The sequence below is a fragment of the Numenius arquata genome, chromosome 2 (assembly GCF_964106895.1).
Source record: "Numenius arquata chromosome 2, bNumArq3.hap1.1, whole genome shotgun sequence".
Classification (NCBI taxonomy): domain Eukaryota; kingdom Metazoa; phylum Chordata; class Aves; order Charadriiformes; family Scolopacidae; genus Numenius; species Numenius arquata.
This window is the reverse complement of record NC_133577.1, coordinates 99712681-99856859: the sequence shown is the minus strand read 5'-3', so window position 1 is coordinate 99856859 and position 144179 is coordinate 99712681. Positions and strand designations below refer to the sequence as shown.

At 39.3% G+C, this 144179-nt stretch overlaps 1 protein-coding gene across 1 annotated transcript; it reads right to left on the bottom strand.

Annotated features, from left to right (window-relative positions):
• Positions 1 to 29314: 29314 nt before the first annotated feature.
• ADAMTS20 (ADAM metallopeptidase with thrombospondin type 1 motif 20) lies at positions 29315 to 125937 on the bottom strand. Its single transcript, XM_074144533.1, has 39 exons — positions 125847 to 125937; positions 125156 to 125502; positions 111330 to 111492; positions 107206 to 107465; positions 97095 to 97178; positions 96270 to 96394; positions 95287 to 95327; positions 94859 to 94964; positions 93617 to 93763; positions 92839 to 92980; positions 91439 to 91543; positions 79159 to 79304; positions 77608 to 77789; positions 77375 to 77511; positions 76091 to 76208; positions 72624 to 72719; positions 71202 to 71368; positions 70963 to 71092; positions 69791 to 69917; positions 68925 to 69135; positions 68226 to 68390; positions 67367 to 67531; positions 65572 to 65694; positions 64971 to 65078; positions 64108 to 64272; positions 63595 to 63885; positions 63112 to 63273; positions 61699 to 61875; positions 38780 to 38947; positions 38315 to 38488; positions 35297 to 35467; positions 34417 to 34617; positions 34163 to 34292; positions 33913 to 34007; positions 33719 to 33813; positions 33181 to 33314; positions 32296 to 32387; positions 30066 to 30170; positions 29315 to 29404 (listed from the first exon to the last, which is right to left on the bottom strand). Exons 1-39 carry the CDS (start codon positions 125935 to 125937, stop codon positions 29315 to 29317), a joined length of 5736 nt encoding a protein of 1911 aa, XP_074000634.1.
• Positions 125938 to 144179: the final 18242 nt, after the last annotated feature.

The window sequence follows — 144179 nt, the reverse complement described above, 5'->3', positions numbered from 1 at the left end:
ATCAAAAACCAGCAGACCATCCTCCCTGTCTACAACAAGAGCTAACGGTCATTCTTGCTTCACAGCACTGTTAAGTAATTGAATTTTGTAGCAGATGTTCACAATGAACATCAAGAATGTTCACGTACATGTAGAAACATATAGAGATAACAGAACTGTGTTCATTACATTGCTCGGATATTACACCCCTTTGATGGGTAAATTATTTGGCTTGAGTTTTGTTTTCATGTTTCCTGCCCTTATTGCTCACTGTTCAGGGCGTGCCAAAGCTACCACACTATTTAAAATAGTAAAACTTTGAGAGTTGCATGCCTTATATCTGATGATCTAGCTAACGATCTAACAAATAAATCATTAAAAAACCCTACTGTATGCATTTGTGTTAAGGAGATGGAAAGTGCAAGCACAATCATTTGCATTTTTTGTTTTGTCTGAACTGAAAGTATCCCCCCTCCTCCTCTTTAAACACCGAAGGAAAAAAACCACATATCATTGTCCAGATATCAGAGTAAGGGAAGTTAGCTTCTGGTCAAAACCTGCTTAAAAGATTTATGTCATCAAATACATAAAGACGGAGCTTGGGGCAAGAAAATGATGAGTTGTAGGAAAGGGCTGGTTGTAAGAAAGTGTTAACACATTTATTATAGCTCTAGGGAAAGGTGTATTTTACATTCTTATCAGACCAGCTGTTAAACTATAAAGGCACTAAATTTTGCATCTGGTTTTGAAAACCCAGACAGAGTCACATGATTGACGCAATACTGAGTTGATCAGATCTATTTTTTAACTATAAAATGCCTTGTTACATTAGACATAAAACTGAAGAGTCTGGTCATTATGGCCTACACACAACAGTGGTATTTCGGCTTGTATTAATTTTGTTGTCAGAGATACAGCTGTTGTAGGAAATATTTTGAATTTTTAGTACCATCTGGCGTGCTGAAAGAAGAAGAAATGCTTTAAACTTTGGCATAAATCCATTTTCTAAGTGGGTAATATTGGTGCTTTGAGAAAGGGGCTGTCAGAGCAGGAGATGAGAGGAGTTGTTAATCGTTTTCATCGTTCTATCACACTACAAGCCCTACCCTACCTCGATTAAAACAAACATGTTTATGACTGTTACAGGGTCCTCAGAATGGCTTGTCGTTACTAAATACATTTGCATTATCAAACAGATTTTTTTTCAGGACTTAGCTTTGCTGGGAAATGACAGGCTTGGGGAGTGGAGGAAGCCGAGACCTCAGGCTCAGGCAGTTATAGGAGCTCCTGTTGGGGGTGAGTACCTGCTTGAAGGCACCTCTGGAGTGCTCGTACCTCCATTTGCCTCTCCACACTGTCGATGCAAGCAAAAATGTTACTGCTTTAGCCTGCTTTTGTTGTGCAGATAACTGATCGTGAGATCAACCTTCGTCACACAGTTGGCTCAGAGAGAAATAACCGAGCTTCTGTAGGAATGTTAGATGAGTGTCTATAGTTTACATGTAATGTCTCCTGCCCAGGAGTCATTTCCTATCGTGATTACTTGGCTTAGAGGAGAAGCAGCAACTCTGATGCAATACTGCGTTTCCACATGGGAGTCCTGAAATCTGCATTCCCAAAGTCTCTAGAGCAACTATGAGCATTAAGAGAATCTAAAAACCACAGAAACTGAAGACGATGAAAATTGAGCAATTTGTTCCAGAGAGAAAAATGAGATGAAAAGTCCCACACTCAGTCAACAAAAGTCCTTCTGGAGGCAAAACACAGGCCTCAGTACCTGGGTGCTTAAATCTGTAGAGTCAATGTTATGTGTCTTTTCAGTAAGGGAGATTTTGCAGTTGTAGGCCGTCAATGTTGCCCAAATCCTACAGAGTTTTGGGGAAAAGTTGCTGTAAACCCATGGAGGCCAGGAACCATGTGTGTGGAGACTCTATGTCCACTGTGGGCTGCACGTCCATCAGTCCTGCGAGACACTCAGAAGTGTCGTCACACAGAGCAAGGGGAGTTACGGAGAGCCAACTGCTTTTCTGTCAAAAAAATCAATCTACATTTTTTTGAAAATTAAGCAAAAAGTCATTTTTCCTTCTTTCCATAAACTACTGGGTTTGTACAATATCACCTTCTTGCACTATTACTCTAGCCAAATGATTATATTATTTTCTCCTGAAATGCTACTAAAACCTGTTAGTATCATCTCTCGCTGTTCCCCAAACAATTCTTTGTGCAGACAACTGGTTTCCTGAGAGACATCGACTTATATCCTGCCTCTCTGTGGGAAACTTTCTCCTTCACCGATGCTGGGCAGTAAGTTAACTTTATTGAGTCTATGGTACCGAAGACATTCAAAACTTAATGGTGAGCATATATGTTATTTTTCCTTTCTATTTCCCTCCTTTACAGAGCCATACTTTAGATACACATCCTTCTTCTCACGCAAATCTCTATGGTGGGGGCAGAGGAGATGTTTTGAATACCACTTTTAATAAACATTAGAACTTGATGCTCTTACTCTCAGCTCGCAGTACAATTTAAAGTCTGCCCAAACGAGAGCTGTATCTCTATGCCATAGAGTGGAAATCAAATCCAGGAACTGAAAACAGGGCTGAGAATCATCATAATTATCTCCCCTTAGAAAAGTACTTGGTTTTGCGCTGGCATTTTGTAGCAGCAGGAGACCATCCTGTGATGATATGCCCTTCCACCAACATTATCACTTAATTCCCTTCTTTTTGAAGGTTTTTATAGGGATTGGGTGCAGCTGTTTTTCATCAGTCCCTTCTTATTAGAGTTTCTAAGAATGCTGATTAATTTAGAGCCTGTTTCAGCTGCTGCTTACGGGGATTGAACATTTTGGCCTCACCCTTCTCCGTCTGCTCTCCCAATAGCTTTCAAAACATTATGTGCAGTATTATGAATTTCCTTCTGTTGTTTATGGGCAAATATATGCTTACATTTCTCTCTATTGGAGGCATTTGTCTTATTCTCAGGGGCTCAATTCTTTCTTTCTTCCTCCCCATCTTTTAATTTCTTAAAATATGTCTAATTTGTAGGATAGTACAAAAATGTGTGGGAGTAAATTTAAGCTCTGAGGAGGCTGTTACGCAGCCTGATGCTGGAAGGGGTTGAGTAATGCTAAATTCTGCCTGAAAGCAGGTCGCTCACAGTACCTCGCAGGACTTTCCATGGTTATTCCCCAATTGGCTGCCTGTGAATTTTCAGGGATTTAGCATGAAACCATTCTTAGGGAAAAGGGTGTCTCCTTTCCCAAATAGTCATTTAGCTACCCTTTAAAGGATTTCAGATGCCTTTTTGTGTAACTTCCCTGCTGAACAGTTTTGATCTCCCTCTTCTTGGAAGTTGCTGTGATTCTAATTGTTGCTGTGGTTGAAATCAAGTCTGAGGACTCCTGGTGATAGGGCTACTGCCTCCCGGGGCTTGAACTTGGGCACGCTGGTGATGTTCTGCAAACCTCCTTCTCTCACTCTTGAAGCAAAGGGAAGCAGTGAGGGAGAGACAAGTTGCAGAGGCAAAGAGCCACGAGGGGATGAGAGCACGGCTGCGTTGGGTGACTGGCTCCCAGGGAAAGCTGGTGAATGCTGTGCCGCATCTGCCCTTCTGGTGGCTTTTCAAGCCTACACTGATAGACTCTGGGCAAACCAGAGGGTTTGTGATACCGAGAACATAGTGCCAGTATTACATGATTAGAAGAGCAGAGGATGGTGCCTTGAAGACCAGAAGGGCTGTAGCCAAATGAAAATGTAAAAGAGAAATCTTTGCAAATATTGAAGAGAGGATCTTAGAAAGCTGGCTGCCTGGAAGCAGGGACATAAATCCTAAATGAGTCCCTCTGTAGGCTATGATAATTTCTAAAGTCTCTCTGCTTTAAAAAAAGAAAATAATAAATTATGTAGCTATTTTGTTGATTTCCTGCAGGTAATTATAGGGATAAGGAAAGTAATTTCAGTCTGATGGACTTAAGACCTCTGGTTTGGTCCTGTTTTGGTTTCTTAACCTCATTCCTTAGATATGTTTCAGCAAAAGTTATTTCTTTTCTCCAGAAAGAGCCTCCTGATTGCTTAGTATGGGGTGGCCTTGTTCTAGGCATCTTTTAAAGATGTGACAAACACCTTAGAGTTAGCCATCCCATAAAGCCTTTTGAAGCATTCTGCCCAGACCTTAAGAAGATGGTTTGAAAGCTAGTTGGCTCCTGGATTGGGTGAATTTTCTCTGAAACCAGGAGTAAGTTCAGTGTTAAAATGCCTGAATTCATTCACCAATAAATTTAAAATGTTGTTTCCTTGTAATGAAGTAAACAGTATTTCTGCTATTGTTTACTCTGCTTTTAGGGCAATGGGAGTTTACAACAATGAACATGAAGTTCGCACAAAACAGAGTTTAGATAAATAACCTAATTATAAATTATGTGGTGTGATAGAGCCTATAGGCCTCAACCTGTTGTCTTCTACTGTATAAATGCTGTATATTTCATAACACTTCTACCAGCTTATTGGAAAAAGGGTGAATTAAGGAGAGAACAGGTGTCTTCTTAGATTGCTGAAAAGGCTATGTGGAACCCTCACAAGATTCTTATTTTGTATACTGTTTATGGTTTCCTGAAGTGATCCATGTAGTTAGTAATACCTTAGTTTTATACAGGGTATCTCATCAGTCTTACACAACAAATGTGTTATACAGAGAATACATGTTGCCTCTAAACCAGGGGATAAGATCATGGAGCTTGAAGTTCTGTAACCTTTTAGACCACATTTGGCGTTAGTAATTTTCAGCCTGCCTTTTCTCCCCAAACAGGAGTTTACCTCTTTTTTAAAGTAATGCCCTAAACATCTCAGTGTTACTGCAATGCTTCCATTTTCTCATTGGATTGCTCCTCCTACTTTCACATTCCTGTGGAGTTTCCGCTAAGAGTCGTGGAAACTGAGTAATACTCAATTCAGTTACATTTCCAAACCCATCTTGTTAAAATAGGTCAGAAATTTGCTAAAGCAAGCCTGATATTTTCCCCTTTCCAAAGGGAAAATGTAACCCTTGAGGACGTTAACGCATTTGTGGCTAGGATGTTCTAGGGAACAGTCTGCAGTACCCAACAATAGAGTAGTTCAATGAAAAATCCATTTACATATGGCCATTAATTTAAAAAAAAAAATCAGACCTATATTGCTATTACATCTATGCTGCACAATATTTCCTTGACTAGTCTAATTTCATCCTCAGGTAGTGATTTGGTGCAAGGTGTCTGAAGTGACTAGTGAAACTCCCTTCCTTAGAAAATCCCAGTCTTTATTTTAATGAGCATTCTACAAAATTGTAGTGGGGAACTGATGGTTTTCAGAAGTCATTTACAATTCAGGTTTCCTCGTGAAGAAGGTATGAACTAGAGTCCACAAGTGCATACTGACCTCAGCCAATTACCTTATTTTTTGTTTCACTCATTCAGTTGTAGCAGCAGCAGTTCTTCATCCGAGTCAAGTAAACCTCTTGAAGAGCCTCGGATGACGATGAGACCAATGGGGGAAGCCCACAAAAGATAAAAAAGAAGGCTCATTTTACTGCTACAAAAATTAAAAGTTGAGGAGAGCCTGATAGTGTAGCTAAGGGAAGAGAGGGGAAGCTTACTGAGCAAGGCAGAGGTTTTGATTGACTGATGTTTCACTTAACTGAGCAAATGAATGTGGTATTTAATAAAAGAATTAGTTATGTTTCTGATACTATCACTATCCAGTAATTTAGTTAAATTGTGCTAGTTAAAAGTTAATCCATATTTAATTGACTCTGCTGTTTGCAGCAGGAACATGGTTCAGTTCCCATTGGGGTGCCCACAGAGAAATGTGGGCAGCAAAAGGGACTGGCAGTGGCACAGTGAATGCTGCGAGGTTTGTACTTGGCTGCTGTAACAGGCTTCCTGCTCCTTACAGCCTTTTGCAGCTAGGGTTGTTAGATGATATTTAGAATGTTCGATAAACTTTATTTTTTCTTTCTTGAGTAGCTTTGGATTTTTCTGCTGCTAAAAACAAAGACAGACCATAGATGCAGGACTAATTTACTAACTGGATATTTATTCTCCCTCCATTTTGTTTTACTTAGCTATCAAAACGTATTTTGTTTCCACTAATCTACAAAATTAAGCCATAGTAATCTAAGGCTATTTAAACTGAATGAAACTATTCACACAGAGGTTTAATACGCTATAACTTATATAAATTGATTTCACACCTTTAGCTGATTGATTTATTTAACTTTCCTGAGTGCCCCTGTGTAGGCAGCCCAAACTGTTTCATTAGTAAAATGAGGACTGCCCTTGAAGCTGTATCTCTTACAGCTATTCTCAGCCCCTACCCTGCCCTTTTTCATTACTCTGAAAATTTAAAAGCCTGCGAGGGGCCCGAGGCCAGCTTTAGCTCGCTGCTGTGGACTACGCTTTAGACCCAGTCTTTCTTTCACCTCCCGTGGGAGCTTCGCTTCCACCTCTGCTCCTGCCACACCGTGTCCTCCCCCCTCAGCAGATCCGCAGAGTCAGGCCCCCCAGCGTGGGGCACCAGGACATCTTCTAACATTACCCACGCGTCTCCCTTTTTCTTCTTTCCCTTTCTGACAAATTTTCTGCTTCTTTATGGTGTTATGTTAATTTGGGATTTTTCCTGCAACCTTTTTCAACAAGGACTTTCTTAGATACATTCCCTACCAACTAACATGGTTAGTTGGTAGGAAAGCCCTCATGTAGGAAATGCATGAGTGCCCCCTCTTGTCTGCTCTCAAGTAAAACAGCTCCATCACCTTTTCCACGGAGGGAGAGTAGGAGACAGTAATTTTGCTTAATCAGTCCATTTGCATTTCTTTACAGACTGAAATGGAATAAAATAGAGACGTTCGCAGCCTGATGAACGTAGATGTGTGCAAATGCTTGCAGACTGAAAGGCTGTGCTGTTCTTTTTTTGGTGGGGAGAAGAGGGGGTCAGAAGCACAGGCACATGTACTTTTGAATGACCATTCGGTTTTCTGCCTACTCCACATTCCTCATTGTTTTCTCTGCAGACAGAGGAACGCTTTTGGTATTGCTTTGATCAGAGAGATCATAGATAATAAAATATTCTCTTTTTTCTCAGCCCTGCTTGAACCCTGGGATTCACTTTTCCTTGAAACAGGATCTGCAAAATGGTTACACCATGATATGAGGAAGCCTGATTTCCCAGCTAGTCAGACCCATAAATATTAACATTCTCACAGCCCCTCTAGAATGATTTAAGAAAAGAAAATATGCCTGTCCTTTTGAAACGTCCTAGGTGATGAGCGTGGAGGTGACAAATGGAGGCCACAAAAAGAACTACGAGGAGGACAGATCCGTCTGCAGTTACTGTAGCTGTGCTGTCATCTTCAGGTTGCCTGCAGAGCTGGCAGGGCTGCTGTCACGGTCCTGTGCTGTGGGGTGGGTCTGGACAGAGAAGGCTGTGGGGTAGGATCCATTGGGAAGTGGATCCATGTAATGATCTGTATGTTCAGGGACAGCCTCCAGCTGGGAAATCATTAGCTCCTTGCAGTTAGATGAACATGGAGGGCTTGAATATGAAAATCCTAATCTGTGGCTTTATGTATTTCCCCATAAAAGGCCCTGAAAGGTTTTCATATCTTAAATTGAAGTCTGCAACACAGCCTGATTTTTTTTCCACTCTTTGACTTGTTTTCATTCTCCTGCACAGCTTTTGGTTTGCTGGCTGGAAAGTGACCCCTGGAGACAAAGCTAATCTTATTTCAGGAACTGTGCCCGCAAAACAGAGAGATGACTGTTGAGTTCTGGGTAATATTAAAGAAAAACAAAACACAATGCAGCACTAAGGTCTGTGTGAAGGCAGTGCTTGCAAGCAGTGCCACACTGACAGTTACAGAGAATAAAGGCTCTGATTTATCCGGGTAACATGCAAGCCAAGTGCTATGTTATCCCACTAGCACATCTAGATGTCAGGACTGCGTCTCTACCATCTAATCAATATGGCAATGTGCCTGGCCTAATTAGCTCCATTTTTTTAATTAGGCCAGGCAGGATGCTATGTTGGTGTGGCCACACTGCTTTGGGACCTCAGCCAGTGTCTCTGGAGGACACGGCACTGTGCTGCATGGACCTGTCAGCTTGCTGGGGTTGGAGATCCCACCCCGAGCTGTGGGTGTTTGGTGTTCAGCCCTTGCTGAACCCCCGGAGCTGGTCAATGACTGAGGGGCCTGTGTGCTTTGTTCATGCTGGAGTCCTCTCCTGGGGAAACGAATGATCCTGTAGCAATTGGTGGGCCCTGCTCTGTGGAAAGCACGTCTCAGGGCTTTGCCGTATTAATCTCCAAATAATTGACTCCTCGGTCACAGTTTCTCTCTCCTGGGCGGATTCCACTGCGCAGAGAGTTCATGCCTCACTCGTATTATAATTGAGTTAAAAAGTCAGTCAGCCACAAAACACGAGTCCACCAGAAAGGGGGCTTGATGAGTCCCAGAGGCTGGAGAAGGGACTTTTCTCCCAGGCCTGCTGGCACACGGGGTGGGCTCACCCCATCCTCCTCCTTGTCCATGTTGCCCCATGTTGTTACCGGGTGAGGAGATGATTCATTTATCTCTTATCCTGACCAGATTTTCATTCAAGCCTTTCAATGCTAATGCTATTATTTTTTTTTTTTTAATTTATTTTCTTTACAGCTTCGGGATATTTTTGCTTTCCTAGGATACTGTTCCCAGATGAGACTACACTGTATTGCCTCGGATCTCTGCCAGAAAGAATTACAGATGTTTCAAAGGGAATGTGCAGAAACCATGCGGCTGAAACAGAATAAATTATGCTTAAAATCAAGGAAATGTCCTAATAAGTGAGAAATGCACCAGTTTCTCTGAGAGCTTTTTTCCCTGCCTCTACCACCTGTGTTTATTTTTGTTTTTTACTTTACTATGTGGTACAACAGCTGGTTCTTCCACATGAAGAAGTCTACAGTAAGGCCAAAGTTTTAAAGGATTTTTAGAATTTCTGAAATTTTCTAACTTTGGAGTACTTTGCTAAAATGTGCAGGTGTATTTCTTTGTCTGTATGACAAGAAAACAAGATTCTGGGGCAGCTGGTTGAATTCCAAGCCCTCCCTGACAAACTACAGATCGAACATTTCACCCCATTGCCAAGCAGAGCCCCAGGTGTTGGCAGGCGTGTTCCCACCTTGAACCAGAGGAGTGAAATGAGTTCCTGCACTCAGCTGGGTGACATGTCTCATTTTCTGTCTGCAACGTTCTGTATTCAGAGAGAAGTATTTCTAATTTTTTGCCTCCCCATAGCTGTATCCCAGGTGAATCTGCAGCCTTTCGGGGACAGACAGTAAGTGATGTCCCCTGGCTCCTTGCTTTCTAATGAGCTTTTCCCTTCCTTAGCAATGCCCGTTGCCTGCACATAGATGTACTCCAGCAATATAAAATAGCTCTGGTCTGTTAATTTTAGGCTATTCTTTTTTTCACCAGTTTCCCCTTAGAAACACTCAAAGAAAACCCTGCTTGAAATGCCGGGCCCAAAACCTCAGAAAACCTGGTCCAACAGAAGATACCAGATTTTTACACCTTCCTTGCCAAACCACAGCTATTAATCAAATATCTGATGGGATCTTCATGTAGTCAAGTCACCCGTTTCAACATTTGCTCATTCCTTTCAAGTTCTTCTGGAGAAAAGGCATTTCCACCAATTTCAGGCAGGAAAATACTTCTTAGATTCAAGTTTATCTTAAGAGGTGGAAGGTATTTTTCTACACAGTTGTAGTGCTTGCGAGATTTTTCCCTTCTGTGTTTGTCTTCTTTAATTTACCATATGCTCATACTATCTAACCGTACCTGAAGCTCACTGTGTCTTTTGAACTTCCCTAGAGAACCGTGGTAGTCACAGTCATAACATTCATGAGGTGAGATCATCTGGCCTGTTATGGAAGAAATATGTAATTCCACAGGAATTTTATTGTAATTTAGCATGCATTTATGTCTGCTTATTTGAAAGTTTATCTGGATAATGAATTGTATCCCTTAGGCATTCCATAATAGTTCTTATTTTAGTAATAGTATATCTTCAGTGCATTTCTAATACCAAAAAGTCCTTGTCAAGCAAAATGATCAAAACTGAATGTAGTATCCTCAGTGTAATTTAGCCCAAATTTGAATTCCTTTCTAGCTATGTATTTTAATTATGCAAACTAGGGACTCAAAACAATTTTCCAGTGTTAATGGAAAGCACAACAGATTTTCCCAATGCTGAAAAATGCAAATCTCCTCAGCTTTTGCTTAGCTCCCAGACTTACTGTATTTCGATGCATCTTTGTCCTTAAAGCTCTGTCACACCATGTGCATAGCATCGTCTCTCACAAAACCAGGATCTTGCTGTCCTGAGTTTGGTTTGTAAATATGTAGTTTGGTTTTTTGTAGTTGATGAGTAAGCTATAGCTACTATATTGTAACGTGTGATCCCTCGTAGTCTGGTCTGTGTTTAGAAAGAGGTTGAGCTTTTTCTCATGGAAGACTAATGCATTTGAAACCACTGAGTCAAAACAAATCATGAGCCTGTTCTCAGTACTCCCCGTCCATAGTGTAACGATAACCAGTGTGCCCAGTTAGGGCTCTTACACTGCTGAGATCTGCACGTAACCGATGTTATCCCATGTCACTTCACGCACGGCAACCTATTGTTCCCCATGTGTGTCCCCCCAGCAGCTGCAATCGCGTCTTCCCTGGCTGTGATGTCATGGCCACATGGATTGTTTTCCTTCAGACTCCAATAATAAGTCAATTAGAGCAGGATTAGCCCCTGGGAAACGAAACCAGTTACTCCCTCTCTCTCAGGATAAGGGCCTTAAATGATCTGCCTGAACATTTTGATTTCCTTCCCTTGTTTTTCCTGCAATCCAGTGAATCCCTTCTCTTCTAATTAGCTTGCCAGTAGACATCTACCAAATGTTTCTCGTGTTAACTTGCTGCCAGATGAGTGCTTTGTAGCATCTTGTCAGGGTACAGCCAAGTTTGGTGTCTAGTAGAGCTGGAAAACAAACAAACAACTCCTCTTGCCCCCAAGAAAACTCTGCCTGATTCTGTGCAGGGTTTCCGCACAGGAATGGGCTCATTCTCCTCCCTGGCTGAAGCTCTCGTTTCAGCCTGCAGGCAGTTGGGAAGAATCATGGTGGAGTACTTTTTTCTAAACACCAGCATGCCAGTGTTTAGACAAGGGGACTACACTTCTGGTCACGGTTTTCATTTCCTGGATTAAGACAGGCAAAAAATGTGTTTTGCCAATATAAATGAGTTTTGGCTTTGTTCTGTGTTAAGAGGCAAGCAAATTGAAAATATCAGCCAGCCTGCTGTGCATAGATTTTAAAGGATCAGCACGAGCTCCTTGCCATCCCATCCAACCCCTACCCCAACCCAAGAAAAACTTGGTCCTCCTCCTGTTGGCCAGGCTGGACTTGAGGGCTGTTGTCCCAATGGAGCATCATTTGTGCTGGAAGGCCCTTGGGGTTATGAATTACCCGACTGCAGTTTCCCACAAGGTTCTGTCCCCCTAGGAGCAGCAACTGAGACCGGGAGCAGCAGCTACAGGAAAGGCATGGAAAGAGCCGGGGAGTTCACTCCAGCTGTGAGCACAGCTGTATGAGGTCTCCCTGCATACCCTGCTGCTGGCACAAGCCACACAGCAGCTTCTCTGGCATTTGGGACTTAGGCACTCACGTTACATATGAGATGCAGGATGCAGGTTTTCCTGCAGGGCCACAACCATCAGTAAGCAAGAGAAGGCAGAGCATGACCACAAAATCTGCTGGAAAAAGAGTTTGTGAGGAGCTGTAAGAAAAAAAACCTGGAAAGACCCTGGGCCCTGGCTGTGGACCCCTTTTAGGTGATTCCTCAGAGCCCTAGAAAATGTGCATCTTGTTTCCAAACAAATCACTGTAACTGTAGTGCTATAAATACCGGGCTGTAATGTGGGCCTCAATTTATGCAAAGTACACAGCAGAAGAATTTTAGATTAAGAGAATCACAGCATGGATTTTTGCAAGCAAGGCTGTTGAGAAAAGCTATAGGTTCTCAGGTCTGGAAATGCAGCTTCTGCTTTTAGTTTTTCTACTGCCGTCTGCTGCCTGCGAGGAGCCTGCAGATTTAGCTGAGTGCTCTGGGTGCTTTGCCTGGTACCGTGCACACTCGTGAATCTTCATCTTCTGAACAGCAAAATGCGTCCTGTATTTTAAAGTTAATAAAGCAAATGTCCACTGACAGGGAATGAGAGGTTCGTGTCCAGGTGGAGCCAGTCAGAGAGACAAATGTAGATGTGCAGGCAGAAAACAGTCAGGCAGTCGCCAAGCACCACTTAATCGACTCTGACGACGGCTTTGTGCATGGCATTCAGCAGCGCTAGCGCCCGGCACGGCTGTCCCCACCGAGGAGCTTCCAGCCATCCAGGCTGGACCCGCCGTCCATCGGGCTCTTCTCAGCATCCTCCTCCTGGCAGCGGAGCTGTGATTAACAGCCCGGCCAGGCTGGACTGGGGGCCTCTTGATAAATTCAGTGCTTTAGAACAAAGCCATCATTCTCCTGAGCAGTCGAATGTGCCGTAATGAACCGAAATAAGGCAGAATGTAAAGGCAGGGAGATACAGGCACTCTGCTGGAAAGCAAAGTCATTAAAAATAATGAGCAGTCTTTCACTTCCTTCTTTTTATTAACTTTCTGCAGAGGACAACCTGGCACTTTATTTTTAACACAGTCTCCACTTTACTAATATCCGTTAGACAGATGGCTAAAATTTTTCCACAACAAGCCCCACAATATTTAGAAAAACAGTTAAAAAAAAAAAAAAACAAAACTGAGCCCCTTCTCCCCAATTCTTCTTCTCTATATTCCTCAGTCAATTATTTTTTCAACAGCCTCTCTGAATTCAGCAGCTCCTGCCACGCTCTGTGGCAATCACATGAAAAGCAGTGCACAAAGGTGCCATGTCCAGCAGAGATTGAAGCATGTTTATACTAACCATCAGTAACAATTAGTGGAAATGTGAATGAATGGAGTTTTGCAAGCTCTTCCTTAGGATGGAGGTGTGTCCGAAGCCACCAACAGAGCCCTGGCGTACCAATTCAGGCTGGATAAATTGGTCCCACCCTGCAGAGCAAGGGTGACACGGGTGACAGGACCCACAGAGCATTGCACAGCTCAGGCAGCTTTTGAAATGGCTGCTCAGGCACGTCTCCTTGTCCCTTAGAGAGGGCTGCTTACCAAAAACCAGGCTGTTAATTGCTCTAGTGGCTCTTTCTTCCCCTATAACCACAGAAACCTTCAGCTCCTGCTCAGAGTCAGAAGGTCTGATCCTGCCCCCAGTCCTTGGACCAACACCGCCCTCAGGCTCCTCTGCCCACCCCAGCTGCCCAGGCTTGTAATGCAGAGATTGCTGTTTGTAGACACTGAGGTACCGAGTATAGTGAAAATTAAGCTTAGTTACAAGCAATGTTAAAATATGCCATTACTATAATCAGACATGTGGCTCAAATCATTGCCCCAGATCTTAAGAGCTGTCAAGTAGGATTTAGGCTTCTAATTTACACTCATAACTTGTCTTCGTTGCAGCTTTAAACGGAATTTTTTATTTATTACTGTGATTCTACCACCCGGTTTGGGGCCCCCTGGGCAGCTCCCCAGACCCCCTTGGGTAAGATGGGTCCCTGCTGTCCCCTGAGACAGGTTCTCAGTTTCTGCCACTCCAGCCACACACAGCACCTCTGCACTTGGATCACAAAAATAGGCAAGAAATGAACATTTAAGAAGGGTATGAGGTAAACTGAGTGTAACAACCAAATAAATAAGCAATGCATTTGCGTAAGGCTTGAGAAGGGGGTGGGTGGGGAGGAGGAGGGAACTGGCTGGAGATGGAGAACAATATGGCACAGCCCTGCACCACCAGCTGGCTACAGCCCAAAGTGCCGGGAAAGCCTTGGAGGTTTGGGTATGGTGGGCAAATGGAGCCATGAGCGGCATATTAGCACTCTCCAGGTCTGCGCAGGCATCTACAGCTCCAGCTGAATTTAGCATCAGCAGACTGCACCAGCCCTGCAGCCATGGGGGCCCAAAAGACACCCAAAGAACGTCCTTTGCAAGCACCTTCACAAGCAGTTGCACAGCAATTTTGGGGACTGTGGTATAATGGCCTAACAAGTTTGTATAACTTGCACAGTCTTTGTGATTTCTCTGGTGCAAATATTCAGAGAAGTGACTGAAATACTGTGCCTGCCCTCAGACTTTGGCCCAAAACCTGAAGTGAAGTAATTGATGGTAACACTTATCCAGAGGATTCCAGCTATTTTTTATGGCGCTTTGACATGTCAGTTCCTCTGTACCTTACAAACCCTGGGTTGTGTCTCACATCGGCTAACTCATGATGAATCACTGGCTACTCTTAGTCTCCCTCTGCTGACACATTGGTGAGCAGACTGTGATTTCTGCTCACTCAAAGCCCTTGCCGGTGCTTAGCAGTAATAAAGCATAAAGCAGGAGGAAACAATTTCAAAACCACGGGCTGAGGATGCCATGCGCCTTTCTCTGAGGTGCGTTTGAGGGACTGCTCAGATGTCCCTGTCGTTGGCAGGTCTGGTCTAAGCAACCCTCTGCCCAGGTCATATCCCCAACCCAGAACCCCTTGCATGCCCCTGTTGGCACCACCAAGAGGTGATACCAGTCAGGAGCACGTGCTGCTGCCTCCCAACAGGGCAGCACATGGGATGCTGAGACCTGCATCCCCCCTAACGACAGCCCATGGCATTTCTCAGCCTGCCCCATGGACCCAAGGCATCTATTCGGTATTTATCAGTCCTTTTGCACTGTTGAGATAAACCTGATCCCAAAGGAGACTGAAGTTGTTGGTGGGAGCCTGAGGGACAGGGCTTTGACAGCCATGGCTCAGCTTCTAACAAACCCAAAGAATGTGCTGGATGAGGACAACTCTTAAGTCATTGATTTTCAGCCCAGCTTGTTTTCAATCCTTCCCCAAGATTAAACACAAGTATTCCTGCAGAAAAATTCCCACTACTTGGTCCCAATGTTTTGCGTAACCAAATCAAGTCTCCACAGCATTTTCCTACATGACCGCAGCGCAGCTCCCCATCATTCACGTTAGACATGTTAGTCTGGATCTACACGGCTGTCACGACAACCTAGCACTGATCACCTGATAACAGAACAAATATTTGAGTCTGGGTTGGTTGCAAATATTTGCGCTCGAGCTTGTGTTTCTTGGTTGTAACTGATAAAATGCATGCTGTTCTTTCTGTCAAGGAAGGTCTAGTGACTTTTTCAGGTTACCTTCCAGTGGGATTTCTCTCCGAGTTTGCTATCCGTACTCTGGTTACTTTTACAGCCACCTCCAGCAGCAGCAGAAAGGGCAAGACCATACACAATCAGTAGGTCTGCATTTCATGTCAGATATTCAGTTTTCCATGTTAAATATTTTTAGAATTTCCTATTCGTATCTGCATTTATACATACAGCTATGTGAAAAGATGATGTCTGTCCTAGTTTTGACTGAGTCAAATTTCCAAAAATCTTGAACTTTTCATGAACAGCATGAAACAGCAGAGCTTTTGTTTCAGTCAGTTCACTACAGAAGGCCGAAGGAAATTCAATTAAGAGAAAAATATTCATTGTGCTTGCGTATCACCATATATTAGTCTTCTTCCTCCTGTTCTACAAATTGCTGGGGGCTATACTGGTATACAAGGTATACACCAGCTGAGGATTTGTTTTTGTAAACCCCTTCCGCGTTTGCACTCCAGCAGGGCCCGTGCCAGCGACTATCTCTGACAGCCCAGAAGAGATATGAACTGTAATTAATCGTGCCCCTGAGAGCTTTTCTTCCTGTTTGTCTGTGTGTGTGTGTGCGTGAGAGAGAGAGAGACCGTCTTTTATCTTTTGCCAAAAGTGGCTTTAATCCAGCGCTGAGCTTTTCTTCTTCTTCTTCGTGCATGTTCCCAAACGCTGCAGCATTTTGTGTTTTCAGGGTGGGATCAGCAAAAGGCAGCTTGCAGAGAACATCTTGCTCCAGAAATTTCAGAAAGCAGCCTTTTTTTTTCTTTAGAAGAGAGGCGAGGGAGGCGGCAGAAGTGATGACAGAGCTCAGTTTTGAAGACACGGAGGGAATGGCACTGCTTCACTGCGCCAGGCTCTCTGCTGTGCTGAAGGACTTTGGCAGCAAAGCTCCACCAGATCCTGCTGAGGCAGTCAGAGAGGTCACAGCTTCCCCCTTTTCTGTCCTTGACCTTCCATTCTTCTGTCAGAGGTCACCATCCTGGCATGGGGTGCTGTGGAGTGGAGGGGGCTGCATTTCACACCCAGCTGGTGAGGAGGAGGAGGCTGGTCTCTTCACCCGGCTGTGAAGCTCAGTGGAAAGAACTACTTTCCCCACTGCCACATCTCCCCCAGAGGCCATGGGGTCTGGAGAGACATTCTTCAGCCTGTGCCTGCTCCCCTCCCCATCGCTCCCTGCAGCTTGGGGGCTGAAGTTGTGTGTTGCAAAAGTGACTCAGACGCCCCCACCCCAGACTGTGGTTGTCCTCCTTTCTGCTCTAATTAACAATTTCCAGCTTAAGCAGACCTGTGCTGATAGAAACTGATATGAGGAATAACATCCATTGGAAGTGAACAGACTATGTATCATGCTGTCCACATGGGGAAAAGAAATAATGGTCAAAAAATATTTGGCCGCATTTTGGGATAAAACTGTGACACAGAACTCAGGACATTCATGTCTCTTCCTGATTCCAGTCCAATTTTACTCTATAGTTGTCTTAAAATTTCATAAATTGAGTAATTACAAATCACAGGCTCAGTGCCTGTAAATTAGAAACAGAATCATAGGATGGCCCAGGTTGGAAGGGACCTCAAAAGACCATCTGGTCCAATCTTTTGTGGGAAATGGAGACTAGATGAGATTATCTTACACCCTGCCCAATTGCATCTTGAAAACCTTCAGTGATGTGGACCTTACCATGTCCTGGGCAGGTTCTTCCAGTCAATCATTGTTCTCACTGTAAAAAATTTCTTCCGTATATGAAGATGAAACCTCTCTTGGTGCAACTTGTCCCTGTTGTCTCTTGTCTTTTCCATGTGGCTCCTTGTGAAGAGACAGCCTCTATCCTCTTCATAGGCACCCTTTAAGTCTCAAGGGAGAAGAGATGTCTCAGGGGACACCTCTTTAGTTTTCTCTTCTTAAAGGAGAAGAGATCTAACTCCTTCAGTCTTTCCTCAAAGGGCAGGTTCTACAGCCTTTTGATCATCTTTGTGGTTCTACTTTGGCCCTGTCCAGTCTGTCTGCATCTTTTTTGAATTATGGGGACCAGAAATGGACACAGCACACCAGCTGTGGTAAGTGCTGAGTAGAGTGGGATGATCACATGGCTATCTGCTTGAAATGCTCCTGTGGATGCAGCCCAGGATACAACACTGCCTGTTGCTCACCAAAACCCCCACATCCCTTTCATCAGGGCTGCTCCCCAGTCACACAGATCTGAGCCTACACTGGACTCTTTGGTTATTTTGCCCCAGGTACAGGACCTTGTACTTGTCTTTGTTTAAATTCATACTGTTCTTGCTAGCCCACTCTTCCAGACTGTCCACATCTGTCTGTAAGATGGTTCTCCTTTCTGAGTTGTCTACCTCACCACCCAGTTTAGTGTCATCAGCAAACTTGATGAGAGTGCTTTCAATCCCATCACCCAGATCATTTATGAAGAGGTTGAACAGGAGTATTAGGAGTTGTTTCCAGTGTAGATAAATATGGAAACTTCGATTTTATTCTGAGGCTAAAGAGACCATTTTGCCTCAGTCCCAGGAAGTTTGTGGAGCAGGTCCTCCTGGAAGCCATTTCCAAGGACATAAAAGGTGGGAAAGTGTTTGGTTAATGGCCAGAGTGAGTTTGCCAGAGGTGACGACCAACCTGATAGCCCTCCATGATGATGTGGCTGGCAGTCAGACAAGGGGAGAGCAGGACATATTGTTTACTTCGACTTTAGCAAGGCTTTCAACTGTATCCTTATAGCCAAATTGGTTGGACATGGGCAAGAGACTGACTACAGGATAGGTGGAAATTGGCTAGCTGGATGGTGGCTAACAAGACTAAGGATGGTGAGCAGCAGGGCAAAGTCCATCCGGTGTCTGGTTAATAACAGCATCCTCAGGGACCAACACTGAAGCCAATACAGTTCAACCTCTGTATTAAAAATTTGGACAACAAGATGAGGTGCACTCTCAGTGGTTTTGCAGATATCAAATGTCTTTATATTCAGCACTTTTGAAACCAAGTTTGGTGTACTTTGTCTGGTTTTAGTCCTCTCTGATACAAGAAAGGCATTGATAAAGTGGAGCAAGTGCAGTGGAGAGCCACCAAGATGGTCAGGGGTTGGAGCATAAGGCTCCTTATGCTTGGAGCACAGGGAGAGGCTGGGAGAGCTGGGCTTGTTCAGTCCAGAGAAGAGATGCCTTTGGGGAGACCTAACTGCTGTCTACAAAAAATGAATGGGGGTATAGAGAAGAAGAAATCACACTCTTTTTGGAAGTGCATAAGGCAGCAGATAGATACAAATTGCAACACAGAAAATTCCAATTAGATAGCATGATAAATTTATTTTTTTTTCCCCCACTATGAGGGTAGTCAAACACTGGACGGGGGTGTCCAGGGGCTGTGGAATCTTCATTGTTGGAGATGTTCGAAACTGAAGTATACGAGGAGATCCTGAGCAACCTGATCTAGTTGGCCTCCTAGTTGGAAAGCCAACTAAGAATGGAGGGGCAGGGTTCTGCATTTTCTATGGTGTTTTTCATTCATAGCAAAATGATTTTTCCCCCCTCATTGCTGTACAGGGCCAAGAACCAGTCCCTGTGGGGCCTGACTAGAAAAACAGTTGTCAGAAGATGTTTTCTTTTCTACAGTTACCTTTTTGTTGCTTCTGCTGATGAGAAAACCCACAATGATTGTGTTAAAAGCCCTGCAGAAGCCTAAATAAATGTTATCAGTCTTAAACCTTTTATCAACCAACCTTATTTTGTTAAAACATCCATGTTAAAATAGCTTGAAAAATGATACTAGGTGAGTCTGACGAGTTGCTTTCCATAAAACCCTATCAACTGGCACGGCTGTGATAGCATTCTGCTGCAAAGAGAACTCTTTATCAGTAACTCTGATGGTTTGCCCAGGATTGATGGTAAGCCCAGAAGCCTGCATTCAGATCACTGTACTTATGTCTTTAAAATAATGACACACAAATGAGTTTTCTTACAGGCCTCTGGAAATACAAGCCAAAACTTTCCCAGTTGGGTGCCAAAGACTGCACATTTGAATAATGTCTGCAAAGGCCAAGGGAATGGCAGATGCTTAAAATTAGGTCATGTTTATTTATATGTTGAACATGGGTTTAGGCATCTAGCTTCTTATATGAAAATTATACAAGTGTGAATATCCCACTTCCAGACAAGCATGGTTGTGCTTCTGATCATTTGCTTTGCTTGTATGTAAAAATCTGCTAAAAGCGGGTGTAGGCAGCAGGAACTCGTTTAGCGTGGCCGTGCCGGCAGGGGAGGGCAGGGTTTCCTCCACCACCAGGTGTCAAAAGCAGCATCAGATAATAGCGGAGGTGTGGAACAATGTAGAACATGAAGATAACACCTGCGTGGGAGTTTGCCACAGAGCAGGTCTGGGATGGAGATTACATGGTATTTGAAGAAAGAGACACAGAGAGGGAGGGAGAGATAGAGAGAAGGAGAATAACCCTTAAAATTATAATTAAAGTGGAAGGTGCAGAGGAACTGACATGTCCTTCTAAGCTACTACTGCTGAGGACAGGGCTGTCCCTAAGTTCAAACCATCTCACTTGCTGCCACTTACACTGCCACCAAAATGTGCTTTTCCAACTAGCTACATCCCATCTTCCAGGGCACAAGCTGAACATTGCCACAATAAATCCAACTGAATCTATTATATATAGTATTAAAACATTACAAATGCATTGCAATCAGCCTGTGTTGGTCCTGGCCAACATCCACAGGAAAGAAATTCACAGCAAATGCCTTTGCGGTGCTGCGGGCGGAAGGTGAGATTTTTGAAGATGATCTAAGTACATGCCTCAGCAGGGCTGATTTTCCTGGGAGGGCTGCTGTGCTCATGTGGGTGCACCGCTTCTGATAGCCAAACAAGCTTGTTCAGAACAAGCCGGGCGCCTCTGCACAGCCCTGCTTTATCACACAAGCTTCGCATTTAACATTGGCTCCTGAATGCATAAGTCATTTTTAAGTGGTATTTCTGGCCAGAAATGGAACATCTTTAGACATCAAATTCATATTTAAATCACTGGGAGTCAGATGTCTAAACACCTTTGAAAATCTGGTCCTGTGGCTTTCAAGTCACTGAAATGCATCTGTAAGTCTTAGCCAGAGGACTAGTTTGATCTTGCCATCTATTGATAGAAACCCGCAGCTACAGCTGGGAATGTATGTTCTTTACAATCTTCTTCAGGCACTGAACGGTTGGAGTCATTCAGCCTATGAAAATCATCTCCTGCCTTCACCGAAATGAAGAGCTAGCATTTAGAGAGTGTTTCTGTTGTCCCTAAAAGACATGCTAAAAAAAAGGCTTTGTTTCCTTTATTGTCTCTAAAACAATAGGACCCAGGGAAGCAACTGTTTCTAATATTGGACAATACACTTTCCCCCAAAAGACAAGCAGTTTGCTTTGTGGGATGCCTGCTCTGCTTCCAGTGCCCAGTTTGAGGACATGATTTCTGAGACAAACTTTGCAATTCAGGCCCCTTTCAGGTTTCTCAACTTGGTTGTTCAAAGATGCAAGTAGCCCAAACTGATCATAGTTTAAAAAAATTAAAAGAAAACACAACCAAACATTAACAAAAAAAACCAAGAAAAAAGTCTAATAAAGTATTTTGTGGCTAAGGGCAGGAGAGATGATTTCCAACCCTCCTCTGCTTCTGGAGCCTCAGTTCTTCCTCACTGTGTTTGTTCCCAGCCTTTCCTCTGGAGACCATGTACCTGCTCAACAGTGGCCAACTTTCTTATGCCCACTAAGCCACTTTATTCATGCTTAATTCAGAAAGGAAAGAGTTTATGGACCATAAGACCTCACATGAAAAAAATCACAGAGCTAGGGAGGGGAAGCAGTCTGGAAAAGGGATGGATCAGAAGCAATAAAAGTGCTTTTCCTTCTCCAGCATCTAGGGAACTTGTGACTCCTAATGTGGGAGGACTGAAACGTGCTATGTAGTCCTGAAGTTAATTTAAAATATAATCAACAAAGTACTTAAAAGAATGAACGTCTGCCAAATGAGTTAGCCATTAAAATATGCCCAAAGTATGTTATATAAGCAGAGTTTAATGCAACTGATGGTAAGAAAATATTTGGAGTCGCTAAGTCTGTATGTACCACAAATCAAAGTGTTGTGTAATTAGAATTATTTTGTCACCATCTTGTGGGACATTAGGGTAACATCTGGCATGCTCCTGATTTCAGCTTGTGGGTCCAATATGTGCTGAAGAAAATGGTTAGGAAGTGAATGCTCTAAACATTACACTGGTGTCAGTGCACACAATATTGTAAAATGAGCATTTTAGAGCTCCTGCAGTTTTATTGTGCTGCTGAGCAAACTTTCCTGTTTGCCGGCCAAATACTTCTCCCAAAGGCTGTGTGCAGCTTCTTATAAGAGTTGGCACAACAAAGGGGGAAGAGAAGTCAGATTGCTAACATAAACAATTATGTCTTCCCAGAGAAAGTCCCTGTTTGAGCCATCCGATTTCAAATGGTTTCCTTAAGACCTAATTTATTACTTCAAGTTCAGAAACTGCGCCTAGTCTGAAGATGTTTGAGAAATACACTCCCTCTCTCCATCGGCCCAGGCAGTCGGTGTCTGATGCAAACTTTTCCGGGTAAATGTGAACCAGATGTTTCCCCAATCCGGACTTGTGAACTTCTGTCCTGGGTTTCTACCCTGAGCCAGTGCGAGTGGGTTGGAGAGCTGCCACCCCCACCAAAACACCGAGCACCCTCTTTCCAAGGCCACCATGCAGCACCCAGCACAGCAAAACAGGTTTGTAGCCAACAAACGCAGCCTGCGGTGAGCTTCTAAGAGGGTTGCCACAGCTACCCCCCCTGTGCCAGCTCTGCCCATGGACGCCCCGCAGCCAGCCCTCTGGCTGCTGCTGCGTTAGCCGAGGACACTGTCTCTGAGAGGACTGCAACAGGGAAATCTGGAGTCAGATTGTATTTCCCAACTGTTAATAAAATTTCTCCTGGAATAAAAGTAGAGGAGCCGGAGCCACTTTATGTTACTGAAAACCACAAATTTCCTCTCCCTCGCAATCTGCCAGAGTTGCAGACTCTTTTGCAACTTCTTAAAAATTCAAGATGTTTTCCTCAAGTGAGCATCCCCCCCCTCCTTCAAAATGCACCCAGGGAAAAATGAGTGATCTGACTTAGCCTTGCTGCTGCTGAGGAGAGGGAAGGGTGACAGTGAACCAGCACAACAGCCCCGTGCATGGGAATACGTTTGCAAGTCTTTCATCCCTGTATCTTCACTGCCTGGGGATGTTAAAGGTTTCTGCAGCAAAAGGAAACGTTGATCTGAATGATGCTGATGTGGCCGAGGCGAGGACCGTAAGCTATGTGTGAGAGGGGCGAGGAGGGTCTCTTCACTCTCAGCCTCAGGGCTGCTCTGGGGCTGGTGAATTAAACGGGGCTGGGGCATGGGCTCTGCCTCGCTGGCTGTGGCATTAAATCGTCATCACATTTCATGGTGCTATTTTGGCCTGTCGGTGTGTGGGCATGTTTCAGAGAAGCACGCACCAGAGGCTCCCTGCAGCAAGCAGGGACCCCAGCCTCAGAGCAGGAATTTATACCTATAGACGTGTGGAGGTGAACTTTGTTGCGCCACTACTTAGTAGGGCAAATGTAGCCACGAAGGCACGATTTTATTCGATGCCTGGAGGGACGTCCAGCCTAAACCATGACACAAGACCTGTTTAAAATTTCATGCCTAGATTGACAGACACATTTTCTTATTAAGAAGTACCTTTGACTGTAATGCAGGCCTGTAGGGTGCTGGATGGGAAATCATGAAACAGATTATTTCCCCTTTTGTAACAGCGTATATCACCTTACATATTTCATTGTTCAGTGTGTTACAGTCACAGAGCCCTGAGGCTTCTGGTTGTATAGGACATTATAAAATAGACCATTGATGTCATTTGGAGCCTGTTGTTATTCTGGTAAAGAACTTGTGAAATTTGTTACAGGTGACAAATGTTAAGAACAGTCAAGAACCCTAAGCCAGACAACTGGAGATTTGAAGAAGACATCTTTCATATTTGCTTTGTCTTACTATTTCCAGTAGGCTGAAAGACAGGTGGCTCCTGAACTTCAGCAGGACAGGAGATCTGTCCTAACTGGGACACAGCAGACACCTCAGTGCTGACCCTTGGAGGTGGCCTGCCATGCTGTGTGAGCCACAGCCACACACAGGCTACAGAAAAAATATGGAAAAAATACAGCTGCAGAAAAAATAAGGTTTGGTTATGAGGTTCACAGAAGGCACTTCCAGGGAACCAGCTACCCACATTGCCTCCAGGAGATCATAGAATGGTTTAGGTTGGAAGGGATGTGAAAGATCATCTAGTTCCAACCCCATTGTCATAGACAGGGACATCTTCCACTAGACTGGGTTGCTCAAAGCCCCATCCAGCATGAAAACGCTAAGGCACAAGCTCTGTGCTGACCACTGAAGTCCATGCTGGAGGGAAGCAGCCCCCTCCTTTGCAACTCACAGATGAGCCCTTTCCTGATGACACCGTGACACTGTCACTGGAGCAAGGACTGGGTCAACCAGGTGTGTGGAAAAATAATACATTTCCCAGCCAAACAAGCAGAGGTTTTATGTATGCAAGGGAGATTCTTTGACATGCTCTGTAATTTAGCAATTAGGAGCATGCTCTTTTTGGGACGAAGACCTAGGTTTGAGACTATCATCTGCCACTTGCAGCTCTGTAGGGATGACAGCCTGTCTCCTGCATGCCAAGAGATCATTTTAATGTCCTTATACCTAATATTCTGATATTTTTAGCTCGTAATTGGCATGGCACTGATCACGTCATTTAGCTTTGGCTCATATGGTAAAGGCAGTGTGAATTAGCAGCACAACATACAACTAGATAGAACTTTAAAGCAAAACATGCCCTCAGCTTTGCGTGAAATTTCTGTTTCCAGACTGATTCTTGTTTAGCTATGGGGAATTTAACTGGCAACATTTCTAGTAGGACAGAAACGTTGAATAGCAACTCCTGATTTAAAAAAAAAAAAAAAAAGCCCACACAACTTGTTGTGTTACATCATTTCTACTATAAACCTATTAGCAATAGTATATTTTGAATAATAAACCACATGGTTTGTTCTGGACAAAACACTAGAGGAAGACACATGGCTGGGAACAAATGTCCAAAAAACCCCACAGCCTGATGTCTCAAGCATGGGGAACTGGATCCCAGCACTAGATCCATGCACCAGCGCAGAATTACATGCGTATTACTGGGATTCAGTGAAGGACTAGAAATATACTCTGGTATGGTGGCTTGTGGGATCAGAGCCAGCAGTCTTTTATTGTACCGAACAGCGGTCACACCAATTCACATACATTGCTTTGTAGTGTACCACATTACAAGCCCCAAAAAACCCCCAAAAAACTTTGCCAAGTTGCTTCTTATGCTTGTGCCAGCTTCTGCTTTCTGACATAGAAAATGCCACAGGCTGGATGAGGATTGCGTATGTGGGGGCAGGTGGTAGAAATATTTAAATATACAGTTATTTGAATCTATGTTTCTAGGGCAATAACATTAAAATATGCTACTTCACTTGTTTGGTTTTTTTTCAGTGAGTAAAACAGAAAGAAAAACAAAACCACTGAAGAACTACTTTCTCCAAAGGAAGGTTGTTTCAGTTAGAAAAGTCAGCACATACAAAAGGTTTGACACAATGTTTGTGGTGCATGGAACAAAGCAGAGGAGAGAAAAAGGCACCACACAGCACAGAATTGCCTGTAGATGTATTTTTTTATTAAAATTTCATGATTCTTATAGCTTATATATAATTTATTATGGCAGTAACAACAGCGGGCTGATAACAATGGTGGGGGGGTTGTGTGATTATGGGCGAGGGAAGCTTTTCAGGTAGCCAGAAGCTTGTTTCCATTTTAGAGATAAAGCCCTCCCTGTCCCTCTGCTCAGAGAGGGCTGTAAGTCACTGCTGGAAACAGTTCACTTCCTTCGCTGCTTTGAAAACATCCTGAACGTTGAATTGCACATGAAGCAATGCTGTCGACAGCTGGCCAGGCAAACACATTGCAGGAGGGCGTGCTTCCAACCCAAAGAAGATCTTCCTCTTTTCTGCCTGCCTATCTGCACTCTCCACAGATCCGTCTCAAATTAATCCCTCTTAGTAAATATTTGGCAGTATAATACCAAAAATATACCCAGCCACATAAGAAAGAGCAATAAATCTCTAACCCTGGCATGGAAGAGAGGACTCTAGAAGTAAAATAATCTTTTTTTTTTTTTTTACTGTACACTTTCTAGTACTGCCCTTATATTAGCACACAGGTTGTGCGTTTTCCCTTTGAGGTAACAACTACAAATTTACTCCTGTTTTCACCTCCTCTCTCAGAAGTTGCAAGCAGGAATTCAGTTAAGGTACTGGGGACAGTGTTACTTTTTTGGCAAAAGTAGTAATAAACCAGAGACAGAAAACAATAATTGCAGGGCAAAAGAATTCTTAGCTAAATACCTTGTAAACCCTGATGAAAGGGGCTACTGGTGGCAGCTTTCTTTGCCCCAAGTTGCAGACCTTCCAGGGGCACAAATACTAGCAGGGCTGCTGTTTTCTTTACTGACGTGTTAAATAAATGTTTTTACAACAACCCTTTTCTGCAAGACATTTTAAATACAAAACATTAAAAAGAAACTTTCTGCCTCCTGATTTTACAAGCACAAATTTTGATTTGTTTTCTGATCAACCACATTTTTAATTATTCCAGCTTCCAAAGAAACATCAAAAAAACCCGCTCACAGAGAATGATGAACTGACCATGAGTGTCATTACCACAATCAGTGAATGATGCCAGAGACAACTGAAGTGCAAAAAAGCATTTCATCCCACCAGATGTAAATATATGCTGCTGCTATGAATCACTCTAGCCTTTTGCATATAGAAAATTCATGAGCTCTCCTTGAACCTTCCTTGCTTCTGTAAATCAGACTGTAAAAGAAGACCATACAGTGATTTCAAAAAGAGTCTTTCAGTATTCATAAATGTGGGGTTTTGCTTTCCAAAACAAAATAGTAATGGTGTGCAAGACAGAAATAGTTTGTTTTATGTCAGCTACTTTGAGAGGGAGCAGTTCTCTACCATTTACAGCATGGCTTCTCCCCATTGCATGCTTTGTTTAATTATACAAATAAGATTTGAAAAACATATGTGGACAAGAAAATTTTGTTGCAGGAACAGAGAGAAAACACACGCACAGATTAAAGAAGGAAACATTTGTTTATTAAAAAGGAAAAGGTTCTGGATGGCAGCGCAGAGTCAGACATGAGACAGATGAATGTATGCACAGCTGTTCATGTTTAAAGGCAGAATATAGACATAAATACAGTTAGATCTTTGCTCTGCTCTGCTGCTACAGTATTTTTATACAGTTGATTCAAAGGAATATCTGCCATAACTGAACACAAGGAGAAGTTTATCAGAAACAGAGCACAGATTGCTTCTCTAAAGCCAGGATAAAGAAAGCCCAGAAAAGCCTCTAAAGCCACGGTATTGCAAAATAAATTTAATTGTGCAAAAGAAAATCACCTTCACCGGATGAGAAGATTAAATGTCAGATTCAACTCCAAGTCAGACACTTTATTCTTCTCTTTGAATAAAATGCAGGTAATTTTTCCCTGCTATCATCACAATTACTGCTGTCTGAAGGAGAGTCAGTATTACGAAGCAGGAATGCACTTGAAAAGCAATACCTTACCTTTTCTATGATCTATTCAGCCTATTTCCAAAGCACACGAGAGAGAGAGAGGCTGATGATGCGCCCCCCCCCCCCAAAGTTTTTTTTAATACATGGATACAATGAGACCGCCTTCAAAAATCAGAAAGGCTCAGGCCACAGGTCCTCAGATGGCCAAGTCCTACAACAGAGCAAAGCAGGCCTTACAAGGGATCAGAAGCCAGTCCAGAGGATACGGATGCTTCCCCAGGGTTGCCACTCTCTAGCCTGGAGGACTTTATTTCATATCAGTTCTGCCAAGCTGACCTCCAGCCCTGCTTTTACCTGCATGAAGCGAGTGAGGTACCATTCAACTGGTAAGTATAAAGGCATTTAAGTGGAATGGTGTAAGTGAACAGGGGGAGTGTGGAAAGGGTCCACAGACATGGAGTTTGTACCTCTGAAGCAGGATTTGCTTCCATAGAAAACATTCCTATGACTATAACCTGCTGGTGTGGCCATTATTCCAGTGTAAGTCTGTGTATAAACAACTTGAAATGTTTTTGCAATGTTTTGTTGCAAAGCATTCAATACCAAAAAAAAAAAAAAAAAATCAAAAGTACTCTGGTACCATTCACACAAGCATATTTATTATATAAATATTTTATAAATTACAAGATTTTAATTATAAATGTAAACATTTCTAGGAAAATAATGCTTTATATTCTTATTAATGTTTACAACAAATATAAGGCACATAGTGCAAAAATACATTTCTGATGCAGAGATCACAAAATAATTACCTACATGTGTTATCTAAAAAGTAGCTGCTTACACTTCTGTGGTACAGTATTGTTTTTAATTAATACATATTGCTAATTCATGGCTAACTCTTTGTGGGTAAAAATATGATATAGCTGCCATTTGATCTACCAATTACACTGGCATGCAAAACAACTATTTGGTTTACAAACTGCATATTGTCAGAAAAAGCCTGTATAGTTATCTGGTACATAACGTGTGTTATTATGCATGTAGAAAATTTTATTCTGAATACCTGAGAATTGGCCCTGAAACACATTATCTTTATATGCATACATATCTATAGTTCTGGACTGTAAAAGTAATAGAGAACAACAAATCAAAGAGCTAGATTGTTTTTTAAATCTTGTAGCTCTTTCATACAGTTTCTTTTCTGGAAGAAATAATTTTAACTGGCAGATGTTAGAGCTGTATTTACAAACACCGAAAAATTAAACTGAGTCAAAGATGGACACCAAAACCACTGTGGGGCTTGGTGCTGCCTCTGCCCAGGGTTTTCACGAAGGTTATTGAAAATTGTGTTGAACTGGAATATGAGGGGGACACACTTTACTAATATGCCATTGGCCAGTATAAAGGAGTAAGGCATATATAGAAAGTGTTTTAGTAAATACATATTCATACAATCATGTACATGATGCTATGGTAAAGAGAGTCCACTGCTTTTACAGCATACTTGGATGAGAGGCAGGGATTTAAAATCAGATTTCCAAGCAATTTTTTTCCTTATTTTTTTTTTCTGTAACCACAACAAAATTAAGCCTAGATGTTTAACATGTGCTATAGAGACTACAGAGGTTAAACCACACTTCTCTGGATTATTGCTAGCATTTGAGCACCACAAAGAATATAATGAAAGGGATGGGGAAAAATGCTTTTACTGACAGAGAAACGCACAGATCTGTAGAAACTATCTCAAGTATGTTGGTTATATACTTTTCTGCTGTAAGTTTTTGACAGATAATTCCTAAAAGGCTTCACAAAATTGGAAGCATTTGAAATTATTACCTGTCTCTCTATACAGCAGTAAGTCTTCCCTTTCTATATTTTAGCAGAATTGATCAAGAAAGCCAGTAGAGTATAAATTTTACCAAATACTGCATAAAGAATTGCACTGACTAGTTGCAGGTAAAGTATTACAATTATGGCACAGTTTAGAGCGTTACCCATGGTAGTAACCTCAGTGCAATTTACTTGCTAATATATACTGTACATTGAATTAATGCCTCTCCATTAAAACCTGAAGGTTTATGATTGTGATTTATGCACTTTCTAGCCCACAAACAGATAATACATCCCTGGATAAACACTGAACAAACCAGGAATTCTTAGTAGTGAGCATTACAGTAATGAGCATTACAGAGATGAAAGAGTTAAAATATATATTTACACAGCACCTACAATTTACACCTAAATGGCAGATGTTCCTGCTTGGATGCTCTTACCACATCAGAATTCTCACTGTATTTGAAGTTGGAGACCAATAATTGTGTTAGGAATACATTTTCCACAAAATCCTCCACATCTTCCATATATTTTAGTACCATCCTGGGAATTAGAGAAAGAGAACAGTCAATCAAGAAAAGTGATTGAAATCAGAGTTATACAAAAAGCTCCTTGAGGTCTGCACACAATAGACCTCTTGAAAAATTGTACCTACAAATACTAAATCAAGAGAGCACCAAGTTAGCAAAATGGGCACAGAGATCCTTTATCAGTATCGCTTTATACCTTCTTTCCTGGCTCACCATCCAAAGCTGTCTTAAACTGCATGTTTATTGTTCTTGTTCAACTGGTCTTTTGCTTTCCCACAGGAATCAAGTTGGAGGGAAGTGATCTGTAAGGATCCTCTGTAGTAGGGTATCTTTAATAAAATGGGGTTTTTGGAGTGTTGTGTTTGGTTGGTTTGGGGTTTTTTTTTTTTAAGTATTATTAGGTATCTTCAAAACTCTTAATAAACCCAATTAATATAACAATAGGCTCTTAAAATCCATAAGGGAAGAGTAGGCAGGCAGTGTTGATCAGATTAGATCCTGGGTAGTGTGATTAAACATAGTTTTTGCATTACATCTGGAAGAAGATTTAAATGGGTCAGAGCCCTTGAGCACTAGTTTTGATTCACAACTAGCTTTCACTAGAGAGTCATCACTTGCATGGCACAATATTCCAAGCCATAAGAGCAGGTAACGGGAAAACAACATCGACTTACGTGGGATTTGTGTATGTCAGCAGTTGCATAGTTGCCCTGAGCAATCCACCTCACTGTACTGGATAATCTCAGACCTGTACCAGCCAAATTAATGCTGAATTGACCCTAACAACAACAACAAAAAGTTAAAATACAACAAACTGCAATGCCTTGGTAAACAAAATTATTAAATTCATTCACACAGAAGCACAATATGTTGGAAAGAAGTACTACCTCCGCAAATGGTCAGTTAAGGCAGCACTACAATCAGAGAGCTCCTGCACACCTCCATACAATTCACTGAGGGCCTGAATTCCTGTATTCAGACCTATTTAAAATTGCCTAAATTCTGAGATCAAAGCTTTAGCAAAGATAACCCTTCTATTATATATGGTAGCTTTTGTATTTTATCGCTTAATAGTGTCATAGTCAGATATAGATTTTATACATATATTTGTATGGGTATATGTATCTGTGCATATATAAAAATATAGTATTTAGCCTTTATTCTTGTGATTCACTGAAATTCCTTCATAAAAATTTGGTCTTAGATTGTTCAGTATGGCAAACTTGTTTTGAGAGCACTTCTGTGTAAAGTTATTGTATTCACAGCGCTCTCATACTCAGGATGAGCTAACAGAAGCCCATATGGATAGGGTAGGTTGCTCTTCAAGTGCCCAGAAAGTGGAAGATTTCCATTTAATGTATAAAGCATCTGGAGGCAATTCATACAAATGGTGTGGAATGCTTTCCACAATTAACAGGCCCAAAGTAACTTCATTCACAGTGACATCATTTTGCAAAAATAAACGAGAAGTGCTATGTACAATTATAATAACAGCTTAACAGCCGTCTGTCATATCATGCAGCATGCTCAAGGCCAGAAACAGATTTCAAGGACTGAGAGTTCAGGAATGGAGGCCTTTTTACTGCATTTAAATTGTTAGTTTCAGGGCAGATCTTATAGATGGAAATGCATCGGTGCGAAACCAGGTGAGTAGAATGGCTTCCCAACAGAAGTTACAGATTGCAAATAGATGTGTATCATACTAAACCCAAAGAGTTTGCAGGTTGAAGGTACCCAATACTGAATCAACTGCAACCATTTTCTTGTCAGGGGTTAAGTCTGCCTAACTTAAGTACCTCATTTCTACCTAAATTGTACATAAGTTGTCTCTAGCTCCCTTGAATGTGTCCACCCACATGGCCTGTCTTTCAGTTTAAGCACCTAGGATGGGTGGATGGACAACAGGGATTCACCTCCATGCAAGTCTGAGTTAATCAATCTTAACTCCCTTTATAATCAGTGTAAAGAAATAAGCCCTTCCAAAGGATGGTTGACCTCATCCCAAGATGTCTAATAGGGTAAGACTAGCTGAACTGTTTTTCAGGGAATCTCATTTCTGCCAATGGACTCCAAAAGTAGCCGAGGTTGACCAGTTCGGCTTAGGGCTACATCTGCATGAGCAAAAAGGACACTGCAGCATGAACAGATCTGTTGAGTAAAAATGTTGGGTGAGAGAACCCAATGTCTGTACACAGTACATAGATAGAAGTTTTACTTTGGACTAAATCTCATCAAGTTCCATAGACTGAATCCTCACTAGCAGTTAGAGTACATTAAGGTCCTTCTTCTGGAGCTCATTGTTTGATTTAGTTTCATCCAGAAAGCATCCTGTTCATGTCTTTACTGCTCTGTGATGTGAACAAAGAAACAGTAAACTAGGACACTACAGAGATTAACTTAAAAAGCATCATACAGTCCAAACTGAAACACTAATATAGACACACCAATGGATGTATTATTTTAAATTATACTGCCAAGGAGGATTGATTTCCTCTGGTAGTCTTCAAAGACACGAAGAGTCAGGAGAGAAACAGAAAAGATAAAAATTCTGCAGGATTATCAAAAAGGAAAGTCACTGGAGGAGAACAAAAATTGAGAAAGGATTAGGGGAAACAAAGGATACATCACGTCTAGAGGGAGGGAGAGCGATACATTAATACATAGGAAGTTATACATACATGGTGCCTAGAGGGAAAGTGTGGAGTAAACATTTGAGGGAGAAACGGGGGGAGAGGGCGGGAGTTGGTAGAACAGAAAAGAGTAAGAAAAAAATGCTTCTTAATGTAATACACAGTCTAGACAGAATAGGACACTTGTTTAGAACCTTACAGCTCTAAATCAGTCACAGATATTTTTTTCCCCCTCTTTCGTTCACTTTTCAGTGGGATAAGAAATCATGAATACCTGTGGACATCTGGCAGCGCTGTAGCAATCTCCAGCTGTAGCAAATGGAACTGCTCTCCCAAGTATAGTTTGAGCAAAAAGAAAATCTGTGGCTAGAAAACAGAAAATAACTCAACATTTAAACTGCAGCATTAGGAGGTCAGGTGAAAACAATGAGAAAACACGAGGTTTTTTGGTTGGTTTTTTTTTGTGGGGGTTGCTTGTTGTTTGCTTGAGGTTTTTTGTGTATGGTTTGGTTTGGTTTGGCATTTTGGGGGTGGGGGGGGGTTGGTTGTTTGGTTTTGTGTTGGTTGTTTGGTTTTTTTCCAAACTACATTTCAAATAGTCCATTTTGGTTAATGCAACATCAAACCACCCTATAAGCCCAGTTTCCTTTCTGGGATAGGAGGGGGTTAGGAGGAGGAGGAGGGATGTGCAGTTGGATGCAGCTCCAAGTAAGCTGGTTGTGGGCCACCTTGGCACCTTCAGACAGTCTTGAAAGTGCTGCAAGATTCCCTGTCCATTTCATAAGTCCATCGAGGTCTGAGATGAGACCAACTACAGCATAGGAAGACTTTTCCTAGAAAAATATACCACGGAGTAAAAGGAAATGGATTAATGGGAACAAAACCTCAGAAACTGAAGCTAGTTCACGTGTAAATATAAATCTGCAAGATTCATGCCACTTGACCACTTGAGACAAAATAACAAGGGAAGTAGTGGTGATTTCTCCTTTTTTTTAATTTTATTTGAAATTCCCATTGAATTTCCATAGGAAATAAAAATTTTGTTTATCCAAAAATGGCATAATTAGATCTATGACTAGGTCAAATGATAATTTCATAATCACAACCAGTGCAATTTCAATAGAATGCTCACATTGGCTAAAACTACCAAAATGCTTACTTTGAATTTGCATGGAGGCTACATCAAATCTTATTTTGCTAAAAACCGTGAAACCAGCTGCAAGGTAATCATTTCGACAGGCACAGTCTTGCCTTCTGCTTCCATTGAAAGGGCATTCATACGGATTCTGCAACCTAGAGAAGAGCAAAAATTTAGTTTTCCTTTTGGCATTTTTCTGTAACATCGCATCATAGTGAAAAATAATTGCATTCTACTATGCCGCATAACAATATTAAACAATAGTTACTGAAGAAGAAGCTCAGCTATTAACCTTGGCTCAACTGAAACACTAATTTCTACACCATTTCTACTAAAGTCAAGATCGAAAATTTTTTAAATAATTTGGTGCAATTAACACAATTTCAGCCTGGAAGTATCCACATTTCTACGTTTCTGTTTTCATAGAGCTGGATATCCAAAACAGAAAATCAAGGAAAAAAATTTTACTCATCTGTTCTCACAAACTTAAGCATTATTTTATTCTTTTATTTTGGAATAAGTAAATGCACTTCATAAAGTTACAGAACCGCTTTTGTACCTGAATCCATATACTTCAGAAAAGTTGTCTGCTTCACCTTTTACCAATGTCAAATATTCTTTGGGATTCTCTAAGTGCATGCCTGAGCAATAAATCTACAAGAGAAAATACAACCCTTCAGCAAAATCTCTATTAGAAAAGTATTATTTCATAAAAATATGTGCTGATAAAAAACTCATAAATATTAAGAGTACCTTTATCATCCTTCCCTTAATGTTAAGTAGGTATTCACCATCCTTTCTAATCCCTTTTTTAATCTGGATATCTTTGCAGGTGGTAAAAATTTCACCTTCAAAATGAATGATTAAATCATATTAATATTTCACGAATAGAGCTTAATTTTAGGAGTTAATTTGCATAATTGTTCTCCAAATACATTTATAGCTTTATATAAATAACCTGGGAAAACATTAAGTTCAGCTGAAAACTGCAGCTGTCACTTACATTCTTCCTTACGGCAGATCTTTCTGGCATCTGGTTTTAAACGTGGCAGGCACAAGTCACTGGATAAGCCATTTTCAGTCATGCATTCTACGGTTCTCTCCTTTACCCCCTCTCCACAGGACACTGAGCACTGGACGTGGACAGCCATCAAGAGTTAGTTTGGAAGGTAGTAAATAATTATGTCAGCAAATTAGTCTTGGCATTCTCTTGTGTTTGAGGCAGCACCAAAAATCAGCTTGCACTTCTGTACTCACCGTGGTCCACTTCCCCACCCTCCAGGTAGCTGCTTGTGAACATCCTTTGATATTACATTTATAAATGTACGGGGATGGCTCTACGGGGCATTCTCGGTACGCTACAGTTCGAAGGCCACGGGCACGCTGATTTGGAACAGAATGGATTCCAACACAGTATGTGATCCTCTGGCGGTAACCGAACCCACAGCTGGCTGAGCACTGAAAGAAAATCCCCAAGCACAGGCATTATTTCTAGTGAAACAACCTTTCTGCAGCACTGCAGGTACAGATAAGTCAGCTCTGATCCTCGCTTTGGCAAAAGCCTGTAATCCAATGCGTGCCACCTCCGGGCTGGTTCATCAGTGTGCAGAAGTGAAGGTCTACAATAGTTATGCCTGCAAGGAGATGGGAAGTCCCATCTGGGTAAGTTATCAAAAGATGCTGTCCTTTTCTCAGAGTCAGAGAGGTTCCAGATCAGTTCCCTCTCGGCTGCTGTACACACACAGACACGCACACGTAGGTAGTGCAGGTGTGCAAGGGAAACAAGGCACTCATCCATCACCTCACTGAAATCAAGGAAGAGATTTTTGTTTACTTCAGTGAGATCAGCTTGCAAGAGAGTTCCCTGGGAACCAGCAGAGGAATACTCCTGTAGGGGCAGCTGTCCTCTAGCTGGTGTTCATAGGTCCCAGGGGGGCTACCAGAAGACTGATAACAGTCACTACAATAAATCATGGCTGACTGGAAGGTTCAACGTGGAGAAAGTTTGGACACCCATGTTCAGATGAAAATATAATTTTTTTTTTTTCTCTGCACACATAATGTACGTTTTACAGCAATATAACATTCTTAAATGTAAAATTATATAAAAGAAGTGTGAGCAGTATAATTAGTTTACCTGTGACAGATCTCCTGAAAACACAACATATTTAGAGGGAGCTATCCTGCAGGTTTTGGTTGATGGAGGCTTTGTTGCAGGATCACAGAAGCTTTCATCCACTTCAAGCTGTTTTTCATCCACACACTTAACTTTCCGGTATATTTCCTTTCTTCTATGGGATGCTGAGCACTGAGAGCGAGAAAAACAGTCACAGTTTTTGTACTTAAACTAGCCATTTACAGAACAGAGTTATTTGCTGATTGCCACACATCAGTAAAACTCAGACAGTAACACCTTTTATGACATCCGCTATCAGTGTCAGACTGAATTACTCACTGAATCAAAATCCTTTACTTTGTTTTCAAAGTTCAGGTACCTCTAATCAGCTGAAAAAACAATTGTGTATTATGACATGACACTGTAACTGTTGGGTGAGACAGAGAAGAAAAAGAAAACGTCAAGCCAAGATGATAGGTTGAGTGTAAAAGCTTTTCTGTATGAAAAGGGAAGAGACAAAAAAAGGATTTCACTGAAATAGGAAAGGAATAAACCGGTCTTGAAAACAAAACAAAAAGAATCCCTGAAAGCATGTACAGGATATTACACCGAGACAGGAAAACAAAACTGCCTGCTAATGAAACCAGTGGCAGCTTTGGGCAGCAGCATCTGTTGAGCCTGTGCCTTTGCCCTGAGTGTCGTCAGACCTCTCCCCATGGCAAGGTGATGGGATGGAGAGTCGTCGCATTTCTGCCAGGACAGGATGAGAACCTTGGTGCTACCAGAATCCAGAAAAGTGGAAGTACAAGATAAGTAATACGTCTCAACAGCACATCACAGCTATGGGTGCCTTAACTAACTGTTAGATCTTGCTGCGATAAAGAAGGAAGGTTCAAATACACAAACTCCAGTCTCAGCAGAGGCAATTATCAATAACACCACCTACTACAGTCAGACCTGAACCTAACAATACTAATTTGGACACAACAGCAGTGAATTAGAAGACTCATCAAGTTCTGATACACAGATCAAGCCTATTGTTCAAATTTTATTACTATTGACTCAACGAGGCAACTTGAAGTGCAAAAACAAGATGTTGTATGGTAAAACAACCCTGCTAGAGGAAATCTCTGACTTTACCAAGTCAGGTCTTGACAACATCAAAAAGATGGAGAGTGTGCAAATTTCCTGGGCAGCCTGTTCAACAGCCTGAATTGTCCTGAATTGAAAAGTTTTTCTTAATACCCAGTTTGAACCTCTATGGCTTCACCTTACTCCCATTGCCCCTCGCCTTCCGACCATGCAACACTGCAGAGAGTCTGGCTCTGTCCTCTTGGTAACTTCCTTGCTGTGGACTTGTACCAGGTGGAGTGTGGATACAGTCGTCTGGTTAACTTACAGAAACACCTGATCTTTTAATGGCATGGAGCAGATCAAAATATTAGACACATAAGGAATAACCCAGTCATGAGGTAATAGGGGCAGGCAGAAGAATCATTTTCATTATGCTTTATGCATTAGTCTTGTAGACATTATTCTCTTTAGCATGAAAATACATATTTGGTAGGAGAACGCTGGCTGCTGCTACCAGCCAGCCTCCCAGCTGCAAGCTGGAGAAATGCTAGATCTGGAAATTTTTCTGCTATGCTGTGACTGGCGAGGCAAGGAAATGAGCACTCAGAGCTGGGACAGCTGGGCAAAATACTGCGAGTTCAGCGGAAGACGTACTGCAGCGGGAGTGGAATAGAGATGGATAAACACTTGAACTACTATTAATTCTAGATGTACAGGGCTATATGTGGATCTGGTGAGAGAGGGGAGATGAACCCAGGAATTCCAAGCAATCAGCAATATCCGTGTGGAAGAACTGATGAACTAGCCAGAAGATGTAGTGAAACAGAATGAATTTGTAGGGGAGAGCTCCAAATACCCAGCTGGGGTATACAAATATTTGACGGGAAAGGAAAATGCACCCTCATTCTCTGAAAGTTTGTATTTGTGCTAAAAGGACATTCTGAGCCACTTCCACTAATTCCTGATTTTAACACCTTCATATGAGAAGAGAACAGTTGGAAGAAACATATATTGTCAGCTTTCTCTCAATACAGCTTAACAGAGGAATACATGTCCGAACTGCATGAATATAATCCAGGTTTTGCAGAGCACCAACAAATAATTTCTATGTTAACAGTAGTCAGCATTGTGTCCTGAGATTTTGAGACGTCACATTCAAAGTTTCAGGGGTTTGCCCTACAAAATTTAACAGTGCAGATTATTAAGATGACACAACTGCACAAACTGGCATTTGTTTTATGTTACAGTAAGAGACAGGCTCTTCTGTGCACCATTTCAGGTATTATGCATAAATTCTGTGTTTCTCTCTCCCTCTTTATTTACCTTTGTATGTTTGCACACGTGGATACAAAAGTTATTAAATTTTTAGCATGTAGAAAATAGTCATCACATCTTTAAAAATGACAGCTCTCTCCTCAAATCATCGCTAGATTTTCTTAAATATTGAAACGCATATTTGGTAGGAGGATGCTGAGTTTTATTTTGCTTCTTATCTTTTCTGACAAGTCTTCTATGTAGATCTTCTAGAAAACACTGCTGTCCAAAGGTTTTACCTCCGTGGTTTTTACTTCCAGCTGACATTTCTTTTGTATTTCTTTTCTTAAAAAGTGAATTTTTTAATATTTCATAGTGATGTTTTATTAAGCATTTTATGCACTATATAAAGAATTTTGTATTAAAATTACACAGTTCTATCAATAGGGACCTGCTCAGAGCTCCACCAGAGCTTTTGGCTACAACAGTAGACAAGTAAATCCTTTATACGAGTAAACAAAGCCTTTGACATTTTTTGCCACTCTCTTTAGGTTTGCAAGCTCGACCTTCAAAACATCCAGCATAGTCACTTGTCATTATGCAACATAACAGCTATTAGAAACGTATCCAAATGGGGGGGGGGGGGGGGGGGGAAGAAGAAAAACTTATGACATCACTCTGTTATTCACACAAGTTGAAAGCTTTACTTACATCTTCCCATTCATCTGCCGACCACCGGTACTGCAGGCAGGCAGGCAGCCAGCAATGCCTCTTGCTAGCGGGCTGGGTACCATGATTGCACATGGCTTCACTCACTTGACCCAGGCCCTTCAGGTGACAGTAGATGTCCCTTTGCTGAATCCCCACTCCGCAGGATACAGAACACTGAAATCGATCAAAATTAGTTATGTCGGTGTGAAATGAGACAGTCCCCAGAAGGTTCAGATTACCAAATACTTTCAGTTTTTGCAGATATTTACTTTTAATTACTCTTAAAATGAAAAAAAAAAAAAAAGGAAAATATAATAAACTACTTTTTAATTCGTAGATTTCATTGCAATGTACATATAAAAAAAAAAAAATTCCTGGCAATTATTTCCATTGAAGCAGTGTGTCATGAATATGATCTTGTCTTGTACTCTCACAGAGAACATAATTAGACCAGATTTTACATACCTCTTTCCATCTGCTGGCCTTCCAAGCAGGACATCTTCCAGCTCTACATACTTTATACGTCCGTGGTTTTTTCAAATGTCTGCAGTTTCCTTCCTCTATTTTAGCTTGGAAGCTATTAAAACAATGCACATCACGAAACTTCAAACCTTTTCCACAGGAAACAGAACACTGAAAAGAGAAGTGTGTTTCATTACTTTACTAAAAATCTCGAAGTAATAAGAAAACCAGAAGAAGCTGTGGCCTCTCCCAAAATGGACTCCGTGATTATAGGAATAAGTTTCTGTATATGACACATCTACTGTACATATCTGAAGTTTCTGTGTAAGCTCCCTCACACTGAGTGCTACTGACCAGATGCCAAATACCTCTCAAGGGCTGTTCATTCATCGAGGTCATCATTGACAAATACCTGAGCTCAGCCATCCATACCCGTGCAGGAGACAGCTTATTATTACAGTCTCACGAGAACACGCTCTAGTAAACTCCTGTTTCCAGTATGTATATTGCTATTTTCATGCAAGCATGAAAATTTCATTAAAGAAAGGAAAGCACATGAGCATGAAATTATCATTAAAGAAAGGAAAAGGCAAAATCATGGGTATGCATGTTTCCAGCTATTAGGCCATGAAGTCATGTTTGCTCTGGCATCTCCCTTCCGTGAGCTTTGGGTATCTTGCTCTATGTGACCAAGAGGGACGAGAAAAGGCATAAAGCAGACACTATAGGTTATGGTGCAGTCCCTGGAGGCATGGCCTTGCCCGGCTGCCCTGCTACTCTGTTTTCTCCAGAAAGTTGCTATGACAGAAACGACTGGCTCTAGGACCACCCTCCTTCCAACATAAACCCAATGGGGCTGCAAATACATTTTGTGAAACCCACCCTGGCAGTACACACCAGCTGTGATCAGGGTGTGTCTGACAGATTGGTCTCTTCGGGAGAAACAGCCATTCCGCTGCTATAGTCCTGGACTGCCATGTGACTTTCATGAGGTTTGAATTTAATTCTTCAAACCAAGGCTGTCCTATTCACCTGCAGAGCAGAGCTGCAGGTCCTAGGGAACCTTCAGTCAAACAAGGAACATCTGAAGCACCTCTAAATTAGGTGGCTACTCAGCTGACTTAGCTTGGATCGTGAGCATTCTGAACGTAAGCACTTAAGTATTATGACTCTTTTAATTTTGTCATTAATCTTCCTATCTTATGCCATCCTATCAAAAAGTTTTGATCAACGGAGTTAATTCCTTTTCTGTATGGAAAAATAACACACTCAATTTGTTCTAGGATTTCCTCTGTACTTTATTTTACACCTGGACAAATGTTTCCTACACAATCAGGTAGGGAATTAATACTCAAATCAAAATTTAATTTCTAAGTGGATGTGAAAAGAAGAATTTAAATATAGACTTTCTTCCAAAGCACTCAAGATATTTCTCTTCCTTTTCTCTTACACTGTCATCTGTGTCACTGGCATGACACACTAATAAAATCAAGCACTTTTAAAAACATATATCTTCTATTTTCAGGAAATGAAATCCAGAACATCCATCTTTCAGTGCAAAACCTGGCAAATATTTGCCTGAGAACAACAGCTGGAGATAGGGTTTTAAAATATAGAATAAGCAACTATAAGAAATTAATCTACCAGGAAAGAAACATTTTTCATAATAACTATCCTTCATAAAACAGAATCTTGGCTGACTGACTTGTCCTCAAATACTACAAGGATTCCTACGTGTTCTTAAATATTTATATACGTTATCTTAAAGGTTTAATTGAAACTGCCAATGCATTTAAAATTAAATCTTTGCAGAATAAAGCAATAATTTAATTTATCACACGATACAATGAATAGCATGTTTCTCTTAAGCAGCTATAATTGTATTTGCAAAAAAATAAGAGTACTGATTTGGTCACAACTTGCCTTTTATATGTCTGCTATACAATTCCAGTAAATAAGATCGTTTGTTTCAAAATTTAATCCTTTTGGTCTCAGCAAATTTTTCAAATTTATCATTTAAAAATACTGTCTGTGTAGTTTTACAATTTATGTTTCATTAATTTAGAGACTACATTAGGGTAAGAAAATACTTCCTAGAACAGAAATTACTTATAAAGAAATTCTTTCTTTCCTTTTATCTATGAATAATGTAGGTCAGAAAACTTAAAACTCTGCAAACCATATAATTATAAAGGGCTTTCAGAAAACTCAGCTCTGAATTCAGAGGGTTTAATTATCAAAGTAGGTAAGATAAAATTTATGCATGAAAACTAATATACTGATATGATCTTGATAATTGATTTTTCCCTTCCTTAAAGCTTTTTTAAGGAATTTCAATCATAAAATGCAGACATAAAGGATCCCTAAACTCTGAAGAGTCTTCCTTTTCATTCTTCAGTAGTATATCAGTGAAGTGCATCACAGAGTTCCTTAACCTCCTCCTATGATGTGTTAGGAAACACCACGTGCCCCTCCTTCCTCAATGGCTTTCACCTGTGAGGCATAAATTAGGCTCCAGAGGGCTACCAGACAGAGAGAATCCTTCTGGGGATGGCAGTTAAGGCTGAGAACTGCAAACACAAAAGGTGTCCTAAGAAGTCTCTGCTTCAGGAGATGAGGCTACCACTGCATAGAATAATCACACTCATCATACTCACTTTCTCTGCCCTCAACATTAAGATAACACTTCTCAGTATACATATGTATTTGTTCATACAGTTTGTATCTTTTAACTCAACAAAAATGAGATTTATTTTACGGGCCTAATGGTTGCTAATAGCAATAGAATATGCAAAGAAGACTTTTACCCTTCATTTCACTCTTCTAGAGATCTTCTGACCTAGCGGAAGGTGTCCCTGCCCATGGCAGGGGGGTTGGAACTAGATGATCTTTAAGGTCCCTTCCAACTCTAACCACTCTATGATAATATCTCTACCCACTAGATACAACATTACACATTTGTTTACTTCTACACAGGTTAGAATTGAGTCTGGTTTTTCCATTGTTGGTTTGGGGTTTTTTTTTGTTTGTTTGTTTGTTTTTCTCCCTTCATTGTTCCAAACTCAATTGAGTTACATCTCTCATATTTAAATGGCCTAATTTAATCTTTATAATTTGTGCTATTCTTTCATCTAAAGAAAGAAATTGAAGAATTGTATGTTAAGTTAGCCTATTATAATAGCAAGGTATTTTCAGTAGTTACAGAGCAATGCCTGCATAAGGAGATTGTTTACAGTTCTCTTTCATAAAGATGTTCTACTGCATTTCATAATCAGAGCACAATTATATAGGAATTTTTTTTTCAGTCATATTAGGTGGGAAGCTGAAGAGGGAGTTCAGAAAGGAAAATACCAGTTTGGATGTTAAGAATAACAAAGGCTTTATGAACAGCTATTTCATATACTACTTAAACTTTCTTTCACTTGAATACTGTTTAGCTTTGATGACTTATGCTAGCTGAAACCTATTGTTATCTTAATGCTAAATGCAGAAACACAAATGAAAGACTTAAAATCTGTAGGCAGAATTTATTTTTAATTATTTTAAAAATATTTTTGCGTTTCAAAAAATTCATTTAATTATAAAAACATATAATTTACTTTCCAGTAACGTAACTTTGGATGTCACCCTTTTTTTTTTTTTCCCTTTTCTTGCTGTAAGAGACAATAAGTTACAGAATGTTGTCAACTTATACCAAGAGAAGATCCACATATAATTAACTTTTTTACAGGGAGTTTTTTCACTCTGTTAATTTAATGTTATCTGTAACAACTTAAAAAGACATGTTCAACAGGTTGGGATTATGTTGAAAAATCTTAAATGCATGAAAACCTTACAAAGTGTAAGTTTTCCAGAAATACCAAGACAGCATTTCTGTATACAGATTTGCTGTCCTCTTCTTTCATATATTCACCAAGTTACACATCTGTTCCTGTGTTTGCATGTATCCAAACCTCCTGTTAAATAAATCTTACACTGAAAAAGAAAATTCATTGTGCAAGAGGTAATTCACTAGGGTCCTAATATTACAGGTTTCAACTTAGGAGCTTTTAAAATTGTTGAGGTTTTTTTGTTGATCTTGTTTTGTTGGAATCTCTTTTTTTTTCACTTAAGTCACAAAAGAACACTGAAGTTCAATGGATTAGGTTAATGTGTGTTTGTCGTGTCACTGAAGGAATGAAAGATCCTGATACTTTCAAAAAGCCCAGACATTAAGCAGCTGTAAGCCTCTGCTTGAATATGCTTGCCCAAACTTGAAAACAAATAAACCACCAAACTAAGAAGTGCCTCCAAGGAGCTCTGCTAGGATCAGGTGCTTGGGGTACTGCGTCTCCTGGAACTGCTGGAGCAGCTCCTGCCCACTTCAGCAAGGCTCCACAGGACCATCTCCCACCAATGTCAGCGTGAGGAAGAGAAACCTAAACACTGCTAAGGGTCAGACCCTTCACAATTTCAGTGGGATCTTGATAAACTTTAGGCAACTAATTCCAGGGTCATTACTCTTAAAGCCTTGCACACATCAGTTGCAGAAGCACCGAAGCTGCCCTGAGCCACAGTCAATGACCTTAAGAAGTTCCTTTGGTGCTGAACAGTCTAATTCTACAAACATGCACAATCCTTTTAACAGACTGACCTGCTCAGCACTTTACACACCCATAAGGACAACCAGCATCCTGAAAACAGATTTTCCTCTATTTCCATAGAGGAAATGTTATTTTATAGAGGATATTAGGAAAAATTTTTACACTGAAAGGGTTTTTAAGCATTGGAATGGGCTGCCCAGGGAAATGGTTGAGGCACCATCCCTGGAGGTATTTAGAAGACAGGTTGACATAGTGCTTAGAGACACGGTTTAGTGATGTGGGTGTGTTTTGGGTTTTTTTGTTGGTTTTTGGTTTGTTTGGGTTTTTTTTCAGAGTTAGGTTGATGGTTGGACTAGATGATCTTAAAGGTCCCTTCCAACCTAGACAATTCTATGATTCTATGATCCACTAACAAGTTTAAAAAAGAAAGCAAATGCTCTGAGTACACCAAGCACCAGGTGAATGAGGCACATTACAAACCAGAGTGATAGATAATATTTAATGCAACCAAAGAAAGGAAATGCTCCTAATTTTTTTTTTCCTTTAGCACATGAAAAAGCTAATGCACTCACTCTGGATGCAGATGATCTAGGATCATCAATGGAAATCTCAAGTGGGTGTATTACTCCGTAGGTACAGTGTTCTCCTGAAATTGAACATATTCTGGCTTTGTTCCTTAGATAGTATATAAAAATAGTTTTTAAAGGGACTGTTTCCTCCCAGAATGCCTGGGCATCAGATGCAGGCAGGCTCAGCTGTGTTCTTTACTGGATAATGGCCCACCTTCAGCCAGAGAAATGAGGACTACTCCTCTCCAATACAGCTCCTCATTGGTGACTCCTGACAAGTAGATAAGGGTTGCCTGTCCTCCAGCACAAAAAATGAAACCAAGTCTCTCAAATGCTGAATCAAAAGCTTTAATCAATTTAAAGTGGGGGATGACTCTTTTAACTTTTCTGTAAGGGCAGAGCATAGCTCCTGCTTAGTTCTTTGACTGAAAAATAAAGGTTCCATAGGAGATCCCTGAGTGAGACTCCCAAGTGGCTAAAGGCATCTAAATACATCTTACAGGGAGATGTCTTGCATTAATTTCTATCCCCACCATCAGTGTTTTCCTTAGAGAGCTGAATATTGCACACATTGACCCAAGATACCTGCCTGACCAGCTGTCTTTCAGCTTTGTATCATCAGTAAGAAGCGTTAAATTCCCACTTGCAGAGGAGTGAAGCCTTGTTCTGTGCTCTGGAAGCCACTGTGTCCTTTTAGTGCCTCTACCCTATAGTGCATTTCATATAGGCTGAATTTTGCCCTTCGTAATTCTGTGTTCCTTCTTGGAGCTCCTAACACATTATTACACTCTATCTGTGGAATATGGCCTTCTCACTGCCTGGTGCCCACTCTGTTCTGTGAGATGCTCTGGTAGTGATCTTCCCAAGGCTTAAATTTCCTGCTGGGGAAAATACAACTGCACTTAACTCTCTTGGCTGCTTGACCTCCTTCCATTCAAACTTGAACATGGTCAAGAACAACGTAGTCCTTATGGCTCAATAAGTCTATATTGTAACTTCACTTGTATGACATTCCACACAACTGGAGGCTTATGGAGAGTGCATTTTCCATATGTTTTCTGCAGATTGCATATGTAGAAAAAAAAAGTCCATAAGAACTTTAAATCTCAAAAGACAGACGAACATCTCTTTAAAAAAATGCAAGTTGAAAAATCCATCCTGTAACCATTTTACACAGAAATTCTAGCACTTGTCTCAACATTGGCTAAAGTAATATTTCCCATATGTCACATTCTTTTAAAAACATAAAACTACAGTAAAAAGCTGGACTTGATTACTATTGTTCAAAGTCATTCCATAATGCTGGTAACTAGGATTCATCTGTTTGGGTTCTTTTCACCATAATAAAGTTCTGTGAGGATAGCCCTGACAGAACTGGTGCTTTCTGTGGCACAGACGGACTCTCAGACAGGCATGCCGTCAGCACTGCCTACCAATGTAAGGCTCTTTCTGCAGCTGGCATGCAGTTCCACTAAAAGCTTTTGATTCTTTTGCTATTGTTGTTGTTTCATTGAAGAGTTGAAGAGCTTGGATTATTTGGTGTTGTTTTTTTTTTCCTAAATTTTCTTAACCTTTTCTTTCAAGGGAGTGTTTTGTGTAGCTTAGTTGGTTGCTCAGTGAGCTTCTGGATACAGAAAAACAGACCAGTAAATGTAAAGCATATAGCAGTTTCTCTTTGTACTCACATTAGCTATAAAGGGACTTAAAATATAAATGACTGTGACTAAAAGTATTACTGTAACTATGCCACATGTTTTGGCTGGTATAGAGTTAATTTTCTTCATAGTAGCTAGTAGGGTGCAAGGTTTTGAACTTGTGACTAAAAGTGTCGGTAACACATGGACATTTTATTCATTCTTGAACAGTGCTTATACAGCATCAAGACCTTTTCTACTCCCCACACTGCCCCACCAGTGAGTAGGGCTGGGGGCGCACAAGAGGTTTGGAGAGGATACAGCCAGGGACAGCTGACCCCAACTGACCAAAGGGATATCCCACACCATATGAGATTGTGTTCAGCAGTAAAAGCTGGGGGAAGGAGGAGGAAGGGTGATGTCTTCCCAAGTAACTGTTACGTGTGATGGAGCCCTTCTTTCCTGGAGATAAACACCTGCCTGTTGAGGTAATGAATGAATTCCTTATTTTGCTTTCTTTGTCAGTGCAGTTTTTGCTTTACTATTAAAATCACTTTATCTTAACCCATGAGTTTTCTCACTTTTATCTCCTTCCAGTTCTCTCCCCCATCGTACTGGGGTGGAGTGAGCGAGTGGCTGTGTGAGGCTTAACTGCCTACCAGGGTTAAGACACAACAGTACACTGAAAAGGATAAACCATATTTCAAACGTTAGAAGGTACTTTCTTCTTCTCTTTTTTTTTTTTTTTTTTTTTTTGTCAGGCACTTCTGTGACTGGACAGGAAGATCAGTTAGAAAAAGATAAATTTATATAACCTACAGTGTTAAACACAGTAGTTGCTTGAGTTGTCTAATAAACTGTATTTTGATGATCTCTGGTTGGCCCAAAAGTCTGTTTGGGCTCTTTAATAACTATGCTAGTAGACTGGGACCACTACTGCACAAGACACTAGTGAAACATTACTTTGAGCATTACTTAGTTGAGAGTTACTTCAGCTTTTCATTTCCATATTTCATTTCCAAGCTCTTATTGTGCCTTCCTTCTCCCTGGTGGCTGCATCCCCCCATGGGTTCTTGTGATGCTTGAACTTGAAATAGGCATTTTTCAGCTAAAAGTATTCAAAAAGTTGCTCTTTCCTTTAAGTACGTAGACTACTGCCAAGAAACAGCACAGGCTCTGTAATTAGGTCCTATTGAATTCTTTGATTCAGAGTCAGTAATTCTTCACTGAGAGAAATACAAACACTTGTGCAATTAGCTCAAGCACACAGAAAAGACTATGGCTACAAAAGACCAAACATTCCATCACTCCTGAGAAAGAGTGGATCGAACTCCAAGAAGTATGTGTATGATTTACTGTTACATCTAAGTTACACCTATGTTAACTACAGAAGTTACACTGAAGATATTTTAAAGTCACTTCATTCAGTATAGCTTCATTTCAGAAGTTCAGGGTTATATCACATTCCTCTGGTGTTCAGAAAATGTCTCCATTTGATGAAGTCCTCCTTGCAGCTGCAGTCTGTAATTCGGCTTTGCTATATTTCCAAATATGCTTTTGCAGCTACAAGCAATGGAAGGGAGGAAGGCTGGGCTAAAAAGGACTCAAAGACTTCACCCAGCCCATCACGCTGCTCAGAGTTTGGATCACCTTATACCTGGACCATTCCTGACAGCAGTTTGTCAGTCTGGTCTTCAACAACAGGGATGCTACAACCTCCCTTGCGTGCATTTTTCCACTGTATAACCATCCTTATAGTTAGAAAAATTATCTTAGGATTTAATGAGTCTCTCTTACTGTTAAATAAGATGGTTACTTCTCATTCTACCCTTAGAAAACTCAGAAACACTTCTATAACCACTGGTTAAGTGTTGGAAGAATACTTCATTCAGTCCATTCTTCCATAGGCTTGGTCTTGAAAAAACACAGCTACCCCTGCCTTTTCCAAGTCGTCACTTTGTCCAAGTCTCTTACCATTCATGTGGCTGTCCTCTGAACACTCCAGCTGTCTGCACATTTTCTACAAGGAGGTATCCGAGACTGTGTGCTGTTTATCAGCTGAAGCACTAGAGTTAAAATATGCCACAACAAAAAGCATACACCCAACAAGCATATACTCAGTAATATTATTCTTTGTTCGAGTTCTTTGTGGCCTTCCCACTTTGCAGAGTTCTAGATGACATTTGGAAGGTAAGATCTAGAGAGAAAACTACTTTCTGCAGTATTATTTGCAATCATACTGCAAGCATCATGGAATCTTTGACATAAATTAATAAAAAATGCACTTCTCTCCTACAAGTGTGAAGAGAGGGCTGCAGTGCTACCCTCTGATCCAAATACTACCTAGATGACATTCCTACCACACAATTTGACTGGATCTCTAAACTCAGTAACATTTAATTTATTTTTTTTAAAATCATGTAACCCTGTTTTTTTAATGCCCAAATGCACAGCTAGCTGAGCCCAGTGAGATCCGACAGTTCCCTTTCTCCCGAGCTGATGAATGACTGCTGAGGGATGTCTACTTGTAGAATACCCCAAGTAGCCTCCACAGTTACTGCAAATTCCTCGCCATCTGTTGCTTATGCACGAGGAAATATAGCACCGCTTGAATCTGTTTGACCTCTTGTGTATCAAAACGTGAAAGGTGAGAAACTAGCACTCTCCACGCTTCAGTAACACGCAACACAACCATCATCCCAAAAACACTTTGCAAAGTTCAGTCCACGGCACAGCCTTGGCTCCCTGACAGTGACAGATGGTCCCCTGAGGTCAGTGACGCATGTCTGCAGAAGTCAAACTCTACTGATGATGCTACAGAGGAATTTTAGACAGTATTTAAAGTTTCTACCACGTGGCCTGTATTTTTTTTGTCCTGTGCAGCTGGCAGTAGCCTTAACGAGGGAGACCTCTCAGCAAAACAGCCATCTGCCTGGATAGCAGGTGAGCAACCATACTCTTTGCAGCTGTTGGAAAAATCAAAACCAGAACTCTCGAAATTCCACTCAATGATTAACTACAGAATTTCATTTATTCATTCTAGTTAGATTTGTGAATAATTCTTTTAATTTGGCCTATCCTTCTGACTTCTCAAAGCATGAACCATTACCTTGAGCTTAGCACAACAAACAGATGAACAAGTCCTCCCTTGAAAGCCCTCTCATATCTTTCCCCCTCACAATGTCCACCACCATTCTGCTCATCACTGCCTAAAGTCTGGCATCCTTTTTGATACCAACTACAGAGCATTTGAAAAACAGGCTGTCACCATGCTCAGCTCCCCACCCACTGGGATACTCAGCCAGGCTTCACTGTGCTGTCTGTTCTCAACCTGTCTACGACTTCCCATAATGAGCCCTTAAGCTCTTCTGGTCAGCAGCCTTCTCCTTGTTTTACCTACATAGCACAATTAGATCTTCAAACGAGCTTTTAGCTATTACAGTAACACAAGAAAAACAGAACTGCCAAAACAACTGCGACATTATTTTAGCAATTGTAGGACTTGGCTCTTACACTACCTATATCTTTAGATCCTGGTGGATATTCAGTTATATCCAAGTCCTTTTCAAGGACAGGCTCAGATAATAATTCAGTGTCCAAAGAATTATATTTCACAGGTGCTACTTCAGGTGTCCTCATTAAAGAAAAATAAACTCAGAAAGTTTTTTTTCTGTAAATGACTGTTCATGCTTTATAAAACTATTCCTGCATTTTCTGCTTCTAAAAATATGTCTTATTACTCTTTATTTTAATAAATAAAAAAATAAATTTACAACTTAGAAAAGGCAAGATTTTGTTTCTAGACAAAGCTCTATCCTTTTTCATTCAAAAGAAAAGCATTGTGTGATTGTTTGGAGGTGACTCCAGTACTCTGCTGCTATAAAGAGTGAAAATTCCTGATGCCAGGTGAAAACCTTTTTTTTTTTTTTTTTTACAGGGTTTACAGGGACTGAGAACTGATAAATTAAACAAAATCTTTTTATAAAAGTTCGCTGTAAAGCCTAAAAAATATTAATCACATAATTCAGAAAGGAAAATTTGGGCTCAAGCAATATTGAAGTCCAAGTTTCCTAACCAGGAACGAAATTTGACTCAAATTTTGGATAAGAATGGCATAAAGGGAAGAGACTACAATCTTCCCATTTTCTGTAAGAGTATAATCCAAGGCACTGAAGAACAGTTATGTTGTATTCCATGTTGTGGCAAAGCCATTTCACAGAGATTATGGAGATATTAGTGTGGGTGCTGACGGAAGGTTATGCAGCACAGTGGAAGAGGAGGAAAACAAAACAAGATGAACAGAACAGCAGCAAAAATGAAAAAAAGGCCAGAAAAAAGAGGGAAATTCTTCACAGTAAATTAATATCATACTTTACTAGATTCGAACATGAATAGTTGAGTCAGAGTCCAAACCCAGACTCAGTTGACATGACCTGTCCCCCAAATATTACTTTCTTGCGGATTTCAGCTTCCCTGGAAGAAGAGCTCGCTATTAGACAGGAAGCCAACAGAGAACCATCTACCCATAGCAGACATGCTAACGCTGCTACGTGACAGCATTGGTGAGATGTAAAAACAAGCCTTGCACTAATTGGAGATATTCGGTGTTTCTTTTAATGCCTCCTTGACGTTTTTGAAAATTTTAAAATAATAATCACCATGAGTTGATGATTAACATGTTCTCCTTCAACAGTAATGACATATCACATCGGATATCTCGTTTAACACTTCCTTTATAGGTTCCATTTCATCTCTTAATTACAGTAAAAATTGAATTGTATAGTTATTTTTCCTGCCTTACTTGCTCTTGATTTGAATCCGTTGCATCTGGTTACCACCTGAGAATCAGAAAAAACAAGAGGTATTTCTGCCTCCCTTTAGCAGCAGCCATTTGGCAGGTTCTGCTACCTCATGTGCAGGTCTCAAGTGCCACTGAAAGGTCTGCATGTACCTCTGCTAAGAACTTCACCATCAGCCCTCATTGAAGCAACATTATCACTGTAATTAATGACAGTACATAGTAAAACAATGAGAAGTATGATCAGCTTATTAATTGCTGGGAGGGAGAGAACAGATAAATTGCAATGCTCAGCCAGCGTTCCTGCAACAACATATCTGGTACATGTACCTGACTTTTATCATCTTTCAGTTGAATGATACATACAACAGACGGATGGTTGAGGCAAATCACAATTAAAAATACACGGCAGTGGTAAATTAAAAAGCAAACAAACAAACAAAAACCCAAACAAAACCCCAACAGACAATTCTGCCTTACCTCTCCTTCTGAAATCAGTGGAGAATAGGAACAGAACTAGACCCTCACTAGGTCTTTCTGAAAATCTTAATCTACAAGTATAAATTTGTGTCAAAGTTACAAGTTCCTGCTCTTTGCCTTTGATACCCCGTAGAAAGAATTTGGTATAGCACTTTCATCATTACACCATTACAGACATCAAACTGCTGAGTTGGCCAGACTTCAGCAAGTCTCATCTTTCTTTATTTCCCAGTCCAGTAACAATAGTAACACCTTTAAACAACTACATGAAGGCAGCAGCACTGGAGACAGTGAGTAAAGTGCAAGCGTCAGGAAAGAAGGGCGTCAGAAATGGAGATAGGAGACCTCAGGGAAATCCAGTGTGAGCAAAAGTAATGGAGGGTTGTGGGTTTTTTTTTTCCTCTTTCCAATAAATGGGTAAATTTCCAGACACATTTTCCAAAAGGAGAACAACAGATGTATCTGTGTCCAACCAGCAGTTGTGTTCACAAACCTCCACAGAACACAAACAGCAACCCCAAGCGAATCCACTGTTGTTTCCAACAACCAGGCACAATTTAACAGGCTGCATCACAGGGGGGATAGTCTCCTCTCCCTTGGGAAGCTCAGGAAAACTGAACAAATGCATGGGAACGACACAGTCTACATTCTCATTGAAAAGTGACGTTCACCCCTTGAGAGTGACATTTTATTCACAGGTCTTGTCAACAAAAGGTCTTGCCATATTTTTAATATGATGGAAGGTGTGGAAGCTACATTTGCACAGGAAAAAGCATTTGTTTATATACTTTTCACAATTTAAAACAGTTTATGGATTCTTCTTTTTTAATCTTCAAAGATAGGGTCCTTTCAATCAACCAATTACAAAAGTAACTAGAGATAATACAGTTTCACAATGGTAGACCAATTACTTTTAGCTGCTCATGTTTACGTTTTTGCAAACTCAGAAGAAACACTGGAATCCAGCAACTGCAATCTCTGATTTATCATTTTTAATCATGTTAACAGCAGCAGAACAGTAGCTCAGAAATTAAAGGAATAAAAAATACACGAGCTATGTGTGTCTGCTCTCTATAAAGTATCTCTTCACTTTGTTCATTTGATTAAAAACTAAGATTTTGTATTTGAACTTTAACAAAAACTGGAAATACAAAGCAATATACATACTGGAATGATACCGTATTGTCAGAAATCTTTTCAAATTTTTTAGAAGCATACAAAAATATGCAAACTCTATGGCACAACTAAGTATCAGCTAAAGAATTAAGAAAAGTAACACAAATTATTTTAAATATTAATTGGGCATGAAAATCTGTTTGTATTTTAAATAATAAGTAATACAACGTTCTACTTACCTTCACATGTTGAAATCCAGTTTATTTTCGACCTAAGCCACTCTTCTGTGTATTCTCAATTTACTTACAGACCAATCTTTCCAACATCACAGTCGTGTGCATACATGTGAGCATGCACACGAGCTTCCGAAGGACTGATTCAGCAGGAAATCTAAGCGCCCAATACTGCTCTGACTGAAGTGTAAGGGCCATAGACAGATGCACGCTAGAATGTGTACTGATCAATCAAGCGGTCCATCTTAGTGGAATCGCCAGTCTCCCACAATTACCAGTTTTCAAAGAAAGGACTAGGAACTCCCAGAATAAAGAACTATGGAATTTTGTTCATTTCCTAACCCATGTCAGGTAAGTGAAATATTTGTGTAATAATCTCCATAAATGCTAGGAAATGCTAATACTTTAATATATGTTTAATAGCTTTTAAATTTGGGTCTCAAAACCACTTCAAACCAATATTTCTGAATAGTGACTGGGGTTTTCAATACTGCCACATATATACAGGCAGCTCAGAATGATTTGCACACTGATCTGACCATCTAGAACCCTTCAGGCTTTCTGAAAGTTCTAAGTCTGAAAAAAAGAAATAAATACATTGGTAGCTTCATATTCCTTTCATTCTCATTAAATGGCTATACATATTTAGAAATGGTATTAAGGACCACCTGCTTTTTTTTCCCTTCCGTTATTTTATTTTTTTTCCTTCTACTTTGACTGTGATCCTCTCATGTCTTGTTTCTGAACTGAGGGTCTGAAATTTCTGCAAATCTCCTCATGCAACAGTATTTTCGGAACGTAAAAAATTACGTCTTTGAGATTAAGAGTTAAGCATTATGTTACGATCCACAGTTTTCTATGTTTTTTGTCACTAAGTGGAAGCAGGACTGGGCCATAAAATTACAGCTCCAGCAAAAGGTTTGACAGATAGTATCTTCAAGTTTTATCATCAAAGATCATATGCCAACTACCTATTCCAGTCCAGTTGTCCAATGGCATCAATTCCTGCTTTTATCAGTGACAATGTTTATACTGTTTTTTTTTCTGTTCAAGAGCTTCCCCCATGAAAATAATGTCACTAAAATATCATATGAAGTTCATTGCAACACAACGATTACTCAGTGGTAAAACCCGCCTCACTTTCAGTGGTTAGTTCCCATCACCTCCATCCCTCCTTTTTAAAGACTTTAAACATTAGCATTCTTTAATAAAGGACACATTAAATATAAACACAAAGCCACACAACATGCATAAAAAAGAAGGGTTAAAATGCAACTGTATTTCACAGACACAAGTCACAGTCATTAAATTAAATTATCACACATACATTATAACTTATTTATTATTTCAAGCTATACAGGCAACATAGCACCAAAATGGAGAATTTTTCTCTAAACTTGATAAACAGTACACAAATATTTGTTTTTGAATTTTGGAAACAAGTATTTTCTTTCATTTTTATCAGAATTACCCTAAATGAAATCCACTATGCCAAGTCTGGTTTATGACATTACTTGGGTAGTGACATATGTTATCAGTTATCTCTGAAAAGGCACCCCCCATTTCCAAAGTTTTAAAAAATGAATAGCACATGCTAACATTAAAATTTCAGCCAGTGGGATGTTAAATAAATGTGCTGGATTGGTAATGAGGTATTCTGAAGTTCGACATTAGGCAGCAGCAGAAGTAGAGGTAAAAGACTGAAGCTGGTTTTGAAAACCAAGTTCACCGATTCTGAATTCCCTTTTAATATAAAAGATTATCTTTAAAGATATAAATACTTTTTACACATTAGAAAAAGTGAATGAAGGCACTTATCATACATAGCAAGATTTTTTTGCATGAAAATGAAAACAAATAAATATTTTACTTATGCAAGTTTGGGCTGCTTCTGCCCCTGAAGAAGTCAATGGGATGCCTGGCAGTAACAACACTGGAAGAGGACTGGGATGTCAATTTTTAAAAAATAAATTTATATTCATTAAAAGTAATAATAGATTTCTTCCACTAGTGCAAAGACAGAATTACACCTAAATTATTCTGGAGCAACTAAAAAGAAAATGAAAGAACTAGAAAAACAGCCACTTGAAAGAATATTACATTATGTGTCTGAAGGGCAGTAACTAATAGCAGTAAGATTAACTTCTGACACTTACAGGTAACTTAGAAGATGAGCTAATCCACTCTTTTTATGCCTATTTTCTCTGAAATCACAAGTAATTCATATGAAATTACATAAAAATCCTAAGAGTGAAGAAAAGAAAAACATTTAAAAAAAAAAAAAATCTTTATTTTATCAACATTTCAGACGAACAAAATACAATTATCTTCCGTAAGGCTCAAATCTTGCCTGTATCACTGACCATAAAGGCACCTCAGCACAATCAGATTTAGACTGTTCCCAAAGAACTCAGAAAAACTGACACTCTTAAACTGTAATTTTGTGGGACTTCTTTTTTAATATAATTTGAAGAGCTAGTGAAACACTTGTCTGTGATACTCAGTTTCTTGACTAACAACAAAGTCCAGTTGACGTGACCAGTCTGTTTTCAGTATTTTGTTCTTTTAATAGTGCTAGAACAGCATACAAGCACTCTGCACAAGTACTGTTCTTGGGAAAGTTGTGTCTGTTCCCTTTTAATCTAAAGTCCCTTTAATTACAGAAAGTATCTGTAAAAACTTTGAAGTTATTAAGAAAAGAATTCTACAGTTATTATCTGACTTCAAAACTGGTATATGGTAAAATTTTAGGACGAACTCTTTGTAAGTCTTTGAAAATAACTGGTTGTATCATATCTCAACTCACAATGTAAATGTGAAGTAAAAGAGCATGAAACCCAACACACTAAGAAAACAAATGGAAGAAGACAAAGTGCTAATGACTACAGTACAATTAACTCACACTAGAGAGTATAAAACCTCCTCCATTAGTATTCAAATAAAATTCCAAGTGCAGATGTTTTCAAGAAAACCTAACAGCAAATAAAAACCTCAAGATGGACCTTAACTTTGCTATGCTCTGGACCGTAACTGGTAGCGCTTAGCAACAAAGCTGCACAATGACTATACATGAAACTGTTCAGATGGGGAAACTACAGCACCTCAAGAAGACTGATTGTTTGAGGATGGTACACAGCAAAGGCAGAACTGTTTGCTTTTGTGGCAATGCTTGTTACCTTCAAGTTCCAGCAGCTTCCTGTGCTGCGGCTGCTCAGATCAGACATGCACACAATAATCTATCTGGTTCCATATTTAAGATATAAAATCCAAATGAGGATTTACTTATAACAGACTACCGCAACAACCTTTAGGTAACACTCAGTTACAATCTGGATTCAGTAATCCAGTTATGTATTTTTTGTAAAGGAACAAGACAGGATGAGAAGCAAGCATGTATTTCAAGTTGTGACATATAATGTCATTAAAATGTCTGTGATAAAATTTAGGTTGCTAGACACACTCACACAAGAGTGAAAGTCCTAACAAAATATAAAGCTTTCAAGGTAACATCAACTGCTACCACAAACTGCCTAAGCAGGAACCTTGCTGTTTGGCTACCTGGGTCTCCAAGGGTTTTGGTAAGCACTGAAAACCAAAAAATTGGGGGACCAAAACTAAAATCAAACTCCTACAAACATCAAAATTCTTGTCATCCAAAAATGCGAACAAGCTTTTCTCAGTATGCGAAGCTGGAAGGTAATGTCTTCTCATATACAAATAGCCTATTTTACTCCTCCAGTGTAATTCCTCCTCACACTCCATAAAACCTTTAAGAAAATATATAATATGAAAAGGACACAGCACAGTAAAGGCATATATGTATCAGGAATGTTGAGAAACTTACACTTGTTTTCTATTCTGCAGCAACAACCTAGGAGGCTTAGAAAAAGAGACCATGAAGGAAGATATGACCATTTAACCAAGAGATAAATACCAAAATCTTAAGAAAAACTGAGGTAAAAAGGGAAGCTTCAGTTAGCAGCCAAATGCAATCCTTGAAGAGAAGGCACCCTAAAACACCTCCATTAAGAAAAGCATACTAGATGAGTAAGAGTTATCACCTGTTGAACAGCCGAAGGAAGAGTAAAGCGAAACGTACGTTCAAATTACATAGGGGAGACCTTATCACCATGTTCCATTATTTAAAGGGCAGCATTTATTCTACAAAGAAGATGGAGACTTCCTTTTTTACAAGGAGTCACGTGGAAAAGACAAGGGGTGATGGGTACAAGTTACTCCTGGGGAGATTCCGATTGACACAAGAAGAAAATTTTTCACAATGAGGCCAATCATCTGCTGGAATAATCTCCCCAGGGAAGTGGTGGATTCCCCATCATTGGACACTTTTAAGATTCAGCTGGACAGGGTGCAGGGCCAGCTTGTCTAGATGGTGCTTTTGCCAAGAAAGGTTGGACCAGGTGATGCTTGAGGTCCCTTCCAACCTGGTATTCTATGATTCTACAAGTACACATTTTGCCCAGGTACCAGGCCAGAGCTTTGGCACTGGAAATCTCCTAACTTGCTATTCTGTGGCAATTTCCCAGCCAAGTACTGCTAAATATAATATTTTGCTCTCTAGTATAGCTACTTTACACTGCTTCTATACATGAAAGTTTTGCAAGATTGTATATGTATCTGCAGTATGTATCTGAAGATTTGTTGTATCTAAACATAACCATTGATCCAATTAGCAGCTGATTTGATTATATTCCCACATAACTTTTTGTCAGGTAACAGACGATTGTTTGGCTAAGAACACTAAAGCATGTTCATATGGGAAATGCTATTCAAAAGAAAAAAAGCTTAGTATTGAAAGTAACAAAAAAGCATTCTTGAACTCAATTAAGATAGATAGATTATTCTAAGGCTTTTCTAGCACAAATTGTTAAACCTAGTCATTATGGTTCAGCCTTAAAAACTTATGGTATCTTTGCGAATTTGTAATACTCTCTCTTTCATGCTTTAAGTAAAATACGGCTTCTTGTCATTAGGGTCAGAAAACCTGAACCACTCTGATGAAAATTAATAAAATAAACCAGAAATCTTACTGCATGGACTAAACACAAAAACCCAATAATGTACTGTGGAAAGAAGGGATATAATAAAAATCTATACTAGAACAAAGTACTCTTAGCCAGCTGTCAGAAAGCTATGGAATTTTTCTTGACATTATATGATGTGACATATGGTTTCCATACTTTTTAGCTTGTAATTTATTCATTCTTTCATGAAGTTTTGGATCATTGCCTCAATCCCTTCAACAATGAAACTGGAGTAGTCTAAAAGAAAAACATCCAAGATATATGGGCCAAATTTACTGGTGGTGCAACTACATTACAATAAGCAGCTATGTTTACCTCAAATATTGTTTGACCTACAAATACATTATAAACATGTATATATCAAAATATATACATCTGTATTGTAGTTTTTGTATATCAAAAAAGAGGTAGTGTACTTAGATACATGCCAATTAGGTAATGAAATCTTGAAATCAAATGTTTCAAATTTTGAAATACTTGAATTTAGGAATGTTTGTATAATATTTATCAATCTCATTTACATTTAGAATCAACACCAATATTCTTTGAAAACAAGGCAGAGTCCCTCAAGACACACTGTCTGGGTGTAAACCCACTCCATTTCCTTTGGGTTTTGATAAAATAGAAAATAAAAAAAGATGAGCACGATTCAGTTCTTAAAGAAAATTCTCTTAGAAACTTGCACAAAACTAAGAGTGTGGAAGACGTAAGCTACATTCTAAAAAGACCATTGTCGATCTCTCAATGACCTCCAGATCAAATGAATTCAAGTTACAGGCAAAAGGATGAGTTTCGTAGCCATCCTCCCTGTAAAACAGAGTGTCTTTCTGTCTTGGATATCATGATATGAAAATGCTGGACTGAATTAAAGGATTTTCAAGGATTCAAAGAATCAAAGTTTCTGAATATTCATAATATTTCTGAGAAAGTGTCCTGGAGCGGTACGACCCTTTAGAATTTGAGATTTACTTGCCTCACGTCCCACTGGATAGATGCAGAAACCAGCAACAGAGGGGTACATAGCCCTTAAGCTTTGTAATGGTCAGCTCCAGTAGCCGTAGGCAGACGCTATGAAGTGTAACAGCCTGTAGCTGCTAAACTGCAGAAAGCATCAACCAGAATTCTGGTTTCAAATCATAAACAGAGCCTTCCTTGCAGCTGCCCTATTGTGCATTTACAAGATATGTTTTATTTGAATTATGTTGTGTAAAATGAATCAAAGACTAAAAAAAAAATGTGTTAGAGGGCATATTGCTAAAAGTCTTCTATCCTCAAATATATAGCGATAGTGAAAGAAGTCAGAATGCCCCAATATGGAAGAGACCATAAAAGAAAACTAATAAACCAAAACAATCCTTCTACATGGTGGATCAGGTTCTTGTCTCAGGCTTCTGAATTAGTCTTAGATAATTTGACTTTTTTTGAATCTATTTCTGCTGGAATCTAAAAATCCAAGAGGAAACTATCTGGCTATGTAAAAGCTGGAATAATCTATGAGTAAAGGTTTTTAATTTAGACATCATTTAGACAAAGGTACATCAGAATGAGGAAAAGGTTTTATAAGCAATTTTGATACGCTTCTGAACTGGCTGGGCCAGAGACAAGGCCAATATTCAAGGAGGTCAAGCAGTTATTCCAGGTAAAGCAATTGCTCAGCAATTTCCTTCTACTCACTCTCTCCATGTACGACATTTGTGCCATGCATGCCAGAAGTAAAAATGGCAAAATCTATTATGGCAAATTACACTACACGCGGGAAGTCTCATATTTCAGTTTCCACTTAAGTTTTGACTATGGAAACTTACTAGCAGAGATAGAAGTGCAACGCATTGCTGTTCAGACACATAAATATCACTCAATACTTTTATCAAAAGTTTAAGTAGTACTTTATCTGGTTCTTGCTGTCTTTATAGAGAAGGGAATAAGTGTAGACGTGACATGCTTGATGACTCCAGCCTCCAGAGAGTGTCCAGTCACTAACAGTCCCCTTTATTAGAGCATACCGTATGCCAGAAAGGCATGTGATAGGCAGAGCTATGATCTATTGCTAGACTATCACATCAGCATCACTTGTCAGCCACCCATAGGGGAATGCTAAACAAAGCCATTTGTGCAAGGCTACAACACTGTTTCCGTGACTAAAGCTTTTCCTGCTCTTTCATAATAGTTGCCCTCAACGAATCAGTTTTGCTCTCTTTCAAGAGCAGCAAAAATTAACTGAATTATGTGTGTTGGCAGTGTTCAAACTAGCTGAATTACTAAAAAGTGACAGCATATTTAATGTGAGCCTGCTTTTATTTCCTGAATCTGGTAAGCTGGTTTCTGCACAAGACCATGTGACAGTGTGATGAAATTAAAACTATTACGGAATAACCATAGAGCCTGCAATGATATATAAAATAGAGGCCACAAACTCTCTGATAACTAGATGCCATTTTAAACAGTTTTTGAAAGCTTAAAATGGCTTTTTATGTCAATTGAGATATAAACCAGCATGAAAATCTTTGGAAAACTAAGCCATATGTAACTTTTTCAATGCATTACAATAGCTTATGGGTACAGGACAAACTGCATCACTCAGGGAATGAACAGGCTGTGAACAACTTTCCAGCTAGAAGGAAAACAAATATTGAGTTCAAAGGCAACTGTGTGCTGAGTGCTCTGCTTGTCTTCACAGCACCTGAAGTACATTCATTAATTACAGAATCACAGAATGGTATGGGCTGGAAGAGACCTCTGGAGATCATCTAATCCAACCCCCCTGCCAAAGCAGGTCCACCTAAAGCAGGTTGCACAGGAACTTGTCCAGGCAGGTTTTGAATGTCTCCAGAGAAGGAGACTCCACCACCTCCCTGGGTAGCCTGTTCCAGTGCTCTGCCACCCTCAAAGTAAAGTTCCTCCTCATGTTTAGGTGGAACTTCTTATATTCAAGTTTGTGCTCATTTCCTCTTGTCCTATCCCTGGGCACCACTGAAAAAAGACTGGCCCTGTCCTCTTGACACCCACCCTTTAAGTATTTATAAACATTGATCAGATCCCCCCTCAGCCTTCTCTTCTCCAGACCCAAGTCCCTCAGCCTCTCCTCGTAAGGGAGATGCTCCAGGCCTCTAATCATCTTTGTAGCCCTCTGCTGTACCCTCTCCAGCAGTTGCCTGTCCTTCTTGAACTGGGGAGCCCAGAACTGGACACAGTACTTCAGACGGGGCCTCACCAGGGCAGAGTAGAGGGGGAGGATAACCTCTCTCGACCTGCTGGTCACACTCTTCCCGATGCACCCCAGGGTGCCATTGGCCTTCTTGGCCACAAGGGCACATTAAGCATGAACAAGTCACCACTAATTATTTGGCTAATGGCTAAATAAGATCCTCCGGTGTCTGTTAAACACAAACCCAAAATTCTGTTTTGCACAGTGGAAGAAAGAGGTAACTGTGGTAAATTATAAATTCAAACTTTCATTTTAAAGTCTATTTGCAATAAATTAGAATAGATTATATAAAAACTAATATATCATTTAAAGTTGAAATTAGACAATATTTTAAAAAAATATTTCCATGTTAATGCAAAGAGCCAAATTACATAATTTTATTAATTAAAAATAAAATAGAACTGTTTCCCTATCCCATCTCCCAGGGATGCTAATGACAGGTTCTTAACTGACTTTGATGGAACCACAACTGGATCCAACCTCCTTTGATTGCCATTATTCTCCTTAGAATTGTTATCAAATTCACAGCTTGGGAAATATAGTATACTCTATATAGTAGAGCTTGCAATGGTTACTTCAGTATGTTAATAATTTGCTAGTGGCAAATTTAAAGATTAATGGTGATTATTGTAGGCATTTTTACACATTAATAGACAGTGACATGTAGACAATAACATATTATAGTTACATACATAATTATACATAGACAGTTTCAATTAGTCACTGTTTTAAAACCACAAATATAAACTTTTATACACAAATGTACATGTAATATGGTGTAAAATGTTTGATGACAGAGTGTAATATACATGTGAGTTATTTTATACTTAAATATACTATTAGAAAAAAAAGTTATGCGCTAAAAAGCTTTTTTCTTTTTACAAATATAAATATGTAGATAATACTACAGTATAAATTACAGCATATACTTTTAAATTTAAAAACATCAAATTATAATCCTTCAAAATAGAGCAACCTAATAGGAATTGCTATCAGCTATGATGATTTGTGGTAATTTTCAAAATATTCCCTATGATGTTTTACAGAGCATGATACTGTTCCCACTGAAGTAAATGGCTGTTCTCCATTTAATTCAATGACTGCAGGAACATTTCCTTAATAAAACTACACAGACTATATTTCACATGCATTATTATTTCACCGTTATCAAATAAAATAATCATATAATTTTTAAAAGGCAATGGGAAATAGAGTGACAGAAAGAACAAGAAAGCGGAAAATATTAGTGAATGCTATCGTACCGATTTCCACGGTCCCCGATGCCATGAAACATCACCAGGGCAAGAATGCACATTACATTGTGCCATATTAGGCGGCTTGTCTAGAATTTCACAGTTTTGATCACCCAACATTTGGCCAGTAGGAAGCTGACAAATCACCAGTCTTGTCTTTATTCCATCTCCGCAAGTTTGAGTACACTGAAATATAGAATTTTATATGCAATATTTTTGTTAAGGGAGTCATCACGTACCATTAAACCAAAAAGATATAGCAATAATCAGTACATGCTATTATTTGCTATGTTTATCTTCATATTCCCTAGCCAATTCAAGAATAAAGATTTACAGTCTTATATAATGAAAAAACAATTCTCTCACCAAAACATTTACCAAACTACATTTTTATAGTTTTTTTCTACAAAAAGTCTCAATTACAGAGAATCTATTCTATCAAGGAGAAATAACCATTTGTGAGAATCAATGTGCATATATACCTCTCTCTGATAGCAGGAAAAGATGGAAATTGATCCCTGCCAGAAAAGGGAAAACTCAGACACCTGGCACACTTTCTCATTGTCTAACTTACACAGACTAAGAGTAAAATACTGCGTAATGCATCTTCATTAACTGGATCCCAAGTCTACAGCTATGGACAGTAAAAACATGATACTCAGACTGGCCTTGAGAACTAAATGGTTAAATCTGGCCAAAATGAGGGGGACAAGAAAGAAAAATGAAAGTCACTGAAACAATTTTTCTTCTTTTCCCAACTTGATGTATCAAGAATAAGAAGAGAGGGCAGGAATCACAGGAGTTTAGGTTAGAATGAATGCTAAACTAACCAGCTTTACTCCTCCTGCAGTGTCTGAGCAAGAATACATGGTCAAGATAAGACATTGCACGAGAATGTGTAATGTTTCATCAAAACATACCAACCCAGACCGACCTTTTAGATGCATGATCTTGTCTTCATACTTCTAATTAGTAACTAAAGCCCAGTAGATACTACTACTTGCAGTTATTCTAGTCAGTACCTGCGAAATTTGATGTAATAAAGTTTCTTTATAGCTTCTTGTGCTCATTTTTTTCTTAGGCACTGCGGTTTTCCTGCATACAATTCATCTTTTTGTAAGAGCAAATAATTTTATGTCTCAAGATTCAAAACACTATGATAACATCCAATTATATGTTGTACATCCTTAGCCTCACACAATACCTACCTCTTTTGGATGTATATTTACACTACTTATATTTACACTACAGTTCTGGATTCCATCAAAGAACAAGGTTTATCTAAACAGGTTGAAACTAATTCTTTTTAAATAATTTAAATAAAAAATTGGTGTTCAGTCCATTCACAGTCAAATAATTATGTAACTATATCTAAGCTTTTGTGATGAATAATGTTTCCTTTTGAAAGTGAAATGATCTTACTTCTCCCCAGTTCCCATAGTTCCATCGCGGGCAGGGTCCAGAATCACAGTGTCTTGACTCTGGAGGTTTTGTTGCCTCATCACAATAACTAGCACTTCTTCCTTCCTCATCTTGACATACTACAACTCGACGGTGAAATCCACCTGCACAAGTACTAGAGCACTGCCAAAACATGTAAACATATGTATAACCATTGCATAATCAGAAAAATGTAAAATATGTTTGTTAAAAAATACTATTTTTAAATTGTTTTAATCTTAACTTTTATTTGCAAATTTCAGGTTTGAAAATTACTATTATGTATAAGTTGAAACGGCAAAAAGGTTACATTTTTGAATTTAACACATTCTTCATAATAACAAAAATACTTCTAAAAATAAATGTGCTTCTCATTTGACCAAATCTGTACCGCAATAATATTTCTAGACATGTTAACACACATGTGAGAGAAAAAATTAATATATTAAAAAAAATAATTCTTACTGCTCCCCAGGGTCCAGTTCTCCATTGATATCCTCCTACAGAGTGCCGGTTCCACTGGTTTACGTTGTCTTGTGGATGGTGTATTGGAAGGTAACCTATTTCTGGAAAATGGCTTGGATAGTCATGTGTTTTCGGAATACGATGATAAACTGGTCGACACGGTGGCATGTTACATTCTTGTTCTTTGGAAGGTCGGCCTTCAGGATCACAGTAATTCTCGTTGATTTGTTGATGATAGTTGACACAGATAACTTGTCTTGTTACTATTCCACTATCACACGTAACTGTGCACTGACCAAAAATTAACCCAACATTTGTAACAGAACACTGATAATTAATAACCAAAGACATTTATATTTACTTTTGACAATAAGAAACGTACAATTTGTTTTTTCAAGAGATGCAATTTCAGTCACACTTGCACAGAATATGAAGTCCCAATTTCTAACCAGTAACTTCGGCCAATAATCTAAAACACATTAAAAAAAATAAATAACTACAATTAATACTTACAGGGGACCAATTTCCAACTTGCCACTCTCCACACGGGCTAAAGCAGCTTGAAATTTCAGCTGGTCGAGGTAAATGAGCACAGAAGGATTCATCTGCTATTCCTCCATGAGCATCTCTACAACTCACATAGCGAGCACGATCACCCTTCCCACACGATGCAGAACACTGTCAGAGAACAATCCAAGCTCATCGCACTTTAGGAGACCAAAATAAGATCATGCAAGCGTCTAAAACACTAACATAGCTTAGTACCAGCTTGACTTTAGATTTAAACACCGACAGACAGATTTCCACCTCACACTGGTAGAGCCATGCATTCAGGAAGGAAAGTGAAATATTGCTGGACGGTATAGGCCTTATGAATTCCCATTGGTTTGGAACTGAATTGCATGGCCTTAACCACTTTTTATAATGCTTATTTTACAAATTATGTAAAATTAGACTTTTAAGGACCCAAACTGTTCAATATTGCTATTCAGTTAAAAGATCTGAATAATATTTTAGAATGAAAGATGTTCTCCATACTCAGAAACTGATCAATTATTTCAAAAAAACCTCCACACTTCCTTGCACACTCTCAATCACATGAAAGCTATTTTGCTCAGAAGCCCAGCTCCTAGTATCCTGGGGTTTTTCTCCTCCTTATTTTCCCTGGCTAGATTTGAAGCACATAGATGCTCCCAGCAAATTCTATGTCCTCCTTGAGAAACAGGTTCTTAAAAAAAACCAACAAACAGAATTCCTTTAAAATTTATCCCAAGCAGATTTCAGTCTGAAAAATATATCAATGATAGTTTTATGGAATAAAGGGTGAAGGAATGGAGGACTGCTCTGCAAGATGTGACCGCTATTACATTACATACTGGGGTCCATGATCCATATCTCCATTGGGTCACCTTTCCCACATGAACTAGAGGAAGCGATGTAGTCCATAATTTTGTATTTTCTGGACAAGGGGGCAATTCACATTCCTGTGGGGGTGAGAAAAGGAAAGCTTTCAAAATACACATTTTGGAATAGCCAAACGTAAAGCAAATGGCTCTCACAGACATAGATCCTACCATTACAATAAGCCAGCATTAATTAACAAGGAAGTACCATCTTCTAACTTTTCCCTGGCATTACTCAAAGGCTTTTCATTAAATTGTTTTGTTTCAAATAGAGAGGCAAAGAAAATTTATTTGATGTTAAAACACGACTAGTAATAACTAATAATATTTACGTTTTGAGAAAGAACTGTGAGAAGCTTGCCAGAGACAAGGGTCACAGACATTACTCTTCTTTTACAGAATTTCCTAAGCCAAATTTGAAGTTCCGGAAAAAAGCAGATAGTTTCAGTATTTTTTTCCTCATTTTAGAATTCATTTTTCGTGCAAGTTCCTTTAAAGAGTCACTAGGCAACACTTGTATTTAGATGCTATTAACTAAAAAGTACAATCAACTGAAAGGTATTTTTTAACTTACTTGGTTATCTCTAGGACGAGTAGCAGCATTACATTCCGTGTCATCATCCAAAATAACTCTGTATGTCCCAGTAACACACTTGACTGCACGCATCTGGTATCCACGTCCACATGTTATAGTGCACTGTTAAAGTCAATAATTTCACACACTTCAAATAGCACTATTTATAATCAAATTTAATTTTTAATTACATTTTCTATTTTAGAACTCTTTCTAGAATGAATAGGAATGACTATTTGGATGGTGTTAACCTTCTTCGTGGCAGATCATATGGTGCTTAAACAATGTCCATAACACACCAAAATTTTGGCTATTGCTGAACAGTGCTTGTGCAGGATAAAGGCTTTCTCTTTTTCCCCCTTTTACCCCCTGCAGTGAGTAGGCTGGAGGTGGGCAGGAGACTGGGAGGGAAAGAGCTAGGACAGCTGACCTGAATGGATCAAAGGGACAATCCATGCTATATAATGTCATGCTCAGCAATAAAAACTGGGGTGGAGGAAGTGGGGAAGGGGTTTGGGGAGGGAGTGGAGTAAGGGCTGGCTTCCAAATGAATCACTAGCTGCTGCTGTTAAATGTCTTTTCCTTCCCTACAGAGTTTGGGAAGGACACTTAAAGAAGGCACCTAATATGTTAGATGGCTGAAAATGTGACAAATTGCATCCTATAAATGTTGTGGTTCAAGCACAAATACTGGTTAAAAACCTAGGTCTTGAATAGATATTATCAGATGGTATGATGGAAAAACTGCAATGGAAAGCTCTGCTCCAGTGACATGGATTGATGAATTGCTTGTAGGAACTATTCCAGCAAGGCCATACACACTGAATGTTTTATTCGGAAGAACTATACCTTGGGACTGAATGATTTTTTTATTTCATTTTTGCATTTAGCTTGTAGGAATGGAAAGCCAGCACCTTGTGATATAAAGATTACCCAAAAGGAAATCTACATTATGTTAGAGAACACTGTGGTTCTCTCTAACATGAAAAACTATGACATGAGAAAAGTTTTATAAAAACAAAAATTTAAAAATATACCTAATTTCCCAAGGTATATTTATTCTGTATTTTACTAAGATTATATTTTAAAAAATGAATAATTAGCTGCTATTCCGTTATGAATTCTTGCTAACATCCAAGAAACACTGAATAATCCAACACTTCTGTTGGTTTGAGTACCCTGATCTTATGAAGGCTTCGTGAAATTATCTTATTATTTTTTAATTAATTCTCATCTATTTGGTGACAAAAGCTTCCTTTGCAAATTAATTCACTTTTTTTCCAGAATTTTGAAGCCACTTGGGTATACATTAGATAGGCATCATTACACACAGGAATGTATTTTTCAACAGTACTTTCACATAAAAAGATAGGAGATCTTTTAGTATTGAAGGTCAAAACAAGACATAACAAAACAAATACTAAGTCTTTTTGCCTGTTATTCTTAGCATATACACTTCTATGATCTTAATTAAAGCTAGCACTTAAATATGCCCTCTAAATATGTGGTCTTTTACCTGCCACATTCATCTGAACAGTTTGCTATCTATTTTCATTATTCTGGAGACATAATATTCATATGTAAAAGCTTGGGGTCAATGACTATTTTAGGCATTTAACTTATATGTAGGTGTTCCTAAATTACAGGTTAGACAGCCAACAGGAGCAAACAAACGTGAATCAATTCAGCTGAAGTAACTGCTTAAGATCCAATTAAAATGTTTAAAAGATACTGGTTTATGATTACTCATAGTTTGAATGAGACAAGAAGAAGCCAGGAATCATTATGTACTCACTGATCCCCAAGGCCCTACTTGCCAAGATGCACATTCATGAAGTTCACACGGTGTTACTGATTCTGGTCTATCATTTGGATTACAGAAATCGTCTCTCAGCTGTTCCTCATTAAGTTGGCACCATACTTGACGATGTTTCATTCCTTTGCCACATGTCACAGGACACTGTAAAATTAGAGTCATCAGTTTGTAAAGACACAAATCTGCATTAATGGCTTCACTTTCTTTTAGTAATCTGTTGGATGTTAAAGATCACATAAATATTACATGAATGTAAGTAGTCCAACAAAACTAGCTCTTTTATGAACTCTCTATTTCCTGTAAACATCGACCCAAATGCTAATACAAAGGAATCACTATTAAGCTTCTAAAGCTACAAAAATATGAGAACAATGTACAGATCGTTTAATTCCATTAGAATAAAGAATATTTGTTTAAAATATGAGTGCACATATCACGGCTTTCAAAGGAAAAATGTTAAAGCTATCCATAATTCTTTTATATCCATATAATCTATAATAAAACGCATATCATTCTGTTCTTCAGTTGGCTGGATGGTTCTCATTGCTTCATAAAAAAAGGAAGGTATGTGTATTACTGAAGATAAATTTAAGTAGCTTCACTACCTCATTTTAATGTAACAACATTTCAGAAAAAAATAAATTTTAGGTGCGTTTTTCAGAAGTTCTCATGCCATTTGTACATCTGGGATGTCTATCAGCCAAATCCCAGGACTTCAGAATTTTTATTATCGTGTGCCCCAAAACAGCTAGAACAAAATAATCAAACACTTAAAGCAGCTTATTTTAATATGCATAACCAGGACCAAAGGCATCTTAAGTTTTACATGGTTCGTTACCTCGCTCCACTCACTAACAGACCAGCTTGGACATAAGAATTCATTGCAACTCTGTGTTACAACTCTTGGAAGTTCCTGGCATTCTCTGTCAGGAAGATGACGACCCAAATTGTTCATACAAAAAGCTTCTCTTGTTCTGACACCTCTTTCACAGCTCCTGGAACACTGCGGTGCATAGACAACATTATGAAACACAACATGATAAAACCAGGTCAAAATACATTATCAGTCTTAAAGGTGAAAGATATTAATGATTGTGTTACACAAATGTATCTTACATTTAATCCACAGAGTGGTAATATGTTCATGAGAGATAAATTTGGCACTTTGTTTAGTAGTTCCAAGATAAAACTCTTTAATGAAGATTAAATCTGAAATGATACTTATTCCTTTTCTCCAAAATACTCTCAGAACTAAATTATTAAAATTGTGAACAAAATATACACCTTTAACCAGCAGATCTTCTCTCCTGACTTCCAAAACCAAGCTGCAAAAAATTTGGCTATAGTTTCTTACAAACATATGAGGAAGTTGCTGAAATATAAAGATTGGTATTAGCTCCTCCTACAACTCTGCATTTGTCAAACATTATTTTCTTTTAGTTAATTAATCTTAAAAAAAAATTATATAGAAATAATAATTTGTTATGAATGCCAACCAGAACTACAATGGCACAATTACAATGTTTTGAATTTGTACCTCTGACCACTCTGTGTAGTGCCAACTTGTTAACATACAGTCACCATGGCAGGGCTCTCTGGTAGGTGGTTTCTGCTGGTGAGCACAGTACTTATCATCCACTGGGGCACTGAGTCCTTTTGAAACAGAGTACCTCATGCAGTGGACCTCTATAGACCGATACCCTGGGCCACACTTCGATGTGCAGTCGCTTTTGCCAACATTTTGCCACCTATAAGGATAAACTGTAGATAAATAAAGCACCCAGAGAATGTACCAGGAATTGCCATATAAATATAGATATGCATTTTACAGAGCAGATAACACTGTAAAATATATCTCATGACTGGAATTTTCAAAGCAATATAAAATAATTTGATTCATAGGCGTAAAAACATCTTTTTAAAATTTAAAGGATATTTTGTCTCAATCACTTAGGTGACTTTGAAAATGTAAGCTATAATTCTAACTGTTCATCCTCTGAACACTTCAGTGTAGGCTTTCTAGGGGTGCAAAAACACAAATCTGTTTCAAACTAGTTCCAGTTGTGGGTACAATTCTGGTGAAATATGTATTCTGCCCAGCAATACAAGTTTTTGTGGCAGGTTATATAGAATAGATTCACAATCCTAACAAAAGACTTTGTACTTTACCAATAATAATTAGATAAGTACACTAGTTCTACTTAGATTCAGAGGTGTAAACCTAATGTATAAACCCATTGCACTAATATATTTGAGGAAAGGAGGGAGAGAGAGGAAGGATGAGAGAGGTAGAAAGGGGTTGAGGGACAAAAGATAAAGCAACGTGCATTATTTTATTTCAATCTCTATCAACAACAGTACGTAAGATCACAATAGCTCCAGCAGTCAGGAACTTCTTTTTACCTTAATTCACACTCTGTATTACACTCCTCAAAGACATCTGGTACAGTGGGTATATGTTCACATCTTTGATCAGACACTACCACATGATCACTTTTTCGTATGCATGTCATTCTTCTTCTTCGAATGCCTTTAAAAGGAATCAAAAAAAGCAAATAAAGGGCTAAAGTAAGAGTGCCTTTTTACACTAACGGATTCCATGCAACATTAAGGGATTTAACTGAGATACCCCATTAACACTAATCTTCGTATACAGCAGATTCTGTACAAACATGCCGCTTTGTGCAGCTGACTACATTCCAGGCGGAGAACAACCTTGTCCCTGTCACCCCTGCCATCTCCCAGCTGTACTACAGTGGTCTCACAAGGATATCAACTTCCAGAAAACTGGAAAAGTGCAACAGTCCATTTATTTGTCAGGCTAAGTATTCCAAATGCATCACATCTGTCCTTTGCTAATTACCAAATTTTCAAACCACCACGTTAACTTAGAGGTTGTGATCCTTTTCTTTGAGGAAGCAGAAAATTTGCTCACAGGGTACCTAAAAGATCTGGAGTGCTGGGAGAAGTGTCACATTTGACAGATGCTCTGCTTCTCCAGCACATGAGCATCTCTACAGCCTGACTCAAGACCAGAGGAAACTCACCATTGCATATCTACACTTGTTACACACATACTGTGGTCTTATTTTTACACTGGAATGGCCTCAGAATAACAGCTAAGAATTTGTAAAAAAATACTTCTAGATAGCTTCACCCCATGTAGCAGATAACCAAAAAAGACAAATAAATATATGTGACAGATACTAAACAAATCAGTGACCATCTGGAAATAGGAGAATGGAAGCCTAATACATAGTAGTAGATATACAACATCACTTTCTAAGGATCTGTTAGACAATTCAACTTTTTTTTTTTTAATAAACCACTCCTATGGCTACAAAAGAAAGGAACACAAAACTAGTTTTGAATATAGAATTGCATTGCATAAACACTGAAAATAGCAAAACAAAATCAGAAGCCATTCTGCCCTTAAAGGCTCTGTGCACCTAAAGTTTACTGGGAGTGCCGAGTTTCTTCCTTACAAGTAGGGGTGAAAAATCTGAGTGCTTAAGACTAGTCCTTTCCTAAATATCATCAGGGATTGTTTCTGGTGACAAAAGAATTCACAGTACCTTGACACATCCTGCTGCAGTCTTGCCAGGGTCCATAAGGATCCCATGTAAACAGATCACTTCTCTCCTCTATTGGGATATTGAATGAATAACGCACATCGGGGTTGTATAAATTCCCTACACACAAAACCTTAATTGAGATAAAATGACAGCTGTTTTTCAGTGAATTTGAACATAATTTTATGAACATAATGATCATGTAGCAAATTTTCAAACTTATGAAAAAAGTAAACATGCACCTGTAAGGTTAGCTCTTCTTCGATTCTATCAGTGCTGTTAATTCGCTCTATCGTATTGTTTGAACCACTGTACTCAAAAATGGCTCCTTGAATATTGATTTCTCTTTTTGACATGCTTACAACAAAATTTCCATTCAAGATAAAATTTCCATGAATATCAGATAAAGCTACAAGTAAAATAAAATATTGGAAATAAAGCATGTATTTAATTAGAAGGTTCTATCAATAAAAAAAATAAATCTTAATAATATATCTTCTCATCAACACTTCGCTTTATTTTAGTCTATGTGTAATACTTTGAAGTTGCATCAAACAGTTTCTTATGCATTAATTCAATCCTAACCATGAGTAACTTTCACCTGAGCAGTTGTCATGGTCTTTCTCTGCATTAACAACACAACTTTAACAGTATTTGTTCTGCTGAAGGGTTGACTGCAGTCATCACTTTTAAATTTGGTTAGGTTCGGCTACTGTAGAAGGAAACAATAATTATCTGTATTTCTGACCCATTCTACAGCCCACATTCTTGTATTTGCTAGAGCTACTTTTAGTGAAGTGGCTTTTAAAAGTAAATTTTAAAGTAAAAATAAAGTAAATTATTAAGCACTTATAATAATAATTTACAATAATAAAGATGAATAACAAGTTAAAAATTAAATTTAAAAATAAAGTAAAATTTTTAGTAAAGGCATGCTATTCAGGTATAACTACATTTGAAATGGTAGCTACCGTCAGGGAGTGAGAACTGTTTCTGTGTCCTGTGAGATACATGCGCAACAACAGGTGGCAAGGAAAACATTTTGAAAACTCTGAAGTTTGATGAGTAGGATGGTAATGGAAGAAGAGACAGATGGAAAATATGCCCCAATATTGTCTCAGGCACATAAATACCATGAAATAGAACAACCAAGATTTTTGGTACAATGTGCTTATGAATTCTTTGCTCCTCTCACATGCTTGCAAATCTATCAAAATGTGATCTTCATACTCAGACATGACAGAAAAAGAGAAATGTGAGACAACTGTCAAGTTTGCTGAAGGTCAGACTGCTTTGTTTATAAACAAAGTGTATGCTTCCAAGATTTAAAACCACAAATACCTGCATTATTCCTGAGTTAACTTGTGGAGTTTCAATTAACATTGCCACAACAAAGTAAAAAAAAAAGACAAAATGATGCAATGCACTATAATTCCTATTCTCTGACAGATGAACACGCACATTGAAGAATTAGAAACTTAACGGCATCTCACTCGCTTTTTGTAAAACTAGTATCTCCAGAGAGACTCGGGCAAATGATGACACAATGTAATTAGATATTTCCTTTAAAGACTTTATCAGACTTCTGATAATATACACCTAGAGCAGACCTCTGGCAAGAGCACAAAAACTATCCATCAGTGTTATACCCAGGAGGCTTTTACCAAGGTAGTTGTCATCTTCTGGTTTCCCTGAGTAGCTGTGCTGCCGAATATCAATATTTGTTGCTCCTTTGGGAATATTTACTACAACATTGTAACCTGCAATGTAATTATTCACAAATTAATTACCTATAAAAATAGTCAAATACTAGTATATACGAACATACATTTAACTAGTTTTATTCACAAAACCCTACAGTGCACCAGTGACAACCACTGCTGAATGCCCTCATGTTTTAGGAAGGAAATGTGAACATCTTGGTGCTTATTAAATTTCTCTGGTTTGTTTTTTAATCAGTTGAACTGAACTTTTGCTTTCATAACTCATTAAAATTCATTCCTTTGTTCAGAAACGTGAATTCAATTCTTTACCAATAACATGAGTTCAATGTACTCAGAAAAATCTCTAGAGAACAGCACTATTTTAGAAAGCAGTCAACTACATCAAGCAGGACTCAGGAAACATTGTGGCTCCTTCACAGTTAAACCACAAAACTTTTACACAAGTTTAAATAAGTCACTTAACATGAAATATCTCCACTCCCTGTTTCTACAATTGGGTTAGCTTTTCTCTATCTCACAAGAGCATTGCACTCTAAAGAACGAGCCCTAACTACTCGTATATTGCAGTGTTGCAGGCCATACACATAGGCAGATATATCAGATAAACCAGCCATGCTCGAGCCACATTCTGCTACTTAAAATGTTACTCTTGTATGTTCCCTTCAAAACACAAATGCTTCACAAATGAATCATCGTTTTCTGTAATACCTCCAACTACTATTATAGTAGCCTTGTCATAAGGTAACAAAACAAAGCACATTAAGACCTACTTTTTAGAACTGTTGCTCTGCAGATGAGCATAGATTTAAAAGAAAAAAAAAGCTGTTTCTCACAGGTGCTAATCACAAATTCAAAAGCATTCTTATGCCTAAGAAAAACTGAGCAGGGCAAACACTGGAAACAAATAATAAACACAAAGATGCATTCAGAAGCATTAATGTAATCTTTGCTAACTTTTCCACTTATTGTGCTGTGTTTGTAACAGTCTTGTCGTGATTTAACATGAAGATTTGGTTTGCTGACTCACCTCAGTGGGTAAAAATTTAAATGGCAACATCCTTTTCAATTTCATAACTCATTAACTTCCCAGAGCTTTTAATCTATTAAAACTATACCATGCATTTAAAGGACATTTAATTTAATCGCGCGTCCGTCACATTTACCAGCTGGGGGCAGCACTGCAATTGCAAACTGACACGCTGGATGCTCTGGATAAATACACAGCGTTTGGTCAATCTTCCAACATATTGGGAAGAAAACCAAAGCACACTCAAAAAAGCCCCTCATCTCACACACTGAAGACTTTGTGGAAACAGAAGGACAGAAGATAAAATATGGGAGGAAACTATAAACAAATCTGCATAGCACGTTGACGAGGAATACACAGAACAGGTCACATTAGTATGTGAGAATGACCATTTTCCAGGAAATCCTCAGATACTCTAATTTGATGCAATAACAACAGGCAACATAATAATTATGTGTACATAATTAGATTGCTATTTCCTAAATTGGGAGGCTAAGTAAATTAGTATTTCATTGCAATGAATTTCAGATGATTGTTTCACTACTGTTTAAACACTTAATGACAACATTTAAACTGTATGAATACAAGCACGTACACCAGGCTGCTATTGACGAATTCCAAATTCTGCCTTAGTAAAATGACTCGTGTCAGTATGGAAGGGGACCAGGTGAAGTTAAAGTAAAAGATCAAGTGCTCAGACTTTGGCACACTTATCTTGTGATCCTAACTCAGAACTTTTTTGGAAAAGAACATTTCCTCAGACCACATTTTCACTCCTTAGCCTGGAGATGTCATAGGCCTCCCATGAACACTGAAGTTTTGGTGACCAGCTAGTTACAACCTCTTATTTGCATTGCTGCACTCTTACTTCAGCACACCTGAGTGATAATCCCTAATGTTTAGCATACTGTCCAGTAGTAGCATTCAGTATCATCTTTTATATGCCGTAATTCCAAGAATTTGAACATAAAGTATTCAACTAAGTATAAAACCCAAATAATAAATCAAAGTTTTCTTCATCCCAAAACGCAGGTGTTGGGTTTTTTTCCCCTTCAACTTCAGTTAGAAGCAAATAAGTCTGTGAGAATGCAAAGCTGATTGTCACTCTGTGCTGTTTGTCTCAACCATATTTGTACAAATGGCAGTTCCAGCATAACAGTCACTTGTATCAAATGTATTTGTGACAGAATTCATATGCTACCTATAAGCAAGATCTTTCATAGTGGTGGAAAACTTAAACACTGACAGTTTTAGTTTTTATAGAACTGATAATTCTTTACTCAGAATTATCCAAAGAATACATTCTTTCTCCTCTGTTTTGACCACATGTTCAGAAATCCAGTCTCTAATGGCTGATCGTGCCTTCTTCCAGCTTCTCGGGACAGACACAAGAAAAGTTACGTGTATTTGTATGGGAAGGGTAACTGTATCCCACGCTTAAGTTTTTTGGTACTTTTGCTTGGCGTAAGCCCTCTGCCAGGACCAAAAAAAAAAAAAAAAAAAATCCAACAGGATACTGGGCATACTTTCCCCTTCAACCAGCAATTCCTTTGTTCTATGAAGATCCTATTTGGCAGCTCTCCAGGTATCATTTTCACTTCGCCAGTGGTCTCTTTCAACCAGTGAAGTGGCACAAAGGACCCTTTAGGAATCTGATACTAACCTGGGATTTCTGTCCTTATGTTATAAGCTCTAACTACTTAGCTACACTGCTACACACATACAATAGTCTCCCCATACTTCCCAGAAATGACTTCATATAGAAAAACTACCAATAGCTCTATTAGAGAAACTAAATCAAGGAAACAGAAGTTATCAGGGTTATTCAGAAGTTTCTCATTCACTACATGCCAATGAAGAGGAAAGAACATAAACGTTGCTGCCCATGTTCTCTGGAAAGAGAAGGCTCACATTTCTCAGGCTATCTTTTGCACTATAGGGGAAAAAGGAACCTCATCAGCTGCTCACACCACAGCCTTCTTGCTATCTCTTTACACAACCAAAAGGAGATGTTGGAATAAGTCCTCCAGCTGCATAGTTTCAGATGAGAGAATGCACAGTGCAAAGCAGCAGGCATTGTTCCTTTTAAAGTACTTTTACCCTCATTGTATCTTTTATTCACGTCTTTTGTTTCTACCTTAGAGCAGATTGATTTTTTTCTCCTTGAATGAGTTAATGTGTTACCGTGTTTGCCTTTGCATCCTTCAGAGGGCACATGTGATTGAAAATCAGAGATATTTTTTGTTGACAGAGGCCTTAAAGAACATACACTGAAATCCCACTTCCTCAAATGTAAAACATAGTTACTAAGCCATACTAAAATGTGCATTAAGATATTTAAAAAAAATAAAAAAATATCAAAAAAATCAAACAAACATACCATAACGAGCACTGTTGAAAGTACCTGCCAGAGTCTTACATGAGGAATTATCACCACCACAGATTCCACATTTGTCTCTCCTTGCCTTGGAATTCAAAACATGATCACAGCCTGCTTGCTACAAAAAAAATACAATAGTCCTCTGTCACTCAGCCCAATGGAAAACAATGAAAACAAAAAATGTAAGCTTCCCGCTCCCCCCAAATGTTCTTATTATATACAGATATATACATATATATGGTCTTCCTTGGCAATTCATGAAAAGCCTTTTACGGTTTTGGGTGCTGTGATGTAAGGGCAAAACACAATAGTGCTGTTGTACTATTGTACTAAGAATGTACAATACAAATACACTTAATATGTCAAGAACTGTATAAGAATACATAATAGGTAAAGATTTTGTATAAAAAAAATCAACATAGTGTATAAATTTTAAGTTATATTTACATTAAAAAGTCTTGGAATCCTAAAAGCAGTATGTATGTGTACATGGTCATCAATTCTTTTAAAGTCTGTCATTACTGCAAAAGAAGCAAAGGAATACACGTAGGCTATGCTGGTTAAACTACCATAAGCACAATTGTTGTTTATGTATCTTTACGTAAACTTCCTTTTTAAAAAAAATTACAATAAACAGGACAATTCTCTGGCATTTCCTCTTTCCTCTTGATTCAACACTATAAAAAAAGGCTACGTTTTCTCCTCATCCTGAATTTACTCAGTTTCACTGCAATCAGTAAAACAACCTGGGCTTGACAGAAGTCTTGAATTGTTATAACATAGCACCTCGCTTCTCCCAACAAAATCTTGTAGCTTTTCCGTAATTGCTATTAAGCAAAGGATGCTGAAATGATCCCTTTCAAGGGTCAGTTGCTCCTGATTTTGCAATGAAATAATAAATATATAATCTATCTTCCCTTGGATTTTCTACTTTTTTTTACTTCTTTGACAGCAGAAATACGATGGCAATAAACACACAGCATGCTTCTTTCCTCCCTTTATGTCAATTTTGGATCAGTTTCTTCCTGTTTACTTGCACAATATTAACTGCCTCACATATAAGGCTTTAAGGAGGAAAGACTGTGGGTCTTCAGATTCAACTGTATGTTCTTCTCTTAATTGCCTCCATCTCCAGATGTTTAATTTGGTAGGGATTAAAATTAACTTAAGTAAATTCAAAGCATCTTGCTTTACATATTTTCAGTAATGGTTATTTGGATGAATATTAAATATCTACTTTACCATTTGTTAAAATCGATTTTAATAATTAATAAGTTTAAATACCCTGCATAAGCCTTGAACACAAAGGTCATTGGTTTCTGCTCCACAGGGAGTACCATCAGCAACTCTGTCCTTCAGCTGATAGTAGGAAGTTGTTCCAGAAACTCGGCAAAAAAGTTTACAGCGATCTTTCATAGCAACTGGAAAGAAAATCCAACAGGTTTCTTGTCTGTTTTAAAACTTTAATTAAAGTAACATTTTTATTTCGTTAACTGAAAAAATTTAAAATCACTTACTACCACTGTATTTTGGAAGCCAGCGAACAGCAGACGTAAGACCATTGATATTAAAATGTTTGCCATCAAATTCAGAGCACTGTTGCTCCCGGAAATCTTTTTTTCCTTTTGGACATGAATCAGTATTACATGATCGAAATTTCATCCTGCGGCCAACACAGTACTTTCCTCCATTTCTTGGTCTATCAAAAATAGGTAAATGTAAAACACATTCAGTTTGTAAAATTGCTGGTTTCCATGAAAAGTGGCTTGAGCCACTAATCTAAAGGGGAAAATCTCACACAGCATTAAGACATCTGTTACTGAATTTCCTACACACACTTATCTTCTATTGCACTGTGCATACATTTATGCCCAAGTAAACAAAGTGAAAGGTCCGTGTAAAATACACTGCCGAGGTAGCTGGTAATCAAGCTACTGATGTTTATTAACATCTATTACATTTTTATTTCTCTTACAGTCATAATTATTTTGCCTGGGAAAAAACATTATTAACCTTAATGCTTTTATGAATTTAGCTGAGATTACAGCCCTGTTTTTACAGACACAGCACCTCCCTCAGTAATTTGAAATTATAATTTTACCAAGTGACAAAAAAAGAAGACAGAGTTAGGAGATCACACTCTTTCCTATAGTCCTAATATTGGTTTCAGTTTGGGGATCAAAAAAACAAAAAAAGGGAAAATTTTGGCAAACACCCCATCTACCGTAAAGTCAAAAATACATTTCCTAACTGCTATAAACCCCGCTACACAATGATTTAGTATTAGTAGGTTCTTGGGAAGGAAAAAAAGAATAAATTAATGGTGTACTGATACTATCACTTATGACCAAGCCATATCAAACGCAAATCTAGTCTAATGGCTCTTACTCATCAGAGAAAATAAAATAACCTAGGGTCGTTTGACTGAAGTTCATTTATCCTACTGATAATATCAAGATGACATGACTTCCTAGAAAAACCCTGAAACTATACAGGCTGCAGCTAAGATTCTGCTTCTGGAGAAGTTAAGGGTAAGGTTCTCATTGACTTTTATTACAGAGAATGAAACCCACATTGAACTATTCCATCAATGGAAATTTCTCATTATCAAGGTAAGTTGTAAGTCACTCTGCTGTAACCAGTGTTCCTTTTGGGTGTTACTGGTGGTGATTTTGTGAAAAAAACTTAAATCAAAGCAAATAAAGTGTTTCACTAAAGATTACTGAGGGACACATCTATTTCTTATTGCAGCTTTTACTCAAAAAAACCCATCTCAATGTTTAAAGAAACCTTCAGCATTTAACATAAAGCTAGAAAAAAACACCCTGCATAATAAGTCTTTAGGAATATCTATAAATATAAATTATATAGCTGAGAGACAGAGTAATATAGAAGTTCTAAAGACTTATCTCTTTTTTCAAACATGGCTGAAACAAGCATTTTTTTTTTTTAATTGGTGCTTTGAACTAATTTGTGCAACCCACAATACCTTCTTTTTGTTTTGAACCAATCCATTGTGCCGTAATATCTTCATTATGCACTAATGTAAAACACAATAAAAAACATACTCTGGTCTATTACACAGCCTGGTGGTGCTCTTGATTCCACCTCCACAAGTTCTTGAACATGAGCTATAGGGTCCCCATGGTCCCCATTCTCCATCTACAGGACGTGTCTCCATTTCTCTGCTCACACAAATTCCATGGCGGCAATGCTGCACAGTCCAAAAACAAAACAAAATTTGTAAGTCAAGCAAAAGGTTACTGTATATTTTAGACACAGAAAGAACAAAATTCAAGAGCTTACTGCTCTGACATTTTCTAAAATGTTCAAATTTCTTTAAGGTATCTTACCCAGAAGTCATATTTTCAGAAACGCTGTCTATAGAGTTTTTTGCTGTCTATGGAAGCTACTGGATGCTGAATACATCTTTAGGTCTTGTCACTTTATTCAAATGCCTATATAAGAATCTCAGAATCCTGATCTTGAATTCCTGATATGTTTTCATGCACAAACTTCAAATATAGATTTATACTCATTTGTATGTATGAGATTCTTCCGTTTGTGCTGATGCAAAAAAGTGAAAAGGTATGATAACAAACCACCAAGAAATTCAGGGTTTTTTTGAGCATCCCAAAAGTGAAAAAAGCTAGTGGGATTGTTGTGGAAAAGCACACAGATTTTCAATCATTTAAGACCTTGTTTATGCTAAAGCAAGATGATGCTATAGATTCATGCTTATACTCAGACTTTCACCTCTATAACAATAGCTGTAAAAGATTTTATATTTTTATTTATATTTCACAATAATATTATATTTACTACTAAGTTAAAAAATTTGCTATTACCGTTAAAACTCAATTAATAATTAAAGAAATAATAATTCTTAGAGCAAGATACTACATTGCAATATCTATAGTGTTACTTCAGATTTTATTCCTGCTGAAGAACTGCCTGTTTTCAAATAAAAGTTGCATAAAAGTGCAATTTTCATTTCATCTGCTGGGATTTACATTATTGAGAAGACAAAGATTGCAAGAATATTCTGTTGTGGTCACGTCAATTATGAGACTGCACCACTCCATATCTGTAAACTGTTGTTATTTACAGAAGGCTGTACTTACTAGATACTTTTTTCAGAAAAATCAAGAGATCAGTCTTTTGCTGCTAAGTATTTACTAAGTCCCTGACTCTGCAAATATTTATCCACTTCAGTGGTTACGCAAAAAGTACATGACTAAAAAATCTAAATGAGAATCTTATGATTGGTGCATGTGTGACTTTTTCCAAAGAACCTGCACGAATTACCAGCACTAATCCTACAGATGATTTACAGCAGTTGGAATTCTAATTCACTTGTATGCTTTTCAAAATCCCAAGTGTTACATTTGATCACAACAAAATGGAGTAGTTTAAATGCTAAAATAGAATTCTTACAAGATACTACAATGTCAGCACCATGTCTCCTGCTGACTTCTATGTGGATAACATGTCCTCAACTTTGTCCTTGACTCCAAAGACCCTCTGAAGCATCAAAGACTGCCCACATCTGGAGACAAGACAGTGGGCAGGATGGACTACATGGGGTCAGTGCTCATACACAATAAAGAGAATTCTTTATTTTAGATGACTGTTTTCAGACTCGGGATTAGACTGGTCATTAGGTTGTCAGGAGGGATTCTCCTAGTCATATTGACAGGGAGTGGCCTATTCCATCCTTCCTTGTAGTTCATCCATGGATCAGTCACTAGAATCATCAGAACAGATTATATCAACTCAAGTCCTTGCTACTTCTGCAGCTTAGAATTTGCCTCTCTGCGACACAAAAAAGCTTCGAATTACCTTAAGCCTAGCAGGGTTTTGGTAATTAAAGCCTCTGGCACATAAAAAAAATTTAAGAACCTCTGATACACAGAAGATAAAAGTATTCCAGGATTCCACCTGGAGTTCCACTTTTTAAAATAAATTTAAATGTTGCACAGAATTCTCAAGAGTAATTATGATGTTACAAATTTATTGTAGAAACTATCAATTAACAGAAATTTCACTGAACTCACAGGAATGATGTGTGCAATCTTTCTCAATACACCTGAATGACATAAAACTCAAACATCTTTCAACGGTTTTATCACTGCATAAAAGAATTCCTAGAAGCAATTTCTTCCTAATTAGTATATGCTTTTATTATATTGATCCTTATGCTCATATGCTAACAATAATTTTGCTCTCAAAATAGGAATTTGTGACACAATCAGATTCTCCTTTCTGAGTTCTGCCTTAGTTCCTAATCCAACTTGGCAATAAAATTGCCTGCTGGTATAATCCTTCATCACACCGACTCTTGCACATGGGACTTGTCTTTTAAGCCCTGAATGCCTTCCTCTAAGAATAGGACCAGTAAAGGTGATTTTCAAGTCCAAACACAGAACAAAAGCTAGATCTGTCTTCACAGAATCACGGAATTGTCAGAGTTGGAAGGGACCTCTAGAGATCATCTAGTCCAACTCCCCTGCTGAAGCAGGATTGCCTAGAGCACATTACTCAGGACAGCATCCAGGCGGGTCTTGAAGATCTCCAGAGAAGGGGACTCCACGACCTCCCTGGGCAGCCTGTTCCAGGGCTCTGGCACCCTCACCGTAAAGAAGTTTCTCCTCATTTTTAAATGGAACTTCCTATGTTCCAGCTTGTGTCTGTTGCCCCTCGTCCTATCGCTGGGAACCACTGAAAAGAGTCCAGCTCCATCATCCTTCAACCCACCCTTTAGCTACTTGTAAACATAGATAAGGTCTCCCCTCAGCCTTCTCTTCTCCAGGCTAAAGAGTCCCAACTCTTTGAGCCTTTCCTCATAAGGGAGGTGCTCTAATCCCTTAGTCATCTTGATTGCCCTATGTTGGACTCTCTCCAGTAGTTCCGTGTCTCTCTTGAACTGGGGAGCCCAGAACTGGACGCAGTATTCCAGTTGTGGCCTCACCAGTGTGGAGTAGAGAGGGAGACTGGCCAGATCACCACTTGCTTGATGCTAAGACTAATGCTTTAATTTAACACCAAAAAGACACCATTATTTCACTGCACATATGCATGTTTTTCATACTGCAGTGCTTACTGACAGTTTTTATTACTTTTTCCAAGATGGCCTTAGGGTACCTTTATCCCCAAACTTTCTAGTACCTAGCAATAAAAGATATGGCTGCACTAGGTAAAAGTTGAAGGTAAATATGAGGAAACGTTAAGACCTTGCCTTTCCAAGACCTGTAATTAGCATCTTAGAAAGTAATTTTTATTACTATAGGCTGAAGATTCTAAATCCCCCAAATTCTAATTCCCAAAATGAATGCTGCATCCAAATATGGCCAGCGACCTAGAGTTTAGGTTCTTCTTCCATCTACAAAAACATTTACAATAACTTGAAGGGAGATTTCAGGAAAAGACGGAGTTGTAAAATGAAATTTTATACCCACAACAGCATTATTTTGATCCATAAAAATGCAAAGCACATGTTCACATCTGGGATTTTAATAGCTTATTCAACAAACTTGTCTCAGCTATTACTCTGCTGCATTCCTACAGAAGCAACATGATGAAGTCACAGTAGAAAACGCTGGCACCAGACACATTCCAGATGTTCCTCTGAGCTCGCCTGAATCATTGCTTCACTGAGAATACTATAATACACAGAACTTTCATAAACTTAAATGTAATCACTAATAATTTTTTTCCCCTACATTTGCTATGGAAAATATAATGTATGCATCATGTCAATTCCATGTAAATTCCTAAAAAACATACTAACTACAGCAAGTGGCAACTCTGCTCTAGCCAAGGTCACCAGTTGGTTTTCTGTCAAAAAGGCAGAAATTCTGACCCAAATCCACATGTAATTATTATATCTTCAATGCTGAGATGGAAGGAGGGATAATGGTTCAAATTTGGGATCAATGAACCTACAGGTACCCAAATTAATCACCTGCCTATAATAAGTGGTTTGACTCTTGCCTACGGACTAAATTATGATTTGATAAACCAATTTCAGGTCCTTCCAAATTATAGTTTATCAAACTTGCTAAATTTGCGGGAAAGCAATTTTGAAAGGAATTATTAAAGTGTTGATTGCCAGGCTATGCTAATTTTTGACTGAATCAAGGAAGGTGACAGATGCTCCCAGAACAGGACTAGAGCTCTTCAGAAATCAAGGACTTCATACACAGGCTGCTATGACTCACAGCAGGAAAAGGACTCCAAGTTCACTGTTACTGCCTATCTTTTCCGGGCTATTGCAAGAGATACACAAGGTTTTTGAAGAACTTGGGGCAAAGATTGAAATGCTGATGCTCAGTGTATGAGGACACAGTGTCATGCATTAGAGCCCTGTGTAGCCTTGCAGAAAAGGAAGCTTGGGAAAAACTATTCATCTATTTCCAGACACCAACACAGAACCACAGAATGATATGGGGTTGGAAGGAACCACTGGAGATCATCTAGTCCAAGACCCCTGCCACAGCAGGTCCACCTAGAGCAGGTTGCACAGGAATGTGTCCAGAGAAGGAGACTCCACCACCTCTCTGGGCAGCCTGTTCCGGTGCTCTGTCACCCTCAAAGTAAAGAAGTTCCTCCTCATGTTTAGGTGGAACTTCCTATGCTCAAGTTTGTACCTCTTGTCCTGTCACTAGGCACCACTGAAAAAAGACTGGCCCCATTCTCTTGACACCCATCCTTTAAGTATTTATAAGCATTGATAAGATCCGCCCCTCAGTCTTCTCCAGGCTAAAAAGACCCAAGTCTCTCAGCCTTTCCTCATAAGAGAGATGTTCTAGTCCCCTAATCATCTTCGTAGCCCTTCGTAATACGTTTCCACAGATGTTGTTGGTAGCTGCTGGTTCTTCTAAAAGCAAAGATGACTGAACAGTGAAGACAAGTATGAGGAGAAAATTAAAAGGAGAAAGCGCAAGAGAAGTGGACATGATGACCTGTATTTTGCCTTCCAAATATCCAGTTTTATTGTTCTGATTTCTTTTTGCCTTATACAATACGACCGACTTCTTCACTCCTGATATCCAGATGGGGCTCTGAGAATGACTATGACCCAGTGAATAGCACAGGAAGAGAAAGTTGTAGTGGACTGAATGCAAGAAAAGAAAACGGGCATAGCTGGTACCACAAAACAGATAAATACTAAATGCAGAGCAAGACCAGGTGAGGTCTTGCATAAACTGTCTCAAAGTAGATTCCAATCACATAGAGCTGGGAAAGGAGTCTGAATCTTAGAAGTTACATAGATTAAACCCATAATCCCATGAGCTGGGAATGAAGAGAACACCCACTCAGATGAATGGCAAAGTCCACACACGTCAGAGCTGTTGTTTCTGGCTGTATTTAACTCTACGGGATGTTCCCGTTAATTCCCTTGAATGAACGTACTGCTACAGATCTCTCTCTGCCTTGTCTACTGCAAGTGGCTGTAAGGAAACATTTCACTGCACATTAGACCTATGCCTGTTCTCTGGCTTCTTCCTATAACATACTAGTCAAGGAAGCACATTGCTCAAAGAACCAAGATGAGAAGTGGAGCCTAGAGCACATAATAACAGTGAAAACAAGAGCAGTTAGCAAGATGAGTATACAAGACAGAAGAAATGGAGCTTGGAGAAATGTCTAACTGAAGTTGTAACTATAGCATCTCAGGTCTCTACCTCTGTAGGATGGATTCTCACACAAGCCTACATTTATTACTCAGGTGACATTAATTATTGACAAAACCTACAATATTTTATTATTTTTTCAACATTTTCAATTTTCTTACAAAAAAACCTACATGCTTTATTTCTCCCTTGAAATATTCCCACATAAAACTTTCCTCATGTGAGAAATCTTTTGTACTATCCCAGAGTGCAAATGCAAGTAAATTCCTCATTACAGAAATCCTTGAATAATCTCCCAAAAAATAAATGGATAGTAAAAGAAAAGAAAGCAATTGAAAGCATAATCCAAACAGATAATACCAAGATCCTGCTGATCTGCAGAAATTTCAAAGCAGAAAGAAATTTCTGACCAGAATGAAACAAGAAAACCTAAGGGGACGTGGGGCAAAAATGTCTACTCTTAAATTATTCACACTTCCTGAACATCCATCAAATTAGTTCCTACCTGGAATGTGATGGTAACAAGAATTTTGACAGTTAAGAGAAGGAATTAAAGCATTCCAGTTTCTGTCCTAACGGAAAATAACTCTCTCGTACATCTTGTATGGGTGTCCTCTGGCATCTTGGTCCTCAATGCAGAATATAAATACTGTCCATATTGTGATTTATTATGTTTTTAATTTGTACCTATAGTTTATATCACAGCAACAAAAATTACAACTGTATATAAGAAATTCATTGCAGCATCCAGTGAGCGGGCTACCTCCACCTAATCATATACATAGTTCTTAATTCTGAAGATAATCCCATGGTAACTTTGATTACAGAGACAAGACACGGAAAAGCACTAACTATTTAATATTTTCATGTGATTGTGCCCCATTACACAATAAAAATAACATTTTAATAAAACCTTTGTATTCTTGTGATGTCATATAATTGCATTTAGGAAGACAGTCCAGGAATCTATAGTTTTGTATTTAATAATACCTCTCACAAAAAAAAAACCACCAGAAATACTTTCAAAGCAACGACTAATATAGTCCTATGGTGTGTAGAAATTCACCACTACAAAACTAGTAAGTGTTTACGTATGGCATGTCTAGGTATATTTACTATCATTTTGTCTCTGAAGTACCAATTAGGCCAAAGAATTTAAAGGCTCTATCCTCTGCTTCGGGGAAGGGCTGTGTGATGTTAGAAGAGCTGACAGAAGACTTCCTATGGATCTTTGTGAAGCCAAATAAGCAAACAAAAAGCACCCCAAGCGATGAGACACAATATGAATATCAATGGAGTGAGAAACTGTTTTCATACACAGCAGAATTGCTGCCTATAGGCTACTGACAGACCTAAGCACTCAAAACACATAAAAAGAGGAGGTGAAGAGATATTTTCAGATACTTCAGCAGATGTCCAACAAGCAAATAAAATTAATTTTTGCAGGTAACTCTAAGATGAGCAAAGTACAGTTTGATCAGCTCAAAGAAATTTGACTAGACAGCAAATTGAAGTAGAAGTGAAAGTTTTGTATTTTAGTAATATTAATTCTAGATAATAATATTAACTCCACAGAATTAATACAGGAAATGTTAAAATTCCCAGGGAAATACTTTCTTTATTCTCTATAAGACACTTAAAATGTTCGGTTGCATTTTTCCTTTAATGTTCTAAGAATATGCTACCTGTACTTACTAATATTATATATATTAAGAAGTCACTGAGCTCTACAGGTGTGTAGAGTGCCATGAGACATACAGAATCACAGAATCTTCCTGGTTGGAAGGGACCTTTGAGATTAAGTCCAACCACAAAAAAAAAAAAAAAAGAAAAAAAGAAAAAAACACACCCACAACCACACACCACACCCACCCACACCCAGCCACAAACCAACAATCTCGGGCACTAGAGCATGCCCTGAAGTGCCATGTCTACACGTTTCTTAAATACCTCCAGGGATGGCGACTCCACCACCTCCCTGGGCAGGCTGTTCCAGTGCCTGACCACTCTCTCAGTAAAGTAATTCTTCCTCATATCTAATCTAATCCTCCCCTGCTGCAACTTCAGACCATTTCCTCTGGTCCTGTCATCATTCCCTTGGGAGAAGAGGCCAACACCCACCTCTCTACAACCTCCTTTCAGGTAGTTGTAGAGGGCAATGAGGTCTCCCCTCAGCCTCCTCTTCTCCAGGCTAAACAATCCCAAGTTGCCTCAGCCTCTCCTCCATATGCCTTGTTCTCTAGACCCCTCACCAGCTTGGTGGCTCTCCTCTGGACACGCTCCAGCAGCTCAATGTCCTTCCTGTAGTGAGGGGCCCAAAACTGAACACAGTACTCGAGGTGAGGCCTCACCAGGGCCGAGTACAGAGGCACCATCACTTCTCTACTCCTGCTGGCCACGCTATTCCTGATACAGGCCAGGGTGCTGTTGGCCTTCTTGGCCACCTGGGCACACTGCTGGCTCATGTTAAGCCAGCTGTCCACCAACATCCCCAGGTCCTTTTCTGCTGGGCAGCTTTCCAGCCACTCTTCCCCAAGCCTGTAGCGTTGCCTGGGGTTGTTGTGACCGAAATGCAGGACCCGGCACTTGGCCTTATTAAACCTCATCCCGTTGGCCTCAGCCCATTGATCCAACCTGTCCAGATCCCTCTGTAGAGCCTTCCGACCCTCAAGCAGATCAACACTCCCACCTAGTTTGGTGTCATCTGCAAACTTACTGAGGGTGCACTCAATCCCCTTATCCAGTTCATCAATAAAGATATTAAATAAGACTGGCCCCAAGACTGAGCCCTGAGGGACACCACTGGTGACCGGCCGCCAACTGGATTTCACCCCATTAATCACAACTCTCTGGGCATGGCCATCCAGCCAGTTTTTTACCCAGTGAAGAGCACACTTGTCTATGCCATGATTCGCCAGCTGCTCCAGTTGAACGCTGTGGGGGATGGTGTCAAAGGCCTTTCCAAAGTCCAGGCAGACAACGTCCACAGCCTTCCCCGCATCGAGAAGCCGGGTCACATGGTCATAGAAAGAGATCAAGTTGGTTAAGCAGGACCTCCCTTTCATAAACCCCTGCTGGCTGGCCCTGATCCCTTGGCTGCCCTGCACTTGCCGTGAGAGCTCACTCAAGATGATCCTCTCCGTGATCTTTCCCAGTACCGAGGTCAGGCTGACAGGCCTATAGTTTCCTGGATCCTCCTTCCAGCCCTTCTTGTAGATGGGCGTCACGTTGGCCACCCTCCAGTCACCTGGTACCTCTCCTGTTGACCAGGATTGTTGATAGATAATGGAGAGAGGCTTGGTGAGCTCTCCCGCCAGCTCTCTGAGTACCCTTGGGTGAATCCCATCTGGCCCCATAGACTTATGCATGTCCAGGTGCATAAGCAAATCATTAATTACTTCCTCTTGGATTATGGGGGGGTTGTTCTGCTCTCCATCCTTATCTTCCAGCCCAGGAGGCTGAACACCCTGGGGGTAGCTGGTCTGACTACTGAAGACAGAGGCAAAGAAGGCATTAAGTATCTCAGCCTTCTCCTCGTCCTTGGTCGCAATGTTCCCCCCTGCATCCAGTAAGGGATGGAGATTCTCCCTGACTCTCTTTTTGTTGACATATTTATAAAAACTTTTTTTGTTGTCCCTTATATTAATGGCCAGGTTTAGTTCCAGCTGGGCTTTTACCTTCCTAATTTTTTCTCGGTATAACCTAACAAGATCTCTGTACTCCTCCCAAGTTGCCTGTCCCTTCATCCAAAGGTTGTAAACCCTCCTTTTTTCCCCTAAGTCCCACCAAAAGCTCTTTGTTCAACCAGGCCAGCCATTTTCCCTGCCCTTTAATTTTGCGCCTTATGGGGACAGCCTGCTCCTGGGCCTTTAGGATTTCCTTCTTGAAGAGCGTCCAGCCTTCCTGGATCCCTTTGCCCCACACGATTATCTCCCGAAGGACTCTCCCAACCAGGGTTCTGAACAGGCTGAAGTCCACCCTCCGGGAGTCCAAGGTGGAGGTTTTGCTAACCCCCTTCCTTACCTCACTAAGAATTGAAAACTTGACCATTTCATGATCGCTAAGCCCAAGACGGCCTCCAACCTCCACATCTCCCACTAGTGTTTCTTCGTTTGTGAAAAGTAGGTCTAGCGAGGCACCTCCCCTGGTAGGTTCTCCTACCAGTGGTGTCAGGAAGTTATCTTCCATACACTCAAGGAACCTCCTAGCCTGCCTGCTCTCTGCTGTGTTATATTTCCAGCAGATATCCGGTAGGTTGAAGTCCCCAACCAGAACAAGGGCTGGTGATTGCGAGACTTCAGCCAGCCGCTTATAGAATGCTTCATCAACCTGCTCATCCTGGTTGGGTGGTCTATAGCAGACTCCCAGCACAAAATCACCCTTGTTAGCCCTTGTTAGAACAAAACAGTTCTCTTTCAAAACGCATGGATGTTGATAGATTGCATATGGCAAGAAGATTAGGAAGTGCAGGCACTCAGGAAAAGCTGTTTGCTCATTCACTTGAGAGTCTCTGATTTTACTCTATTTACAACTTCTTGTATTTTAGGGAAGAAAAGATACACTGTTAAAGCAGTGCGTAGAGCAAAATCCACTCATCAGACCCACTACCTGAAAAAAACCTAAAGATTACCAAAAAAAGTTGATACTAAATTTACAAATGCCTTAAATGGATCTTTTCTGCATTCATCACAGCAATAATGTTGCAAATGCCAAATATAAATTTATTTAGGTTGCCAGCAAATATTAATTACAATTACTAGCCGCCATGTGTTTTTCCTATTAACGCTAACAGAAACTTGCTGACTGAGCTGTCCCTTAGGCAGGAACAGATGACAATTTGTCAGATTAATTGCTATTCTTTTTTACATCTTTCAGAGGTAATGACTGTAATTAGCTCTTTGCTTCCTAGAGAAAACTGGTTTCAGTGTAGTAATTGCATAAAATAGGTTTTTGTATTCATATATAGAAGAAGTCCTCTGATGTTGGCAAATTAGAGTCAATTGAACTAAAGATTACACATGAAGTTTATATAAAGACAAACTTCCTTTCTGCTCAGTGACTGACTGAAAAATGGGTTAAAGATTGTAATACCAGCTGCATGCATAGGATTTAATCAAGCCAAGCTTCCATCACAACCTTCAAATAACTTTTCCTAATCTTGCAAGAGGGAAAGAAACCATTTGAGACAATTTGCCCATTAAATTGTTATCTATTAAGACAGTATTTTCAAATTTCTTACTACTACTGTCTTACCAAATGTAAGGAGTAAAAGTTATTTGGGGAAATTTAGTAATAACTGAGTGAAATGTAGCAGCCTATTATACATTGAAATTAGACCAGGTTTTTTTTTAATCATCTTTGCACCTATAAAACTATCAAAAGGTAAAAAAATAACATTGTTCCCACAATCTCTGAAGCTGCCAAAGCACACTGCTATGAAAAGCAGCTCAACATAATAAACCAGCCATACTTAAGATAATCGCTGTCATATCTGAGCATGTCAAAAATCTCTGAGATATTTATTCTCACAATCCCCTGTCAGGTACAAAAATACTTGTATTTGCTGGTGGTGAACTGAGACATGGAGAAGTCAAAGACTAGATCAGGAAAGAACTCAAGCACCTAATTTCTGTTTAGTTCCCAAACTACATTCTAATCTAAAACTAAAACCCTCAAATCTTCACTGATAACTCTGGATTCAAGTAGCCTCCACCACTTCTTCTGTTTCTGTCAAGGTTCTGTAAATGCCTTGACTATATCTACTAATTAGATATTCATGAATCTTATGGACAGCCCAAGACAAGTTATATCCTCAGACAACACAGATCAAGATCTGCATCTAAAAACAACCTGCCGGATGAGGAAGCAAGTGAGCTGCACTCTCATGATCCAAACACTCTTTACCAAATAAACCACTGAGCAGGTTATAGGAAGTCCAGCTTCCGTTTCTTCCTTTTCAAGTGTCAAAGCATTCAATCCATACCTCATACAGCCAGGCAGAGTCCTATGCATTAGAGTGCGAGAAGTTGGATTGCTAAAATCCAGAAGTGCTGGATTTTAGCACTGAACAGATCCAAGTATCCTGAATTACGTTACAATAGGCAAGACAGTACCTGAGTGCGAGGTTACATATGATTCAGGCACTTACTGGAGTAAGTGAAGAGGTACAGATCCATGCTTTCACATTTTGGCTGAAACCAATACAATGTGCAAATACCTACCGAAACCTGGATTCTACTCCAAAGGCTCTCTCTTTCAAAAAAAAGTGTACTCCTACACCTACGTCACTCATACTTAATTCGTTCTGATTCAGTGAAACAGCCTTGACAAGACAAACTGGGGGTAACAAACTTTTGGGATGTCTAGTTTCCAGGAAATTCAACTTTGGAACACTGCTGATGAGGAAAAAACTCAACTTGTTACAATCTGAATTTTTCAAAAAGAAGGAAAGATGGCAACTTTCCCCTTGGGTCTTCCATCTACTTTTAACCAATGTCACATCTGTAAACTTTTATAATTATTCTGAACAGACAACCTATGTTATTTATGTCATAACATTACAGAACTAAGAGAAACTGTAGGCAAAGTCAGGTGGATACTGTTCACACTATCAGCACGTTTCAGGCGCAGCATTGCCACACAGCAAGCACTGATCTTTCTTGTCTACACTATTTTTACACATGCAATTACTGAGAAACAAATACAGACTTACCATTCCCACACCACAAGCCGTTCCGTCAGCCAAAGGCATGTGCTGAGTACGACAACCCTTGTGAACACCTTCTGTGCTTGTGCACCACAAGCGTTTGCATTGTTTCTAAAAAAGCAAACAAGATTACTTTTGTTGTACCTGTAACACCATTTTAGGCATTAGTTGGGTTATTTGTATTGTTTTCTGATACTATGCGGGCTTAGAGTTTGCTATTAGTACTACCATTTTTCACAGATGAAACCCCACAAAAACAAAATGAATTTTGCTTAAGGCCAGGCAGGAATGTGGAATATACTTGAAACTGATCACATTAGAAGTAATAGATAACTTCATTTTCTAATTCAGTAGAAAATTTAATTAAAAAGAATGTAAGAGGTTATGGTTGATACTATGCAGCACAGTTTGAGTATAATCCCCAGACAAAGACTCTAACTGGAATTCTTAAAAAATACACTGGCTAGAAAATTAAGAAGAAAGACTCCTTTTCAAATTCTTAAAAGATTCTTAATGGACAAATAACATTTACGGATTACAAAACTTAGAAGGCAGTCTTCAGTAACACCATCTTCAGGTCTTTGAATCCCTTTACTTTTCTATAATATTCCCATAAAGCCTGTCTCCTTCAAACAGCTCCAAAACCTACACAATACTAGTAGAGGTATTTGATAAGTTGGTCCAAAACTCTAACTCTTCATAACATCTTGACAGTAATGAACGAAATCATAATATTATATTTGTATTTATTTTATATGGCACTGGATACATTAAGTTTTCAAAATACAACTTAAGGTTCAATATTAATCTACTCAAGTTTTCTTTCCAGATCCCTATTTTGCTTTAAAGAAATTTTTGGTTAAGTATACAAAATATACACTTTAACAGGCATGAAAATACTTCTTGACTCTTTGACAAAGTAGAGGAAATCTATACTTTGGACCAAACATTTAGAACAAATATTTGAATTAATATATTAACTTTCAAGTTATACTTTTTTAAACTTTTTTAAAAAGCACTAAAAGAAGCAGATGAGAAAGACCTGTTAATGTAAGATAGGGTCTATAATATGAAAAAATTTTTAGATTGTTTTGAAATAATTCCCTTTCAGTAGTTGCAGGAAGCCTTAATTTATGCAGCTTTAGATCTTTTAAAGGAATCATAATCACATATTCAGATGTGGAAATCAAAATGAATTCATCCTACTTTTTAATTCTATGTATTTCTAGCATATGGAGCTGCAATGCTCTTCACTGAACTCTACCCCCTTCAACTCAATAAAACCGAACTTTGACATATTTCAGGATAAATTTCTTCCAAAACCAGAACTCCTAAGACTTCATTTCTAAACCTATCTCAGTAATTTTTCAGTATAGATTGTGCATGGCTCTCTGTTGTTCACTCACCAGATATGGGCACACTTGTGAGCCAAGACCAAACATAAGTTCGCACTGCTTGTTGACATCATACATTGACCCAGGCAGCTGAGAGGAAAGATCGTATATTCTTCCACTGGGTTTGTCTAGGAGACATTCACCATAACCAGTGCTGTTGTAAAAACGGGAACAAAATGTGAATAAATCAGTCTTAAATCATTGGGAGCCTACTCAAGCAACACTTAAACATGCATATCTCAGTGGAGTTATGGGTTTGCAGGCCTACCTGCCTATGTAATGATTTCAGTTAATTAAAATTATTAAAATAAACCAGGTCACTTGATTTTCCTTTATTGCATTTTGCATTATATCCACCAAAAAAAAGCTTTTTTTTTTTGCTTTCTGACTGTCTTATTTTCACATTCTTACAGGAAAAAAATGTTACTGCCTAAGTTATACCTACCACTTTTTTTTTAAATATAAACTTCTGAAAATAAACTGTGTCTATTCTGACCTACTACAACCATACAAAAAATATTTTCAATAACCAACACCACTATATTAAAAAAAAAAAAAGTATTCTTAACTTTATGTGTTGAGTGCAACTTTAACAAAGTCATGAATCATCCAAAGAGTTAAATACATGTATTTTTCTGGAGAACTGAGGACCTACAAGTCAGTTGTTAAACCTAAGAACAATAGAAAACTAGTATTTAAGCAATACCTTTAAAATACTTCTCAAAGACATGACATTGAAAAAAACAACAAACAAACCAAAGCAAAACCATAGCATCATATTGATACTTACTCAAGAAATTCAGTGATATACTTTTGACTGCATTTTGACCAGGTCCATGGACTTGTATGGTAATTTAAAGTTGGAGCCATCACGTGGTACTGATGTTTAATTCCAGCTTCTTTACATTTAAAACTGTCATCATGAGGCACATTAAATCTAAAAAGCAAAACAGACAAACTCCAAAACAAATTCAGCAATAATTAAATAACACTCTGTCGTAGCAGAAAATGCTTGAGTTTTGAGTTTGAAAATGCTTTAAAATTTAATGGGACTCACTTAATATGATTATCTGATATTATGGCAATAGATATTTTAAAAATGCCTTAATATAACTCTCTCCTTATCCAAAACGCTCCTCATTATACAATGTTGGGCACAGTAGGAATTTTACAATTACATGGTACTTTAGCTCGCCAGGAAAACACTGTTTCGGGAGTACGCCACTTCAAATGAACAACCCACCTCCTCAGCTCCTAGACTGTCCAGAACACCTTACCCCAATATTCACATCGTAAGTCTTAATATTCAGTAACAAAACCAAACTACCAAGTGCATCAACATCATATTTATTCAACTAGCACATGGTCTTATTTTATATCTCAGTTTAAGTACCATGATAAATGGCATGTATCTAAAGGAACTTCCAGGCACATGAAAGATCAACATGCTAGCTACGGAGCTCTGTAAGGCCATCGTTACCTACACTGTGGCATGCCCCATGGAGCTAGAGTTTAACACCTTTCTGCCATCTCTGATGAGGTACGCTTCATAAAATAAAATGCTGTCATCTCCTCTTATTTTTCTGTGTAAAGTATTTCTCTTTGTGTTACTCTACTGTATTCTGAAAGGATCAAACACAAGGAAGAATATTTCTGCGTTATATTAACAACAGTCTTTCCTTAAAGGTAAATTCCTACCCTAGAATGCAATTGGACTTAACAGGAGTATGTGGCACATCTAAGATACCTCTCCCAGTGTCCCAACCAGTTCATATGACAAAAGGACCAAATACAGCTGTATGATCAGCATCTCCCATAATTCAGGATACCAACCTGCCAGGTTATAAAATTCATGATTTCTCTACCTCTAGGTGGTGGGCAGAGCTGACTCACTGCAAGGGGCAAAAATAAAAACTCTTCTAGAAGGACGTAGCAGACTGCACCCCCTTAGAAAGGTAAAGCACATCTCTGGAAATTGGCCATATTCAAAAGGAAATAAAAAAGATTTACCTAGAAGGAAAGAGGTACTTACACATGTCCAAGCTCATGTGCTATGGTAAAAGCAGCACTCAATCCATTTTCTTCGCTTATAGAACAGCTGCGTAGTGGGTCACACATTGTACCCAGCTCTGCCAAACCTGCAAAATTGAATCCTTATATAAAAGCTTAACAGAATGAGTTTTCATGTAGAAGGAGTGACTCTATAAACAAATACTATGGCACCCAAGTTGAAAGTCATGCCTCAACTCCACCAAATTTACACAAAAAACCCAACCACTGGGCACCAAAGTACATCCCAGGGCACAACGGCATTAAGAAGTTGATTTTTTTGTCTTTGTGACTTAAACTTTACATCTATTTTTTTCTGATTTATTCCCAATTGATGTTTCTCTTTACAGTGAGATTCTCTTACAGATTTTCTGTTATAATATTATACTGATTAAAAAAAACCAAACTCACCAAGAGTATCACACTTCTCTCTAGCTCTGCAGATATCTTCCCTTGAAGGAAAATATTTATTTAAAATTATTACAGCAAATAAAAGAACATTTTTAAAGAAATTTGACTGTTGCTATATTAATTACAGCAATTGCAAATATGATTTGCTATTTTTAATCTTATAGTCCATTCAAACAATTTGCATTCTAGTGAGAGAACTAATTTAAATTCACCAGGCTAAGCTCACAGCATTGCTTTCCATCTAGCATGCAAAGAATAAAAATTCAAATACTATGTTACTTCTCTAGAATGCAGAAAGTAGATCAAGCATGAAATGCTGCTGAAAAATTGTGCAGATTGCAGTATACTTGAAACTATCTTATGTAGGGAACCGTCTGCCAAAATAACAATGTAAAATTCAGGATAAATATCAAACAGTTTGAAGTGCTGGAGCGAGTCCAACTTGAACACTGGGGGGAAAAACAATGAAAAAAAACCAATCAGCAAAAGAGAGAATATATTTCAGTGAATGAACATCAGAACATTCACTAAGGCAATCAGTGTACAGGAAGAATATATACTAATATTTAAATGTTTTCCATTTGAAAGATTTTGGTAGTTCTAATTACACCTGGGCTATCAGGAGCTGATTGTCACTGCATCCTTCAGCTGCATCCATTACGTACAACACCCCGTCCCCATCACATGTATATACAATGACTTAATTTCCTTATAACAATATCAGGTCTAAGTTATTTCCATCATCTTTAATGAAGGGTTCATCAGATGGTTAGCTACCAACATAGAACTGTCAGAGTAATTGCTCATGTACTGATAATCTATGGTTTGGGAAGTTCAAGATAGTCTTTATTCACTTCAATTATCTATGAACAGTACCAGTGTGGTTTAACCATCAGAATGGTTAAAAAATGATGATGTAAAAAAAGAAACTGAAGCATTTGTCTCACCTAGCTGAGTAATTACGGCTATTTCAGATACTGTACCTAGTGATAAGAACAGCAGTATCATGATGGGAAGGGTGAGCATCATCCAAAGTGTTTTGTGCTTGCTGCCATAAGCAAAAGTTACGAAGAGTAGTAGCTGCATTAAAAGTGATAGCGGGTCCTTCCTAAGCAAGAAATGGCCAAAAAAAAACAAATAAGGGCTTTAATATTCATGCACTTGCACTCATTACTTTGTCATTCATGCCCCTAATCTGCAAAACAATGACTGTGTACTGAAAGGAAGTCAGCAGGACTCCACATAAGCTCACTCACACAGATTTCTTTGCAGGATCAGGTCTTAATTTAGCTACAAGTCATCAGTCATGAGAATCCATTATTTTAATAAATGTATGTGAGCATGCACCACGTGTTAAATATTAAGAAACCAGTGTGACATTTATGATAAATAAATATAAAAACATGTATTTGAAAAGGGTATACTTCTTCCAGTCTTAAAATATTACAGCTGTTAGGGCTGAAAACCCTCAATCAAAACCTTCTATAAAAGGTTGTCATTTCCCTGTCATGTTTCCATGCATATAACCATACTTTAGGTAGTTATGCCATAAACTTTAGTATAGTATCTGATTTATGTCCATTTAGGTCAACAGGAGGTGATAATACAGAGATGGGGAAATACAGGCACTAAATAATGCACTTAACCTCACATTTGACATTTAGTCTGCTATCTTAAAAAAATATATAGTTAAAGAAAATATTTTGTATTTAAAGCTAAAGTATTTTAAACTTTGGAATTACAATGCAAATTTATGTATTTTGTTTCTTCTGTTAGAAAGAAGTCTTTTTGATGTTTATTTTTCCTACCTGTTCATTGTGAATTACAATTAATTTTACAATAACTATATTTATAAGATTTCCAATACTTGAATCTTTATATATTGCTGCAACCTAAAGAGAAAAAAGTCAGAAGATTAGATTATTAAACTCATCTGATAAACCATATCTCTTTTTGTCACGCGAGCAAGTTAAAGAAAAACAAGCTGCTACACAACAGAAATTTCATGCATCCCTTTGTACCTTTCTATCCAAGGATATGGTAACAAACCCAAAGTTGTTGCCCCGTTTTTAAACTAAGATGGTACCTCAAAATAGCTCATATTTATTATACACAGGAAGATCAGAACATGCACACAGGCTGTTTTCCAATACTAATCTCCACATAAAAAGTAACTATCCTAACAAAGTCTTCTTAAATGCAAAAAATAGTTTCTAATATCCAAATAGCTATAATTTTATACTCACTTCCAAACACTTTGACACCATGTTGAAATGCTAGTGTAAAAAGTATACTTATTATACATGGTAAAAACTGTAGTTTACTGATAAAATATCAAAAAAAGAACAAAAGTAACGTCACTGTGACTGTCATAGACATAAGCTGCCTTATATGCATAATTTGTAGAATCAATACCTAAAATATTAGAGGAGTTTAGAAAGCAAGTTTGAACGAATATGCTTTTCCCCTTGCTTTTAATGGAAGCTGGATGAAGTTGTAAACCTGTATTGAAAATATATATGACACATACAAGGTTTCTTTCCTCATTCATAAAATTTGTATTTACATACCCAAGAGGCATTTTTATATATAACCTTGCATCCAGATAGTAAAAATCATGAGTCAATTCAATACACCAAAGTGAATCACTTTGAAAGTTATTCTTCATAAACACAGTAAAAAAGTTTATTCATTCTCAATAACAGCTTCAGATGTCCTATCCATACGGATTCTACAATTCGGCTTAAAGCAGTTTTTGAATGACAGCCTTACCTAAACAAGAGTTGCTACCAAAGGCAAGAGTACTGGCTTTCCTCCCTTCTGGCTTGTGCTAAGGCTGCAAGGCTACAAAAGTTACAGGATCAAGGAACTGATCCAACTGCAAACCTATATATATTTTTTTTTTTTCCCTTTTCTTGTATCATGTTATATTGATCAACATGATCTCATTCCTGGTGCAGCCCCTCCAACACAGGTGCTGACAGAGGGAAAAGTGCAGAAAACCAGACTTCTTTCAAAAGTAGCCTACACTTGAACTGACTCAAATTGCTCATGAAACCACAGCCTCGCAGCGTATGAATCCAACGTACCTGAGACGGAGTAATTCTGCTAAAAGTTGGAACTGACAGAGCACTGGCTCCCACCGATTCATACCCTCCCCTTCCCTGAACTGGAGAGAGCACAATGCACATTGTGGTCCTTCATTCTTTTGTTGATATACAAGCTGGAAACAGGGAATTGGATAAGGGTAGGGAAGGAGCCTGAGTTTTAGAATCCATATGGAGAACACATTTCAGAGCAGCACAGCTATTGTCTGCTTCATTCCATATGGACTCCATTCTTGGTTAGTAACCGCCAAGCATCCAGTTATTCCAAAGTGGGAATAAGGAGCATCTCTCAAGCACTCACCAAAGATTTCAATTAGGCATAGACACATTCAGAAGACCTTTACCAAAGAACAGGTGCCTGTAAAGGCTCAAGCGCTATACAGGCAGAAGGGGTTATCTAAATTTGAATGGAATAAAATACCATTTTACTACTACGAAAACTACTTTTAAACTATCACAGATTATACAGCTCATAATGTGTTCTTAAACATAGTTCAAGGTCCACTTTGATAAACCTAGAGAGGGTATTTCTGGATATTTGTCATCCTCATGAAATATCACAAAATGTGAAGGTTATGGTCCTGAACGTTGTCTTAGATTAACATAACACAGTTATCACATTCATCTCAGCTCATGTCACTAGCAGTAAGCTAGCTGTCTAAATTCCTTCAACAGTTGATGGAGAAGGAAAAAGGATGAACTGTTGTGTAGACATGCCTATCTAAAATACATACTTAGATATACATATTTTCATACAAGGCAGTAAGTTATTTTATTTCTTCATCCCTTTGCTATGGAGGGAGATGAGATGTCTAATTTTCAGACATATGAGGCTATGGGAGATTAATAGCAGCCCAACTATTTCAAGTTTTATTTCTCTTTAGCAAAGAAGAAACAGGAGATGGGTTCATATGGCATTCCCAAATCACATCAGAGGAATCTGAAATGAGATCTGCGAGGATCTTTGGCTTATAATGTGAAGACATTTGTCCTGAGGACTAGACTCTCCTGCCACTTATAACTGAGAATTTGTCACAGCATAAACCTATACAAGAAGATGACATGCATATAGTGTTAACAGAAAGATCTTTTATGGAACAGGTAACAAAACCAGACTGTCTCATGTCTATACCATAATGCTGAAACAGGCACTGCTATAGAAATACAGTAAACAGAATCCTAGAACGGTTTGGGTTGGAAGGGACCCTTAAAGACAGAATCAGAGAGTTGTGTAGGTTGGAAGGGGCCTTTCAGATCATCTAGTCCAACCGTCAATGTAACACTGACAAAAACCACCACCAAACCATATCTCTAAGCACTACATCTACCTGTCTTTCAAATACCTCCAGGGATGGTGCCTCAACCACTTCCCTGGGCAGCCCATTCCAATGCTTAATAACCCTTTCAGCGTAAAAATTTTTCCTAATATCCAATCTAAACCTCCCCGGGTTTAGATTGGATATTAGGCTCCCTCACAGCTTGAGGTCATTTCCTCTTGTCCTATCGCCTGTGACTTGGGAGAAGAGACTGACCCCTGCCTCTCTACAACCTCCTTTCAGGTAGTTGTAGAGAGAAATAAGGTCTCCCCTCAGCCTCCTTTTCTCCAGGCTAAACAATCACAGTTGCCTCAGCTGCTCCTCATGTGACTTGTTCTCTTAGACCCGTCACCAGCTTCATTGCCCTCCTCTGGACACACTCCAGCACCTCAATGTCTTTCTTGTAGTGAGGGGCCCAAAACTGGACACAGTACTCAAGGTGGGGCCTCACCAGTGCCGAGTACAGGGGGATGATCACTTCCTTACTCCTACTCACTACACTGTTCCTGATACAGGCCAGGATGCTGTTGGCCTTCTTGGCTACCCGGGCACACTGCTGGCTCATATTCAGCTGGCTGTCCACCAACACCCCCAGGTCCTTTTCCGCCAGGCAGCTCTCCAGCCACTCTTCCCCAAGCCTGTAGCGCTGCCTGGGGTTGCTGTGACCCAAGTGCAGGACTTGGCACTTGGCCTTGTTGAACCTCATCCCACTGGCCAGGCTATCAGCCTTCTGTGCAACATCACCTCTCAGTTTCTTAAAGGCCTCCTGTACCAAAGTCTGTGAGAAGAAGACTCATTTCTGATCCTGGATGATTAGAATGATCTGGGCAAGGAATCCAACCTGGAGTGTAGTTGGGATTAAAAATTAGCATTTCTTGTTCTTTTCTATGGTGCTGTGGTTATTACTGCAGTTGATGATGTGCAAATGCTGTCTGTTAAAGTTATCTGCTAACAAATCCAAAAACGTAGAGGAGGCAAAGAAACCAACACACAACCCAGAATCAGGTGTCCTCCTTCCTGCCTGTTGATACAATGTCCATTTAAAATATTTGAGCAAAAGTATTTCTTCAAAACTTAATACAGGTTACTTATACCTCAGAGGAGAGGCATTAGACTGAGTATGAGAGAAGAATATCTCATTGCACACCTGAAGAGAATCTGTTGCAGGACCTTCAACACCATATCCATGCACCATCTGAATTATCTATTGGTTGTCTCTGGACAACAGTTGAGGCCTAAAATCATGTCAGTTAGATGCCCAAGGCCAACTGTTCTTGCTAGAATCTGAAGCATACTTTCTCTCATACTGGAGACAGGTAAGCTCCTGTTGAATGTAAAACTATCAGTGCTCTCATTAACCCTACATTTGAGTCAAAGTATGTATCCTTTGTCACATGGGCACTTCCATGACCTCCAAACATTTAGTTATTAACTCTGGTTTCAAAAGTTCAAAAAGAAAGATTCTGTGCCGATAATGAGATGCCCTTACCAGTTGAGCACGGTATATTCTGCAGGCTGAATATGTGTGAAGAGAAAAATCCTGAGAGTTGAAAAACCAGAAGCCAAACTTTATTTTGGAATGTACAGTTCCCTAGGTAAATCTTCATCAACTGAGACTTGAAATAATAGCTCAATGCAGGGAATTATCAAAGATCTGCAATATGAGATTCTTATTTTTAGTGAAAAAATTAAAGGGATAAGTACTCCCTGCTCCTGTATTCTAAGGACACCTCTTTCAATGCTCTCTTATTTGAAGCATTCATGAAAAAGGATGATGAAATGAGATAGGAATTTGATAGAATACACCATTTTATAATTTCCAGATCTACTTGCTTTACAGTGATCTATATCCAGGCTTCACAGAAGTACGAGGTAGTAGTCAAGACAAAGGGAAGTTAGTTTCAAGAGATTTTTCAAACCCTTAAAAGCAGCATCCATACCAGAGACCAGGCCAAACCACACAGCAACAAAGAAAGGAAAAAAATTAAACACATAAATGCAGCTAGCTACTCTTCAGTGGAAGGATCACAGCTTTCATTTTCATGAAATTCTCGAAGACCAAGTCAGATCTTGTTATCACCACATCTGTGGCTGCCAGCTGACGGAAGCAACTTGGTCACAACAAAGTTTAGCTTCTCTTGATATCCCTGTTGTAACTGTCCATTAAACTGGGACTGTGAATTGTGGCAAAATGCACCATTTTGAAAAGCAGCTAGTAAACAAACAAGTATGTCTAGAGGCTGGAAGATATGTAAGTGATATATCCAAATCGAACTGGACTTCTTCAGCTCCTTTTTTCCTAGATCTTGTATCACAAGATCTCTTTTTCTTTCCTCCTGTCTTTAACACAACCATGGTACCAGGAGAATACATTCGTATCTCTTGAAAGAAACTTGATATCACTTCTTAGCTCACATGCATTTTGCAGGCTCCAACAATCTCTTATTTATCACTGTAGTGCTGAAAGGATGCAAGATATCTAGGATCTGGGGTATTTCTCCTTCACCTCTTCCATTGTCATACCCTGACTCTGTCATATATTTTGTAAGACCCCAGAATTATCTGAAGTCATGAGGAAAAAAGTCACCACAGTATTTATTACTTCACTGAGAGAATGAGAAAGAGCTGTGTTATTTCTGCTGGTGTTACTCCTATTCTGTTCATCCATATTTCTGTACTAACCTGTGCTTTCCCTGGTCGAATGTAATGCCAGCAGAGATTTCTCAAGCAAACTTGCACAAGTATACCTACATACCTCAGAGTTACATTTTTATGCTCCCCCCCCCCACCAACCCTCCTCATGAGTTTTAGGTCATCTCCCGGCCCCTTATCCAAGTCCTCTCCAATTTACCATCCCCCAAGTTAACCAAACAGAGGTTCCAGATGACTCCCTGATGTGTTTTAGCAGAGGTAAAAGGGAAGAATATATCCCTTTTAAAGGCTCAGTCACCTTGCCAGGAATGCCTCTGCTCTGTCTTATCTTTAATTTGAAACTGACACGGTTGCAAAGATATCCCTTTAATATTGCAATAACTCAGTAAATGGTAACTTAGTCATCATCATCTACAGCCTTTTGATGAAAATATGCACCAAGGCCATAATCTAATCATAACAAATGGCATCATGTGCAGCTCAGATGCCAAACCATCCTTCCTTTCAGTTAACTGATTTTCACAAAGCACAACCGTAGTCAGGCTTCTCTAGCTCTTAGAAGCTACTGAGAGAAAGATGTATGAGTGTTTCTTGGCAAAACACCTCCTTCTTATACATGAGACAAGTCACAGGTAGCTTAGCGCAAGGCTTTTGTCTAATTAAACAGTAGGGACTGACTCTGAACCCTGTACTACAGAGGAGAAAGTCAGAGACAAGTACTAGTCTGATCATTAGGGGGCAGCAGACTGGTGTGTGGGATCTTTCCATGCAGAAAGTATTTCACAAGCAATGCTGATGATTAGCTGTCAGAATGGCACCAAAAAAAAAAAAAAGACTACAACTAGAAACATTTTTTTTGCTGCTAGGACCTGTTACTCACTGCCTTACATTTTACATCTCAGTAAATTACAGTAGCCATAAAACACTACTAAACCAACAGTAGCTATTTCAAGCACCTTGATTTGCACAGGTCTGAAAAACTACACAAAGAACAAAGCAATAGAGAGTCAAAGCCATTTATGTGCAGCCCAAGTTAGGAACCTGTCTTGATGAATATTGAAAATACCAGCTTTTAATTCATAATGGTACTATTTCACCATTATATAATGCCATTTTATGATTCCACGGTCTTACTGCAAGTTAAAATGATCTAAATTGCTGCTGTCTCAATCCTCTCCTCGAATGCACAGCTGCCCCCCTCCCCTGTTCCCACCCTAGCCCTCACATGACTAGGCAGCCAGCCAAGTTCCCCATCTGAGCTGGCCCACAGAGCCCTACCACAGGTGGTTTTACACATCAAGTTTTCTTTTCAGAAAGGGAAGATTACAAAGTTCTTGCTGCGTGCAGACTAAGAACAGCCCAAGAAGGTTTTTACTACCAAAATAACTATATAAGCAGTATATTCCTTAAAAAAAGTTAGTAATCAGGTACTTGATTCAGAAAATGAGGACAGTACCTCAAAATCTACCATGAAACCAGATTTGATGAGGTTTTGGTGCTTTTACAGCAAACTCCAGTGTCTTAATGAATTATTTCAGTTGCTAAGACCAAGTCTTCATATTAGGGACTTTGTCACATATTAGGCACATATGTCACAACATAATGTGCCTAAGACCGAGTCCTCCAGCTACTATATCTGTTAAGGCAGCACCTGCTGCCTGCTCTGCTGATGCAATGCTTGGAGGAACAAAAACAAATATCGCAAGTTAAGCAACCACAGATTTCTTTATTATTTTATTCATCATTTCACATTAAATAATGCTACTCTTTATCAAAACTTTTGCATTGAAATTCAATATAGTCCTATGGCAAAGGTATTCTTGTACTTTTAAATACATATTTCAATCAGAACTAGTATTTCCAAGACATAGTGTAAATACTGTGAACACTCATCTTGCCAAGATTTATGCAATTTTAAAGAAATGAGAAAATGCACTCCAGTTCCAGTTCAATGGGATTACTTGCATGCTGAGAGTTAAGCCTTTTTGGGTTGAATTGGATGAGTGACAAGACACTTAAAATCCCAAAAATATTTAGCAGTATATTTCAGTTCTTATTTTCCACTCATAAAACAGTACTCTATAGCAGCAAGTTTACTTTGTTGATGCTTAAAAAAAAAAAAAAAAAGAAGGAAGAAAAGAAAAGGAAAATGGGCTGGGATTTCAAAGGTTCTTCTGGGAGCTAGATGTCTAAGTTTCATTAAAATTTAATGGGATTTATATGCTTTAACTTTTTAAGTTTCTTTAAAATCCAAGCCAAAAATGAATATCCTTAAAAGTTTCAGAATGATTATAAGAGTAGAGTATAATGCTTGATTCATTTAAAATGCCAGCAACCTGACAATTTCCTGTAACAGGAGAAGTTGCATGACCAGACACAAGTTACCAGTTAAATTTAATAATCAAAGCTATCTGTGTAATGGCAGAAAGAATAAAATTTAATAGTTTCATTTATTCCCTTTATGGGTAATGAAATAAGACTAATAATGGGTCTATTTCAAACACTAATAAGCTATGGGTCAAGAAATGACCCACCTGCACACTGATGAATTCTAATACAGTTTACATAGCAAGGAGTGGTAGTCAGTTGTTTTTCTACTCTTCGCATTTATTGCTAAGTTACTGAAAAATAACTATTATGGGGAAGGAGAAGGAAGAGAAAAGAGAATGAAGACTGTATCTTCATATGCATTATTTGACAAAGCAATATATATGAGAGTAGAGGGTTGGACCAGATAACTTCCAAAGGTCCCTTACAACTTTAATTATTCTGTGATTCTATGACATCGCTGAAATGCTTCAAGGAGAAGGGATATAAGCCGAGATATATACTATTGGAGGGTTTAGGAGGAAGTTAACTGGACTGTGAAGAACACCTTTCGGAATTAAGATCTGATTTTTTTTTTTTTTTTTTTTTTTTAAAAATTCTGCATTTATAAAAGCTAAACATTTCTAGAAATAAAGTCTTAACAAACTTGTTTCAAGATTACCTTTAGAAGTAGCAGATGTACATGTGGAATAAAAACTGCCAGAAGATGCCAGCTATAAATATTACTGAATACTACAGTAGATGAAGATATTAAATTCACATTAAAGATGTAGTGTTTTATTGTGTGCCATTACCGCAAGGCCAGCAATAACTGCTCTAAGCCCTAGTTTTACAGTATATATAGGTAAGCACGAGAATAAAATCACAAGCTTTTTAGAAAAGAACTGGTATTCTTTCTCTAATACATGTATATGTTAAATGCTAGGTCTTAAAAAACAGGTCATCTAGACTCTCTTTAGCAGCAATTATACAATGCATATCTTCTTTCCCTAGTAGAAGTCCAATTACAAGAAACATCCACTGTAAGGAATAGTGGTTGAATGTACAACATCTACAGACGCAGGAACAGTGTTTTTTAGAAAAGGAACATCGGGAATTAAATTAGCTGTAATCACAACAGTGCTTCATGAAAATTATACAATAAATGTGCCGTTTCATCTTAAAGTATTGTGAAAAACAGCTTCCAATTTAAAATAATGTTTTTACCACTTCATTTTGATTCTTAGTACAGTTCTGTATTTAAAAAAAAGTAACTTTATAAAAAATGGCTTCTTTGGATCAGTTGTTTCTAAAAGAATTCCAAGTTGAGCCTGTACTATAAGTTAAAGAAAAAAATTCACCTTTCAATACTGATTTTTTTGTTAATACATGAACTTTCAGACCTTCACGCCACTGCCAGTAGAAAAATTCAGAAGGGTTTATCAAATTAAAGTATGCTAATCTCCCTTAAAATTTCATTATTTTTCTTATAAATAAATTGGAGAAAATGCCATCTTCTAAATTTAGGTGCCTACATCTGTGTAATAGGTGACAGCACCTCTAGGGCCATCAGCTGGAGATCTAGACATTAGAGTGATCAGAACTGAGTTCAGTTGCCTAACTATACATTATCTAGCGTCACTTCAAATGCTATAGGTAATCAGACACCTACACAGAACTGACAGATAAGACATGGTCTACGGGAGCCTTGCACACCTTTGTGAAGCAGCAGCTGAGGCCAAGTCAGATGTCCTATGGCATCTTAAATGGCACTGGACATTTCTATGAAGCAAATTGATTGATCCCAGGGGAAACTAGAGAGATTTTCTGTTCATCCAGAAGTAGATGTCTATAACTGGTCAAGTGAATAGCTCTGTTATTTAAAGCAGATATCTCCATAGATACCGATATGCAGGTGTCTTAATTTGCAAGCCCAAAGTTAGATGCAGTTTCATGTAAGTTAAGCTTCTTGAATAGATGGAAGGATAGAAATCTAGAAAAAATTATTATGCAGAATATTTTAGCACGCCTTTTCCTAAACAGATGTCATTGTAAACCTTTTGATTTTATAGTTTATTGTACCAGATCCTGAATCAATACAGGAAGCAACTTTTGGTTCAAGAAAGAATTCACCAAAGAAAGAGCTCAGCTAAATGATGCCAACTCAGTCTGACCCATATTCATTTGAAATTACTTGAAAAACCAGGATTACTATAACCAAGCATTTTTTCAGAATGCCTTTTAACCTCTGTCTCCTGTAGTTAATCCATATGTTTAACTCACTGAAGCTTAAGAATTCTCCTAATGCAACAGCAAATCAGGAAACAGGTCACAGCATTTCACCTACACACCTTACTGCATTACAGTGAAAACTTCCACAATGTGAAGTTTTGGCCCTACGTTTTTTATGGAATCTCTTTCTTTTAATATTCTGTATCAAATTCAATCAAACCAGAAGACACGGAAGTTGCAGAAGAGAAAACAGTATTACAGAAGTAACAGAAAATGCTAATACTTAGGAACTTAAGTTTACTTACTATTGACATCAGTGTTAGTACATAGTGCTGCAAATTCTGCCCATGGTGACGAACCATTTTGGTGTCGGCTGTAACCATCACTTCTACATATCTTGGATAGGAAAGAAAACGTTTTTTCCTGGAATGTGGATTGCCACCATCCTCTATAGATAGGTTATTTAAAGCATACTCTAAACTAAGAGACTTCTGTAACACATTGCTCTCTTCAGTTAAGCTGCTGAAGGTTGGGTATAGTAAAGTGCTCTTCTTCAACTCTTTTTCTGTAAAGTAAAAGAAGATTTAGTGTTGAATGCAGTTACTAAATTTAAAGAGAGAAACAGGCAAAAGGCTGCCAAAAATAGACAAAGCAAACTTATATTTATGATCTTATTTCCAAGAAAATTCTTCCAGTGCAAGAACTGTAAAAAAAAATACATTAAACATGGAAGGCTGTAACAGGATCATCAAATTAGACACCTTGTATATTATCATATAGTTCTATCATATATGGATTAATTGTTAAAAATCACTTACGAGACAGCATTATTTTACTGTTCCTAGACTGCAGTATAATCCAAGCAGGCAGGATGGAAGGAGATAAGCACTACAGCTTAAGCAGTGCAACAAAGGAAGTTATTAATTAAACAAAATACTTTTTTTTTGTTACACAGAAACCTTTGACAACAACAGAACCAAACAAAAGAAACCATAACAGAGACTAGTCCTCAAATCCCTTGACTTTTTCATTTATATAAGGTTATATTTACATAAATATGGAATTTACTTCATAAGCAAGTACACATCAAAAGCCTTCAGTGACTTCCTCGACAGCTTTGTTAATATTCATTATGTAGGATCAAGTTCTAAAGGAAATATAGAGCCTACCCAGATACCTTCAAACTAAGTACTGTAATACTTCCAATTATTCTGTATAGTCCAGCCACCAGAGACTTCTGATGCCCAATACATAAAATCCATGCATTAATCAGCGAGTCAGATTAGCAATAGCCCACATGGAAATACTTAACTGAGAGCATATCTGAATTCTCACGGAGTTCTCCAGAATTAGACACTTCAGCCCCCTCAGAACAAACCTCTACTGTCTTCCTGGAAGCTAGATTTCCCCTTATGAAGTAGCTGCCAAAAGATATGTCCCCTGATCCTTTTATTCTAATGACTTGGTGACTATAGCACCAACTCAAGAATTCAGAGATCCCAACTCTGTCACCTTCAATTAAGAGGCTTTAAATCTATACGTTCCAAATTTCAAGGGAAGAGCCCACATCCATAAACTTTAAGCTACTTTTGACAGGTGGATAGTCTGTCCTCTTTAAAGTTAGGGCACAACACAGCCAGAAAACAGTCGATGGAAAACAGCAAGCACCTTAAAAGTTTGCTGAGTATTTATCTAAAAGTCAATCACAAAATATAGCTATAGTAATTGCACAAGCTATTAGCACTAACAATAACGAGGGGAGAATTTGGGGACTGGCTTTGAAAACCAACTTGCTCATGAGTACCTACGTATTTTAGATGTGCTCTGACTGAATGAGTTTGATGCACTGAAGAGAACTGGCTGAAGCAACCTCATATACACATTATCTTTACTAGGTCACAGAAGGCGTCTGCGATTTCAGAGTACTGGCAAAATGGGAAACAGCATCTACATTTAAAGTGCAAGTTTAAAGATGACCTAAATTTATGGACCAGCCAAGATAAATTGATTTGTTCTGGTATTTAATTTATTTTTTTAAATAAACACCAGAAATCAACAAGTGGATCAGTATTAACCATCATATTTATCAGAAGCATATTATGGCAAATTCAGATGAACTCCCTTGTATTAAGGAAACAGGATTTATGGATAGAGGAAATGCAGCAGATGTCCTATCCTGACTTGATTAAGGGTTGTACCAGGGTTTCCAATTAATTTTTCATCAGCAAGTTAGTTTAGAAGAAACCAGTTCAAAGTGAGGAAAAGATGAGTTAGACAATTTTAGAAGCAATTGTCATGGTCCAATTTCAAACTAAAAAGATGTACCAAATGGTGTGCCTCTCCATATCCTCTGTCAAGATTCACTTACTAGAGAAACTCTCATGATTACAATATTGCTAGATATAATCTGTTCCTCCTAGAAGGAAAGATGTGAACAACTAGGCAAGACTAACATTAAAAAGAGACAAATCTCTTTAGAAGGGCAGAAATATAACACCACAAGATTTTTCTTCCATGAAAATGTATGCAACTTGACTCCCCAAAAAATTACTAATCTCTAGCTCACAGTCTTTTGTAGTTGCTCCGATAAATGAAAAGGGGGAGAATGACCAAGCTCTTAATATTTGGAGCCTCTTTCCCCACACTAGCTTGCTTATATTAATAGAATTCTCATATGCAAGATAGAAAACAAAACAAAACAAAAACAAACCACACAAACTGAAAGACCTCTACTTTGGTTCAGTACATATTATTCATCATTAAAAAAAGAATTAGGAATAACAACACTCACTTGATTTTCAAACAAAGTACTAACTCATTGCTCTGCAATGACAATCAATTAATAGACAGCACCAGCTTCCTAAAACAAAGCTACAGAAAAGAAGTACCTTTCACTAGAATTTGTTGAATGCAAGATGATCATAATGGTTGCTTAATGACCTTGGTATCTACGGAAAAGCAGGATTCTCAACATGTTTCTGAGTATAAAATATGCTTTAAGAATTTTCCAAAATTAAAAACACTAGCCACCCAAGCTACACCATTATTTTTCCAATTTATATTTTCAAACATCCAGGCAGATATTCCTTAAAAAAAGTAGAAATTTTATTATTTTCCTTTTCTTCAGATAGCCTTGTTTATGCACTCAGCCTTGCTTAAATGTTCCTGAAGTGCAAGTACATTCAAAATGCATAAAATGCAGTTTTCAGTCTCATGAAAGGTGTAGAATCTTAATTAGACAGGATGTTTCTAAATGTCAAGCTGAACCAAATGTAAGCTGCTTTCTCATGTTGCGAATCTCCACCCATTTGTGTTTTCTTTAAAACCAAATAAATGAACTCCCTATGTGTCTATCAAAAGCAAAAGAAAAGCATTTATTATGTCATTAAGCTTAAAAAAAATATGCTTCCAACACAATGAAAAATATTTTTTAAATGGCATTAGTGTAATAGTAAAGGTTAAGAAATGCATTGCTCAGGCAGGATCTTCAAAGGCTTCTACATCATTATATCCCAAAGCAGATGGTATCTCAGTGTTTAGAATGAGTCTATGGACACTTACCATTTCAAATAAATCCTTTCTAATCCCGCTCTTCTGTCTAGTTTTTGTACTTTGACAGTAGCTGCAGGTGCCTCTCTCTCATACTATTTTCTGACTACGAAGATGCATGTGTAACTCTGAAAAACAACTACTAGAAGTTTTCTGCCCCACTAAAAAACGTATTAGTTTAAAGCACAGTGCTTCCTCCTCACTGCTTCATGGTATTAAATAAAGCGGTTTTGTCTTTCATAGTCACTTTCACTGCATACATTCTCTCTTAAGTTACTTCGCTTAATGATTAACCTACATACTGTGAAGCTACGAAAATACAACCATTCACTTGTCACATATCCTAATAGTATGCTTGTAAATTACTCCACTATATTTGAAATAAAACTAAATATTATGAATATGTAGTATGAATACGTTATTAAAATATTTATAAGGAGAAAAATCCACATTAATGGGTAATATTAGATACTTCCATTATCAAGGAAGAGAGATATCCTGAATTATCTGTTAGATTTGCAATAAGTTCATTTTCTTTTGCAAAAAGAAGCAACAACTCCTGTGTATCTATTCTTTAAATGTTTACATACGGGACAACATAGGCATAAAAGTAAACCAACAGATAAGTTCTTGCAGTACCATGATTTTTATTTTTGGTTTGTTTTTCTTTTTATATGCACATTTTGTCCTACATTTGTATTAGCCACTGCCAGGAAAAAAAAAAAAAAAAAAGCTGCCAAGTCTACATGATAGAAATGTGTAGGCTCTAAAGGAACAATCTGAAGATAAATAATATTTACAAAAATTAAATCTTGCCTTTTTTTTTTTTAAACACCTCATATTCAAAAAAGTGACATTGAAATTTAACATATGACTATACCTGAAACTTCACAAGGTTTATGGGATTTCTGAAACTTTTTTTTAAGCTCTTCATGCCTGTATATAAGATGTGGTTTGTTATGCTCATCTTCATGTTCACCTCCATCCGCTTTCATCAGAGGTTCTAAAAAATATTCACCATCGTGTGCTTTAAAGGTGCCCATCTGAAAGTAAGAGAAGTAATTGATTTTCCACTAAAAATACTGATATAAAATTAATTTTCATTAAAATAATAAACTATTTATGATAATATTCTGAAATTAATGGAAATAAGTTTACACATGAGACAGAGGAAACTTCAGGGGAAGCTGGAGATGGAAGCTTGAAGGTAAGGCAAAGGGAAGTGTGTTTTCAGAGACCTGTCCCACCAGAATAACTCGTAACAGACTAGCCTGAGTATTAACAATGTATCATAGGTAATCACTATACAAAGTTAATGAAACAAAGGAGGTCACAAAAGTAAAGAGTATCTAGGTATAGCCAAGCAGGACCAGCTGGGAACTGTGGAGAGGGGCCATCAAAGCCTTGGATTTGCGTTGTCCAAATTCTAGACCGATTTGTTGCCTTCTGTCGTTTACATAATTTATAATATTTTTCTTCTAAAATTGCATTTTGCCCATACATTAGAAACAGTGTTAACTTGATATTCCTTTTAAAGACTTTGAAACAAGTTCCAGGAATTCGAAGTTGACAGTTTCATTAATGAGTTTCTCTCTTCAGTTCCCCCCCCCAGCCCCTGCCCCCACTACAGCAGACGCACATGGGTAACTATGCAATGGGAACCAAAGGAACTTGATTACAAACAAAAGCACCGGCACATATACAAAGAAAATGAACACAAATTAAGCTCCTTTTGCCCCATCTCACCCCTTCCCCATAATCCATTCAATTATGAAATCCTAAAACAGAATCTCTTCTCCCTCTCTGCACTTCTAACCAAATTCATAGTTTCCTAGAGCTTAAGTACCTTATTTCAGGAGACTATGAGGAGGAAAAAAACATGTAAGAACCTCATCAAATTATTTCCAGGCTTTTGGGGAATTTCCTTACTTCAGTCAATTAAGCACCTAGAATGAGCAGGTGCCCTGCATCCTGTTAATTGTTTTGCCCTATTAGTGAGGCATGTTGACCAATAAGAGAATAGTGATAATCTACATAATGTGGTTTAAGAGATTAAGTGTTCATGTCAACCTTGAAAAAGAGTGGCAGAGCAAGATATATGAGAAGTGAGAATAGTTTGGGGTTTTTTTCCAAGCAACCTACAAAGAGCCTTGTAAAATCTGCTGCAGGCTACCTTAGTGTCCAGGATATTGTACAGGAATTATAATATCCCCTTGAATTCAGGATCCTTCTAGCAGTTATTGGTTTTCTATGTTTAAATTCTGTTAGGCTTCAAGCATATGTCAGACTACCTGTAACCTTGCCTGAAACATGGTGTACAAATCATCCAGCTATTGTAAGCCCACTGTGGTTCGATCTTCTGCATCACCTTGGTTGCAGAATGAAAAAGCCACCCAGGTAAATAGTATTTTCCTTTCAAGACAGTTTAAATCTAACTCACAGAAACATGCTTCACCCATCCCTCAGTTTTATTTAAATTCTTTGCAAGTAGTCTTCAAGTTATGGAGTCTTCTTCTCTGGAGATACTCAAAACGCGCCTGGATGTGCTCTTGTCCAACCTGCTCTAGGTGAACCTGCTTTGGCAGGGGGGTTGGACTAGATGGTCTCCAGAGGTCCCTTCCAACCCCTACAATTCTGTGATTCATGCTGGATCCTTTACATGTTCAGTTGAGCCTTCTCACAGCCAGTGTTTCCAGGGCATGTGGTTCGTAGAGGACAGCAGACAGAGTGCACCGAGAACGCTATGTGCCTCCGTGGGAAGGGCCCCATGAAAACAGATATGCCACAGCTTGTCAGTTAGTCCTAGGGAGGTGCAACCTTCTGGGCAAAGTGACAGGGACAGACAAGAAGTACCTGTCGCTCATGGACAAAGCGGCAAGAACTGATACTAAGATTCATGTTGATGTTTTTTATATTAAAGTCCCAATTACCAAAACCTTATAAATTTGACCCCATACTATTTGTGAACACTAACATGCTAATTAAATCTTTTCTTCTGACATACCATAAACCCTATTTCTAGATAAGGGACGTTTAAAATACCTTATTTTATATTTAAGCAAAAACTTTACTGCTACTGGTTCATTCCACACATACATTTTACTTCCCTTCTAATTGCTACAGCAGATATTCTGTATTTGTTTCTTCAATGGCTTTTCCAACTAACAAGCTTTCAGATATTTCAAAGAAATGGTTTCAGCTACAAGAAACATACAGATTATAAGAATAATGGCACAGAACTAATAAGGAAAGAGTTTGTGCTACTTAAAATGTAGCACAAATGGTACTTAATGTACACAAATCTACTTAAATGGTTTAAAATACCAAATTCATCTTCTGGAATATTAGACTTCCACTAGAAAAGATGAATTACAAGAATAGGGCTTTATTTTTCTACCATTTCACACTACACGAAAAAAAAAAAGAATCATCACAAAGACATATGGTTTTGATCACTTTGAAAATTCCACTTAGCCTCCTGACCCCATACTTAGACAACCAATTGCTACCAGAGGAAAGATCCTATCTAGGAATTCAAAGCCATATTTATGCACTGTTACCCTCTGCAGTGTATTGGAAAGGGTCATCATGATGCATCATGACTGATCCAAGTCAAGCCAGGACTGCTGGTACTCCCAAAGAGGTGTTCCTGCCTTGTACCTCCTCTAGATGTGCATTCCCATAATTCTTTGTTTATGCACTAGCACTAGAAATACCATACACTGTATACCAACTCCTCTGTGCAGTTAAAAATCTGTGCCTCCTACCAAAGGAAGATATTTTAAAGATATTTTTAAACTGAAATAGAACAGAGAATCATTTTTCCTGGCAAAAAAAAGCAACTTCATATCAGCAAGAGTTTACTGTAAAACCAGACTATCAAGCAACTCAGAATGATGCTCCAAAGCCTGCCCATCAAGCGGAAGCTAACAATGAACACACAATATAAAATGCCTGGCAACATCTGTGGCTCAACTGTCATTACTCTATAGTCTAAGTATCTCAATCAGAACTGATACATGCATCTTAACTGAAATCCAGAATCCTGTGGTGAAAGAAAAGATACAATGAAGTCATCTAGGGAGACAAAAATAATAATAATAAAGCACCAGGCAATTCTCCCTCTTCTAAAAAAGATACTCAGAAGCAGCAGTAACTGTGCTCATCTTCACAGCAAATAATTAGAGAAATTGCTTAGAAAGCAAAAGAATGAAATCTTCTTCATTATAGCCAAGAAAATATAAAACACACCATAAACTTATAGCCCAAAAATTTAGGACAGAGATCTGGAAGTATCCTATATTATGTTTCATGACCTCAGAATTATTCTTAGCTTTTTGTTTGAAATCAAAAGATTAACACAAGAAGGCACAATAGTGTCCTTAAGACTGGGCATTCCACCTTTCCAGATACTTGGGCTAACTATTTTAGAAAAACAGAGCAAGTGAGCAAGCGAGCAAGCTTCCTCTCATTTGCTCACTCTCTGGCCCGCTGATTCTTGCACAGTATCCCAGGATCAACTGTCTGGTTAGATACGGAAGAAATAGCCAATCAAAAAGATCTATAATGCAACAAACTTTCATTCTTTCCTCAATGAATTCTCTGCTCTTCAACAAGTATCAATAAACAAGCAATCACTACCACTGACTAGTTAGGAACACCTCCGACCAGCAGTCTACGATAAATTTTTTCCATCTTCCCTATCCAAGTTGAGAAGAACCCATTTTATTGTATGCGAGAAAAACCAAAAGCTAAGAGATGAACACAGTGCTCTGTCTTAAGAAGGGTATGTGATATTTGTCATTTAAACCCCAAGCAGACATTGAACTTGAAGTCACCAATTCCAATCTTTTAAATGCTCTATGAAGACTAAAGCTGGATTTTCATTAGCTACACACATGCTCGTCTCCTCATTTTCCTAACACATAGGTCTACAAAAGTTCAGTCACCAGCTACACTGTCTGTTTTATAGTCCTTCATTCATGAAAGTGATACTTAACTCTGGTGATAGACTCTGCTGATACAAATTACGACGAGTCAGGCACGCAGGTAGAAGGTCTGACAGATCCAAATGAGAAATACTTTTGGTAAAGCCAAATAAACCAAAGTCACTTAGATGTACAGAGGCAGGTTGCTGAAACAGGAGCCCAAGCATTTGCAGGAAATGAAATCAGAAATGAACTGGATTTACTTATCATCTACAGATGCCTCTCAAATCATGTAACAAGAAATCTGCCTGAAACATTCTATTTCTGTTCTCAGATAAAGAGGTAAAAGTATATTTAAAAGATCTCTTCAGTAGAAGTGGAGTACAAAATTGAAAACAGTCTCTTGCACATCATAAATAAGTGGTCCAAAGAGGGAGTGCTACACAGGGCTATGCATAGATTTGAGGAAATTTATGAGAAAACCCACATGAGAAAGATAATTTATTTCTTGGACTTAAAATATTCTGGATGAGTTAGACACTTTATATTAAATCAAGGTTCAATGGATCAACACAGCTACTCACTATATATGGTATGTCTTAGGGGTTTAAAGTGGCTTAAAACCGTATAGTCTTAATCAATGTATTTGCTCTATTCCAAGAGTAGTAGAAATAAATATTGCAGAATTTATGGTTAAAGTATGTACCATGCCCATATACAAATTACATCCTTGTGTGTAATGGCAACTTTGTAGAACACATGGAAAACATAAGGGATATATAGCGGGTTTCAGAAACGTGGAATTAATCTTAGTATGTCCAACAGCAAAACTGGAAAGATTTCAGAAAAATGCTAAAAGAACAACTGAAGTTCTGGAAAACATGACTCTAAACTGGCAGACTCCCTCCCAGGTAAGCTCCACTCCTCTACCCAAGTATTTTTCATGCCCTTATGGTCTGGCTTCTTAAGTCAAACGCAAAAAAACCTGCAAGTAGTTTACAGCAAGAGTACTTTCATGGTCAAAGTTACAAAATCCCTTCCTTTTATATTACTCTCTTCCCTCCTCTCCTCCCTCCCCATTGTGTTAATTCAAAGCTCTTACGAATCACCTGAGAAGCCCTTCACCCTTCTCTTCCTGCTCCACTGTTACAATGTTTTCTAATGAAAACCTTAAGCATAGCTTAATTAGTTCATTGAACAAAGAAGTACTAGAGGTTAACTGATCGAGGTACGCTGCCAGGTAGTGGTTGCAAGCTAATGTATTCAAACTAGAGCTAATAGACTAAAAATAAGAAAATTGTAATAAAATAATAAATAATACATCACCTAAGCAACAGGGAAGAAGTGTCTAGCAATGAGTGTTTTCAGTGGAAGACCTTTTTAGAACTGACTGAAAGCAACATCGTATTTGAAGTTCTTAGAGAAAAAATAAAATTAAATGCTAAAAACTTATTATAGGGAAAAAAGTCTCATCATAAGTTTAACTATGATCTAACCACATCTCCTTACAAATTCTGTGATGTTAAAGTTTCATGAGCAGATACATGTTTAGCACACTTAATCACACCTTGAACAGAACTGATGAGGCACCCACCTAGCTCAGAAGTGTCCCAGTCTGAAAAGGCACCTAATGATTTGTAAAATAAAATGATGTAATTCAAGTTTGGAATTTAAATTCTATGTGTACTCCTAAAGGGATCTTACCAATTTGTATGTTTATGTCACACCTGATCTAACCATGCTGATAACAATAGCACTGAATCCAGTGTCCTTACTGCCAAGTTACTTTCACTCAGGAACACAAACACACACAAAGAAAAGCTATTTCCATTTTGCACAATGCACAGGGGAAATAATATTCTTGCAGGAAGTGTAACTCCTGGCTCTAGGTACCCTGAACATCACTTTTTAAGGCTATTGTAGGCAAGAAAGTCTGGCTGAAGTCTGGTAAAAATAGTACTCCAGGAGTTTCTAAATACAATTTCTAACAACAGTCTAGCTAAAAGGCAGAGAACTTGACAGAATGTTACAGTAACGATCTCAAAGACAGCTGGAAAGAGCAGGCATTATGGCAATTAACAAGATTCATTGGAGTGGAAGGAAGAGAGAGGGGCTTATTTATTTATTTTTACCTTTATATACAATTCAGAATGAACAAGCTAGAAAAGTCAATTTAAAGTTACGGAGGAAAGCTTTTGTCATAGATATACATGGAGATTTCATTATGGAAAAGCAGCTATTCTGCAATACCTGGTGAAACGGGTGAAATGAAATGAAAGGGTTTTGTTGTTTGGTTGGGTTTTGGGGGGGAAGGTTGGCTTTGGTTTTTGTTTTTTAGGGGTTTTGGTTTTAAACACATAAATAATCATCAAGCTAAGTATTCCCACAGAACACAGACCAAGGGGATCTATATGCTTAATACTGGAGGAAACTCCATCATATAATCTTGCCTGTCTCAGTAAATGTCAAGCAAATGTACATTTGCAACTTATCTCTGTTTAAAGAGAACTTCCTAGCTTTGATGTTTTTAAGTACATGCAGAACCACCTTTTTTCTCTCACTGGGAGATAAATAGCTCCCAAAAAGTCCTTTCAACCTCATATAGACAGTTATCACTTAAGCACACACAAGGCACGGCTAGATTTTCACCTGTTTTAGTCAGCCACACAGTAAGTTACCTCGAGTACTTTTGATAATATGTGTTCACCCCGAAGGTATGACCTGTTCTCAGTGTCTGACTTTGCTACCCTAATCTTGCCATTTTCTACACAAGAGTACATCTGAAACAGAAAGACAACTGAGACTATTGCAGATATGTTATCTCATGTGGGAAGCCTATCTATGCCCCAAGAGTACAAAGTTTTCTAAGATCCATGCTGGCTAGCTGTTGACTGACACGTGGGGCTGGAAGCATTACTTTAAGACATACACACACACAAAAAAAAAAAAGCCATTTTGCACACCATTTCAGTGATTCAGCTCGCCTAGTGACAGCAAAGGGTTGTATGTTGTGTCCTCTCCCCTCCCCTGGCACCCCTATCACATATATATAAGTAAATCCAGCTTCCTGTGGCTGCCCACAGCTTTCCAGCAAACTCACCTGTGTCACAAACCCCAAGTGATGAGAGAGAGATTGTGGATCTCCTGTAAAGGCAATAGTTAAGAACAGGCTGCAGCCATCAGCAGAGTTTATCTGGCAAATAGAACGTGCTCAGACAGCTGCCAGGGAAGCAGGCTACCAGACACAGGATGCGGGCAAAAGGCACACCAGCGATGTCTGAGCATCCTTGACAGAAAATGTTAAACAGACTGGGACATGCCTGTGTAAAGGACAATTCATGCAGAATTGCTGGTAAAAAGATAGATAAAGACTCAGATTGTACTGCTTCCAGTAAGACATTTTCTGTGATAGACCTCAGCTGCACAATTTGCCACCCCATGTATTTTCTCAGTTTACAGTTGCAAATACCGCCTGTATTTGCTGACATGTGCTGGTCCATGGGTAAAAGCATAGCATCTGTGGAGATATTTTCAGGAAAAGCAGAGATGTAAAAAGCTTGGGAATAATGTACTGGGGATGTTTCAAGTTTTTTTGTAACAGCTGCAACGGGGACCTAAGCTGTCTCACTATTTTATAACAAAGTGTGTGATGAATAGCAATTTTGCCAAGGCAGGTAGAAATTGACTCTGGGATACAAGATCATATTCAAGTAAATTCAAGTGTTATGGTCCCCCTCAGGTGTATGTGAAAAAAGACATCTAGTGTCTACAAAGTTAAAAAGAGATGAGATAGCAACAGTAAGAGATATGCAACATTCATCCTGCGACCAGCAGAGCAAGACTGAGAAGACTTCAGGCAACTGCAGTCAAAACAGACTGTTGAAAAATGCTAGATCAAGTGTCACAGAAGCGGAAATAATTTAAAAATTGGTCCTGCTTATGAGCATACATATTAGGGGAAAGCTAACAGGAAAACAAAGTAAATGAGATAAAAATTGTAAATGAAGTTAAGTGAAGAGTGAAATAATAAATAATTAAAGAAGAAAGGAGCAGAAAGAGGAAAAAAAAAAAATCAAATGAAAAATCCAAATGAAGTAATCAAGTACAAAAGGTAGAGAAGGTAGAGTTTGGTCTACTTCCTGATCCCTTTTTGTTCTGTTTAGCTATAAAAACAACAGCCAAAAAAAAAAAAAAAAAAAAAAGAACATTTTATCTTTTACTTGCAAAGTCAGTCCTTGTACTTGAAACCATTCTGTGCTGGTGAGAGAGAGCACAAATGCACAGGGCGATAATGGAAGCACTGAAATTTTTGACTGTTGTGTTGCAGAGATTTGGGGCTAGAGACTCACCTTGTGTACCTGGATGACAAGTTAAATCAGAACTATTAAGTGGAAGACGTCACGTCAGCCAGTCAGCAGCAAGAGAACTTAGTTTGTCCAAACAAGAATTGATTGTCTTGAATTGACATTTTAATATGATCTTTTCCTAGCTTATGATGGAATCTTTACAGTAAGATAAAAGTATATAAAGACTAATATGTACAGATGCTCATAGTTTCACAAATGTGACCTGAATGCTGAAAACTAATCCACCTTTCAGGTTTAGAAGGTAACTTTTTTGAAGTGACAGCCTGTTAAGTTAAAGCACTAAGTTATTTCAAGGTAAGCATATCTTCTGGTTACAAGTGCTGAAGCTTACTTTGGAAAACCTGTGGAGCTCATTGAAGCTATTAGTCCTAAGCAGCACAAAACTGGGAGCAAGTATCTGGAGACTGTTACCTACATTAGGTCTCTGCAAGAAACTAGATGCTGGCTATGGTAGTACTAGCTTCTAGCAAGTTTTTTGGGGATTTTGTTTGTTTGTTTCTTAAATCAAACAAAAATTAAATTTCATTAAAATAAGTATCAGGACTGCCTACTTTTTCTGAAAAAGAACCACTGCACTCATCCATAGTAGCAGCCTGAATTGTTTTCAAAATCTCTCAGAAAGGTGATCCACTGACCCGTATCAGTAAAAAAATAAACACAACCTCTTGTACTGAGAAAATTCTGAAGATCCACACTTAGGTTCATATTCCTGTCATTCTCCAGACAAAAGTAAGCTTGACGTGTAGTAAAGGATGTTACTCAGGGGCTTCCTTGAGCTGCCAAGGAAGGGATTTGTCACACAGACCTTGTTACTCTCCAGAAGCTACATTAGAACAAAGCAGTCCCGCCTTCCAGGCCTGCAGAAAGCTGGCAGCCAGCAAATCCACGCAAGAAGAGATTCATATCTACTTTCCTACTCCTAACTTGTGCCAGTCAGCAAGTATGTGAAATCGCTCTATATGCCAGACTGTACACCCGAAAAGATGTATGGTTCCTCCTTTCTTACCTTTGCCTCTCTCACAGTAGGGTCTTATAAACCACCTTCAGCACTTCTGCATTCTCCCAGCTCACAAAAACCGATTTGAACTGTCCTCAGCATCAGTCAACACATTCCTGACCTCCACGAAAGAATACCAGGCTTCTCAAAGGACTAAACAAACTGTTTTCATAACATTCATTCAGGATTAAAACAAATAAAAATAAAGGTCCTTTCTTTAGACAGGGGCCTGCTAGAAACTGAAGGCTCATTCTAGTTATCCATGGTGATAGCTCCCTCATCTTAGGATACTTTATCCACTGGTATTTGCTTGTATTTGTCCATAAACTCGTAAGCCATATGTTTTCGAAAGTTAAAGGATTTTTTAATTTATTTTTTTAATTCTTTGATTTTGCTGTCTGGATTAGTGTTCAAGAGGTCTCTTTAGCCTACATGCATCCCGGGACACCCTCAGCAGATCTTGCTCCCCATGTTTTAAGAAAGCTGTAATTGACTAATGCAGTAAAAGTAACAAAAGATATACAGTTTAAGAAAATAAAGTGAAATAAAGTGTGATATTTCAAATATTACTCTAAAGATGCAAGAAATATGCCTGTATGTGATCAGATGTTCAACTAGGCACCCAGGCCATCACTGCAAATGACCTTCTGCCTTTGATGGCATCCCAAACTTCCCTAATTACACACTCCCTCCTTGCAATTACTACAGACTCCCCGCTGACCTTCTAACCTCCCTTTGCCATTTGCATCCCTGAACCCAGGGCATGCTCTGAAATGTAACACAACAAAACTGCACACAGGGTGTCAGGAGCCATTAAGCAACGCTCTGTGGGTACTCGGGGTTGCACACTGCTCTTGGCACACTCAGAAAAAGGCTTAACTGAGGGTGAAAAGGGAACACAGACCTTTAGGGGGAGAACACATTCAACTTGAGAATGCAAAAGAGAAAAGAAGGAACTTGGGAAGCAGGAGTGAAGCTGTGAATGAAGGACACGCAGAGCTTGGGGATAGATGCCTACGGGATAAAGCGAACTCAAGTACCTGGTTTCACTTCAGATCACTCAGGCACATCTTCAGAGCCATTTTTAAAATTCCATTGTTAGATTTCCTTTTTGTCTAAGTCCACATCCTTTTTCCTCCCTAGCTTTTACAGCATTGGACTACAGCAATTACCTTATACATGCAAAGTTGAGGGATAAAATTATACCTAATAGTTAAAAATAATTTCTTCTATTTTAATTTCCATATACCAAGTCCAGCATTGAAGAAAATGGATCCTACAAAGAGAAGGGATTTTACTGTCTACAGGAAAGATGGGGACACTTTTGAGCAGGACCTGTTGCAATAGGACAAGGGGTAATTGTTTTAAACTAAAAGAGGGTAGATTCAGACTAGATATAAAGAAGAAATTTTTTATGATGAGGGTGGTGAAACACTGGAACAGGTTGCCCAGAGAGGTGGTAGATGCCCCATCCCTGGAAACATTCAAGGTCAAGTTGGACAGGGCTCTGAGCAACCTGATGTAATTGAAGATGTCCCTGCTCATTGCAGGGGAGGTGGATTAGATGACCTTTAAAGGTCCCTTCCAACCCAAACTATTTTATGGTTAAAATAAATATAATACAGGGCTACCAAGTCACTAGACTAGTTTCTACTGTCTCATTCACAATAAATAGTATCTTACCTCAGCAGCAGGCCCACTTAAATCTTTGCATGTACTCATCAAGCATGGTCCTGCTCAATGAAAGAGCAATAACTGACTAGCTTATTTTTGCAGGTACATTTGTTGAATGTACAAAGCTAGGAAACTTTTAAAAGCTTCAGAAAAAAGTATCTTTTTACTAACTTTTTAGGGTAGCCCCACCTGGAGTGGGGAATGCATGCAGGGAGGACAAGTTCTCACAGGAAAATTCTACCTGGCCTCTATCTCCCTCCTTTCAAATCCATTCTTCTCACAGAATCACAGAATATTTTTGGTTGGGTGGGACCTTTGAGATCGAGTCCAACCAACAAAAAAAAAAAAAAAAGCACCCAAAAAAAAGAAAAACCAACCCCAAAAAATCCCAGAACACCAAACACCAAAACCAAACCAAAACAAACACCCACAACCACACACCACCCACAAACACACAAACCAACAATCTCAGCCACTAGAGCATGCCCTGAAGTGCCATGTCTACACATTTCTTAAATACCTCTTGGCTCTAAAAGAGTTGTCTCCCCTGACAGTCACACAAAAAGCGTAACACTTTGGATCCATGAGGATGAGGAAGAAAATTAGGCTGAAGGCTCCGTGTCAGGTTGGAGGATACTCTGTGCAGATATAGGCAACCAGGTGGCTATGACCGCCTCTTCGTCCCCACACAATCCCTCCCTGGGATACTATAGGCATGTCCCACAAAAAGCAGGACAGCATCCACGCAGGGCTCTGCTTCCTCTTGTGAGAGGCTCACCAGCTTCATCAGTGAAGGGAAAGCAGCCACAGTGCTGGGTATACTACATACCCTCTGCAAGGCTGTGTCTGCCTGGGCAGAGAGAAGCAGTGAGAGAAGGTCTTGAGAACACCAGGACACCAGAACACCAAAAGCAAGGCTTTTGCTGGTGGCTCAGACTAGGCAGTCACTCAGCCAGGCAATGACGGAGGACATGAAGTCCAGCTGGAAGCTGCAGTGACAGTTCACAAGGCTCATCTAAAAGAGGCAAAGGCTCAGTTTAAAGGCACTGAAGGATTTCTGATTGGAAGTTTACATGGTGCAGACTGTAATGTACCGCACAGGAGAGAGAAAGAGAAGTGAGATATTCAAATTATGACAGAGAAGAGAGTCTTGTGATGAAGAGTTTTAGAATTACTAAATAATAGGCAGTTGAGACAACTTTTAAGTGCAGTAGGTGCACTTTTTTCAGAAAAAATTATTTTCAGTGCATGTGGTCCCTTCAAATGATCAAAAGTTTGCAGGGACAAAATTAAAATAGGCAACAAAAGCTATAGAAAGAGAAGGTTTTAAAACTTCTATTTATTCCATAGAGAGAGGAAAAAAAAGGACTTTGTGATTCCTCCTCTTTCCTACTCCTTCTGTGAGTTAAGAGTGCAACATATCAGGGGGTTTGGTACAGGTTTGAGTTGAGTTGAGTTTTTTTATAATGTATATATGAACCAAAGACAGACATTTATAAAGCAAGATATATAGGCAAAACTTTGATGAATATAGAATTACTGGTTTTGAATGCTTGCTTCTCCAGTAATTTCCAAGGACTAGCCCAAGCCTACAAGGCCTCAACCCAAAGACAAGGTGACATATATCCACGTATCCAAGAATAAGCACTAGACAACAGAGATGTCTCTCTCAAATACCAATTATTTCTGATCCTCTTGTGTATCACCTTCTTTTAATACACATTACACCCTCCTGCGTGCATCCAACCATCTCCATTCTATTTCCTATAGGCTACTAGAAAGACTAGAACATGAAGGTAGATTTTTTCATTTCTCAAAAATAAAAGTCTTGCATCTTTACTTTCCTGAGTGACTGCAAAAAACATGGAACAACTTCAACTTAAATTCACAGTAATATTTACACCACCATATTTTTACAGTGCACACGTCACACACACTTGTTCTCAGCAATTCAAAAAAACAGTGATGTGGTAGAGCACTAGGTAACAACCTTCTTGTTTCTAGACACAAAACAATGAAATTTAGCAATACAGTACAACTGCTTTGATAGACAGTTGTGTGATGCTGTTTCTTTGTTATCACTTTGGAAGACATAAGGCGTGCTATCAAGAGATAAGTAAAGAATGTACGGCAATGGAGTTTTGATTTGTTTGCTCAATTCAATTCTGAAGAAGCATTTTATGGTCACATTCCCACTGAAGTTAGTAGGAAGCTTCCCATTCACTTTTAACAGAAACATGACTAGAGAGCAATGCTGCCCACCTATTAGAAAATGACACACCTCTATAGCATTGCTGAAAGCAAAGGAAGAAAAATATCAGCATTCTTCTCTCATCAAGTACCATTATTCCTCACTCATCAGCATACAGTATATCTATAAAGCTACAAACACATAACTGATGCCAACTAACACCATCACTTCATCAAAACAATAGTTTACTGTGTTTCTGAGGCATAATTTTTTCCTCTGTTATAATGCTCTTGGTGTCAGGAGTTACATCAACCAGTTCTATTACACGTCAGCAATAGATCCTTTGAAAGCAGCATTTGTATATCCCGCCAAAAAAGTATCATCGTGACTGCAAACTGCCGATGCCAAGACACTTCATGACCAACTACTTGGAATGATGCCTGACAACTTCCAGCTCAGCTCTGCGGCAAAGGCATCCCCACTACATTTCTTTCAGGGAGGAGGAGAAGAACACGAACGGAGACAGGAGGAAGTAACCGGCATGCTTACCAAGCCACCACAGATGCTGAAGACCGCCATGTGCGCCTCCTGGGCATTGACATGCCCGCGGTAGAAGCAGTGGCGCAGGTCGGGGGAGGACTGCTTCTGCTGGGCCCCTACGTGCAGCACCCCGTACTGAGCAGCCACGAAGCCCGCATCGGCGCTCAGGTTGAGCTGGAAGACCTGCCCGTAGGCACTGAGCTGGTAATGCGCTCGGAACGCCGTGGGCTCCGGCGGTGCCTCCAGGCTCCTCTTCCTCCGGCTGAAGTGACGCGTGTGGGGGAAAACTTCCCCGAACTCATTCACTCGGACAGGTGTGACGATCTCGTAGGAGGAGAGCTGCTTCACCAAGGTCTCTGCCACAGAAAGCCCGAGGCTCAGCCTCACCCCGCAGCACGGACGCGACCTCCGCTCGCAGCCCCATGGCTCCTGCCACCGCACCCCTTGCGCTAGCCAGGGGGCCAGTGACAGGAGCCGGGGGGGCGGGGGGGGACGACCTGCCTCCAGCGCGCCCGGCGACACCCGGCTCCGGCCCCGCCACCGCCGAGCACCGACGGCCGCCCCGCTGCCCCCCAAGCCCCGCCGTGAGGAAACGCTCCCGCCCGCCCGCGGCCGGGGGAGCGGCGGCGGCTGCCCCGCAGGGCACGGCCGGGACCCGCCGCCGGGCCAGGACCCGCTGCCTTTGTTGCCGCGTGTTTACCTTGTCCCGGGTGGAAGCGGACTCCCCACGCATGGGTGACGAGCAGGGAGAGGGGGCACAGCAGACTCGCCAGCCACCTCGCCACCCGCATGGCTCGCTCCGCGGCGGGCGTGCCCGCGGCGCCCCCGGGCCGCCGCCTCAGCGGCCGCCCGCCGCCTGGGCCGGCCCCGCACCCCGCGGCTCCTCCATGGCTCCCCACGACCCCGCCTCGCCGTCCCGCCGCCTCCGCGCTCCCCTCACGGGGTGGAAGCCGACCCGCCACCGCGCTGCCTCTCCTCACAAGACCCTCGCCTCCGCTTCCCCCAGCTCGCTCGCCGCCGCCCGGGGGGTGGGCGAGGGCGGCCCTTCCCGTCCGTCCCTTCCTTCCTCCGCCTTCCCTCGCCCCGGCCCCCGCCGCCGGCGGGGAGGCGCGGAGATGCCCAGCTGCCCTCAGGCGGGGGCCATCCCGGCACCCCCACTTCAAAGCGGGGCCCGGGGCCCGGCCCGCCCCCGGGGCAGGAGCGGCCCAATGGCGGCGGCAGCCCAGCCCCCCCCCCCGCAGCCCCTCAGGCACCGCCCGCCCGGGCCGGGCCCTCAGCACCCCCGGGGCGGGCAGGGGGACAGGGGGAGAGGCCACCAGTCCCGCAGCATGCCGCCCCCTCGGCCGGTGCAGCGGGCGTCAGGGCCCGAAAGAGGTGTCATTTAAGGGAAGAAAATGGACTTGGGGTTGCTGGTGGATGAGAAGCTCGGTATGACCCATTGGTGTGCGCTCGCAGCCCAGAAAACCAACTGTATCCTGGGCTGCATCAAAAGCAGCGTGGCCAGCAGGTCGAGGGAGGTGATTCTGCCCCTCTTCTCTGCTCTTGAGAGACCCCAGCTGGAGTACTGTGTCCAGCTCTGGGGCCCCCAGCACAGGAAGGACATGGACCTGTTGGAGCAGGTCCATGAAGATGATCAGAGGGCTGGAGCACCTCTCCTATGAAGACAGGCTGAGAGAGTTGGGGTTGTTCAGCCTGGAGAAGAGAAGGCTCCGGGAAGACCTTATTATGGCCTTCCAGTACCTGAAGGGGGCCTACAAGAAAGCTGGAAGAGGGACTTTTCACATGGGCATGTAGTGATAGGACAAGGGGTGGTGGCTTCAAACTGGAAGAGGGTAGATTTAGATTAGATATTAGGAAGAAATTTTTCACTATGAGGGCGGTGAGACACTGGAACAGATTGCTGAGGGAAGTTGTGGATGCCCCATCCCTGGAAGTGTTCAAGAGCAGGCTGGATGGAGCTTTGCGCAACTTGGTCTAGTGGGAGATGTCCCGGCCCATGGCAGGGGGTTGGAGCTAGATGATCTTTAAGGCCCCTTCCAACCTAAACCATTCTGTGATTCTATGACTTCTGAGAAGCTGAGCAATGCCTAATTCACCCTGAGAAGGATCAAGGCAGTTTGGGGGTGTCCCCTCAGGCTGAGTGTCACCCCCAGGCACGTCACTGACCACTTTCCCCTGCACGTCAGCTTCAGAGGAAGGAGATCCTGAGGCAGAGCCTGACACCATGCTGTCCCCAGACAGGAATTGTTTTCTTTTCGTACTGGGTTCCCTACTTAGGTTATTCTGTTCGGGCAAAGTCTTCATAAAGCTGCTTGTACCAGCACTCGAGGAGCCCTGCACCCCTCACACGGAGCCAGGGGACTATCAGTCTCACTGAAAACCGATTGTTAGGAGGCTGTACTCTGGCCATCGCTGTACAACTGCAATGGTTCCTTTTCAGAAGAAGGAGCCCGTTCTGAAATTTGTTTTAATTAAAAATAGTTTTCAGTTGTTTGGTCCTCAAATCTAGTTTTCATAGCTGTGATTAAACCTACATATTTGGGGGTGGGGGTGAGGAGGGTGGGTATCTAGCCTTGAACTAAAAATTCCCCAAGTTGGAGAATTCATTTAGTTAATGACTAATCACTGTTAAAGATGGGGGAATAATTTTCAGCCTTGTCCATCTACATGAAAATATCTACAATGCAGATGCCTACGGTGAGCCAGGTTTCTAAGCTGGATGGAGTCTAGTCAATACAGGCAGTGAGGTCTGTCTATTCAGCCACCAATGCTCTTCAGAAAACCTTCAGTGTACATACAACTTTTTTTTAAAATATTCCTTTTATCTTCTCTTTTTTAAGTGGTTTGTCTCAATCTTTTCTTGTCTTCTTCAGTGAAAAGTAAATCAGATATAAGGTTTAAACAGAGCTGTGTGTAATCTCAGCAAGTACTGTGTTCAGTGCGTTTGTTCATCAGTGCACTGGTGGCCAAGAGAGCATGAACAACTTCAGAAGTGATAACCCGGTTATTGCATGGCTGGAGGTGTCAGTGCTCAGGTGGAACTGAGCTCATCCAGCCTCTTCCTCTGCTCTTGCCAGGGTACAAGAGGAGTCAATGATTGCTCTGTCAAAGGCAAAATGTCTTCAAGGGTGGCCTTTGAGCCTGAAGTGCCTTTTATGTCTTAAGGCTGTTTTGTGGTCCGACTCACCTGCTATTTTAGGAATCTTGTAAAGTAGAAACGCAGTTGGAGGTCATGTTTTCTTCTCCTGAAATGTGGAATGAGCTGATCAGGCTTTGAAAGAAGGTGAGTACTACTGGAAAAACCTTCACTACCAGAGTAAAGTCAGAGTCCGGGATTGTATAAGGGATGTCTGAATCATTCCAAAGTATATTGGTTATACTTATTCAGCATAATCTGGAGAATTTTAAATCTTGTTGGGAATACTGAGTTGTCTTCTTGAATACTCTGAAGATGGTAGCTCTCAGATGCATATTAAACTGTTTTCTCTATGTGGGTCACTGATAAGCACTGCCATATGACAAGAAATAAATATTTGAAATCTGAAGACTTCTGCAAAGTAAGAACAAACAGAAAGCCTGTGTATCCAAATACCATGAGTATCAAAGTAATCCAACAATGAAGCAAGACTTCCAAACTATTTCTTTTGAACTACTTACACTGGAGAAGACTGATCATGAGAGGTAAAAAAAAAACCCAAGAAACTCCAGTTCTGAGCATTGGGTGGTGAAAAAGAACAGGAGGTGGGTGGAGAGAGCTCCATCCTCACTGTCACAGAAGCACTAAGATTGTTTTAGTACGTTGAGGTGTTCCAACACAGAAACGTAACAAATGGGATGCTTACATAGTAGTAGAGCAAAATTTAGGGATGACTGCTTCGATTCTACTGACTGTTGTGAAAAGCATGAATAATAGAAAAAAAAAATTTAGAGGAGCAATTGTACATGCCTTTGTACATCTCCAGCAAATGAGAATTTGCCACATTTTTGAATCTCAGTTATTGAAATACTGAAATATTGAAATAGTAGTCAGAGCACAGTAGGTTATCTCCTTCCTCACGCAACTTAAACAGTCATCAGTGGTGAAGTAAATGGGCATTATTTAATTAAGTTTAAACAAATACCTGCTGATGAAGATGTGCTGTTTCACTTGTTTATGATTTGCAAAATTGTTTTTCTAAAAGTGAACCGAGGCATTAAGCATCAGGGAAGACAAAGTTCAATGTTCTCACTTCAGGCACAAAGCTTCATTGTAGCTCACTTCAAAGCAAATATAAACAGATGATGCAATTTTTTAACAATTTATGTATGCATTTATGTATCTATTTTCAGTATTTTAGAAAAAGAAAAGTTTACTTCAAAGTGTGAATATTTAAAAAAAATAAGATTACTTTTCTTAAATGCCATTTTAATGTGCTTAACTTTCCCTGTATTCTCCATTAGAACAGAACACCAGCTCTTCTACAGTAAAGACCTTCTATACCTTCTATAGTACCTTCTATAGCACTTTCTATAGTACCTTCTATAGCACCTTTTATAGCAAATACTGACGGTCCATCTCTGTCTAAAGATTGACTGTTTAGTGCAATTTAAAATTGACAACATTTATTTAGATTGCCAGTGTTGTTCCAGTAGCTCCTGGCAGTGCCACGGGACAGTTGCTCAAAAGCCAGTGACAACTGAGCCAATTTTTTCAACTGTTTTTTTCAACTTCTCAGCCTAAACAAAAAGTCAATTTCCAAAGGTGAATCTGACAATTCAGGCAATGTCAGGCATTCAAATCAAACACCTTTATATATTTAGCAGCCACTATGCTTTCAGAAACCACTGAAGCTCTACAGGTACTGGACACAAGTCTGATTTTGAAATGCAAGATGGTTTAGCTGTGCAGGAGCAAAGGAGATTAAGAGGGTTTTTTTAAGGCAGTTCTAGTAGTATTCATGTTCCCTGAATGGCTTTGGGCAATAAGCTGCGGTCATTCAACCTGACCTCTACCCATATGGCATCAGTTTGAATCTTGTGAGGAGTAAATATAACCCTGTATATCAAAGGAAGGGGTGTGTTTCTATTATGAAGAAATAGAAGTACATCAAAACATTGAGAAAGCAAGGAAATAGTGTTTGCTACAACTTTAAGGGTAGAAGGATGGAGACAGGCACAAGGATGAAACAAAGCTGGAGAATTAAAGGAGCAGAACTGGAAAAATAGGTAATGAAACGTTAAAAAAAAAAAATTCAAATGAGGGGTTGAGCACTGGAACAAGGGCTCAGAGAGGTTGTGCAGTCTTCATACTTGTAGATACTCAAAACTCAACTGGACAAGGAACCCATGAGCAACCTGAACTAACCTTGAAGTTAGCCCCGCTTTGAGCAGGAGGTGGGCCTAGATGATCTCCAAAGGTTCCTTCCAGCCCAGATTATTCTACGACTCTATGAAATACAAAAAAGTGTTCCTGGAGAGAGCTGAAGACGCCAAAGTGGAGAGAAAGAAGAGAATCGTTAGACCTACTGAAAGAACAGAGATGTAGTGGGGGGAAAAACCAGGAGAAAATAGTCTTAGGATACAAAGAAACAGAAGAAGAAGAAAGGACAAGCAACTGTAAATATTTGATAAGATTTTTCAAGGCTAGAAGTTATAGACTGGGAAAGCTCCAGCTCAGGCAGTGGAACTATGCTGGTTTACATCTGCAAATGCAGTGCCCGCAATGTAATGTATTCTGACTTCATTAAATCTGCATTGACATTAAAGCTTGCTATTGAACAGTTGCCTTTAAAATGCCTCCTACACTAGTGAAATAAATCCATCTATTTACACTGTTTATTCTTTTCACTTATCTCTTTGAGCGGATATGTTTGGAATGAAGCATGTTGTGCCAATTACTTTGCAAGTGAATGAAATACAAGGATATTCTGTGCTCACTGAAACCACTTGCCTTCCTCGGGGTTTCACCGGGATTGCATGGGCAAACTGGATTGCAATTATGTCATGATTATTCAAATATTTGTGTTGTACACTTAACATGCTGCAGTAGATAAGGCTCACCAGATAAAAGAGTAGGATTTGTAAAAATGCACATTGAGTAGTTAATGAATTTCTTCCTTAGGTCCAGTACAACCTACCACAGATTAGCTATTAAATCCTTTAACTTGTTTTTGCCTCCATTTTTTTGAAGTGGTCTTTTGTAAGTGGTTTGGACTGAAAATCACAAAGTGGAAAACGGCAGCAGTATAAAAACCAGCTGTTCAGAAAATGCAAAGGCAACATTTAAGTAAGTGAAATTGTTCTAAAAAGTAAGGCTTATGAATGAATTTTATTTGGAAAAGGAGACTGTATGAAGTATATATTTTACTTCCTTATTATTATAACTTGGCATTTTTCTCTCTGGTGGAATACAATTTAAATCAATCCTTCAGGCTCTTTATTTACTGTTCTTGTCAGGACACTAAACCCATTGCACAACTCTGCCCAGTTTGCAGTCACTTCTCTTATTCTTCGCCTTGTCTGATGCTTACCCTGAGAAGTCCCAGAGGTTATATTTATACCATATATATATATATATATATAAATACACTCCATGAAGACACCTGACCCCTGGCATTGGGTCAAGAGTGGCTTGAGTCCCCATTGATCAAGGCTGGTGTTGCCTGGAGTGGGTTGGCCTTGCCCAGATGTTGAGCCTTGAAGCCAGCCTGGCTCGATGCCCGGCGTGTGCCCTGCCATGCCTCCTGCCCAGTTCCATCTGCAATTGGCAGCTGAAGCTGGGGCTGTTGGAGGGATGGCTGCGTGCAGGTGAATGGGTACTCCCTGTGTGGTGGCAGCTGGGATGTTCCTGGTTGCCACTGCAGGCAGCTTTCCTTTTCTTGTGAGTCTCAGGGCCAGCAGCATCATCCATCAAAACACTATTGAAGACTGCCTTTCAGCAAGGACTTTGGGCATACTCCAAACAACTTAAAGTCCACATCAGTCCGATGCTGTTCCCTCCATCCTCCACCCTGCTCTCTCCTCCTTAGCCTTACCCCACACCATCCTGCCCAGTCCTCAGCTTCCCTCCCAGAGTGCCTGTCTACCTGCCAGCCCAGCTACAGGGGACGGAAACATCTAGACATGAGACCCCGACGGTATAAAAGGACAGAATATATGTTGCAATGACATACAAGTGTATTGTCACCAACACGAGTGAAATAGAGGCTAAATGACCATAGGGTCCAAATAAAGGGCATTTAAAATAAAATTATCATCACTGGTCTAGTATGAAGTAAAATAAAAACTAACCCACCCTGGATAGCACAGTTCTAAGGTCTTCTCTAGTCTTGAGAGCAGGAGGGGAAGATCTGTGAGCATTGGAGCAGTGAATAAAGATGGGTGAAGGTGTGAGGACAGCAGGGATGCTGATGGAGATGTTCTTGGGTGAGCTGGGAAGCTAACCCTGGCATGGTCTCGTCTACCCTGGCTGGGTGGAGCTGGAGTGGACTGACCCCTCAGCCAGCCTGGTGACTCCAGGAGCACGATAGTGTGTGCACGGCGTGGGTACTGAGGAGATCCAGGGCAGAGGGGAGCAATTCAGGGTGGCCCTGTGGGTGAACCCATGAACCCCCAGAATTTAAAGGCAGTGAAGTCAATGAAATTTTACAGAAACCAGTAGAAATCTATAGGCATTTTGAACTATATTATAAATAGATTCAACAGTTTGATATTATAATCTTTTCTATTCTTAGGCTGATTCAAAAGCTCTTCAGAAAAAAAGGTGGGTTTTTTTTCCTACTATATATATATATTTACACTATAATAGTTTTTGAACAATGGTGACTTACTCTAAGGTTAATATCTGCACATTTACTCTTCCCTTAATCAAAGATAACCAAAAGTTCATTACTTCTATATTACTTAACATGAAGTCTTTTGCCAAGTTTTATCCTGTGAAGTATAGGCTTACATAGAGACTAAAAGGTACTGTGCTACCATACCATGTAATTGGAACTTGCTTCCCTTAGTTTTTATTGAGATCCTGAATTATTTTCAATACGAATAATTTTGCAGTATTGTCTATGAAATACTAATTTACTGGCAAAAAGTATTATATATATTGGCAAAAAGTATTATTTGCAAACAATTAAATATATGCCAGAGAGGCACAGCTACTAATTTAAGAAGCTTATGATTGTTTAAAATGATTCCTTTGTGTTATAAGTGAAGACAGGCACTTTGATAGCATTACAAATCCCCTGGGAAGGAAAGCGAAGAGGTGTATGCCAGCTACAAGGTGTTACACCCAGCGTTGTGCAAGCGCCGCGGCCGTACCAGGCCTCAGTGTTCCAGGAGAGAAGCTGGCAGCCTGCTCTGTGCTTTCTGCTGACCCTGGGGCAGGAATCCCGCTCTGAACCTCACCCCGTCTTTGTGCTCCATCAGCAGAGCTCACTTGTGGTATCAGCCGGGGGAACTGCAGCTTTCAAGGGGAGGCAAGTGTAGGTCACCACATTCTCTTAGAGAAGAGTGCACAAGAAAAAAAAAAAGCCTCTAACCTGACATGTACAACTGATACAAATCATTCAGAAAAATAAGTATTACTGTACTGTGAAGACAAAGGCATGTGCACTTACTCTGCCAAAAAAGCAAACTTTTTTTTTTTTTTTAAAGTCACAAGCACACTGCAGCTGTTACTTTGGCTCGAGAGAAAGTATTCCCTACAGTAAAGAGACATAGGGCCCAATTCATCTCTCATATCAACCCTGTTAGTTATGCCAGGGATAATTTGGCTCACATAGCACTCTCCTAGCTACCAGCTTTTTCCAGAGTCCCACTCTGGGTAGTACCCTAAAATTAGTCCACAAGAGAATATAAATCTAACATTCCAAGACACAAACAGCAGTCATAAAATGTGAGCATCGAATTGTTCACAGCAAGTGAAATGGCTCCTAATTGTGCTAACTCAAATCTGTGTTTACCCAGTGCTATCCTGTGCCCTTTAGAAATGCTGGCTCTAGGAGGAAGTAAACTCCTTAAACCCAGAAATTTGTATTAAAGTATATGTCCATAGAAGTGAATGCACATAGACTAGAAGGATCCAGAAGCATCTCGACCTCATTCACTGTGCTAGCTGCGTCTCTATAGCATGATAAAAAAGATGACTTAGAGCACACCACCAGCATCACAAGACATCCCCATACCACAGTGTTGTTTTTCAGGGGAAGTTTGCACTAATTTCACTGTTGTGACATTATAGTCACATTATACAACTGCGGGAACATCACAAATTCATGGATCTTTATAGTGTCTCACCAGGCACATTATTCTCATTCATTATTAGAATACCATTCATATATCAGAGCTCATAACTCTGACTATGCAATTGCTGAAGACAAAAGGAGAGCGAAATTGTGTATACCATTAACAGGCTATTCCTGGAGAGAGTATATGCTTCATGTCTTGCAAGAAACTTCTAGGAAAAGAGTTGTCAGCTCTCTGGCAGCTGACAGTCACTGAATTAGCACACCAGAAGCTACTGTCTTAATTCTGTTTTTTCAAATACTTAATGTTTTTAATCTCCCAGCTGGACACTCACAAGAAAAATACCAAGCTGACCACCAAGACGAAGGGTGGATGAGGGCTTCCATGGCAAAACAATACAAAGCTGTATGTGAAGCACTGTGTTTGTTCTATATATAAGCTCAACATTCAAAGTTACGGGTGGGAGAACCTTGAGATTCCTGTCTTCAGTGTTTTTTTTTTTTCTGTGGTAAATCATATATTATTTTCACACTATTTTTTGATCCAATTTATATAATTCTAAGCAATTTACTCATGTTAATTATTTTCAGTTTTATTTTCAATCTGCTTTGCAATCCATTATTCTGTAAGGCGTGGAAAGGTTATACCTTTGTCTTTACTAAATCTCAAAGATTACCTCCTGATAGCCAGATTGTGCATGCTGACTTTCCAGGAAGTAGTGATGCCCTAACTGGACAATTGCATCTTCAAGGAGATGACAGCAAAATTTTTATTTTGATAAATAAATCCCCATTCACTAGATTATTTTGGCTGAATTTAGTTTTAGATTTGGAAAACTAATGAAGGAGGAGAGTTTTATCCCAGACAGCGGTTACAGAATTAATCTGGGAGAAAACCCATATTTAATCCTATTTCTTCAAAAGGATTCCAAAGGCCCGGTCAGCTTCACCTCCATTCCTGGAAAGATGATGGAATGACTCGTTCTGGGCATCATCTCAAAGCATATGGAGGAAAAGAAAGCTATCAATCAGAAGTAGTCAACACGGATTCACTAAGGGAAAGTCATGTCTGACTAACCTGATAGCCTTCTACGATGGCATAACTGGATGGATAGATGAGGGGAGGGCGGTGGATGTTGTCTACCTTGACTTCAGCAAAGCTTTTGACACAGTCTCCCACAGCACCCTCATAGGTAAGCTTAGGAAGTGTGGATTAGAGTAATGGACAGTGAGGTGGATTGAAAACTGGCTGAAAGACAGAGCTCAGAGGGTTGTTATTAGGGGCACAAAATCTAGTTGGAGGTCTGTAACAAGTGGAGTCCCCCAGGGGCCAGTACTGGGTCCAGTCCTCTTCAATATATTCATCAATGACCTGGATGAGGGGATGGAGTGTACCCTCAGCAAGTTTGCTGATGATACAAAACTGGGAGGGGTCGTTGACACGGTGGAGGGCTGTGCTGCCATACAGCGAGACCTGGACAGGCTGGAGAGTTGGGCAGAGAGGAACCTGATGTACTTCAATAAAAGGCAAGCGTAGGGTACTGCACCTGGGGAGAAATAACCCCATGCACCAGTACAGGTTGGGGGCTGACTTGCTGGAGAGCACCTCTGAGGGGAAAGACCTAGGAGTCCTGGTGGACAATAGGATGACCATGAGCCAAAAATGTGCCCTTGTGGCCAAGAAGGCCAATGGCATCCTGGGGTGCATCAGGAAGAGTGTGACCACCAGGTCGAGAGAGGTTATCCTCCCCCTCTACTCTGCCCTGGTGAGGCCCCACTGGAGTACTGTGTCCAGTTCTGGGCTCCCCAGTTCAAGAAGGACAGGCAACTGCTGGAGAGGGTACAGCAGAGGGCTACAAAGATGATTAGAGGCCTGGAGCATCTCCCTTACGAGGAGAGGCTGAGGGACTTGGGTCTTTTTAGTCTAGAGAAGAGAAAGCTGAGGGGGGATCTGATCAATGCTTATAAATACTTAAAGGGTGGGTGTCAAGAGGATGGGGCCAGTCTTTTTTCAGTGGTGCCCAGGGATAGGACAAGAGGAAATGAGCACAAACTTGAATATAAGAAGTTCCACCTAAACATGAGGAGGAACTTCTTTACTTTGAGGGTGGCAGAGCACTGGAACAGTCTGCCCGGAGAGGTTGTGGAGTCTCCTTCTCTGGAGATATTCAAAACCTGCCTGGACAAGTTCCTGTGCAACTTGCTTTAGGTGGACCTGCTTTGGCAGGGAGGTTGGACTAGACAATCTCCAGAGGTCCCTTCCAACCCCATGTGATTCTGTGATTCTGTGAGATATGATCTCATGTTTCCATTAGCTGCTCAGTAGAGTAAGCTGAGGATGCTTGAAACGCATGTTCTTGACGATGTTCCACTATATATGACATACTTTCCATGTCCCTAGCGGAAAATCTGTTACAGTATAGCAGTTAGATCAGCTTTCTGTCACATGGTTTCATACCGCATTAAGGCAGCAACAGAAAATAAACTCAAGGATCTTGCATCATTCTTGTTGAGGTCTCTAAGCTGGAGGTATCTAAAAGACATGTAGATGTGGTGCTTAGGGACATGGTTTAGTGGTGGGCTTGGCAGTGCTAGGTTAATGGTTGGACTGGATGGTCTTAAAGGTCTTTTCCAGCCTAAATGATTCTATGATTCTATTACTCCTTATGACTGGAGTAATCTCCTCTGCTTTACTTTTGGCAGCTTGAAAGAAATGGCATCAAAGTGGAAGCTTTTCCAGTTTTCCCTTTTACATACCCCAGTCAGGAATTTTGGGGGAAAATTTAAATTAAGTCTGAACAAGGGAATTAAAGGAATTGTTCAGCCACTGAACAAAAGGGTGATAACTTTATAGGGTGCCAAGCAGGACCCAAAATATTTGCTGTAAGTATTTATATTCCTGAACAAATGTGAAGATAAGACTGCCGAATGGACAGGTCACCAAGTCTATTCAATTTGTAAGTTGTGAGATTTTGGTATAGAAGTAGAAGGATACCTCCTTCAGTGCTTCAAAAACTGATTTAATAAAAGCTTACAATATTTTCCTGAGATGCCACTGTTCCACTTACTTAATATAGGGCTTAGAAAATCAGTTCCAGCAAGTGAGAGGTACAAACCCAAGGCATTTGGCTAAAAACAGTATTCAGAGAGAGTGTTTGAGCTTTCTGTAACCTAGGACACAAACTTTAATGTTACTAGAAAAATCCAAATAACTATTATTGACAATCCTAAGACTTTCCCGCCAAGCAACGGGTATTGTGTTGTAGACCCTGTTTGCTAAGTGCTGAAGTAAAATCATCAGGTCATTTGATTTAAGACCTTAGAGAGTCACAAAACGGACAATATTTGAATAATAGTACTTTGAATAAAAGTACTTTGAATGAATAGAAGTACTTTGAATTTGAGCCAATAAGACACTTTCTTTCCCTCTTCTTTCTTCCTAAGACCGATTTCCTCTTCTTTTAAACATTTTCATTTCCAAAACCAGAGAAATATTAAGCTTCTGTACTCAATAATGCATTTGTTACTAAAGAATGAGAAACCCTAAGTAGTTCCACTGTAATTTTAACATTACTCTCCCACACATGCATAACGATAAGCTCTTTCGTGACACTTGGAGACAATAATGAGCACTTTTATTCTGTCCTTAATAAAATTATAAGACCGTTCCCTACTCACAGAATTACCTAGACACCTGAAAGGGACTTCAGTGGCGTCCAGTCTGCTGACGGGGAAATGTACTTTGCTCAATGCATGCTTCCTCCTGAAAACTGCTGTATGGAGCTACGGATAAGTGTATATAGTGAGTTACCTGGAAATTAGCCATTCTTTAAGACTGGCTGCGTCAAATCAGTGCTCACGGGGAGAAAATACATGTGGCTCTGTCGTATTTCCGTTTGGGCAAAAAGAGTATTTACGGTCATTTCTGAATGGATGCCTGTTTCTGTTTCTAGGACACATGGCTTGTCTACATCCTAATTCATACATAATGAGATTTTGTTATTACAGATGTTATGCCATCCTCCATGGCTTGGCATCTTATTGCCAATTAACCCTATACAAAACAAGTACAAATTGAGTTTAAAAAAAGGAAAATATCTAAAGTAAATTCAGTATTTAGATTTGGTTGGGAATCAAATTAAATTATGAGTAAGGAAAGCATAATTCTTAAAAGCTGAGTCATCAGATCCTGAATTTTATAATTTATAACTGCAGCATTTTGAACTAGCTAACATTAGCAGAATCTTCCTGGGGAAACCCCTAGATTAAAATACAGGTTACAGAAACAGTTAGAATCTTGTCACCAGTATGAAAAAAAGCCATCAGCTGAATTCCAGCTCTATTCCATACAGCAGGTGGTAGAAGGAAATAACCTGATACAATGATCCCAAGTCAGCAGGTGGTGGCATCAATCAGGCTTTTCATGAAAAGCAAATCAGCCTCATCAGAAAGATTAACGCTAAATAGAGAAAAACACTGTTCATCCTTAACATGCATTTTAGTGAGTCACTTCACAAATAATTTAACTACTTACGGTGACTCAAAAATATATAAGTGAGGGAGCCATCTTAATTCATACAGTTAAGTCACTATACATATCAGTGTTGTTTGCTTACTTTCCCTCGGGTTGGTTTTTTTTTTTAATAATCTATAATTTGCTCTTTAAAGTGAATGTAAAGGTACTGTCAAATGTTCATTACCACATGATCCTTCTGTCATTATATTTAGTGTGTCTGTATGTGCACACTCCCTGTGCCTGCAAATTTCTCTGCTCTCAGATTGCCTCGAACGACTGTGCTGGTTTCTCTCCCCTTCCTACATGTGTTGCTCTCCATGCCAGCAGCAAGAAAATATTACTTTAAAATATGCAATCATGTTTCTTTGATGAAGTAATGTCATGTGCTCTGTTATTCCCCTTTTCTAAACAATATTTTCATTTATAGTGTATGATTTTTTTTCTCCTTTCTTGCAGTTCACTTGCTAAGACACATATTCAGAACATATTCTTGCACAGAAAGAAAATTTTTAAATGCAGTAGATATACCTGTAAGAGTTATTGACTTCCTCTAAAAAATGTAACTTTGTTTTCAATAATGAAGTCCTTTTAAACTTCTGTTTCTAAAGGGTTTTGCTGATAAATATACTCTTTTTCAACAAATATACAAACACACATTTTTCTCATAGCTGACTCAAGGCTGTACACTCTGTTTACTATTAGATGGTTTTTTATACTCATAAATTGGGGCTGTTAGATACAGTCTTTCTGATTTTGCAACATTTTGCATCCAATTTTCTCAAAAGCATGCTAGGGAGAATTACGTTCCCTAGTTGTTAAAAGATAATTTTTTATAACACATGAAAATTTTTCCTACAGATCTTAGCAGTCTGCTTGGACACACATCGCTTGTATTAGTGAATGCCCTAACAATATGCTCTTGTCTGCACTCAGTAATGCTTTATACTTCAGGCGTAGTAAAAGACTCGCTCAGAAATATGACAAGCACATTATCTATCTGGAAGTAGAAACTAAACCGTGTTGCTTACATAATGCTACAATTATTACTGTGTCTTATTCCTCTTTGGAAAATAATTATCTCCTTCCACACTGAGAAAACACCGAGGAACAAACTTTTCTGTATATTTTGAGTGAAATCAGCCAGCTTTGTCTTGTGTCTCTTCATTGTCGTTTCCAGGCAGACACCTAACACCTTGCAGAGGGGTACTTAAATCTAATTATCTGTAACTTTACTACAGCGTCTTAGAGATGAAAACTATTAGCTGCAAAGACTGACTGTGACAGACTGAGAGACAATCAGAAATCTGCCTTACTCAGGTCATTCCTTCGAAAAAGTGATAAAAGAGCTACAACTTCATCTCTATAACCACAGGAAAAAAGCCTGCAGCGCAACAGATACATTCCTTGCTTGATGTAATAAATCTGAATATATTAGGAAGACCTCTTATAGTCTAGAAATCAACAGTAAGAACTGTTCATCACACATATAGAAAACAGTCCTATCAGTGTAATGTTATGGATCATGTTGCTTCAGCTTCATTCAACTTATTCCCTCTAGATTTCCATTTTCTGTTATAAAAACTTCCAGTTTCTGAAAACTTGCCTGTTACATTCACCACAGACAGTGTATCCATTTTTGTATCATAATGGTTTTAGATTCCTCTAATGCCTGAAAATATAAGAAAAAAAAAAACACAAAACTTTTATGAATAAATTAAATTATGTTAGATTTCTTTTTAAACTAGACTATCTGCTACATAGTACTAGTATGTTAAATACTGTGGACTTTGGTTTATATACTTGTCATGTAAGTGGCTGTCATAAAAATGGCGGCAGCAGCAGAAAACTTCAAATTTAAATGAAACAAAAAGATCCTGAACTTAGAGAACTAGAAAATGGTGTCGTCTTACAAGAGGTTGAAAAGTAAAAGTAGACCCAATGTCACGTATCCAAGGTCGGTTCTTGCCAAGAAAAGAGCCTGGCAGGAGATGAGATGGAAGATCACTTTCTCACGGTGGTTGCCCCAGTGACCTGACAGAAGCCCAGTAAGGTGGACTGGCAGGGGGGTGGAGGTGATCAGTGGGCACAGAGCCACTGGCCATCCACATCAGAGACAAGCGGGCAGGAGGCCAGGCAGGACCACTGGATACTTCCCTTACCCTTATTAGAAAGCAGAACGGGCTAAGTACAGCAAACGTGTATTTCCAAATTCTCAGGTACGTGAAACCAATGCATGCACTTTCTTCTGATTTGGAACTTCTTTGATTTGCTGCTGGCAAATATGCAGAAAGTTAAGCTTTTCTTGGTGAAATCTTTGTGCAAAGTGAAGGAGCTATGAGAACTTATGTAAGGAAATACTCAGAGGTATTTTTGCCCTGAAAAACTTCTGGCAGAACATTGAAAGCTCACTCTCTGTCCTTAGAGATCAAGACAGAAGAGTGACATGGAACTGTTTGTACTGAGGGCAGCTGATTCCAACAGGCACACCAAACCCAAGGACTCTCTGATCTCCTCTCATATATTCTCCTGTATGTCTGGAAAGGGAGAGGGGAAGCACCCTTGAACTTGTAGGTGAGGACTACAAGGAGCCCCCACCTCTTTTTGGGTGGCCTGCTGGGCTCCCAGGCAATACTGCATCCCTCTCTTGACAGCTGGGGCGGTGCTTGTTTTTTGTCTCCTCTAAAGGTTCCTGGTCACCTAATGGACAGATATATCCCGTTTCACTCTCTGCTTGTGCTTTCCAGAGCAAGCACGAACTATAAATAAGCGTTACTGTAAGCCTCACCCCTTGTTCCGGACTTTGGGTATTGGGAAGGATTCAGCCGGACAAGAAGAAATGTTATGTTTCAGTGCTGCTCCTGGCGACATCGGTGGCCCTTCTGCAACTAATATTAAGGGCAATGGGATTGAATTGTGTGAAACAATCCTAAAAGCATTTGCATGTTTTCCAGAGTAATATTGAATTTTTGCTTGAACACAAACAGTAACGAATTTACCAGTTAACGTAAGTAGGTATTGTTTCACCAAAGCAGCAAATTTCAATCATTGTTTAAAAATTAACTCTATCCTTGCTAGCTACTATACAGTTACTTCTACTATAAATTTTTAAAAATAGAAGTGTTTCGGATTCTTACAAAGATGCTACATCAGTTATTAGCAAGTAAATGTAATTCTTAAAAAGTGTACATCAGGAACTATCTAAAGACATTCTACTGGCTTAAATGTTAAGTACAGAGGACAAGTTTTATTACTTTGAGATTTTTTGAAAGAATGGAACTTCATACCAATTTCCAAAAATTAGTATTTTAAAAAGATTGTATTTTAATAAATTCTAAACTACTTTGAAATAGATATAGGACTTCCATAAATGTTCTTAAACTGATTCCAAAGTTAAAAAAATACTGATGAGTATGATTAATTTTACTCCTATTTAGTTATCTGTTGAGTGAAATGTAAATTATTTGTTACACATGACAATTATAAACACTACAATATATTACAATATATTTCAACTATGATGATGTGTGTCCTCAGTAACGGAGTTTAGGTCTTTTTAATTAAAAATACCTCCTGAAGAGGAGTATCTGTGATGTTGTGCATGTTGGGGTAGTAGAGAATGTGTGCCTGGGAGCAAAGGCCTATACAGTTATGTTTTTTTCTATTTTCTTGACCTCTAATATCATTGAAGTATCAGTATTGAGCAGCGTGACTCAAAACTCTGAGGTTCATGAAAGCGCATGAGAGATTTGCCACAGAATTCTGCATTCCCAGATATTCCCTGTTGAACAAAGCATTGGCCGTATTTTCTGAGATGCTGCACACCTTGAAACCCACAAATCTTAGCAGGATTTGGGGACAAAACCTTTTTGCATGAAAGCCATAGAACCCTGCAGTACCCAGTTAAAAGTGTGAACACTTGCGGGGATGTCCATACATGTCAAAGTCATATAAAAGCTTAAGTCACTTTTCAAATCTAATTAAACTTTTTGGGAAGGAGAGCTACCGCTATAGCTGTTTGTTAAAACGGCGTACAGATGTCGCACAGGGCTTGTACAAACCTGTGCCTATGAACAAAGTAAAAGCTTTTAAGATCACAGAGAAGTTTTTGAAGTTAAAAATTAGCCATGATTACATACACAATAACCTGCCACTTCTTTTACACTTCTGTAAAATAAAACGCTGTCAAGAAGAAAGAAAGTGTCCTGAAGAAATGCCAGAACATGACTTTACACTTGCTTAAAACATTCTTCCAAAGCTGCTATAAGTTGATTATTAAAGTACATCTCTTATTTAAAAAGAGCTATTTGTTGTCATTTTGATTGACAATAAAAGCTTGTGTAAGACACAAAATTACTTGCAGTTCTGTAGGAAAGATGAAATTATACAATCTTTTTTTTTTTTTACTTATAACTACCAAATATGCTAAAGCTAGTTTTCATGAACATCTAGGAGTGTTAAAATATATTCAGATAAATGCACAAGAACATTCATTACAAGTATTTGGCTTTTTAAAGTGTGACTAAATATTTAATTAATGGAATGTGCTTTATTCTGATCTGCTTGCTTTATTTATTTTCCTGGTTCTCCTGGAACAAAGTCAAAGACAGCTCAAAGCTTCTTAACATTGCGAGGCAAAATTGAATTTTGCTGCTTGAAAAGTCAGGAGAAAGTTCACTTGTGTCTCGGGAAAGGGCAAAGGAGGGAAGGGAAAGGAGGAAGAATTTCAGAGGAGAGCCAGAGGAAGAGGTGCCGAACAGGGAACCACGCTGCCATTGGGGACCGCTCCTTTGCAACTTCAGAGTCGCTGTCTCCTATCTGCCGATGCCTGCTTTCAGACTCCGTAATGTAGACTTTTCTCCTCCCTGGCAGTGTGTGGCCTTAGGCACCTCTGTTGGCATCTTCAGCTGGGCTTGTAGGCCTACACTGGACGCTGAGATTTATGAATGGCTGTAAAAAAAACCTGCTGTTGACTTGTAAGGCCTTTGAACCATAAAATAGAGATGGCGGAAACGGGTATCAACCAGCATTCCCCATCTGTGTGCTAATGCAAGAGGTCCCTGATCTCTGTGACAGAGGATATAGCTATTTAACTTGATTGAATCCAGTTTGCTAGATAAATATTGTAGGAGGTTCAGATTGGACATCAGGAAAAATTTTTACATGGAAAGGGTTATTAAGCATTGGAATGGGCTGCCTGGGGAAGTGGTTCAGGCACCATCCCTGGAGGTATTTAAAAGACAGGTTGACATAGTGCTTAGTAACATGGTTTAGTGATGGGTTGTTGGTTTTGGGTTTT

Bases quoted from the DNA above. Each gene is read 5' to 3' on its own strand.
- ADAMTS20 (XM_074144533.1), bottom strand. From the start codon at position 125,937: ATGCGGGTGGCGAGGTGGCTGGCGAGTCTGCTGTGCCCCCTCTCCCTG. The intron at 91,544-92,838 runs GTGAGTGAACAA...TTGCTTTTTTAG, and splicing joins CACAAGTGTGCCCATATCTG to AAACAATGCAAACGCTTGTG. The intron at 71,369-72,623 runs GTAAAAGCCTCC...TTTTACTTGTAG, and splicing joins AGAAGATGACAACTACCTTG to CTTTATCTGATATTCATGGA.